The sequence below is a fragment of the Hemitrygon akajei genome, unplaced genomic scaffold (genome assembly GCF_048418815.1).
Source record: "Hemitrygon akajei unplaced genomic scaffold, sHemAka1.3 Scf000060, whole genome shotgun sequence".
Lineage (NCBI taxonomy): Eukaryota > Metazoa > Chordata > Chondrichthyes > Myliobatiformes > Dasyatidae > Hemitrygon > Hemitrygon akajei.
In genome coordinates, this window is record NW_027331946.1 from 1,243,931 (window position 1) to 1,374,108 (window position 130,178).

Sequence of the window (130,178 nt, forward strand, 5' to 3'; positions counted from 1 at the left end):
GCCACGAAGTTGTATTTTTTTCTCCTGATTTACTGTCAGGTACATTGCCTTGCGAGCGTCACTATGGGCATGTGCAGGACAGCGGATGTTTTCAAGCTCACCTGTCAATCACACTTCCTCCTGCTCCTGCAGAGTGGTTCTCGCACCGATGAGCGGCCCTCGGCTTATTGGAGAGAGTCTCATCACTCCGTTTCCATCGTGGAAATCATACTAATGTGTGGCTCTTCGTTCACTCGACAAAGTATCAACACTGTCTTCAAATTTACCCACCGGGAAGTGAATCATCTATAATATTACCGGTTGAACTCCATCTGCAACTGTTCAGCGCTGTTCTGCATCCTGTCACTGTTCTATTGTAATCTGTGACAACCTTCTATACTGTCCATAATTCCACCAACCTCTACATCATTGAAAATACAATAATCTCCCCTTCCACCTCCTCATCCAAATCATTCATAAAAACACAAATGCCGGGAATCTCAGAACAGTTCTCTGTAGGACACCTGTCAACAACTTCCAGCGAGAAAACGCTCCATCCACAACTATCCTCCTGTGGGCGTCAGTTCTGAATCCATCAGCTAACTTTCCCAGGATACCAAACCTTCTGACGTTAAGCATGGTCCTATCATGGATGACTTTAACGTCTTCTTAAAATCCATTCATATCAGATCAATTATCCCCCACTTTATTTGCAGAAGACCACGTAACAAACATGTTCTCCCATCTGTTTCTCTCTTCTGTTGTCTCCGCCTTGTCTTTAGGCAAGTGCAAAGATGTGAGCTATCCTCATCCTCCGTGTACAAAATGGAAGTAGTCGCCCAGCTCACTGAGGGAGCAACTGCTCCTTCATCCACATCACCGTCGATTGCCTGAAACATAACGCTAAGAGGATCATCTCATCTTGGTCCAGGGCATCCCATTGACAATATGTTTTCCGGAACTCAGCTACTAGAGGACTTTGACTATCTCCAAGGGGTTTGAGTTGGTTAATATGATACCAATCCAATGTATTTGGAGCAGTTTGAACTCGATATACTGGTGGACTGGCTCTGTCAGCGATGCCATATGTCCCGACAATTCGCGAAGCTGTAAAGGGACTCGGCTGATGTAGAGACATTATAACCTTCTGTCCTATTTCCTACTCTTGCAGTTTTGTTTGCACCTCGAAATTTGTTCTTGTTTGCCCTTGTTTGCTCTGCTGCTCCTTCCGTCTCCTATTATGTGCGGCAACATAATGGGCCTCATCAATAGAGTCAATTAATTGCTGTTTGCATTTGTCCTTTCCAGTGCCACCATAATCGGTTGATGATAAATCTTGCCCAAACAAGGATTCTAACCCTTTCATTTTAGCTAACTTTGTCATTAAAGTTATGTTCATCCATTCAACAATTGCACTGCATTGTGGTCGATGAGAGATACCAACTGTGTTTTACCCCAAACAGTTTCATTACATTTCGGATCACGTGTGCGGTGCCGCGGCGACCATGACTGATTCTAGAGTGCTGGTCAATCGCCAACGGGTTAAAAACTCTCTCCAAACAAAATCGTGGCTGTAACATCAGCGGTTTTCATTATCTATTTGGGTATAGATGAAGAAGCCTCTGCACACTTGGTGAAAGCATCCACTATTTCGAGGATATATTTTAGTCCACCAGGGGATAGAGATAAAAATCCAACAACATAATCCTGTAAGGTAACACATGCTCCTTCTACGGAGCATATCTTAAAATACTTCTATAGCCAATTCATCTGGTTTATTACTGGGCACAAAACAAGCAATTCTTACAATAATGGTGTACATCCCCTCGCAAATTCGGCTATCAACACAGATTCTTCAGCGTTTCCATAGTTCTATCTGCTCCTTGATACCCACAAATGTCATGGCAACAACACATCATCTGGTACCACAAATCTACCATTATTAAGCACAATCCCATTCTGTGCCTGTATCCCTCGATACTCCATATACTCTTCAGAATCCCCTCCCCTTTGTACATTTCCTAACTCCTGATCCTGTTGCTGTGTCATGACTAACTCTATATGTATACAGTTTGGTGGTTTCTCTGCCATCGCTATCTCTAGATGTGGATTTCATTTCATCACCCAACTTGATTCTAGTTTGGCGAACTCACCAGCCTTGCTGCTCCCTTCCGGGGATGTCTTTAACTGAGCCCTCAGCTTTTTTCATCCATCAGTGTTTCCTCTTGTCTTCTCAAATATTTACTTAATCAAGGGAGCTGATGGTAAAGGTTTACTGTCTATTGAGATATTACCTCCAGCTTCCCATTGACGGTAAATATTCTGTAAAGCACACGCGTATGCAGTGACCCCAATCTGGTTCGTAGCCCGCAGTAACTCATCCATCCATGTATTTATCTAAGCTTCTGATGGAGACATTATTGGGAAGAGCAGTAGAAACATCTCAGCGGAATTATTTCGTTTTGTTTTTCAAACTGCATCTGGAAATTGTGATAAATAGTGGCCCAAGTATAAGGAAAAAAATAGGATTCCAGGATTCCAGGAGCACAGGTAGCGACAGCTCCTAGGAGACCAACCATCGCAGAAGGATGGATGATCACAAGTCAGAAAATTGATTACATCAGGATTAAGAGAAACGCCGAGACAGAGCAGACTCATGGCCCCGGTGTTATCTTCCTGATTATTTCATGGCTTGTGGAAGATACGGGCAACCTATGGGTGCACACAGGTGTTTACTGTACATTTATAGCACGGCCGCTTTCGACCAACGGCGTTTACATTTCAAAGAACTCTCGCAATTTTTTATCTGTGACTCACCTGCCATTACACCACGTCACCTCATTCCTCCAGTTCATTCCCTTCCATCAATCGGCCTGTTCTGGCCAGAGACATTTGTCTTTCTATGAGTTCCATAACGGATGTTGTTTCAAGGTGTAATACAGAATCAAAGACCAGTAGAACTCGCCCAGTGAACAGAGTACGTTTCAAGAGAATCTCACTTACACACACCCTCGGGACTGGGTCAAGAGTGTCTATGTCTCAAATTCCAACGTAGAAGTGACGGGACGGTTAAAGGTAAATTAAACCATGGACCATGAAGCTTTATTCAGCCTCTGTAGAACGTGAAATATTAGCCATCTTTAGGACCATATGGTACCGGGGCGTGGAGGGGACATGGGCATCACCGCAGTTCAGCAGGTGTAATAAAAAAAAAATCAGCTCATTTCCGATCGTTGGAAGGTATCCAGTTGGTTGATGAAATGCCGTTCCTCTCATTTATGCTCTGCCTGACGAAGGCAGTGGAGAAGGGCACAGACAGAGAAAATATCAGTGGATCAATGGAATTGGAGTTAAAGTGCGTTTAACCAGGAAGCTCGGGATGAACCTCGTGACCATGCAAAAAAGTATTCCGGAGAACCAGTCGCTTATGTTTCTTTCTCTCTCTCTAACATCATGGAAACGTCATTGTGGACACTAAAAGTTCAGTAGCACAGTTCGGCAGATCTGTAAAGAAATAGCTGCGTCAGTTCTTTACATCAGAATGAAACGAGGAAAGTCAACAGCTTAGGCTAACTTACGCAAAGCTTACACTTCCACTTAACACATGCCCTCCTTATTAGATGCGCCTGACAAGGAGAAATTGTTTCATTGATGAACACAGCAAGCCGCTCAGAATTATTAAACTTCTGGGTGAAGCAACGATTCCCCCTCCACTTCATTTAAAAACTGGCGGGTTCTCATCCGATATCTGAAATGTTCTTGGAGAATCCTCTCTCCATCGACCCCACTGTAATCACATCCTTTACGTATGGGGAGCAGCAACTCGAATCTGACCAGTATTGTATATCATTGCATCAGGACCTTTCCCGTTAGTGAAGGCAGATATTTCCAATGTATTGAACCCATATTATCAATCCGCACACCTGCTTTCAGGGATGACTGAACTTCAATTGCCTTGCCCGGCTCTACATCAGTACTCTCGAGAACCCCGTCACTCTTTGCGAATATTCCAGTCCTACCCATCCGTGGAAGATAATCACCACTTACTTCAGTATTCACCCCTGTCTGCCCTTCGCAGACCATTTAACAGACTGATCAATGTCATTTCATAACTGACAACCCATTGGTATATCACTACGAGGAGTATCCAGACACAGTGAAAGGCTTCTCCGTGCGGCATTTGGTTCCGACCAATCAAAGACATCGAGGAAGCAAGTCAGGTAAAACAAAAACAAACAATATACAATGGTGTGTTATATATCCAGTGTACATGCAGTTCAGATTGTCAAACAAGTCAATACGACTGTCTATCTTGCTGTCAACAATGCTACCAATTCAGTGCATCTGCTAAACAATTGTCTTTGTTGGATCCAATGTAACGAACGCAGACGCTCGGTAAGTTTATTCATTTGCAACGATTGGAAGATCCCGTGCACGTTGATTGAATTACTTTGCTTCATACTGGCGTGAACTTCGATAGAAGCTGGTTTACCATGTGATGGACTGCATCAATTTGATGCACACACAAAATGCCGGAGAAACTCAGCAAGCCGGGCTGCATCTATTGAGATGGATAAACAGTTGCACTTTCAGGCCGCGACCATGTTTCAGGCTGCAAAACGAATGGGGGAAAATACCAAAACAAAATTTTGGGGGGAGGGGAAGAAGGCAACCCAGAAAGCTCGACGACTCAGTCTACAGGAGCCTCTATGGAAATGAATAAGCAGTTGACGTTTAGACCATAAGGACAGGATTAGGCCTTTCAGCCCATCGAGTCTGCTCCGTCATTGCATCAAGGGTGATCCCGGATCCCAATCAACCCCATACAGCTGCCTTCTCGCTTTGATGCGCTGACCGATCAAGAAACGATCATCTTCCACCTTAAATATACGCACAGGCGGCCTCCACCACAATCTGTGGCAGAGCATTCTACAGATTCACCACTCCTTGGCTGAAAACAAAGTCATCTTTACTTCCGTTCGGAAATGTCAACCCTCCATTTTGAAGCTGTGCCTTCTAGTTTTGGATACCCCCACCATAGGAGACATCCTCCCAATATCCAGCGTATCTAGTCATTTCAACAGTCGATACGCTTCAATGAGCTCGCCACGCATTCTTCCAACTACAAAGCTGCCAAACGCTCCTCATATGTTGACCCCCTTCATTCCCGAATCAACCTTGTGAACCGAGGCAGATCAGGAGAGGAGGTCGGAGAGGAGAAATAAAGGGGGCGGGCAAGTGGAAGGGGAAATAACGGAATTTAGAGATTTCTATGTTTATGCCTTATGATTGGAAGTTACTTAGACCGAATAAAAGGTGTTGGCCTTCCAACCTGAGAGTAGCCTTATCCTGGTAGAAGAGGAGTCTATGGAGCGATATGTCGGGCCAGGAATAGGGGTAGACATTGAAACCTTAAGCTACGAGTCTTTGAATATGTATAAACTGTGACTTTTCGGAATGCGAACCTTCAACAGGGCAGGAAAGGAAGTCGGGAGACATCACGGAAGAGAGAGGGGAAAACATATGGAAGTTGATAGGTGAAGTCAGGTGGTTGGGGGAAGATGGACGAAATAAGAACCTGGGAAGTAATGTGGGAAAGGCAAACAGCTCCGGAAGGATGAATCAGATATGAGAGGAGAGTGGATCATTGGAGAAGGGGAAGGAGGAGAGGTATCAGGGGGAACTGGTAGGAAAATGAGGAAAAGTGTAAAGGGAAGGGGAAAACACTGGAAAATAGAGATATCCATGTTCATGCCATACGATTTGAAGTTACCAAACCGGAGTGTAAGGGGTTATTCCCCCAGCCTGAGAGTGGCCTTATCGTGCACAAGAGGAGCCCAAGGACCGGCATTTCGCACCGGGAATGGAGACAGGAATTGAGATGATTTGACACTCGCGATTCCGCTTCTGTTGATGGAGCTCAGTTACTCGACGGAGCCTTCATTAACTTGAATAAGGGTCACGGCCGGAAACGTCGACTGTTTACCCATTTCAAAAGATGCTGCCTGACCTGTTGAGTTCCTCCAGCATTTTGTGTGTGTTGCAATTAATTTTATTAGTGATTTGCCTGCATTCATTTTCTTCGTAAGCCTTGACACTACCTTAATTTAATGCTCTTCACTGTATTACAGGATGATACAAGCAGCATATTATTTATATATATATTTTTATTGGTGTGATTTAAAACCGGGACAATTTCCAGAGTAAAACAGAGCATCCCAATGACAGTGCATCTTTGGTCTATGATGACAAAGTCTATGCAGCCTAGGAATGGACAAGATCAACATTAACAATCATGAAACGGATAGGTCAGCCTCAGAGAGTTTCACAACAACATTCACTGACTTCTCCAATTGTCATTTCTTCATCTGTGAGATTTTGCAACTTCATGTCAAGCGATCCATGCCTCATCACAATTGGGATTTTACTTGAATGACATCGTGTTTATTTTTACCCCAGCTGTTGGAAGACACGTCAGCCTTGTGCAGTATTGAATATTCAGTGTGCTGGAGCGAGTATAAATGAATGGCCGTGGAGATTCATCAGCTCAGAGTTTCTTCAGCGAGATCGCAGGCAGCTGGAAGACAGGCTGAATCTCACACAACATGCTTGAAATATTCTTCACTGTGAGGAAGATATGGTACATGATCATTGCCGTTATTGGTGCTCCCGGTAAGAACAGAGGCGAGCTAACATTTGCAGCTCTCTGTGCGCGGCTTTGGACTCGTTTAGTTACCGACAGCGTTGTGATGCCGGTGTATCAGTGAGTGCGGTGGAGTCATTGAGACAAAACTCTGTATTCGTTCAGAAGTTTTCATGCAGAATAATCAGTGGCCTTGGATGAAAATAAGCGGCCATTTGAACCAGATGTACACTGGGAGATCGGAGAGATGGATTCAGTTTGTCGATTCATTTCGGTAATTAATGTTTTAATTTATCAAAAGGAAAAACCATTGTCAAAGTAAAGGTCGATAATCCAGTCTTCTCGGTACCTTCACAGGAGACTTAGTGTTATTCTGTATCAATAACATATCGTGCTCTCAATTCAATTTTAATGATATTGCGCTATGTTTCAAGTAAGTGTTGCAAGTTTGAAGTGTCGCTGGAAGCGAAACCTCGGTGAGATTCAGGGGAGAGTTGTAAACATCACTCCGAGTTTCGCAATTTGAAATAAGGGGGTATGTGTGCTTTATAGTGTGCCAGGGTTTCTTTCCACGCCCGATTGTCCGTGAAGTGAGGAGGGAATTAAGAGCCAACCCAACGGTGTCCGACAGAGGTCACACGGGGTAAGATTTATGCGATATCCAACTCTAGAACAATAAGCATCGAAGCATTTAGAACAACGCTGCAGCAATTTGGAGAAATCCCAAAAGAGGTCGATGGTTGAGGTACCTATGTTGTCTTTCCTTTGGAAATTCGATGGTTTAAGCACCAAAGTACAAAATAGCAGTAATATTCACCGGGTCAGGCAAAGTCCTTAAAAGCAAAAATTGAAATTTTCTGATCGGATTCCTTGACATAGTATGAAGGACCCGCAGCCAAGCGGAGCTGCAGATTTTAAGAGAAGTGAGCCGAGTCGGGCCCCGACACGGAGACGGTAAACTGGAGCTGCGGAGGGGGCGAAGACACGTGAACGTGGGAAATAATTTCGCTCTAAACTTTGTAAAAGGACTGAAGCGGAGGGAGCGGGGTTTCTGTGCATGGGTAGGATTCAGAACAAAGCTGACAGGAATGCGGCAGTCACCATCGCCGAGAATGTTGCCGAGGTAGCCAGGCTTTACAAGCTAGTCGAAAACCTGATGTGGGAGATTTATAGCGATTTCTCCAAACCGTCCTCGGCGATCAGTTGACAATGCCTCCTTCCAAAAGACTGATTTCCTCCCGTACCGAGAACCCCACCCTTTCAGCCTGCTTGCAGACTGGTGAGATATTGATTTCTCCAAACAGCCCAAAGGACTGATTTCCTCCCGTACCGAGAACTCCACCCTTTCAGACAGCTTGCAGACTGGTCAGATATTGATTTCTCCAAACCGCCCAAAGGACTGATTTCCTCCCGTACCGAGAACCCCACCCTTTCAGACAGCTTGCAGGCTGGTGAGATATTGATTTCTCCAAACCGCCAAAGGGCTGATTTCCTCCCGTACCGAGAACCCCACCCTTTCAGACAGCTTGCAGGCTGGTGAGATATTGATTTCTCCAAACCGCCCAAAGGACTGATTTCCTCCCGTATCGAGAACTCCACCCTTTCAGACAGCTTGAAGACTGGTGAGATATTGATTTCTCCAAACCGCCCAAAAGGACTCATTTCCTCCCGTACCGAGAACCCCACCCTTTCAGACAGCTTGCAGGCTGGTGAGATATTGATTTCTCCAAACCGCCCAAAGGACTGATTTCCTCCCGTATCGAGAACTCCACCCTTTCAGACAGCTTGCAGACTGGTGAGATATTGATTTCTCCAAACCGCCCAAAAGGACTGATTTCCTCCCGTACCGAGAACCCCACCCTTTCAGACAGCTTGCAGGCTGGTGAGATATTGATTTCTCCAAACCGCCCAAAGGACTGATTTCCTCCCGTACCGAGAACCCCACCCTTTCAGACAGCTTGCAGGCTGGTCAGATATTGATTTCTCCAAACAGCCCAAAGGACTGATTTCCTCCCGTATCGAGAACTCCACCCTTTCAGACAGCTTGCAGACTGGTGAGATATTGATTTCTCCAAACCGCCCAAAGGACTGATTTCCTCCCGTACCGAGAACCCCACCCTTTCAGACAGCTTGCAGGCTGGTCAGATATTGATTTCTCCAAACAGCCCAAAGGACTGATTTCCTCCCGTATCGAGAACTCCACCCTTTCAGACAGCTTGCAGACTGGTGAGATATTGATTTCTCCAAACCGCCCAAAGGGCTGATTTCCTCCCGTACCGAGAACCCCACCCTTTCAGACAGCTTGCAGGCTGGTGAGATATTGATTTCTCCAAATCGCCCAAAGGACTGATTTCCTCCCGTACCGAGAACTCCACCCTTTCAGACAGCTTGCAGACTGGTGAGATATTGATTTCCCCAAACCGCCCAAAGGACTGATTTCCTCCCGTACCGAGAACCCCACCCTTTCAGCCAGCTTGCAGACTGGTGAGATATTGATTTCTCCAAACCGCCCAAAGGACTGATTTCCTCCCGTACCGAGAACCCCCCCCTTTCAGACAGCTTGCAGACTGGTGAGATATTGATTTCCCCAAACCGCCCAAAGGACTGATTTCCTCCCGTACCGAGAACCCCACCCTTTCAGACAGCTTGCAGGCTGGTGAGATATTGATTTCTCCAAACCGCCCAAAGGACTGATTTCCTCCCGAACCGAGAACCCCACCCTTTCAGCCAGCTTGCAGGCTGGTGAGATATTGATTTCTCCAAATCGCCCAAAGGACTGATTTCCTCCCATACCGAGAACCCTACCCTTTCAGACAGCTTGCAGGCTGGTGAGATATTTGAGACTCAAGCTTTAGACCTTTTAAACTTCCGGAAACGAGCTGTCTGCAAAGTGTGATTGTATCAATTTCCAGCTTATCTCTGCCCTGAGCCCCATGGAGCGGCGAGACAAACATTAACTCATTCTTTTTGTTGTTCCCCCCAGTGAATTTAGTGGCGATTGTGATCCTGTCCCGGGGAAAGTACGGCCTCTCCACCTGCACCACTCGCTACTTGGTGGCCATGGCAACGGCGGATCTACTGACCATCATCTTTGATGTGACACTGTGGCAGATCAGTTATTATTACTTCCCCGGGACTTTCCTGGACATCACCCCCGTGTGCAGTGTGATCTCTGTCCTGGCAGAGGCAGCCACTGACTGTTCTGTCTGGTTCACCGTCATGTTTACATTTGATCGGTTTGTCGCCATCTGTTGTCAGAAGCGGAAAGCGAAGTATTGCACCGGGAAAACTGCGGCTGTGGTTCTGACGGCAACTGGCACTCTGCTCTGTTTTATAAATGTGCCCTATTTCTTTATATATCATCCAGCGAAAGTGATTGACAATATACCCTGGGACTGTATTCCAAAGCCAGGATACTATCAACATCCCTGGTGGGTTGGATATAGGTGGTTAGCTACCGTTCTATCGCCATTACTCCTGTTCGTGTTCATACTACTGTTCAACTTTCTGACAGTCAGACACATTTTAGTGACTAGTCGCGTCCGTAAGGGGTTGAAGGGTCACAGCAAGGCGGAGAACTGCAGTGACCCGGAGATGGAGAGCAGGAGGAGGTCTGTGATCTTACTTCTCACCATCTCTGGGAGCTTCATCATCCTGTGGTCGGTATTCGTTGCCGAATTCCTTTATAACACCATCGCCGGATTGGATCCAAATAGTTACAACGATTCGGAACAAATACTTGATCAGTTCGGATACATGCTGTTGATACTAAGTTGCTGCCCAAACACGTTTATTTACGGGATAACTCAGTCCAAGTTCAGAGAGCAGTTCATCAGCGCAGCGAAATATCCGCTCACGTCAATTATTCAGCTAATTAATAAGCAAAATATCTAGGTTCTTCACAGCTCAGAGCCGGTCGTAGTGATTTCCATCTTGTTAGTACAGACTCTGCGGTCATCGGAGAATGTGGACGCGGGTAAAATAAAACTGGTTTAGCGCCCGAGAGAGAGGCACACAGCACAGGAACAGACCCTCGTCATTCACAGTCCCCGACCTGCATCTCCTACCAACCATTACGTTCACACTACCTCTTATTTTTATTTCACCATTTTCCTGTTCTTGTCCCCACCGCACCCCTTTTGACAACGAATACCGCACCCTAATTGCCCATTGGTCCGGTGACCTACAAAGCCGTTTCGTCTCGGTGACAGAAAGTTAACGGAACACCTAGCTAAATACTGCCTTCACGAGGGGATGGGTGGAATTCACACTGAGAGCCCCGGAGATCAGTTCGAGTCTGGCCCGTACTCAGAGTGAGTAGGCAGCGCCTCAGAAATTTAGCTGATTACACCGAACATCGGCACGTCCTTCTATATGCGATAAGCAGTCAGAATCCACGTAGACAGACATCGTAACTTCAACTCTGAGTGTACCTGTGTCCAATGAGTTGGTATCAAATTTGTGATGTGTTCACCAGCACAGAGAAAGTCTGAACAAGGTCTAATTATCATCTGCAGAAAGTTTTTTTTCTGAAGTGGTCATTCATGAAACTATAAGGGCGGCGCCCTTATTCCTCATTCCCCAAGGTAACAAAGAACTTCAATAAATTCAGCACCGTAGAATCGGCCAATAGGCACTTTAGGACGGCTTTGAGCAAAGGCCAGATGGTTAATTCAGGCGTTCAAACTACCTGTGATAAGAGCATTAACCACTGGGTATAGGAGCGGAATTTGTTCATTCGCTCCATCGAACTCTCCACCTTTCCTTCTCGGGTGATCTGTTCCACAACTCCAAACTCTTTCCTTCTCCCAGAAACCGTAAGGCCCCTCACCATTCGAGAAAATTTAAACCCTTTTCTTCGCTACATCCAATGTCTTTGTGTCCACACCTTCTGTGCCATCGAATTCGAGTCCCCTTGACATGAGTGCTGGCATTGCATTTGTCTTCGTTACCACCGATTTAACCTGCAAGGTAGCCATCAGGAAATCCAGAACACGGAGCCGTAACTCCATATGCATCTCTTATTTCTGACGTTTCCCCCATTTACAACCTTTCTACACATTAATCGTTCATTTCTAAGTGCATCCCCCACACCTCCATACCTGTCACTACTTTGCCCACTTTCTTAATCTGATCCGTGCCGGCAACACTCTCCGCCTCTGCAGGTAAATACTTTCCATCTGAATCTTACTCTTGAGCTCGCTCTCCCCCGTTGAAAGGTTTCTCTACCCTGGTGTAGAATGCATTTATTGATAGTTACAGGATGTCTCTCTGATGTTCCACGCTCCCTACCCCCTCCCTTATCCTGATCCCAGCCACGAAATCCCTCACCCTGTCCCGATTCCACTCTCATCCCGCATCGGAGTCCCACGTCAGAATCAGCGTCAGAATCACCTAACATACGTAAGTGCATACGTAAGAGTAAGAGCAATACTGTGCAAACGTCTTCTTCTTACTTAGGCAAGGTTTTTCCAGGGCGCAGGCCTGGGCAGGGTTGTATGGGAGACCAGCAGTTGCCCAAGCTGCAGGCCTTACCCTCTCCACGCCACCGATGCTGTCCAAGGGAAGGGCACTAGGACCCATGCAGCTTGGCACCGGTGTCGTCGCAGAGGAATGTGTTGTTAAGTGCCTTGCTCAAGGACACAAACAGGCTGCCTTCAGGTTACTAATCCGATGCCTTGTCCACTAGCCCACGCGTCAGCACGCAAACGTCTTAGGCACGCTAAATATATAGATATAATATTTTAGACCAGTACGTGAAAATCATCTTTTGCTATCCCCATTCATATTTTCTACACCGCCATACTTTACACTGTTAGTGAACTAACAAGTCGCTTAACAAAGACCGGGCTTTATCACACCTGCCAATGTATGACACAGATCTCCTTATGTTCCCTCTTCTGGCCATTAATGACCATATCCAAAATACCTGCTCCAATGTTGCCAGCACTGCCTTTTACTCTAACAAGGATATTCTGCCACCGATGGCTTCTTAAAAGCCTCACACTTGCCCAGCGTCCTTTGCTGTGGTAATATTTGCCAGTTCCTTATTTATACCACCGAAATTAGGGTTCGCACAATTTAGGATTTACTTGAACGTCTCTTCCATTTCCTTCCTACTTCACCAAGAATTCCTGGTATCACAGAATTCATTTGACCGGATCTAAATCGTTGTCATCCAGCCGTTTGCAGGTGTGACAGCAGCATACAGGGAATTCAAACGGCTGAAATAACAGGGTAGTAAATGCCTTCTATCCGCCAGATTACTGGATATCCCATTTGAGTGACGCAGTGAACGCGATTGCTCTGAATTCCACAGCTCGGCAAGACACTCTGGGCTGACGTACTGCAACAGGCTCTGATTTATACAGGGAATCGATCTCCAGTGACAAGGTCCCACCTCCCACCATTGTTATTGAACAAACAAATTACATCACCGGCCGTGTCTCAGGTGCAAATGCTGTGGGCATGTGCCAAATGAGCGGCTTAATTTACAACATTCCACAGTTGTATTGGCAGCGGTCACAACTGTTCCCATTTTCCAAACTGAAACTTTCACTGTGGTTCTCTTTCCACAAGCAATCCGGAATCGATGTTTCCAGCAGTGATCATTAATGGAGAATGTGTGGAGCAGGTTAAGACCTACAAGTATCTGGGAGTACAGTTAGACGAGAAGCTAGACTGGACTGCCAACACAGATGCCTTGTGCAGGAAGGCACAGAATCGACTGTACTTCCTAAGAAGGTTGGCGTCATTCAATGTCTGTAGTGAGATGCTGAAGATGTTCTATAGGTCAGTTGTGGAGAGCGCCCTCTTCTTTGTGGTGGCGTGTTGGGGAGGAAGCATTAAGAAGAGGGACGCCTCACGTCTTAATAAGCTGGTAAGGAAGGCGGGCTCTGTCGTGGGCAAAGTACTCGAGAGTTTAACATCGGTAGCTGAGCGAAGGGCGCTGAGTAGGCTACGGTCAATTATGGATAACTCTGAACATCCTCTACATAGCACCATCCAGAGACAGAGAAGCAGTTTCAGCGACAGGTTACTATCAATGCAATGCTCCTCAGACAGGATGAAGAGGTCAATACTCCCCAATGCCATTAGGCTTTACAATTCTACCGCCAGGACTTAAGAACTTTTTAAAAGCTATTATTAATGCTTTTTGAGATAGTGATTTAGATGCATATCATATTTTTTACTGAGTTAAGTATTGTATGTAATTAGTTTTGCTACAACAAGTGTATGGGACATTGGAAAAAAAGTTGAATTTCCCCATGGGGATGAATAAAGTATCTATCTATCTATCTATCTATTTTCGGCACTTTTTCACTGTCACGCCTGCTGTTTCGTTTACAGATAGATCCGGTTTCCCCTCAGTGTGCTCTGGATCCAGGGACACATGGAATCCCTCCCAGTCTCCTCCTGCAGACTCTCAGTTAATGTCATTCACTATTTTTGATTAAGTAACTCCACTTTGGCTGCTCAGACACCAAACCCACCCCACCCCGTCCACTATGTGCCGCCAGATATAAAACTTACCCGCTGTGTACAGAGACACCCTGTCCAGTTCCAGATCAGACACCAAACCCACCCCACCCCATCCCACTATGTGCCATCAGATATAAAACATACCCGCTGTGTACAGAGACACCCTGTCCAGTTCCCCATCAGACACCAAACCCACCCCACCCCGTCCCACTATGTGCCATCAGATATAAAACATACCCGCTGTGTACAGAGACACCCTGCCCGGATCCCCATCAGACACCAAGCCCACACCACCCCGTCCCGCTATGTGCCATCAGATATAAAACATACCCGCTGTGTGCAGAGACACCCTGTCCAGTTCCCCATCAGACACCAAACCCACCCCACCCCGTCCCACTATGTGCCATCAGATATAAAACATACCCGCTGTGTACAGAGACACTGTGTCCAGTTCCCCATCAGACACCAAACCCACCCCACCCCGTCCACTATGTGCCACCAGATACAAAACTTACCCGCTATGTACATAGGCACTCTGTCCAATTCTCCATCAGCCCTGGACGACATCGATTATTAAGTCACTGTGATCATCTTCCCTTTATAATGTTTATTTTCGACATCCTGAAGCCCAGAGCTGTCCACAGTTACCTCCATATATGCGTGCATATGCGTGCGTGCGCGTGCGTGTGTGTATATAATTGTGTGTGTGTGTGTGTGTGTGTATAATTGTGTACCTCTTTTATATCTTACAATTTCCGATTCGTGCTGTGGATGTTGAAACGGTAAGGTGACGGACAAAGCCGATGTAGAATCTACCTGATGAACAGTTAGATGCTGAAAAACTGTGGTGCTCAATTCGCTGTAGGAATATAATGGGATGATGATGGCACTACACATTCACTGTCTTATGGGTTACGATCACAACCATCTGCACAATTCTCCCTGGTATAAATACTTTCTGCCGTGTATAGATTACATTCCGATTCATCGCATGGTTGAACATGAAAATGCCCGTGTACCTTCGCAGTGCCCCGACAGAAATAAATGCAGGACCGGCAGATAAGGCCACACAATCAAATATTAGAAACCATTATTAGCAGATGCACACACACACACACACACACGCACACACACACACACACACACACACACACACACACATCAGTACATGTATTACAATCTTTGTCGATCTCCCAGTTCATGCCTTTCTTTACCCAGACGGTGACGTCAGCATATCGATTAAGGTATTAAAGAAACAAAAGCGAAATTGAAACTCCTGCAAGGTCATGTTTAGAAACAAGAATTATTAAGAGCAGAAGTAAAGACGAACAGTAAATTGGGAAAACAGAGTAATAGGCCAGTCTGACAGAGAGGGGAAAGGATTGAGCATTAATTCGATTTCAAACTGCAAATGAAGAGAGGGTTAATATGCAGTTCACATGAAATGCAGAATTAGTGAGAGAGAACGACAGCAGTGCAGAGACAATCGACAAATGAGAGACATTCAGTCGGATAATATGACAGTGTGTGTTTCATTCATCACAAGACTTTCGCCGGTATAGTGTGAAGAGGGGTGGTTAATTTTGCACCCATCTATTTCCTGTGCAATGAAAGACTGTGGGGGCCAATTTTGCAGATTTCAGTCCCTGGTACAGACTGAGAGTGTGGGGTTCGTTAGTTCTCAATCTCTGGTTTAGTGTGAGAGTGTGTAGTTCATATTGTGCAGATCTGCTGAAGTGTAAGGGAGTTGGTTTCATTCTGTATCTCTCAGTCTCTGCTACAGTGTGAGAGTGTGGGTTTCATTGTGTATCTGTCTCTGCTACACTGTGAGAGTGCTGGTTTGATTCTATATCTGTCAGTCTCTGTTACAGTGTGAGAGTGTGGGTTTCATTCTGTATCAGTCAGTCTCTGTTACAGTGTGAGAGTGTGGGTTTCATTCTGTATCTGTCAGTCTCTGCTACAGTGTGAGAGTGTGGGTTTCATTCTGTATCTGTCAGTCTCTGCTACAGTGTGAGAGTGTGGGTTTTGTTCTGTATCTGTCAGTCTCTGTTACAGTGTGAGAATGTGGGTTTCATTCTGTATCTGTCAGTCTCTGCTACAGTGTGAGAGTGTGCAATCTGCATTTATGTGCCTCGGTTCAAGCGTTAGGTGTTTCATTTCAGTTCTGCACTTCTGAGACCTGATTCAATGTGAGCGAGTGTATTTTTTCTCCTTCTTTGCCGCTGTTCCTCAAACCTATCAAATAATCTTAAATAGATTCTATATTTCCTGAGCTATTTTTAGAACAGGAGTCTCCTGCAGTCTGTATATGTTATAATTGTGAGATGGACAGTGCACTGACGAATGATGACGGTTGTATCGAGCAGGACATTTGACGTCGCAGAGTCATATAACAAATAGACCATTCAGCCCGGCATCAGTCTGCACGCGTTTCGTTACTCAGCTACATAGAGCTAATTGAGCAGCACGTGATATGTAACTTTCTGTGGTTTGGCAAAAGAACCTCCTAAATGTTGAATGAAAATAATCAAATAAAATAAATTCATTACTTTATATAGATAACTGATTAACTTACTTAATAATGTGATCGAAGTAAGTCCTACCGAGGCAGAGCGTTTCATGTTCTAGCATCATTTCCTCTCAGCATTTCTAAATTCCAAACTTCACCGTGTATCTCCAGCCGATTCTGTCTCATAGTTCTCAATGCGCACTAGTCCATGAATCTATTCGAGTTATATCCCACTCATACATAGTATAATATTCATTTCGAGTTTCTTACGACAACTTGAGACTTGCCTGCAGATGCCATGCATTTTCCATCGATAAAATTGTTTGGTTTGTGAACAATGATAACCCAGATAAACCGGCTCGAAAAGCACTTTCATATACCCCCCATAGAACGACCATGTATTAACTTGTAGGATTATTTTGTTGGATTTTCATTTCCATACCCTAGAGGACTGAACTATATCCTCGGGATAGTGGATGCGTTCACCCGTTGGATAGAGGCTTCCCCAACTAGATAATGAAAACCGCTGACGTTACAGCCAGGATTATGTTGGACGGAATTTCCACACTTTGGGGATTGCAGATCTCTCTAGAATCAGTCATGGTCCCCGCTACTCCGCACATGTGATACAAAATGTAATGAAACTGTCTGGGGTAAAACACAGGTTGGTATCCCTTATCGATCACAATAGAGTGCAATTGCTGAAAGGATGAAAAGATCTTTAAAGACAATCTAAACTGAAATGAAATGGTTAGCATCTCTGTTTGAGCTAGATTTATCACAGGCCGAATATGATGGCATTGGAAAGGACCAATGCCAGCAGCGATTAATTGACTCTATTAAGGAGCCCAATTATGTCGCCGCCAATAATATGTGACGGAGGAAACAGCACAGCAAAGCTTATTTCGAGGTGCGAACAAAACCGCAGAAGTTGGAAATCGGACAGAAGGTCATGATCTCACTGCATCAGCCGAGCCCCTTTACAACTTCGCGATTTGTAGGGACATATGATATCCCCGACAGATCCGGTCCATCAGTATATAGAATGCAGACCGCTCCAAACAAGTTGCGTTAGTATCATATTAACAAACTTCAACCCCTTGGTGATAGTCAATGTCCTCTAGTCGCTGAGTTCCAGAAAACACTGTCAATTAGATTCTCTGCACCGAGATGAGATGATCCTCTTAGATTTATTTTTCAGGCAATCGACGGTGACGTGGATGAAGGAGCAGTTGCTCCCTCTGTGAGTTGGGCGACCACTTCCGATTTGTACCCGGAAGTTGAGGATCGGTCACATCTTTACACTCGCCCAAGCTAAGGCGGAGACAATGGAAGAGAGAAACAGATGGGAGAGCGTGTTTGTTCCGTGGTCTTCTGGAAATGAAGTGGCGGATAATTCAGCTGATATGAATGGATTTTAACAAGGCGTTAAAGTTAGCCAAGGTAGGACCATTCATAACGTCAAAAGGTTTGGCATCCAGGGAAAGTTCGTTGGTGGATTCAGAAATGACGCCGACAGAAGACAGAGGATAGTTGTGGATGGAGCGTTTCTCCCTGGATGTTGGTGACAGTTGTTCTGCAGAGATTTTTTCTGAGACCCCAGGTTTTTGTGTTTTTATCAATTACTTGGATAAGGAGGTGGCAGGATGGTTTATTGTATTTTCAATGATGTGGAAGTTGCTGGAATTGGACAGTATATGGACAGTATAGTAGCTTGTCATAGATAACAACAAGATATAGACAGAACTCAGGGCAGCGGTGATAATTTGCAGATAGAGTTCAACCCGGAAAAGTGGGAAGTGATTCACTTTGGAAGGATGAATTTGAAGGCAAAGTTGGTACTTGCTGGAGTTAACTGAGGGCTTCACAATAGTACGAGTACTACAATGGAAACGGAGTGATGAGACTTTCTCCAATAAGCCGATGGCCGCTCATCAGTACGAGAACCACAATCGGCATGGAGCGGTGCACTGCAGGAGCAGAAGGAAGTGTGATTGACAGGTGAGCTTGAACACTTCCGCTGTTCTGCACATACTCATAGTGACGCTTGAAAGGCAATATACCAGACAGTAAATCAGGAGAAAAAAATACAACTTCGTGGCAAATAATAGAACAGCCTGGGAACTTGCTGCTTTTGTTCAGACAGAGAATGGATGGAGAAATAGTGGTAGAATTGTGGCAGGTTTGAGAACATATTCAAAGTCAAATAGACTGCGTTGCACGTCACGGGTGTGGGACGGCCCGGTCCTTCACTGGCAGGGGTCAGGTTCCTGCCAAACGCCCCATGTGTGCGCTGGAAAACATTGTTCTTCAAACTGTCCACAGCCCTCGCTAATCTCCCGAGGACTCGTTCCCTTTCTGACGACAGGTCTCTGGAATATCGCTGTGGATCTTCTACAGTGTTCGCAGGAATATTTGTAGTGTATTTTATTGTAATACATGTCAGCTGTCACTGTGATTTCCATCACTCAAACCGCCCGGAATGACTGGAACGAACCAAAGAAAATAATAAACGAATATTCCCCTTTAATAAAGAAGTGTTCTCCATTTCACCTGCCAAAACAAACTCCTTCCCTCAATTTCAGAAGCCAATGTGCTCCGTCAAATGTTACAAAATAAATCGACTTCAAGATGAATGCCTACTTTGAAACCTACATAGATATAAAACTGTCCTATTTAAATAGCTGAAGCCATGTATCATGAAAAATAACATGGAAAATTCACGTCATATTTTGTTTTAAAATAGTTAGATTGCAATATCCCTTGAGGAGTCAAATTAATGACACGGGAACGGTGATAAAAGTAGTTTAACGTAAGAGTTTGTGCAGTTGGTTGTCAGTAATGTCCCTGACGTGATAGCAGCTCTAATTGCCTCAGTGGAATTGCTCTCACCTCAATAAAAGTCTGCTAAACCGATCACCAGTCCATCTGAGCAGCTGAAACGCTCCGCACAACTGAACGCTGATTCTGACGGAATATGCGATATCCGACGATTTACTACATCGCGGCCATTTTCTATCCCACACTTGTAGTGGTTGGTGTCCCCGGTAAGATGCCGGAGCTGGTCAATTTATGTATGGTGCCGTCGTTACTCTGCTGCGGTATCCGCACTGTTACTAAGCACAGATGCTACCACTGGCTGAAACGATTCCAGAGTGGAGGGTTCAGGGTTCTGATTGTTTTATGTACATTTTCCATACTTCGATTGCAAATTTTTCTTTGTCAATTAAGTCGGTGCCAATATTGTCAATGTTTCATAATTTCACTTCGCTAGGCTTTATGAAGTGACGCAGGTGTCTGCTTTTCCAGGTCCGAGTTTCTATCAGTGCAGACAACTCGACATTATAACAACGTGGTAAGTTTATTCAAATGACAGTCCAGTCTATTTCCGACACGTAGATCTGTTCTGCAAATAAGGAAATGAAAACTCTTGCATTATCTCCTTCATTCCACCGTGTCATCGCTACAAACAAACCTATCAGCACTTTTACCTCTAATAATGGAAATGGTGTCGGTTACTGGGGAGATACCAGTAACTGGTGTCAGTACTTGAGTCGTGGAATTCATTTCCTCGCTGTCAACTGTCGGAGTTTCGCCAATCCACTACCATTACAATGCGTCATTGTCCTCCCGCCAAAGTGCAGCTACTGAAACCGTACACACTGGATTTCCGTTTTCCATTTCCAAACAAACCCTACTCTGCATAGCATTGGAAGAATGGGTGCATTCAGAAAGAGTTGTTGCTGACCAGATTTCTATTTCCTTTTCAAATTTTTTTTTTTGCAGTTTATTTATCGGCGATTGTGATCATCTCTCGGGGAAAATGCATCACCCGTTACTGGTTGGAATGGTAACTGCGGTTCTGATGGTGGTTTTCGTTGTTGCTTTAGTGGAACAGACCAAACAATATCTACATTTATTCTATTCATATTTCTAATGTCTTTTTTTTCAAATTCCTTGTAGTTAATTTAACGGCGATTGTGATCCTATCTCGGGGAAAATGCGGACTCTCCAAATGCATCACCCGTTACCTTGTTGGAATGGCAACAGCGGATCTGATGGTAGTTATCGTTTCTGCTTTAGTGGAACAGACCAACAATATCTACATTTATTCCAGATCCTTGCTCATCACTCCTGTGTGCGCTCTGACACTTGTATTCGGGATCGTAGCGACGGACTGTTCTGTTTGGTTCACGGTCAGTTTTACCTTCGATCGTTTCATCGCAATATGTTGCCGAAAGCTGCGGGAGCGATACTGCACCGAGAGAACAGCAACGGTGGTTATCGTGACCGTGGTTATAGTGAGCTGCGGGAGATGTGCCCCGGTTTATTTTGCCCTTGAACCTTACGTCATCATTGATAACACGCCCTGGCGGTGCACCGCCACATCTGAATACGCTACTTCACCCGTGTGGAGAGGATACCAATTACTGGACAGTATTTTAACACCATTGCTACCAATCGGCTTAATCCTGGTGTTTAATGGGTTAACTGTAAGACATATCGTTGTGGCAAATAGAGTCCGCAGAAAGCTTCGGCATAGCAGCGACAATCAGAAAGATGCCGAGGTGGAAAATCGCAGAAAATCGATGATTTTGCTGTTTTCGATATCAGCTAATTTCATATTATTTTGGATGCCCTCTGTCGCCTATACCCTGAAATGGCAGAAGCAAAACTATTTTTACGAGGACAGGTATTTGAGTTCCCCGGTATACATCCTACAGCAATTTGGGTTCATGCTGCAAATGCTCAGCATGTGTACCAATACTTGTATCTATACACTGACACAGAGGAACTTCAGAGAAGAGCTGAGGAATGGAATGAAATATGTGTTTACATTAAATGGCCATCTGTTTACATAATGCCCGCGTCTAATAGCGTTTCCACGGAGTTTTCAAATAAACCCGTTTTACAATGAACAGGTTTGGCAAACATGTCGTAAACTCAATCAATCATATGCCTGGTCATCCGGAAATTACAGAATTGGTGGAAGATTGCTGACTTCATACAGGTCAGGTCGATAGCAATACAAACGCGCAATGCTGCTGGCGTGGTTGTCACTTTGGTTGAAGTATGTTCCAAACTATCACAGACACTCGACTGTCACAAGGGCAGGGATGGCTGCAGGACTTTCCGGGGTTTAAATGTTTCAAAATGGACAGGGTCAGGTAACAGAGTGTAAAGGGAGTGCGATGGTATCAGGGTTAGTATCGCAGCTGCAGAAAAGAAGGACAACGTGGAGCATTTGCTTATTAATAGATGGCGAGTCTAACACAGAAACACGAAAAACGCGATCACCCGATTGGGAGTATTCTATGCAGATCAACCAAATAAATGCAACGGGAACGGTGAAGAACCGATTGGTAAGCGGATATTGGACATTGGCCATGTTATTGACACGGGTAACAGAAACGTCCACAATGTTCTCTGGTACCTCCCCAGAGTAAAAAGTCTAGAGATGACATTATTTCTCAGTTGTGTCCAGGAAGGATTCATGTCATTATATGTAGACAGGCGGACTAGCGAACAATCCATACCGGAACTAATATTAGAAAAGGAAACGTATCAGGTGACAGATCTCTCGGTGGGTCAGCATTTCAGAGCAATAGGGCAGATCTGCCCTCCATTTACCTTGCACAGAGATAGGACCAGGGAGCATTGAATGTGTTTAATTGAAAGTCGGCGATTTATGGTGCTTCCTGTCAAGAACTTGGGAAGGTACATTGGGAGATGATGCACTCAGGGAAATGCACGACAGATATGTAGAGATTGCTTAGGGAGTACTGACGTGGGGTTCAGTAAGGGCTTGTCTCATTGTCGCAGGGAAAGGATAATAGCATAATGTAACCCTGGGTGACAATAAAGTTGTAACAACTCGTCAAGAGGAAGAAAGAAAAGTACTTAAGGTTTAGGGAGAAAGGATTAGGTAGGGTTACGGAAGGTCACAATACACACAGGAGAGAATTTAATAATGGACTTAGAAAAATTAGACAGGGACTTGAGAAGTCCTTGGCGAGTTGCACTGTGAAGAACAGAAGGATGACTGGAGAGTGTGGGTAGATCGGAAGTAAAAGAGGAAAACGTATCTGGAGTCCAAGAAGGCAGTAAATCTTCTTACTGAAGAGACGGATGAAAGTGAACACAGCGCAAAAAGGTAGTTATGGTAAAACATGCCGAGGCTAAGAAAGAGGATGCGCTGAAAACTTTCAAGCTTTCAAGGAGAATATTATAATAGATGATTTCCCGGTGCTGGAAGGATTATTGTCCAGCTGATTTGGAAAGGGAAGCGAAGACATTGCTGAGCTTCTGGACAGGATATTTGTGTTTTCCGTGGCTACGCAAGTGGAACAAGAAGATTAGAAGGTGGCAAATGTTATTCATTTGTTGAAGCAAGATAATAGGATACTCATTGGAATGATAGACCAGTGAATCTTTCATCAGTATTGGGTAAACTATTATAGAGGATTATTAAAGATGGAATTTATGAGTATTTGGAGAAACGTAGTTTGGCTACGGAGAGATAACGTGGCTCTTTGAGAGGTGTGTTGTCCTATATGAGCCAGGTTGAGTTATCTGAATAGTCGATGTAGGTGTATTAATTCCGAGAGTCAGGGGGCATGGGATCTAGGTAATCCTTCGTTGAGTCAGAATTGACTTCCTAACAGAAGGCAGGTGATGTAGTAGATAGAGTGAATTCTGGCTGGAAGACAGCAGGCGGCCGCGTCCCGCTAAGAGGATGGACATTTTGGGACATTTACAACTTTTGGACTCAGCAGTTACAGTGTTCCGAGAAATAGGGCTCAGGGAAATAATCGATTTAATCTGATCACACAGCAGCAGCTGGATAGTTTATGGAGTTAGGGCTGATGACGTAAGAAAATCGCTGAGCTATTGATTACACTGCCACGTTATCTAAGCTGACCTGTCATTTACATGTTACGGGGCAGATGCTACAATGACCTCAAAACAATCTTTTCCAATGGAGACCTACAACTTAAAACCAGCATTTAATAGTGTTCAGAGCAGCTTCTGGTGCTTATTAAAATAACCATCCTTCCTGAATGACAATTCCAAATTCCCAATTCAATTCCCAATACTTCGAAATCGTGGTTTCATCGTATCGGGTGTAGATACGCTCAAGCTTCGATCCATTTAACCCTGAATCCACATGGCCAGTGTGAAATCCGAGTCTCACTCTGAATTAATAATAAATGAAACACACAAGACTACACAAACTAAAAATACAGCGAGGGCAAAGCAAACACCCGTGCACACACTTGTCTCCCTTCAAAACCATCGTAGGCAATTGGAGAATACAGAACAAACAACTTCCAAAGCAAAAGGCCTGAGCACGTATTCTGTAGAAGAGATGAGAGCGTGAGATGTGCAGAGCTGAGGCGAGCATTCATCAGCACTTCATAGAATTTCGGAAAGATATGCAGCCTTCGAATTTCGCATCAGTTCCTAGAAATCACTTCTCGCAAGGTGACACAATTGTTTTTGTCACGAGTATGGTGAAAAAGAAGATTAATTCAATCATCCCCCCAACACAAACTAAAGAAACACACAACTGACATAAAGCCATTCATGGCCATAATCTTTCTCTCTTTCTTTTAATTGACATCACTTATGTCCAAACCGCATGCTGTATTTTAAATCTGCAATGCATTCATATTTTCAAAATATCGCAGAAAATGGCATGGTCTTATTTGTTCAACAGTTAACAAACATCTGTAATGGCAATCATGCAACATTTAATAAAGCCTTTCGACTCCAGGACAAAGAGACGCCGAAAGTAATGTGTCCCCCGAGTTAATATTCAACACAATTAAAACATGACGTCTCCACAACTTCAAGCCTCCAAAGGCTGCCAAGGCTTCTGACCTTAAATTTCTGTCCAAGGATAGGATTCGGGCTAAATGAACCCTTTGTTGTATAGTATCGGGGCGAATGATTCCCATTACCACAGCCGAAGCAACAGATTTGTTCCCTGTACTGGGACCACTTTCACACCCACCTCCAGACCTGAACTATTGTCTCTACCGCGTTACTGAAGGTATATTCATGCAGTGTGATACTCCCTTTATCATCTCACATCTATCTCCTCATGCTGTAACCATCCATTTTACTCAGTCTCCATGCTTCAGTGTGTGCGAGGACAGAGGGATCGAACAGCATCAACGACTTTCTAGATTGGTCGGTGTTGCGAGACACTGACGTTGTAATCCAGACATATAGACAGACAGCCACAGGAAATCACTGCACAGAAACAGGGTCTTCAGTCCGTCAGGTCCGCAAGGTATTATGTAAACTGCCTAGTCCCATCGACCTCACCCGGACCGTGGCCATCCATATCCCTCTCATCCGTGTACTTCCCCAATCATCTCTTAAACGTTGAAAGTGAAATCTCAATTACCGTTTGCGTTGGTAGCACTGTCTACACTCCGACAACTCACTGGGTGAAGACGATTCTTCTCATGATTCCCTTAAACATTTCACATGTAACCCCCTGGCTTGCCTCAGGCTCGCTCAGCTCGCTTCCGTCTGGGGGAGCAGCCTTCGGCCCCACCAAACTGAATAATAAGCTTGTTTGAATGCTGTGTGATGTCCCCAAACCCGCCAATTAACAGATAGTACGCCATGTGCGATTAAATGATTACACTTCATAGAGATTACTAAAACTAAGTGATTAATAAAGATGCAGTATATAAGAAGGAAAAGAAAATAAAGAAAAGGCACCAATTTATCAAAGTCCAAACCACTTCGTGCACAACCTTTGGAGCTCAATGAGCGAAGTCTTCTGCCCACCATTCGATCCCCTCAGACCTCCTCGACTCGCAGCTCAGGACCACCCGCAGTGATCAACCAAATCCCCTCCCCCCGGCACGTCTGTCTTCTTCTCCTCCTCTCCTCGCCAAACCTCCTGGCCTGGGAAACCCGCTCGGGGTCCGTTCCGTCGCCCAGTTTACAGCATCGCGTCCTCTCTTTCTCATCCCTCGCGCCGACTCCCCAAAAGCCCGCCAACACTAGCTTACAGACCCAGAAGAAAGAACAATATTAATCCCAATTGGTTAACAAATGAATACAATTCTCGTTATCAGTAAATTTTAACCTAAACGAGCTTCCAGTACTCTCTCACAACAAAGAAGCATTCCTACTTTTAACAAAACTAAGAAGCTATTTTGATTAACATACGCTGTAACAAAGAAAAATAAAAAAAAGCCCTTTACACTCTTCCCGCACCAAATAAAATTCATGTCCTCAGGACTGTTAAATAACTCGACCACTCTTCCTGACAACACAATCTCTAACCCAAGCGCAAACAGTGACATTGCTCCCCAAACAGTAAACCTGACGCCCTGTCCCTCAGGCGCTACATAGGTCAATTTATCTGGGAGTTCCCTAACCCTCCGAGATCTCCGTACCCCCTCACCTAAATCCTCCAGGCTCAGACACAACTGGGAATACCTCGGGTCCGCTTGCCTACTCCTCTCTCAACCGGTGCACTTTACAACTATATTTGGACTCTGCAGTTACAGTGTTCCGAGAAACAGGCTGAGGGAAATAACCGATTTAATCTGACCACAGGGCAACAGCTGGAAAGTTAATGGAATTAGGGGTGACGACGTAAGCAAATCGCTGAACTATTGACTGCACCGCCAGAGGAAACCACTGCACAGAAACAGGGTCTACAGACCGTCAGGTCCGTCAGGAATTATTTAAACTGCCTACTCCCATCAACTGCACCCGGACCGCGGCCACCCAAACACCCAGTACTTATCCATTCATCTCTTAAACGTTGACATCGGAATCTCAATTACCTCTCTGCGATATGGAGACCCGCCGGTGCTCAGCCTCACTTCCCGGTCCAAAATACCCGAACCGAGTGTGTGACCCCTCGGAGATACCGCAGGCTTCTGTCTCAGGCGCTGAGGGAGCGGGAGGAGAGGGCACGTGTACAGAGAGGCTTCGAAACCCTTTCGGGCACATGAGGGGTAGAAGTCGAGTTTCGGATCTTCGTCTCGCATTCAGCTTCCCGGGAGATGGCAGGCTTTTACCGGAGGGTGTGCGACCATCCAGATTGCCAGAGGGGTAATGGCAGGCTCTTGTTTTCTCTGCTCCGGAGAGAGGAAGGAGAGGTAGCCCCTACAGAGACAATGCGAGTTGGTGAAGCCCTGAGGCCGGCCGTGTCGAACGAAGGGGATGGAAGGTTAGACATTTATCTGACATCCGATTGGCTGACGCATGGAGCCAGCGGCGGCCGGGAAATCGGGGGGGGGGGGGGGCGGGGGGGAGGTGGGGAATCCCAGTTTCTTTTTTTGGCGGGATTTAGAAGAATTAGAAGAAGCGTATCCTGATTAGGGAGTCAGCATGGCTTTGTGAGGAGCAGGTTATGCTTCCCGAGCCGGATTGAATTCTGTGATGTGACACAGATGGAGTTCAACCTGAAAAAGTGTGAAATGATTCACTTTAGAAGAACGAACGTGATGGCAGAATACAGGGTTAATAGCAACATTGTCAGCAGTGTAGCAGAAAAGAGGGATGATAAGGTCCACATCCAAAGATTCCTCAAAGCCTCTTTGCCCAGATAGGTTGGTTTCTTGATAAGTTTGTTAAGGAGGTGTATTGGGTTTTGCCTTCATTAGTCAGGGGCTTGAGTTAAAGCGCCGCGATGTATTGTAACTCTAAAAGACTTGTCCGATCACTTTTGGAATATTGTGCTCGGTTCTGAGCACCTCAGTATCGAAAGGATGTGAAAACTTTATAGAGGGTGCAAAGGATGTGTACCATGAGGCTGCCTGGATAAGACATTCCGGACATTCTCTTTGGAGATTAGCTGGTTGAGAGCTGACTTGATAGAGTTTAACAAAATACGACTCTACCGAAGGAAGTATAAGTTGCGTCTTCCCACCGCCAGCCGAGATGTAGCACTTCCAGAGCACCCTCCACAACTCAGGGTCACGTGGGGCCATGGGAGCAGGTGGTGGATGGTCGTATGAGCTGCCGATGCCCGTCACGTGTTCTGCTTATGTCATCACTGACACCAGATACAAAATCGCTGAAGAGTGTTGAAGATGGCTGGAGTCAGCTATCTTGTAAAGATACTTTCTCGCAGAAGGCAATCGTCAGCGCAAGTGGTTTAGATGGGGCATCCGGGCGTGTTTGTTAAATTAATATCTATATTGTCAAGTGAAGTCAAGTGACTTTTTATTGTTATTTCGACCATAACTGCTGTACAGTACACAATAAAAACAAGACAGCGTTTTCCAAGACCATGGTGTTACATGACACAGTACAAATCTAGACTGAACTACGTAAAAACAACACAAAAACTACAACTAAACTACAGTCCTACCCAGTACTGCAAAAAGTGCACAAAACAGTGCTGACATTACAATAAATAATAAACAAGAAAGTAGACACAGTAGAGGGCAGTATGTTGGTGTCAATCCAGGCTCCGGATATAGAGGAGTCTGATGGCTTGGGGGAAGAAACTGTTACACAGTCGGATCATGATAGACCGCATGCTTCGCTGCCTTTACCCAGATGGCAGGAGGGAGATGAGTTTGTATGAGGGGTGCGTGGGGTCCTTCATAATGTTGTTTGCTTTGCGGATGCAGCGTGTGGTGTAAGTGTCCGTAATGGCGGGAAGAGAGACCCCGATGATCTTCTCAGCTGATTCCACTATCCGCTGCAGGGTCTTGCGATCCGAGATGGTGCAATTTCCGAACCAGGCAGTGATTCAGATGCTCAGGATGCTCTCAATACAACCACTGTAGAATGTGGTGAGGATGGAGTGGGAGATGGACTTTCCTCAGCCTTCGCAGAAAGTAGAGACGCTGCTGGGCTTTCTTTACTATGGAGGTGGTGTTGAGGGACGAGGTAAGATTCTCCGCCAGATGAACACCAAGAAATTTAGTGCTGTTAACGATCTCTACCGAGGAGCCGTTGATGTTCAGCGGGGAGTGGTCGCTCCGTGCCCTCCTGAAGTCAACAACCATCTCTTTTGTTTTGTTCACACTCAGAGATAGGTTGTTGGCTCTGCACCAGTCCGTTAGCCGCTGCACTTCCTCTCTGTAGGCTGACTCATTCTTGCTGACGAGAACCACCACGGTCGTGTCATCGGCGAACTTGATTATGTGATTCGAGCTGTGTGTTGCAGCACAGTCGTGGGTCAGCAGAGTGATCAACAGTGGACTGAGCACACAGCCCTGGGTGTAAACTCACACTCTCCTGCTCAGATCAAAATCAAAGGTGCATCGATTAGAAGTTAATTACAATAATAAGCGGGGTGTCTCAGAGGCACAAAATCAAATGTAACATTCCAGTGGAATGCTCAGCTTGACAGACGCCTAGTCACCCGGACACTGCAAGCATTAAAAATCACGAGTGCTCTAGGTGAGGCTCGAACTCACAGCCTCGGCATTTCTCCGCCGTGTACTGCCATATAAGTACCGCGCGCTAACCGATTGCGCCACTAGAGCCCAGAGCTGCAAACGCGTGTTTTTTTTCCATATGGAAAGAAAATCTAGAAGAAAATTACAGATATCATTGTGCATAGAACCTAAAAATATACAGCCCGTGAAAAGGCCGTTCGGCCCACAATGTATTGTCATTCCAGCTAAAAAGCAAATCAAATGTACTCAAACTCTAATCCCTCCTTCCTACCCTGTCCATATCCCTCGATCTTCCTTACATCCGTGTGCATATCGAGTCAACAAATGTGCACATCAAATACCACCTATAAATTTACTGATAATGCAAACATTGTTGGTCGAATCTCAGATGAAGACGAGAGGGCGAACAGGGACGAGGTATGACAACTAGTTGAGTGGTGTCGCAGCAACAACCTTGCACTGAACGTCAGTAAGACGAAAGAGCTTATTGTGGACTTCAGGAAGGAGAGAGATACCAATCCTCATAGAGGGATCAGAAGTGGAGAGAGTGAGCCGTTTCAGGTTCCTGGGTGTTAAGATCTCTGAGGACTTAACCTTCTCCCGACATATCGATGCAGTTATAAAGAAGGCAAGACAGCGGCTATACAGCACTTCATTAGGAGATTAACGAATAGACTCAAACAACTTCTGGACAGCATTCTGACAGACTGCATCACGTCTGGTACGGTGCGGGAGGTGTTGCTACTCTACCGGATGGTGAGATGGGGAGATGGGGAGCCTTATGATCATGCGGATGAGAGCTATGGATGGTGGAGAACAAGTGAGCACTCAGAACTCAATAGGCGAACTTTAACTACAGACTTTCCATGAGCGAAGGTGACAGGGGCAATTGCAGTCTGATTCTTGAAGGAACCGCGGAATCTAACCATTCTCCGGTGGAATGTAGTGTCGAGACTTGGCTGGCAGTCTTTGTTATGTTGGAAAAATGACGCTGAAGCTCTGAAGGGTATTTGATGTTAATCTGCATCTTCTCTTGAATCTTTCTCTGTACGTTGTTTCTCTGTCTGTCCAGACACCAGATTACGGCTGAACATTTGAATTTTCATTATAGTTGTTTATCCGCTCGCAGTGCTTCATTTTCTCAGCCAGATCATGTGAACCTTCACATTCCTTTTGCACTCGAGGTCCCTCCAATAATATATCATCAATGTTGTTAAATCTGAGAGATTGTTAGTCACCGACCCGCTGGCTAATGGACCATGACAGTCAGTCTGCCTTGGTAGATCGGTTCAGTAAGACTGAGAAAAAAAATAGTTTCCCAAACGCCACACGTGCGTCTCATTGATAATCACCTTGTGAATTCCACTCGATCAAATTCGCAATATCTGACACAGCAGCATATAGTTAGAGGGACAAAAACAGACAGCAGATTACAGGCAGCCGGACAGACGGATAGATAGACAGACAGACAGAGTTATGCAGACCAGAAAGACCTGATCTACAAATTAGCAAAGAACGAGACACGAAGCAAGGAGTGGAAATATGTGTGTGTGTGTGTGTGTGTGTGTGTGTGTGTGTGTGTGTGTGTGTGTGTGTGTGTGTGTGTGTGTGTGTGTGTGTGTGTGCGCGCGTCTATGTGTATGTTATATGTATGTATGTGTGTGTGTGTAGATAGAGAGAGAGAGAGAGAGAGAGAGAGAGAGAGGAGAGAGGAGAGAGAGAGAGAGAGAGAGAGAGAGAGAGAGAGTTGATAATTACTCAGAGATGAATGTTCTTATTCAAGGATGAAGACTCTTACTCAGGAATGGAGATTCCTACTTAGGGATGGATATTCCTACTCAGCGTGGCTCAATCAGATGCGAGAAAGGGACACGGCATCGCCATGGAAGCAGCGAGAGGGCAGTTCGGCCGGTGTAAAAACAAAAGACGTCGCAGATCATTCCCGATACTTGCCAGCCGGTCAGGTGGATGATCAGGTGTCCTCTTCGCTCTGACTCGCGATGCCAGTGGAGAACGCCGCAGGCGGGGAACATGGATCGAAGGTCAGTGGAATGAGCTTTACCAGTAGCATGGGTCCCAGAGTGGTAACGAAATCTCTGCATCAAATGCCTACATCTGAAGACACTCAACACCTTCCGTTAACGAATGCCAAAACTTACAGATCCGATAAACCTATGCCTTCATAGTAGATGCAGCTGATATGGAGAAGTAGTTATCACTATTGAACACCAGCATTTCTCTAATATTTCTTAAACTTCCTTATGAAACACCGCTTCCTCCTCCGTTTCAAGAATTGAACGTTAGATTCTCCTCTGATATCTGAAACGTTTCATGTTTGGCAACATCCTGGTGAAACCCTTCTGCAGCGGTTTCACTGCAGTCAAATTCAAACTTTATGATACTCTAAAGAGACCATAATTATACGTCACTGCATCATGACCATTTCGGTTCGTGACGGCAGGTCATCGGAATGTGTTCAAATGCACATTACTGTACCCGTTCCCTACCCTCATTCATGTTTGAAATCCCATGTCCTTGCCTTTCTCTACATCAGCAAACAAGAACCCCGTCATCATTCTTTGTCAATGGAAGGTAATGACCTCAATGGTGACCCCTGTCTGTCCGTCGATGACCATTTGCCAGTATTTCATCTGCTTTTACAGCACGGCCTCGTTCGACAATTGCAGTTCAACTTCGAAGAGCACTCGCACATTTTCAGACGTGGTTCACCTGCCATTACAGCATGAATCTAATGTCTCCAGTTTATTCCATTCCCTGGATCGGCCATGGGCATTTGGTAATGTATAACCCGTTTTTGTCAGTGTACGTCACGTGACAGGTGTTGTTCCAAGGTCTGAAACATAAACATAGACTCGTCCAGTGAAACGGACTCTGTTGGAAGAGAAACGAGCTAACGATCACCCTCGGACTGAGGACAAGATTAAATGTGTCAATTTTCAACATGGAGGTTGTGGGGCTGTGAAAGATAAGTTCGACCATGGCGTGTGTAACACTGGCTGCTCTTTAGGGTTTTATCCTACTAGGAGGAGAAAGGGACATGGGTATCACCATGGTAAAACGGAGCGGGCAGTTCAGCCGGTGTAAGAGATTTGTGTTTCCGTAGCAGATCATGATGCAATCTGTCCGATATTCTCCAGTATACACCCGTAGATGTTAATCTGAGTTTTAGATGACATCATAAATCTGCACAAACTGAAATATGACGGGTTATAAGTGCTGGAAAACCTTTCCAGGACACTGCCAACAAATACTGCTCCCCGTAGCCTCTACACTAACAATTCCAGTCGATATTTCGGTAATTATAGCCGAACTGCAAACTACTCTGGTGTTCTTATAATTTCAAAACCTGGCTACATTTATTTATTTCTCTTCTGCTAGCATTTCAAAAACATTTGGAAATTGAAGCGCATAACATCTCAAGGTCCCCCCTTATCAACTCTCGAAAGCTGCCCAGAGGGAGGGAGGTGATTGATGCTGTCGGTGAATTCCAATGTCAGTGTTGCACAGGGTGGAACACAGTGCTGTGTGTGCAAAGTTCATCGTGGTCACTTCACAGTGTTCCGAGTTGTACTCGTCTGTGTCCTGCCTTTGAAAATCTGGATATTGTAAAGTACATTGTCCACGCAATCAGCTGCTGCATGTTCTTGTACAGGCACGTATGCTTATATGATGGTTACACCCTCCTCTTCCTCAACACGCTGAGCTGCAGCAGAGTTTGCTTTCTGATTATCCAACTCCTTGCTGTTCCGTGCTGGAACTACACTGGTCAGTGTCCACGCAGTCCAGAGCTGGTTGGCACAGGTCTGTGTTCTTGCAGTGTTGTAGTTCGTTTGTGTACTCAGCGGGCTGGGCATGGGCGGCAGTGAATTCACAGTGAAACGTGGGGCTCTTCACGTCTTTGTCGCTATAAAAAATGATTTGTGCTGGAAATATGAGTCTTCACAGAGCGGTGTTGCGTTCATTGGGGTCTGTGTTCCTCCATTTCGGTGCCCCAACAGTACAGAGCAGGTGAGGTTCATATATCAGAGGTACAGCACAAAACTGTGATTATCCAGCTCTGTGTCATTAGTGTTATATTCTGATCAATCTCTGTCGTTGTATTCTTGTCTTGCACTGGCCTGTACAAACACTGGGAGGAGCTGTGCTCTGCCAGCTCTGTGTGCTTGGAATGCAGTGCCATTGCTTTTAGAGAAGTATGTCCTTATTACACAAACTAATCTTGCACAACGTTCCCACTGTCCCGTTCCTACAGCTCGGCAGGTTAATTCTCCTGGAGGACCTGACCAATTTCGCGCTAACCACTCGAACTGGTTGTTCCCACCACCCATGCAGGAAGTGTCCCAGGTGAGAACGGCATTCAGGGTAGAAATAGCAATTGCCTCACATGCCCACTGGTCTTCAAATCATTGACCAATAAACATTAAACAATACAGTTCAGAAATAGTTCCCCACACCACCACCCCCCGCGTGTGTGCTGTCAATGAACAAAAGCATGAAGGAGGTGTGGGATGGGATGAAGATCATCACCGGATGCGGTGCAAAGCGGGGGGCAAACATAAGTGGAGATGTGGGGAAAGCGAACCAGCTGAACAACTTCTTCAATAGGTTCGACAGCACGATCTCATCCTCACCGCAGAACTCCACACCAGGCTTGTCTTTCTGCTCGTCCTCCCTCTTACTTCCCGCACTGGAAAATAGCCACTCACAGGAGACCTTGCCCACGCCCGGGATTACGGCTGCACAGGTGGAAGGTCAACCGAGGAAGATCTGTACCAGCAAGGCGGCTGGACCGGATGGAGTATCCCCACGATTACTGAGGGCCTGTGCGACTGAGCTGGGAGAACCCCTACAGCGCATCTTTAACATCAGCCTGGAGCAGAGAAGAGTACCTAGACAGTGGAAAACATCCTGTATTTTCCCGGTACCGAAGAAACCACAACCAAAGGAGTTGAATGACTTCAGACCTGTTGCCTTGACGTCGCACGTGATGAAGATCATGGAGCGGCTGATAATACAGAATCTGAGGCCACAAACCAGGCACGCCCGGGATCCTCTTCAGTTTGCGTATAAGGAGAAGGTGGGAGTGGAGGATGCTATCACGTATTTGCTGCACAAATCCCTCTCTCACCTGGATGGGGTCAGTGGTGCTGTGAGGATTACATTCCTGGACTTCTCTAGTGCCTTTAACACCATCCAGCCCAGGATCGTAAGGCACAAACTAACGGAGATGGGAGTAGACTCTCACATGGTGGATTGGATAGTGGACTACTTGACAGATAGACCTCAGTATGTGCGGTTGGGAGACTGTAGGTCCGACACGGTGGTCAGCAGCACTGGAGCGCCTCAGGGGACAGTGCTCTCTCCGGTCCTGTTCACCCTGTACACATCAGACTTCCAATATAACTCGGAGTCCTGCCATGTGCAGAAGTTCGCTGATGACACGGCCATAGTAGGGTGTGTCAGGAATGGACAGGAGGAAGAGTATAGGAAACTGATACAGGACTTTGTGATATGGTGCAACTCAAACTACCTGCGTCTCAATATCACCAAGACCAAGGAGATGGTGGTGGACTTTAGGAGATCTAGGCCTCATATGGAGCCAGTGATCATTAATGGAGAATGTGTGGAGCAGGTTAAGACCTACAAGTATCTGGGAGTGCAGTTAGACGAGAAGCTAGACTGGACTGCCAACACAGATGCCTTGTGCAGGAAGGCACAGAGTCGACTGTACTTCCTTAGAAGGTTGGCGTCATTCAATGCTTGTAGTGAGATGCTGAAGATGTTCTATAGGTCAGTTGTGGAGAGCGCCCTCTTCTTTGTGGTGGCTTGTTGGGGATGTAGCATTAAGAAGAGGGACGCCTCACGTCTTAATAAGCTGGTAAGGAAGGCGGGCTCTGTCGTGGGCAAAGAACTGGAGAGTATAACATCGGTAGCAGAGCGAAGGGCACTGAGTAGGCTACGGTCAATCATGAAAAACCCTGAACATCCTCTGCATAGCACCATCCAGAGACAGAGAAGCAGTTTCAGCGACAGGTTGCTATCGATGCAATGCTCCTCAGTCAGGATGAAGTGATCAATACTCCCCAATGCCATTCGGCTTTACAATTCAACCGCCAGGAGTAAGATAAAGTGCCGGGGTTAGGACTGAGCTTAAGTTACCATTCAATGTATTTAAGAACTTTTTAAAAGCTATTTATTAATGCTTTTTGAGAGGGTGACTTTAGATGCATATCATATTTTTACTGAGTTAAGTATTGTATGTAATTAGTTTTGCTACAATAAGTGTATGGGACATTGGAAAAAAAAATGTTGAATTTCCCCATGGGGATGAATAAAGTATCTATCTATCTATCTATCTATCTATCTATCTATCTATCTATCTATCTATCTATCTATCTATCTATCTATCTATCTATCTATCTATGATGACAATTTAAGCTGCATATGTGCCTGCGTGATCGAACACCACCTCCCCTTTAGTATCAACACGTCTGACAATATCACCATACGCGCTTTCTGGTCTCATTCTCCCTCTCTCTCTGCCTCTGCCGCTCTTCGTCGCACGCGCTCTCTCTCTCTCGTGCTCTCTCGCGATGCCTCTTTTTCTTTCCCCTCCCTCCGATATCTCATTTGCAATCTCTCTCTCTCTCTCTCTCTCTCTCTCTCTCTCTCTCTCTCTCTCTCTCTCTCTCTCTCTCTCTCTCTCTCTCTCTCTCTCTCTCTCCCCCCCCCCATCTCTCTCCTCTCCCATATTTATTTTTCTCTCTTACAGTTAAAAGTAAAGGCAATTTTCCTCTATCTTAATCTGTAAAACAGTAAATACCTCTTGCTGGAAGGTAGTTGAAGGACCTACAGGTAAAGAAAGAGGAGAAAACAAGAGTGCAAGAGTGAAGGAAAGCGCGAGTTATCACGGGAGCAGGAGTGGTTCATACTGACGAAAACTCCCTGTCCAGGATCAGGCAGTTTTGTCAGAACTGGAAGGCTGAGGGTGACAGATCCGCCTGAAAATTATAAAGGTGGGAGGTGAGGTGCAAAGGCGATTTCGGTGTAAATTTGTAAAGAGTCAACCTCTCGGGATGACACCATTCATCAAGACTCTGATTTTGTCTGCGCTGTTTGTTTTGTAACTCTGCTCATCACATTGTTTCAATTTATACACAAGGCGGGTTATAGAATAGGGAGCAGGAAGACCGCTGAATTGTAATACTGCACATCATTCATTTCTGACGATTCATGAGCTTGAACACAGGATTCCGTGGGTATTTCACCGGATTATTTAGTTGCTCCCGGAATTTGCTTTGGGTCAGGACGTAAATGCACGTATTAGAACAGGAACCGATAATCTGCAGCTCCGGATGTCTTTCCTGTGATGTAACAGGGATCAGTAACAGGATAAGCAAAACTCTTTGAAATCTCTCGATAGGTATAAAATACCACTTGTGTTACCCACAACAAAATGAAACTGACGGTTATGCTGAAGCGCAAAACGATGGATTTGTGTCGTTTCTCTATTTCCTGGTCCTTGTCATTCTCTCCACTCTTTTGTCCCCGGAGCACCCTGCGGGCTCGACTGGCCACTAGAATCCGCCTGACAGCCTGAATATTGAACAGCAACGTCAGAAAGAATGGGGCACAAGGTGTAAAAATGCGATGAAATATCGCAAATGTCGCCCATGAGCGAGAGTTTTTGCAGCTCGGTGTAAGAACACAATACCAGGGAACACCATTATTATTATTTTATGCCCCGATATAAAGTACCAGGGGGCACACTCCAAAAAGGTCAGCACACTTACTGTCCCGATAACCGCAGCTGCCATTCTCCCGGTGCGATATTTTGTTTTCAGATTCTCACAGCAAATAGCCACAAATCGATCGACGGTGAAAGCGACAGTCAGCCAGACTGAGATCGCAGTGCTCGCAAAAATCAACCAGAAACGGAGGTTACTCACAGGAATGATGTAGGAAAATATAACCAAGGAGTCCACGTCAGCAGTGGATCCGAGATAACTACCAGGAGATCGACCACTGCCATTCCCACCAGGTAGCGAGTGACACATTTGGAGAGGCCGTACTTTCCCCGGGACAGGATTAAGTTCCTGGTCATTCCCATCAAATTCGCTGGAAGAGAGACTGGGAAAAAGCACGTTGAGAAAATACATAGCAGAAACCAATTCAGCAGTTTGAGGGGATCCTGTAATATTCCCACTTTATTGTCGCAATTAGCAGTGAAAATGTCAGGAAAGAGCGCAGAGCTGCCAGAGACAGTAGAGGGTTTTACACCGTGAAATGGAGTCATAATGATGCGTATACCAATTCCGAAATCTGAACTGGCAGAGGAAAACTAAAACCCGGATAACTCCCTCCTCAGGGTCAATATTTTTTTTACCACCGCCTTCCGCATCACGTTGGATGAACTTAGTAAATCCAGACGCTGATGGCGGGATTCTTCCATTAGAATGGAATTAGCCTCTTCTAGGCTTTCAATACTAGTCCCAGTTTCAAATTCCAGGCTCCCCCGATCCTCCCATTTACTCTCTGGGAAACTCCCATCCAGAGTAAACTCAACCTTGCGGGTTAAAACAATCTCGTCTGCTAACCCAGCGGACTCCCTCAAGGTAGTGGCATACTTTTCATCTCGGTATGCCCTTACAGCATCGGGAAGCCCTTACACTTGAAAGAGCTGGTTGTGACTGAAGACTTTAGGAAGCCCTTACACTTCCTAAAGTCTTCAGTCACAACCAGCTCTTTCAAGCTGTCCAAACCCTCAGTTACCCCTTCCTAGGTACACCAGCGATTGAAGTACACCTGTTTTTCATGGGCAATCTCCACATAAATTTGCCTCACGGACTTCCTTAAATCTCTGAACTTTTGTCTATACGCCTCTGGAACCAACTCATGGACTTTAAGCACTACATCTTTCACTGTATCATAATTCTTTGACTGTTCAAGGTTCAGGGCAGAATACGCCTGCTGAGCCTTCCCCTTCAACACACTTTGTAACATGATAGTCCACTCATCCCTCGGCCATTTACGACTCTGGGCCACCTTTTCGAAGTGTAGGAAATACCGGTCGACCTCAGCTTCATCAAATGGTGGTACTAACTTAATTCCTTGGCTGATATTAAACGGTACCACCAGCTCCTTACCCCGACCTGACGCTTGATCCTGTCGATCCCACATCACCATCTCGAATTGTCTCTGTTTTTCTGCCTCTTCAGCCTGAAGCTGTTTTAATTTCAACTCAAACTTATACCTCAGTTTTGCTATCTGACGCAGAACCTCGGCCTCAGTAAGTAAGTTACCTTCAGCAAACATTTCCAACACCTCCTCTTCAAATTTCCCCTCAGCTACATAACGTTGTGCTATTAACAGCTGTATCTGAGCCTTCTTCATGGGAGTGGTCACCTTAACCTTTAACTTACGAGCAATTCCCGACAGTACATCCCTCTTAGCATCATCCAACCTCTCCGGGGTTGGTTCTGCCATAAACCTATTAACCTCAAATTCCATTTCTGCTGAAAATCCTCTCACACAAATGGAAAGGGTATTTCCCCAATCAAATCAACTAGTCTATCAAGCCCACAATAAATTTTAGAATGGCTTCCACCGATTTTTGTTCATCTCCGGGACGAGCGCCCGATTAGTTCATATCCTGCACAGAGGCCCCAATTTGTTACGTACCCTGTAACGGGTTAAAAAGAACCAGCAGAAATGGACACACCTGGTGTCTGAGTCTTCCGTTATAAACCCTATTTTATTAGTAACTACGTGAATAAAGTAAAATAAAAAAAAGATACAGTAAACAGGTTAGCAGAGTTTCTGCACATATATTCGTGAGTAAATAAATTTTCCCAATCTTCCCCAGCTCAGGTGATTGGGTGATACAGTCCTACAGTGGGATGGTAAGTAATCAGTTCAGTTCTGGAATTTGGTTTGAGTAGAGTTGGAGAGAGAGAGTTAGGGTGTTGGTTTGTCTTCCAGTGCCGATGCCGAACCTCCACATCGTCCTCCTTGCTTCCGAAACTTATTTAAAAGTCAGCAACTTGTGGCCACAGAAAAGGGGGATGCCGTCTTCTGTGGTAGAGTTATCAACCCCAGACCAGGGTTAAACACACCAATAGCTCCCCACCGGTCATCCCTTTGTCTACACTGTGAGCAAAAACCCCACCCTTGTCGTGGGCACACAAAGCTCATCAGTGTCCTCCTTGCCTCAGGGGTCGTGTGCCTCCTGTGGTGTGTCTTGTGTGTGTCTGGTGTGGGACTGAACAGGAGCTGTCCATCATATAGCTCCGCCATTCAGTTTCCAAGGCAACTCACAGATTTTCTGTCTCCCTGCTGCTGAATAAGCACACAAGCTGATCGCTCCCTCTCTCTCTCTCGTTTAACGGAACAGTCCACTTCAGAATAATCCTTCAGATCTCGACACAATCTAAACATAGCTACAATGTCGGTGAGATATTCTCATATTCTAAAGAAAGTTTTGTTTTTAGCATCTCAGCTAACGGCGAAAATTGCAAAATGTTGCAAAATTTCACGGACGTACATGTATGTGTAAGTCACGTGAGCCCCCTTCCCCGCTCCCATTTTACCGCAGATCTGCCTTGTTTCCGAGGCTCCGCCCCCAGCTCTGATGACATGAATTACAGTCCTGACTTTCCTTCAGTTCTGTGTTGAAGCGGGTCGGCGGCGGCGGCGGATCGTCTGTAGGATCCGGATTAGGAGACGGCCATCACCCCCAGAGTCGGGAATCCGGGCGAGGGTTCACTGTCCGGGCGTGAAAACAAGTTCTCATCGGTGAGTACTGAGGCCGGTCCCGAGTGTGGACGTCTGATGTAAGGTAATGTACCCAGTTAACTTCCCCGATCTGGCGGCCTCTCTGCGTTTGCTGGACAGAACCTGCCGGGGTCGGTCTGTGTTGTGGGACCTTCACAACATACCGACTGAGATGAGCCGCCGCTCAGCCCCTCTTGCCCTGGTCCTAGGAGCGCGATGGGGTGGTGATACAGAGACTGCACTCATCCATTAAGATTTATCCCGGGAACTTTACCTTCATCACCCGGCCCCGTATCGGGTCCAAACTTCACCTGGATCGATAGCCGGTGTCTACAATTGTTTTACATCATTCCAGGGCGCGGGAAGCGGCCCTTCCACCTGTTGTGTTCTTGCAGACAGAGAAGGTTAAACCGAGTAATCGCAGCTTCGGGACACTGCTCCATCTGCCTGATTAGATCCATCTTTCACCCGTTCAGACAAGGCTGTCAGATCCAGATCTCTCACGGCCTCGCGGTTTGAGTAGCCATCGTTGTGTTTTCCATTTTCTCTCCTTGAGCACTCTCTCTCTCTCTCTCTCTCTCTCTCTCTCTCTCTCTCTCTCTCTCTCTCTCTCTCTCTCTCTCTCTCTCTCTCTCTCTCTCTCTCTCTCTCTCTCTCTCCTCTCTCTCTCTCTCTCTCTCTCCTCTCTCTCTCTCTCTCTCTCTCTCTCTCTGTAATGATCAAGAAAGAGACGAGCAATGACATGGATAGGAAGGATAGGAAGACGGACGAGGCCCTGCAAGGAAAGTTTAGTGAGTTAGTTGCAAAGTTGAAGGACAGGACCTCCAGGTTTGTAATCTGAGGATTTCTACCAGTGCCGTGTGCTCGTGCCGCTAGAAATAGCGGGATAATACAGCTAAATAAGTGGCTAAGGAGTTGTGTGTTGGAGGGAGGGCTTCATGTTTCTGGACAATTGGGCCTTGTTCGAGGGAAGGTGTCACAGGATGTTGACAGGCCGACTAGGGGGAATGTCATACTGGATCTAGTATTAGGTAACAACCGGGTCAATCACAGATCTCTCAGTGGGTGAGCATCTGGCGGACAGTGACCATCGCTCCCTGGCTTTAACATTATCATGGAAAAGGATGGAATCAGAGAGGACAGGAACATTTTTAATTGGGGAAGAGCAAATTATGAGGCTATAAGGTTAGAACTTGCGGGTGTGAATTGGAATGATGCTTTTGCAGGGAAATGTACTATGGACATGTGGTCGATGTTTAGGGATCCCTTGTAGGATGTTAGGGATAAATTTGTCCCAGTGAGGAAGGTAAAGAATGATAGGGAGAAGGAACTATGGGTGACAAGTGAGGTGGAAAATCTAGTCAGATGGAAGAAGGCAGCATACATATGATTCAGGAAGCAAGGATCAGATGGGTCGATTGAATATAGGGTAGCAAGAAAGGAGCTGAAGAAGCCGCTGAGGGGAGCAAGAAGGGGGTATGAGAAGGCCTTGGCGAGTAGGGTAAAGGAAAACCTCAAGGCATTCTTCAATTATGTGAAGAACAAAAGGATGACAGGACGGAAGGTAGGACAGATTAGAGATAAAGATGGGAAGATGTGCCTGGAGGCTGTGGAAATGAGAGTACTCCTCAATGAATACTTCTCTTCAGTATTAATCAATGAGAGGGAACTTGAAGACGGTGAGGACAATATGAGTGAGGTTGAAGATCTGGAGCATGTTGATATTAAGAGAGAGGAAGTATTGCAGTTGTTAAAATACAGGATGGATAAGTCCCCGGGACCTGACGGAATATTCCCCAGGCTGCTCTCTGAGGCGAGGGAAGATATTACTGAGCCTCTGACTAGGATCTTTGTGTCCTCGTTGTCCACGAGAATGGTACCGGAGGATTGGAGGGAGTCGAATGTTGTCCCCTTGTTCAAAAAAGGTAGTACGGATAGTCCGGGTAATTATAGACCAGTGAGCCTTTCGTCTGTGGTGGGAAAACTGTTGGGAAAGATTCTTAGAGATAAAATCTATGGCCATTTAGAGAATCGTAATCTAATCAGGGACAGCCAGGGCTTTGTGAAGGGCAGATCGTGTCTAACAAGCCTGATAGAGTTTTCTTTCAGGATATGACCAGGGGAGGAGGGGAGTTCAGTGGATGCGATCCAGATGGATTTTAGTAAGGCATTTAACAAGGTACCACACGGTAGGCTTATTCAGAAAGTCAGAAGGCATGGGATCCAGGGAAGTTTGGCCAGGTGGATTCAGAATTGGCTTGCCTGCAGAAATTAGAGGGTCGGTGAAGGGAGTACATTCAGATTGGAGGGTTGTGACTTGTGGAGTCCCACAAGGATCTGTTCTGGGACCTCTACTTTTCGTTATTTTTATTAACGACCTAGATGTAGGGGTAGAAGGGTGAGTTGGCAAGTTTGCAGACGACACAAAAGTTGGTGGTGTTGTGGATAGTGTTGGGTATTGTCAAAGATTGCAGAGAGACATTGATTGGATGCAGAACTGGGCTGAGAAGAGGCAGATGGAGTTCAACCCTCAGAAGTGTGAGGTGGTACACTTTGGAAAGGACAAACTCCGAGGCAGAGTACAAAGTAAATGCAGGATACTTGGGAGTGTGGAGAAGCAGAGAGATCTGGGGGTACATGTCACAGATCCCTGACAGTTGCCTCACAGGTAGATAGGGTAGATAAGAAAGCTTATGGAGTGTGAGCTTTCATAAGTGGAGGGACAGAGTTTAAGAGTCGCGGGGGTAATGATGCAGCTCTATAAAACTCTGGTTAGGCCACACTTGGACTATTGTGTCCAGTTCAGGTCGCCTCACTATAGGAAGGATGTGGAAACGTTGGAAAGGTACAGAGGAGATTTGCCAGGATGCTGCCTGTTTTAGAGAGTATGGATTATGATCAGAGATTAAGGGAGCTAGGGCTTTACTCTCTGGAGAGAAGGAGGATGACAGGAGACATGGTAGAGTTATTCAAGATATTAAGAGGAATAGATAGAGTGGACAGCCAGCGTCTCTTCCCCAGGCTACCATTGCTCATACAAGAGGACATGGCTTTAAGGTAATGGGAGGAAAATTCAGGTGGTTATTAGAGGAAGGTTTTTTACTCGGAGAGTGGTTGGTGCGTGGAATGCACAGCCTGAGTCAGTGTTGGAGGCAGATACACTAGTGAAATTTACGAGTCGACTAGACAGGTACATGGAGGAATTTAGGGTGACGGGTTATATGGGAGGAAGGGCTTAAGGGTCGGCACAACATTGTGGCCGAATAGCCTGTACTGTGCTGTATTGTTCTATGTTCTATGTTCTATTGGCCTAATCTTTCCCACACAAATGAGAAAATTTAGCTCTCTTCTGGTCGGCTGGCACATCATCTGTTGCTATGACCATTTTATATGTCTCTGCCAGCATTCACGCAGTTTCAATACTAGCGTCCCAAATGCTTCCAGGGAATATGTTGTCAGGCCCTGGAGATTTATCCATCTATATTCACTTCAAGAGAGCAAGCACATGTTCCGTAAACTGGATACAATCCATGACCTGACGAACGTTTCTTCATTTCTATCGTCTCTATTTCTGTCTATCAAGTACATGCACACCCAGATAAATCATTGAAGATCTCCCCCATTTATTTTGGTTCCATGCATAACATAAGCACGCTGATCTTCAGAAAGTTCGTTTGTCCAGTTAATGTGGCAGTAAGGAAACAACAGGTTTCTCAAATAAATATACTGCCACCAAATAGTTTGTTACTCGTGGAAATGTGCTCATTACAGTAGTTGTTTATAATAATGATTTCTGGAATGAAAAGCTTAATGTATGTGAAGCATTTGCTGTCCCTAGGCCTGTTCTCAAAGGGATGATGGGGCACGCTATCAGGGGGGAAACTCATTGAACGTAGCAAATACTGATGATTCCATAGAGTGGACGGATAAAAATATGTTTTCATCAGGAGAGGTGTCTTGGAACAGAGAACAAGACCTCACAAACCACTGAGATGTATCTACAAACCTTCTTCTCCATCATTCTATGCAGCAGTAGGATCAGAAACTTGCCTGTACTGTCAACTGTGCTTTTACGTTATTCGAAGCTACAAAGATTTGTTAGAATTTTTAATCGCTTAACTAAGCAAAGAAGGAAACTTCATGAACATCACCACAATGTATTGTGTAACATATTTTGTAAATAACAGATAACCGACTTTTGAAGCAGACTGACCGTATTGAATGACCAGCTTCAGCGTTGCTGCAAGTGCTGTGGAGAAGGAGCTAACAGCAGATTTATTGGACACTGGTATTTTATTTTCGACATTACAACATTGCTGAGTGTTCAGTATTCATTGTGGTCATAAGGAAACTCAAAGCATGTGAGGTTCAGACTGTTACTTCCTTTTTCATTTACTTCTGGTGGGCCTCTTGCTCAGTTAGTAGGGTTCAAGGAGAACTTCAAGGAGGGTTGAGAGTTTTATCGCACTGTAATCACTGTGGAGACACAGTGGCCTCAGAAACAGGTGTGGATTCCAGGATGCTTTGAGCACTTACAATATGGAATATATGATGCCTGTGTTGGAATGAAGAGATGAGTAATGAATGTTGGGATTACATTTGTGGAAATCATTTTAGGCTGTCACAAACATCTTGCAATCAGTCAATATTTATGCATCGATAGAAAAGGCAAATATGCTCCCTCCGCTCAACAATAAAATAATCAACAAGTGTTTTCAGTTTACCTGCTGAAATGTATCCGCGTCCGCGCTGTGACCCAAGGCCCGGAATTCAACCCCGATCCCCGTCCAGACAAAGCTTCCACTGGTTACTATTCCGTCATGAGTTGGTTCAGGAGTTTTAGTTTGTGAACTGGGAATAGCTGAGCCACCAAATTACGTCAGTGGCAGCAAAGAGTCCTGGGCCAAGGTTATAATCCTGGGATGGGGAATCCAGGGATATAGTATTTGTAGTGTTTGGCGTTCGCCTGCGCTTATTGCTACTACAGATGGCACTGGACGTTCCTCCTTCCCAATAAAACAAACGTTTCGGACAGATGGGCATGGGTTGCGGGGAATTCTACGTGAGACGTGCGGCGATGTGTGAATCTCTTGGCATGGATTGGGACCCCGTCAGATCGGGTCCAGGTTTTGACCCATATAAAATGGACCTGTCGATCAAGCTGCCCGGGCGTATGAAGTGATGAGTTAGTATTAATGTTCTGTGCTCAGCTGTTTAGTTCTGGAGTTCCTTTGGAAGCAAAGAAGTGGACGAGTTACCTCTCCTTCCCTCACAGTGAGAGGCTGTGAGTTAATGGGCTGCTCCGTGTTTGCAGCAGTAAACATGGACCGGGGTTTAGTGTTCAATCCGTGTTTGGAAAGCCCCTCTCCTGTCTCTCAGCTAGTGGGAGTCAAACAGAAACTCCAGAAGGAGAAGCTAAAGACAGAGGAATCGATATTACGGAAGTAACAGCATTACAGTGGTGTACAGGGAATTACCGAGGCAGGAGAGGGAAATTGGCCAGAATTGATTGGAAACTATCACCCGCAGGGATGGTAACAGAGCAGCAATTTGTGGGATGCTGGAGGATTGGTAAGGTTGTAAAAACAAACAGAAGACAACAAAAAGTCATTAAGAAGGTGAAATACCAAAGAAAACGAACCTATAATAGTAAAGGTGTTACTACACGTTTCTTCAGATACATAAAGTGTAAAAGAGAAGCACGACTGGATATCGGAACGCTGGAAAACGACACTGGAGAGGTAGTAAATGGGGACAAGGATGGCGAACTGAATAAGTATTTTTCACCAGTCTTCATGGAGGAAGTATATTGGAAGTTCCAGGTGTCGGGGGCATTAAATGTGTGAAGTTAACATAACTAGAGAGAGGTTTCTTGTGAAACTCAAAGGTCTGAATTTAGATATGTCACCTGGACTAGGTGGCGTGTACCCCGGAATTTTAAAAGTGGTGGCTGAAGAGATCGTGAGACATTAATAAAGTTCTTTCAAGAATCACTAGCTTCTGTAATGGTTCTAGGAGACTGGAAAATTGCAAATGTTACTTCACTCTTCACAAAAGGAATGGGACCGAAGAGAACCCATATGTCCGTTTGTCTGATCTCAGTGTTTAGGAAGGTATAGGAGCCGATGATTAAGGATGTCGTCTCAGGGTAATTGGAGACCCGTCATAAAATAGGCGGTAGTGGCCATGATTCCTCAAGGGAAAATCATGCCTGACAAATCTGATTGAGTTCTTTGAAGAAATAACAAGCCTGATAGACAAAGAAGAATCGGTTGATGCTGTGTATTGGATTTTCAGAAAATCTTTGTTACGCTGCCACACATAAGGTTGACTAACAAGCTACGAGATCATAGTATTACAAGACAGATTCTGACATGGATCAAGCAGTGGTTGATTGGAAAGGGGCAAAGACTGGGAATAAAATAAACATTTCCTGGATTGCACCCAGTGACTGGTGATACTCCACAGGTGTCTGTTTTGGGACCGATTATTTTATGTCATATGTTAATGATTTGGACAATGGAGTTGATGGCTTTGTTGCAATGTTTGCAGATAGTATGAACATAGGCGAAGGGGCATGAGGTTTTGAGGAATTAGAAAGGCTACAGAAGGACATGGACAAATTAGGAAACTGGGCAAATAAATGGAATGCAGTTTGGAGAAGTGTATAGGCCTGCACTTCGGTAGACGAAATGAAAGTCTTAGTTATTTTCTAAATACTAAAGAAAACTGTGGTGCCAATGGACTTGGGAATCCTTATGCAGGATTCCCTGAAGGTTAATTTGCAGGTTGAGTCCGTGATGAGGAAGGCAAATGCGATGTCCGCATTCATCTCAAGAGGAATAGAATATAAAAGCAAGGATGTAATGTTGAAACCTTATAAAGCACTTGGAGTGTTCTGAGCAAGTTTAGGCCTCTTAACTTCGAAAGGAATGTGCTGAAACCGTAGAGGGTTCAAAGGTTGTTCACGGAAATGATTCGCCGATTGTATGGCTTGTCATATGAACAGAGCTTTAGGGCTCTGCGCCTGTATTCACTGCAATTCAGGAAAATGAGGAGTGACCTTACCAAAACCTATCGAATGGTGAAAAGACTTGACAGAGTGGATGTGGAGATAATGGTTCCTCCGGTGGGATCGTCTACAAGCAAATGATCCTACATCAGAATAGAGGGGTGCCCTATTAGAAAGTGGTGAGCAGGAATTTATTTTGCTAGGGAATATGGCCAAATCTTACAAAAACTTACAGAAGGTTCAGAGAGCTAGGTAATGTTAGTCATCTAGAAGATTAGAGGACTAACAGGAAGGAACTTAAGAAGGAAATTAGAAGAGCCAGGAGGGGCCATTAGAAGGCCTTGACGGGCAGGATTATGGAAAGACCCAGGGCATTCTACAAGCATGTGAAGAACAAGAGGATAACACTTGAGAGAATAGGACCAATCAAGTGTGATAGTGGAAGTGCGTGTATGGAACCGGAGGAGATAGCAGAGGTATTTAATGAATACTTTTCTTCAGTATTCACTGCGTAAAAGGATCTTGGCGATTGCAAGGATGATTGCACTGGTCTGAAAAGCTTGAGAATGTAAATATTAAGTAAGGGGATGTGCTGGAGCTTTTACAAAGTACCAAGATGGATAAGTCACCGGGACCCCTCTGGATGTAACCCAGGCTCCTGTGGGAAGCGGGGGAGGAGATTGCTGAGCCTCTGGCAATGATCTTTGTATCATCAATGAGGACGGGAGAGGTTTCGGAGGATTGTTGAGTTGCGGATGTTGTTCCATCTTTTGTGATAGCTCAGGAAATTATAAGCTAGTGAGTCTGACTTCAGTGGTTGGCATGTTGATGGAGAAGATCCTGAGAGGCAGTATTTATGAACATTTGGAGAGACAGGATATGATTAGGAATAGTCAGCATGGCTTTGTCAAAAGCAGGTTGTGCCTTACGCGCCTGATTGAATTTTTTTGAGAATGTGACAAAACATATTGACTAAAATAGAGCAGCAGATGTAGTATGTATGGATTTTAGCAAAGCATTTGCTAAGGTACCCATGCAAGGCGTAATGAGAAAGTAAGGAGGCATGGGATCCAAGGGGACATTGCTTTGTAGATCCAGAAGTGGCTTGCCCACAGGAGGCAAAAAATGGTTTTAGACGGGTCATAGATAGATAGATAGATAGATAGATAGATAGATACTTTATTCATCCCCATGGGGAAATTCAACCTTTTTTCCAATGTCCCATACACTTGTTGTAGCAAAACTAATTACATACAATACTTAACTCAGTAAAAATATGAAATGCATCTAAATCACTATCTCAAAAAGCATTAATAATAGCTTTAAAAAAAAGTTCTTAAGTCCTGGCGGTTGAATTGTAAAGCCTAATGGCATTGGGGAGTATTGACCTCTTCATCCTGTCTGAGTAGCATTGCATCGACAGTAACCTGTCACTGAAACTGCTTCTCTGTCTCTGGATGGTGCTATGTAGAGGATGTTCAGGGTTTTCCATAATTGACCGTAGCCTACTCAGCGCCCTTCTCTCAGCTACCGATGTTAAACTCTCCAGTACTTTGCCCACGACAGAGCCCGCCTTCCTTACCAGCTTATTAAGACGGGAGGCGTCCCTCTTCTTAATGCTTCCTCCCGAACACGCCACCACAAAGAAGAGGGCGCTCTCCACAACTGACCTATAGAACATCTTCAGCATCTCACTACAGACATTGAATGACGCCAACCTTCTAAGGAAGTACAGTCGACTCTGTGCTTTCCTGCACAAGGCATCTGTGTTGGCAGTCCAGTCTAGCTTCTCGTCTATCTGCCCTCCCAGATACTTGTAGGTCTTAACCTGCTCCACACATTCTCCATTAATGATCACTGGCTCCATATGAGGCCTAGATCTCCTAAAGTCCACCACCATCTCCTTGGTCTTGGTGATATTGAGACGCAGGTAGTTTGAGTTGCACCATATCACAAAGTCCTGTATCAGTTTCCTATACTCCTCCTCCTGTCATATTCTACATGGAGGCCCGTGACGAGAGGTGTGCCTCAGGGATCTGTTCTTGGACACCTACTCTTTGTGATTTTTATAAATGACCTTGGTGAGGAATTAGAGGGATGGGTTAGCAAATGTGCTGATAACACAAAGGGTGGGTGTGTTATGGATAGTGTGGAGGGCTGTCAGAGGTTACAACGGGATTTGGATAGGATGCAAAGCTGGGCTGAGAAGTGGAAGATGGAGCTCAACCCAGATAAGTGCGAGGTGTATCATTTAAGTAGGTCAAATATGATGGCAGAATTTAACATTAATAGTAAGACTCTTGGCAGTGTGGTAGATCAGAGGGATCTTTGTGGTTAAGAAGGCGTACGGTGTATTGGCCTTCATTAATCGTGGAATTGAATTTAGGAGCCGACAGCTAATGTTACAGCTATATAGGACCCTGGTCAGACACACTTGGGATACTCTCTATGTTAGGTTGATGAAATTTACTGAGGGATAGAGGTCACAATTCAAAGTTCCGGTTGTTTGTTCTATCTTTATCGTTCCATTCGATTTTAATTTAGTATCTGTGCATTCCTGGAGGACCATCTGTGATTGTCATTGATCCTTTCTCCCACATGGTTCCATCAGCTTACCCCATGCCGATTTTGTTCAAAATCTGTCCAGCTTGAATTTCTTCAAGTTAATGATACATATCAACCATCTTGTCCAACCTCTGTCCAATCTGTTTCCCTCCACATCAATGAAATATATCAACCAACTTGTCCAACCTCTGTCCAGTCTGTATCCCACCATAGTAGGGTGTGTCAGGAATGGACAGGAGGAAGAGTATAGGAAACTGATACAGGACTTTGTGATATGGTGCAACTCAAACTACCTGCGTCTCAATATCACCAAGACCAAGGAGATGGTGGTGGACTTTAGGAGATCTAGGCCTCATATGGAGCCAGTGATCATTAATGGAGAATGTGTGGAGCAGGTTAAGACCTACAAGTATCTGGGAGGGCAGATAGACGAGAAGCTAGACTGGACTGCCAACACAGATGCCTTGTGCAGGAAAGCACAGAGTCGACTGTACTTCCTTAGAAGGTTGGCGTCATTCAATGTTTGTAGTGAGATGCTGAAGATGTTCCATAGGTCAGTTGTGGAGAGCGCCCTCTTCTTTGTGGTGGCGTGTTGGGGAGGCAGCATTAAGAAGAGGAACGCCTCACGTCTTAATAAGCTGGTAAGGAAGGCGGGCTCTGTCGTGGGCAAAGAACTGGAGAGTATAACATCGGTAGCAGATCGAAGGACGCTGAGTAGACTACGGTCAATCATGAAAAACCCTGAACATCCTCTGCATAGCACCATCCAGAGACAGAGAAGCAGTTTCAGCGACAAGTTGCTATCGATGCAATGCTCCTCAGACAGGATGAAGAGATCAATACTCCCCAATGCCATTCGGCTTTACAATTCATCCGCCAGGAGTAAGATAAAGTGCCAGGGTTAGGACTGAGCTTACGTTACCATTCAATGTATTTAAGAACTTTTTAAAAGCTATTTATTAATGCTTTTTGAGAGGGTGACTTTAGATGCATATCATATTTTTACTGAGTTAAGTATTGTATGTAATTAGTTTTGCTACAATAAGTGTATGGGACATTGGGAAAAAAATGTTGAATTTCCCCATGGGGATGAATAAAGTATCTATCTATCTATCTATCTATCTATCTATCTATCTATCTATCTATCTATCTATCTATCTATCTATCTATCAGCTATAGCTCTGTGCATTTTATTTGTCTCTGACAGTGTTCGAGCAGTTTCTGCACTGGCCTCCCACAAGGTCCAAGGGAAAAATTTGTCAGGCTCCGGAAATTTGTCCATTCTAATTCAGCAAGCACCTGTTCTGTAATCCGCATCCAATCTATAACAAGACTAGCTTTTCCCGATTTCTATAGTCTCTGTATCTGTCTCCCAGGTAAATACAGGCAAATAAAAATCATTGAAGATCTACCCCATCCCTTTCGGTTCCTTGATTAGATAGCACAATGTTCTTTTTTGACAGTTAATTGGACACTACGAAACAGTACATGAGGCTCAATAAATTATTCCGCCATCAAACTGTCTGTATCCGAGGGAATGTGCTCATTACAGTTGTTGTTTACAAAGTTCACAAGAGTGATTCTAGATTGAAAAGTTTTATGTATGAGGAACATTTGGTGTTTCAGGGCCTGTTCTCAATGGAGGGGTGGTGACTCTCAGAACAGGAAGCTCAATGAAATCCTGAGGTCTGGATAGAGCGGATAGGGACAAGATGTATTCAACAGTAGGGGAGTCTTGTAACTGAGGTTACAATCTCAATATTTTCAGTTGTTTCTGCAGACCTTCCCTTCCATCATTCTGTCCAGTAACAGGGTCTGAACTGAACATGAATCAATGCCTGGAGTTGATCATATATATAAGCTATTGGCATCCATAAGAACATGATGGAATTTTAGCCACTTAATTGAACAAAGAAGTACACTTTATAGTTATCATCATGTGATATCTTTTGTAAATATCCCATAGTTGCTATTTGAAGCAGATAGGCCGCATCCAACAACGTGTTTTGATTTTGGAACAGCTTCTGCACTGCTGGAAGTTCTGTAGAGATGGAAATACCAACAGATTTAAAGGATACACATCGAAACAGGGTTAAAACAACCACCGGAATTTTAGCTTCCCCATTACAAAATGGCTGAGAGGCCAGTATTCATCTTTGTCATAATGAAACTCAGAACATGTGAGGTCGAGTTCCTTATTTCGTAGTTTCCCTTAGTTCTGCTCAGCCACTTCCTCCATCACCAGGGTAACTGCCCACCAGAGCTGCAAGGAGTATTGAACATTTTTATCGCTCTCTGGTCACTGCCCTTCAGCGGAGAGACAGTGACTTCAGGGGGCAGTGTGGATGCGAGGATGCCTTCAGCATTCACTGCATGGAAAATATGATGTTTATATTGGAATAAAGAGATAACGAATGAATGTAGGGATTGCATTTATGCAAATCTCTTCAGGATGCCACAAACATTTTGCAGTCAGCCAATATCTGTGCATCAAAAAGGCAAAATCCTGCACTGAGTTCCCAGTGATTTATTTTCAATTTTATATTAAAAGCATTTTCTTACTGTTTCACTACGGTATATCTTACTATCTTTCCTTTCAGTTAGTCCTGACGAAGGGTCTCGGCCCGAAACGTCGACAGCTCTTCTCCCTATAGATGCTGCCTGGTCTGCTGTGTTCCACCAGCATTTAGTGTGTGTTGTTTGAATTTCCAGCATCTGCAGATTTCCTTGTGTTTGCATTTTAATTCTGATTCCCATTCAGAGATCTCGTTCAATGGCATCCTCTTGTGCCAAGATGAGACCGTCCTCAGGGTGCAGGAGCAACACCTTATATTCCATCTGGGTACCCTCCAACCTGATTGTATGAATATTGAATTATCCTTGCAGTAAACAAATCCCCCCCCCACCAAAAAAACTTCTCTATTCCCTACGCTGAACTTTCATTTCTGCTCACCAGCCTGTTATTGCTCCCAGGTCCCCTCCTTCCCTTTCTCCTATTGACAACTTTCCGATTCTTTCATCTCCAGCCCTTGACCACCTATCACCTTCCAGCTCGCCTCTTTCCCCTCCCCTACTTTTTTATTCAGATATCTTCCCCCTCCCGCAGCAGTAATGAAGAAGGCTCTTTGCCCAAAATGTCGAACCCTCTACTCTTTTCCATAGATACTGCCTGTTGTGCTGAATTCCAACAGCATTTTGTGTGTGTTGCTTTGGATTTCCAGCGTTTGCAAGCTTTCTTGTGTTTAAGTGTGATAATTACCGTAACAATTATTTGGGCTTTGTTGAGATTGTACCTGGAATATGGTGTAAAATCTCGCTCCCCATACTGACACGGGTTATACAGACCAAAGAACAAACTGCCGGAGGAACCATGGACGTCAAGCGTAGTTTCTCCTTTGGCTCCTCCCACTTCAGCCAAACCAAGGGTGTAGCCATGGGCACCCGCATGGGTTCCAGTTATGCCTGCCTTTTTGTTGGCTTTGTGGAACAGTGCATGTTCCAAGCCTATACGGGTTTCCGGCCCCCTCTCTTCCTTCGCTAAATCGACGACTGCAATGGCGCTGCCTCCTGCATGCATGCTGAGCTCGTTGACTTCAGTAACTTTGCCCCCAACTTTCACCCTGCCCTTAAATTTACCTGGTCCATTTCCGATACCTCCCTCCCCTTTCTTGATCTTTCTGTCTCCATCTCTGGAGACGGCCTATCTACTGATATCTACTATAAGCCTACAGACTCTCACAACTACCTGGACTATTCCTCTTCCCGCCTTGTCTCTTGCAAAAATGCTATCTCCTTCTCACAATCCTCCATCTCCGCCGCATCTGGTCTCAGGATGAGGCTTTTCATTCCAGGACGAAGGAGATGTCTTCCTTTTTTAAACAAAGGGGCTTCCCTTCTTCCACCATCAACTCTGCTCTCAAACGCATCTCTCCCATTTCCCGCATATCAGCCCTCACCCCACTCGGGATAGGGTTCTCCTCGTCCTCACCTACAACCCCACCAGCCTCCAGGTCCAACGTATAATTCTCCGTAACTTCCGCCACCTCCAACGGGATCCCACTACCAAGCACATCTTTCCTTTCCCCCCCTTCTGTTTTTCGCAGGGATCTCTCCCTACGCGACGCCCTTGTCCACTCTTCACCCCATCCCTTCCCACTGATCTCCCTCCTGGCACTTATCTTTGTAAGCGGAACAAGTGCTACACCTGCCCTTACACTTCCTCCCTCACCACCATTCAGGGCCCCAGAAAGTCCTTCCAGGTGAGGCGACACTTCACCTGTGAGTCGGCTGGTGTGGTATATTGCGTCCGGTGCTCCAGGTGTGGCCTTTTATATATTGGTGAGACCCGACGCAGACTGGGAAACCATTTCGCTGAACACCTGCGCTCGGTCTGCCAGAGAAAGCAGGATCTCCCAGTGGCCACACATTTTAATTCCACGTCCCATTCCCATTCTGATATGTCTATCCATGGCCTCCTCTACTGTCAAAATGAATCCAAACTCAGGTTGGAGGAAGAACACTTTATATACCGGCTGGGTAGCCTCCAACTTGATGACATGAGCATTGACTTCTCTAACTTCCGTTAATGCCCCTCCTCCCCTTCTTACCCCATCCCTAACATATTTAGTTGTTTGCCTGTTCTCCATCTCCCTCTGGTGTTCCCCTTCCTCCTTTCATTCTCCCTAGGCCTCCCGAAACCATCTTCCTTTCCCTTCTCCAGCTCGGTATCACTTTCATCAATCACCTTTCCAGCTCTTAGCTTCATCCCACCCCCTCCGGTCTTCTCCTATCTTTTCGCAGTTCCCCCTCCCCTCACTAGTTTTAAATCTCTTAGTATCTTTCCTTTCAGTTAGTCCTGACGAAGGGTCTCAGCCTGAAATGTCGACAGTTCTTCTCCTTATAGATGCTGCCTGGACTGCTGTGTTCCACCAGCATTTTGTGTGTGCTGTTTGAATTTCCAGCATCTGCAGATTTCCTCGTGTTTCCGCAACATAAAAGACGGGACATCAACAGGATCCGGGACAGCTTCTTCCACCAGGCTATGTGAATGATTAATTCATGCTGACAAGATCGTATTTCTATGTTCTATTGTTGAACATACTATTTATTATAAATTACTATAAATTGCACATTGCATATTTAGACGGAAACGTAAAGATTTTTATTCATGCATATGAAGGATGTAAGTGTAACTATCTTGGTCAACCATTGTCCAGCCTGTATCACACCACCTCAAAGATATATATATATACACCATCTTGGTCAACATCTGTCCAGCCTGTATCCCATCAACGATTATATATCAACAATCTCTCTTCTACCGTTATCTTCATGATGACGTATTTTTGCCTCACTGAGTTGATACTGAAATCGGTGTTTGTTACCTGGAACTAACGGAGGGTTTATTGAATATAGCACGTAGTAAGTTAAAGACAGCCATTGCGATTTTAGCTTCAAAGTTAAAATGTCTGCTGTATTAATCTTTGTTCGAAGGAGGGTTGGAAGCAGAGAATACAGATTGATAGTTGGGTGGGATGGATGTTGTGAGCATTGACTGCATTATCCCTGTATTGGATTGAAGAGAAAACTAATGAATATTGGTATTACATTTGTGCTAATTTGTTCTGACCGTCACAAATATCGTGTAATCAGTTAATAGTTGTGCATCATTTAAAGTAAAAAGAGAAAATGGTGGAAACGTTCAGCAGATCGGGCAGCGTCTTGTACAGTCCCGGTTCTGATACTGGGTCTTCCACAGTTTTTCTTTCCACACATCCAATCTGATGTACCGAGTTTCCAGCACTTGACTTTCAATTTTACATTTAAAATGTTTTATTCCTATTAGCCTACAGGAAATGTGACGGGAAATTGTGCTGGGCAAGATCTCATTTAACAATAGCATAATAATAAAATGTGTTCAGTTTAGCTGGTGGAGACAATGTGAAACATTATACCGCCTGCTGTTACCCCGCGCCCAGGTTTTCCAGCCCGATCTCTGGCCCAGTCAGAGGTTCATCAGGTTCCCGTTCTGCCACAGGTTGATGTCGGAGTGTTGGTGTTTGAACTGTGAATGGCAGAGACACTGCAGCATATTACTGGCGACAAGGAGTCCTGGGCGAGTTGCTGATTGAGCTGTAACCCTGGGAAACACTGGGCCTATGTAGCTGTCAGTATCGAGGCTTTAATCCAGGTCAATACTTCCACAGATGGGGGCTGGATGTTCCTCCTTTCACAATGAATCAAAAGCTTTGGGGTGCTGGGCATTGGCGATGGGGAAATTTCTGATAAGACCACGCAGTGTGAGATGTGTGGACGATGTGTGAGGATTCGGGGGTCGGTGAGTGGCAGATTCAGCTGTGTGACCCTGTGAGGTTAGGTCCTGAGATATCACAGTTTTAGATCCAAGTACAATGGACCCGGGGTTCAAGCTGCCCAGGTTTATGAGGTGTTGAGCCAGTATTTCTGTTCTGGGCTCAGATGTTTGTTTCGGGAGTTACTTTGGAAGAAATGACTGCCATACCGAGTAGAGGATGAGTTACCATTCCATCCCTCACAGTGAGAGGCTGTGAGTAAACGGGCTGTACCGTGTTTGCAACAGTAGAAATAGACCCTGAGTTTGGTGTTCAAACTGTGTTTGGAAATCCACCCTCATTGTCTCCTGTCTGTCAATCGTTGGAAATGAAGCAGATGTGTTCAGTACAACTGTGGCTCACGTGGTTCACAAGAGTAATCTCAGGAACGAGAGGGTTTCTGCACGGGGGGGGGGGGGGTGATTGATAAGTCCGTGGCCGGCGGTGGAAGGAGATGTTATTAACTTCAAACTTTATGGATAATCACTCAAAGAGTTGATCTGAAGGTGCATGTAACGAGAGCTGTATAACTCGTCTCCTTCTGCCATAGGCCATGAACTTATCAATCACTCTTACTGTCGACCAACTCTGGAGGTCCAAGATGTCGAATTCTGCAAAGAAGTGATCCGTTTGCTCCACGACCGCTGGACTAAGCGTGTAAATGTAGGCGGGGACTATGTTGAAAAATAAATGTGCTGGGTTTTCTAAAATGGACTCCTTCTACCTTGGGTCACGAACGTATCAACAACCGCTCGTATGGCAAGCATTTGATGACTCTGGGCCTGTTCTCTATGGAGTTCAGAAGTATAGAGGTGGACGGGATCTTATTTAAACCCACAGAATGCTGAACAGCCTGGATACAGCAGACACGTGGAGGATGTTTCCATCAGACGGAAAGTCTGGGGTCTGACAGCACAGCCTCGGAATAATCAAGCTTCCCTTTAAAACTGAGAGAAACTTCTTCAGCCAAAGAGTGTTTGATCTGTGGAGTTTGTTGCAACAGATGGTGATTGGGGCTGTCATTGGGTATATTCACGGCAGAGGTTAATATATTATTGATCGTTAACTATTGTCATCTTTTGTTAGCCAGAACTATCAGAGGATTATTGAATACAGCATGTTAAAAGCAGACTTTACAATTTTAGATTCTTCATTTCAAAATGGCTGCAGTGTTAACCTTTTTCGAAATTATACTCACAGCATACGATGTTGAGTTTGTTATTTCCCTTTTCGGTTATTTTTGGTGAGCCACTTCCTCTGTTTCCAGGGTAACGGCCCACTATAGCTGCAAGAAGAGTTGCACATTTTTTTATCGCTCTGTGTTCACCGCCTCTCAGCGTAGAGACAGTGGCCTCAGGAGCAAATGCAACAGTATGATATTGGGAGGAAAGGATGCTGTGAGCATTGGCTGTATGGAATGAACTGAGAACATAGAACTAGAGAAACATAGAGAACCTACAGCATAATACACAGGCCCTTCGTCCAACAGTGCTCTCCCAAACATGAACATGCTTTAGAAATTTCCTAGGGTTACCCATCAGCCCTCTTCTTTTTATCTCCATGTACCTATCCAAAAGTCTCTTAAAAGGCCCTGTTGTATCCGCTTCCACCACTGTCGCCGGCAGCCCATTCCACGCACTCACCACTCTCTGCGTAAAAAAAACTTACCCCTGACATGGCCTCTGTACCTTCTCCCAAGCATCTTAAAACTGTGCCCTCTCGTGTTAGCCATTTCAGCCCTGAGAAAAAGCCTCTGACTATGCACACGATCTATGCCAGTCATCATCTTATGCACCTCTATTAGGTCACCTCTCATCCTCCGTCGCTCCAAGAAGAAAAGACCGAGTTCACTCACCCTATTCTCATAAGACATGCTCCACAATCCAGAGAAATCCTTGTAAATCTCCTCTGCACCCTTTCTATGGCTTCCACATCCTTCCTGTAATGAGGCGACCAGAACTGCACTCCAAGCACAGTACTCCAAATGGGGTCTGACCAGGGTCCTATATAACAGTAACATTACCTCTTGGCACTTGAACTCAATCACAAAGTTGATGAAGGCCAATACACCGTATGCCTTCTGAACCACACAGTCAGGCTGCGCAACATTTTTGAGTGTCCTATGGACTCAGACCCCAAGATCCCTCTGATCCTCCTCACTGCCAAGAGTCTTACCATTCATACTATATTCTGCCATCATATTTACCTTTTAAAGTGAACCACCTCACACTTATCTGGGTCGAACTCCATCATCCACTTCTCAGCCCAGTTTCGCTTCCAATCGGGGTCCCGCTATAACCTCGACAGCCCTCCAAACTATCCACAATGCCCCTAACCTTTGTGCCATCAGTAAATGTACTGACCTATCCCTCCACTTCCTCAGCCAGGTCCTTTATAAAACTTACGAAGAGAAGTGGTGCCAGAACAGATCCCTGAGGAACAGCACTAGTCAGCGACGTCCAGGCTGAATATGACCCATCAACAAACAATTTTGTGTTCTGTGAGCAAGACATTTCTGAATCCACAAAGCAATTTCCGCTTGGATCCCATGCCTCCTTACTTTCTCAATAAGCCTTGCATGGGTACCTCATCAAGTGCCTTGCTGAAATCCACCTCCATAAATGTGTTTAGTCACATCCTCAGAAAATTCAATCAGGCTGGTAAGGCATGAGCTGCCGTTGACAAAGCCAAGCTGACTATTCGTAACAATTTTATACCTCTCCAAATGTTCATAAATTCATGAAACAGAGCATGGGAAGTTGAATTCCTTATTTCCTATTTTCAGTTAGTTCTGCTAAGCCAGTTCCTCCATCACCAGGGTAACAGCCCAGCAGAGCTACAGAGTGTTGAACATATTTATCGCTCTCTGGTCAACGCCCCTCAGTGACCTCAGGAACCGGTGCGGAGGCCCGGATACCTTGAGCATTCATTGTATGGCATATATAACGTTTCAATTGCAGTAAATAGATAACTAATGAATGTAGGGATTGCATTGATGCAAATCTGTTTAGGATGTCACAAACAGGGTTCAACAGGGATCACTCCATCCACAATTCCCTTGTTCATTCATCAGTCCTCATTAATCTTCTTCCAGATACTTATCCCTGCATAAGCCTAAGTGCTACACCTGCCGTACCTCTCCTCCCTCACCTCCATTCAGAGACACAAAACATTCCTTCCTGGTGAGGCAACACTTCATTTGCGAATCTACTGTTGGGGTCGTCTATTGTGTCCCGTGCTCCCGATGCGGCCTGCTTTACATTGGTGCGACCCACCATCAATTGGGAGACCGTTTCGTCGACATCTCTGTATTATCTGCCAGAAGGGGGAATTTGCAGTGGCCAAACGTTTTAATTCTGTTTCCCATTCCGACGTTTCGATCAACGGCCTCCTCTTGTGCCAAGATGAGACCGCCCTCAGGGTGGCGGAACAACACCTTAGTGATCGTCTTCGCATAAAACAAACACAAAGGCCGGCAGATGTGTGGAGACAGAAGGGATCGAGGGAATGCGGATTGGACAGAAACATGTGGCTGAGATGGGAGAGCAGACGCCATCTTGTTGATGGTTAGAGGGGCTGAATGGCCTCCTCCTGCTGTTTTTTACTTAGTGTTTCAGTGTTCCTGTCCAGTGAGGCTCCGGAGGAATGTGAATAGAAAAAAAGTGTTTATAAACATAGAAGTGATTTCAATGAAGCCTGCACAATTCTTCTTCGGGTGGGAATTGTATGTCGGACCGGGATGGGAATCGAACCCTTAACTCTGAGAACCGGGAGATGGAGCCACGGGGACGGGGAAGATACAGAGGGAAACATTAAAAATTTAGCTGGTGTAAATATAGAATAATGTGGGGAATGCGGCAGGTAGGTCGGGGTGCGTGTGAGGGGCAAGGAGCAGAGTCACTGGTTTCTCGTTTCCATTTCAAACGCAGATCTGCAGCATCTCAGGATTTCGCTTCCGAGGCCCCGCCCCCGCTCTCACAGTCTCCGGATGGGCGGGGTTTTCTTTCCGTTCTCTGTTGAAGCTGTTCGTCTGTGGGGAGCCGGTGGACGGATCTCACTGCTCTCCGGACAAATTGATGAAGTTCTCATCAGTCAGTATTGAGGCCGGTCACTGGGGTTGAACGCAACCGACAATTTCCCATCGGTGAGTACTGAAGTCGATCCCGGGGGCGGGGAACTTCATGTTGGGCAGAGAGTCCCGTTAACTTCCTCGAACTGACGGCCTCGTCCCTCTTCCTGGACACAACCTGTCGTGGTCGGTCTGGGTTGTGGGACCTTCACACCGAACCGACTGAGATGAGCTGCCGCTCAGTGCCCGGTGTTCTGGTCCCAGGAGCGGGATGAGGTGGTGATGCCGAGACTGAACCCATCCATTAAGATGTACCTCGGGAACTTTACCTCCATCACCCGGCCCGGTATCGGATCCAAACTCCACCTGGATCGACGCCTGGGGTCGATAATTGTTTTGCATATTTCCAGCACACTGGAAGCGGCCGTTCGGCCTGTTGTGTTCTTGCAGACAGAGGGATAAATTAAGCAATCGCACCCTCGGGACACTGCTCCACGTGTATGAGAAGTTTCATCTTTCCCCTTTCAGACAGGACAGTGAGATCCAGATCTCTCACGTCCTCTCGGGGGATTGGGAAGTTTATTTACATCTTCTGTCCATTGCTTCGACTTGCCGAAATGCTGACAGTGTTTCCCGATATCTGGCCCCATTAACGCGAGAATTAAGTCTTGTTCATTTATCTGGGTTTCCCGGAAATGTGTACACTCCCCCCAGAATTTCCAAAGGAGCAACCCAGGTTGTCTAATATTCCCACACGATTGAAATGGAGAATCTTTATTTTGTACAGAGGTAAAGTGAAAATCGTGTCTCCGGTATTCTCCACACAGATCAATACATTGCAGCAGTACATTGAGGTAAAACAAATCATTCTGGTTACAGAGAAAGTGCAGTGCAGGTCGATATGTGGTGCAAGGTCACATCGATTTAGACTGTGAGATCAGGAGTCCACTCATCACGCTGTTCGCTTCTAACAGCAGAATGGACACCGTCCTTGAGCCCGCTGGCATGTTTCTGTTCTATTTTAACTTCGACCCGATGGGAGGGTGAGAAGTGGGAATGGGAATGGTCAGGGTTGTGGGGATCTTTCATTATGTAGGCTGCTTTACTGAGTCAGTGGGAAGTGCAGACAGAGTCCATGGAGGGGAGGTTGGTTTCTATGATGTACTCAGCTGTGTCCACGTTTCTCCGATATTACATTCAGTTACAGGAAGAGCAGTAGCCGTATGAAGATGTGAAGTATCGGGATAGGATACTTTCTGCGGTGCATTGATAAAGTGTGTAAAGCTGAAAAGGACAAAAATCAAAGCTCTTATTGTTTGTTCTGGCTTTGTTATATTGGAATTTGTTGTCTAGTAATGTGTATTACTATTTCAGTATCATTGTATTACCGGACTACTACCTGGTTCCATCATCTCATTCCTGCTCATCCTGTTCAACCTCTGCCCAGCCTGTATCCCACCACCTCAATGATATATATCAACCATCTTGTTCATCCTCTGTCCAGTCTGTATCCCACCACCTCAATGCTATATATCAACCATCTTGTTCAACCACTGTCCAGCCTGTATCCCACCACCTCAATTATATATATCAACCATCTTGTTCCACCTCTGTCCAGCCTGTATCCCACCACCTCAATGATATATATCAACCTTCTTCTTCAACCTCTGTCTATTCTGCATCCCATCAACTCTTTGATATATATCAACCATCTTGTTCAACCTCTGTCCAGCCTGTATCCCACCACCTCAATTATATATATCAACCATCTTGTTCCACCTCTGTCCAGCCTGTATCCCACCACCTCAATGATATATATCAACCTTCTTGTTCAATCTCTGTCCTGCCTGTATCCCACCACCTCAATGATATATATCAACCATCTTTTTCAATCTCTGTCCAGTCTGCATCCCATCAACTCAATGATATATATCAACCATCTTGTTCAACCTCTGTCCAGCCTGTATCCCACCACCTCAATTATATATATCAACCATCCTGTTCCACCTCTGTCCAATCTGTATCCCACCACCTCAATGATATATCACAACCATCTTGTTCAATCTCTGTCCTGCCTGTATGCCACCAGCTCAATTATATATATATAAAGCCTTCCTCAATGTTTGTCCAGCCTGTATCCCACCAGCTCAATGATATACATCAACCATCTTGTTCTACCTCTGCCTAGCCGGTATCCCACTATCTCAATGATATATATCAACCTGCTAGTTCCATCTCTGTCCTGCCTGTATGCCACCAGCTCAATAATATATATATCAACCTGCTTGCTCAATGTTTGTCCAGCCTGTATCCCAATCCCTCAGTGATATATTTCAGCAATCTCTCTTCTAAACTTTGTCTTCATTATGATTTTAGTATTGCACCTTTCTGTTTATTTATTTATTTATTTATTTGTGTGCCTGTCTGTTTGTTTGTTTAGTTATTTATTTATTTAGTTAGTTAGTTATTGTTCGCTAGGAATACCAGAGGTTTAGTTGGACACAACACGTGGCAGGGTAAAAGCAACCATTTCAATTTTAGCTTCACTGTTACAAAATGGCTGCAGTGTTAATCTTTGTCATGATGGAACTCATAGCATCTGATGTTGAGTTTGTTATTTCCCTTTTCGGTTATTTTCGGTGAGCCACTTCCTCTGTTTCCAGGGTAACGGCCCACCAGAGCTGCTAGAAGAGTTGCGCATTTTTTTATCGCTCTGTGGTCACCGCCTCTCAGGGTAGAGACAGTGGCCTCGGGAGCAAATGTAACAGAGTGATAGTGGGAGGAAAGGATGCTGTGAGCATTGACTGTGTGGGATGTGTTACACCAGGGTCAGAATAAACTCAGAACTAACAAATTGTTTGGGGTGGGGTGGCATTTACAGTTCAGGGTGGCAATCAGTTGCTATCTGTGCATTAAAATGAAGAGGGAGAAAATACTACAGTTGCAGGAAATTTAAAGTAAGGAAGGGAAAATACTGGAAACGCTCAGCAGATCGGCAGCATCTTGGACAGACTCAGTTCTGGAACTGGGTCTTCGACCATTTGTCCTTTCAGAGACGTAGTTGATGTACTGAGCTCCCAGCATTTTCTACTTTATAATTTTACATTTTGTTCCTGCTACACTGCAGGAAACATGGCAGCCCGCTCTGCTGTGCAAGATCCCACACAGCGATGACATAGAGATCAAATGTGCTCGGTTTAGCAGCTGGAGTCAGGCTGAAGTGTACCCGCGTTCTCTATACAGACCGGGGAACCAGCCTGACCATCGGCCCCGGCAGAGGGTCATTAGGTTCCAATTCCACCTTAGTTTGTGAATCGGAAATGGCAGGAACTTCACGGCAAATTGCCGGCACCAAGGCGTCTTTGTATTGGTGATAATTTTGGGCTGGTGACCCTGATGATATGGAATTGGCACTATACGGGCTACAGTCCAGGTTGGTAATTCTGCAGCTGGGATCGGAATTTTCTCAGTCTGCAGTGAAGATGAAATCCCGGGCGGTTGGGCATTGGTTATGGGGACATCACCGTCTACACTGTCCAATAGGATATCATATCTGTCAAGTATTTTGGAGATTATTTAAGAATGAACTAGGGCGTTAGGTGAAGTTGGGCAGTGATGTTGTTCATCTGAACTTTGGTAAAGTCTGTAATAAGATCCTGCATGGTAGCTGATCGGGAAGGTTCGGTCACGTGGGATTCACGGGGAGCTGGCGAGGTGGATTCAAACCGGGCTCGAGAACAAGAAGCAGAGGGAGATGATTGAAGATGGTTCTAACGAATGGAGGCCTGTGACGAGTGGGATGTGAGTGTCAGTGTTGAGATCTCTGTAATTTACTATTCATGCCATTGATTTGTATCTGAATGTACATGGCTACACAGAGTATTATGTCCCGTTGTGTTCACCCTACTGTAGTAAATATATTATCAAGCTGGAGAGGGTGCAGAAGAGATTGCTGAAGATGTTGCCTGGACTAGAGGGCCGAGTCATAGGAAGCATTTGGTTGAGCTGGATCTTTAGTCCAGATGAGAATGAGGGTGACATTGTAGGAGTTCATGAAATCAAGATGGAATATAAATAATGAGGTTGGTCGTGGCATTTCCCCCAGGATACAAGATTCAAAAATGTTTGATGTCATTCCAGTACACGTGTAAAAGAGAACAAAATAATTCATACTCTGGATCCAAAGCAAGACAGAAAAAAAAATAATGAACGAGACCACAATAATAAACAAAACACAATACATAAAGTATGATAGTTTAAAACGATTGATTGTCTGTCCATAAAGTGAGGTTAATCACAGGAGTGTCCGGACATATGAGACTGACATTGATACTTCTTCTGCATGTGCCTTGCGCGTTACACGCTTGGGCGATTATGGCTCTGCACATCCACCGATCCCTCACAGTGTCAATGACATCTCGCACACTTAGATCTGCTAGTTCTTTCGCAGTGTCCATATATTTTCTTCTTTGTCTTCCTCTTCCGCGTTTCCCAGGCATAGGGCCTTGCAATGTAAGGCATTCTATTTCTCCCTTTCTGATGACATGGTCCAGGAATTTAAGCTTCCTCTCATTTAATGTTCTCATTAAAGATCTTTTTGCATGTGCACGTTGGAGTACCGTATCATTAGTTAGCCTATCTCTGTATGATATTTTCAGCATTCTTCTAAAAAAAAACACATTTCTGTTGCTTCTAAGTTTTTTTGGAGTTCAGGTGTTACAGTCCATGTTTCGGAAGCACACAGCAAGATTGACCAGATGTAACATTTCAGTAGCCTAAGCCTTGTTGTCATAGAAATGTGTCTGTCGGTAAAAATGGGTTTCATTTTTTGGAAACACGAGTGAATCTGCAGATGCTGGAAATGATTAAAAACACAAAATGCTGGCAGAACTCAGCAGGCCAGACAGCATCTATGGGAGGAGGTAGAATGATGAAGGGTTTCGGCCCGAAACGTCGTCACTACCTCCTCCCGTAGATGCTGTCTGGCCTGCTGAGTTCTGCCAGCATTTTGTGATTTTATTCATTTTTTGGACGTTGGTTTTGGCAATGGCAATTCTTCTTTTTATTTCTACTTTACTTCTAGCATCTAGTGATATAAAGCTACCATGGTAATTAAAGCCGATCTTTTGTTCAATCTCTTGGTTACCGATGGACAATTGGCAGTTGGGAGTATCCTGCCCTTTTTATATTTCCATATATGTGTTTTTTTTACCGTTGATGGTTAGACCAAAGTCTGCACTTGTTTGTACACTTTGTCTAGGAGGATTTGTAAGCTTTCTGCAGCACTTGCTATTAGGGTGGTATCACTTACATATCTTATATTGTTGATGTAAATACCTCCAATTTTTATCCCATCTAGGTCTTCTATTTCTCTGAGAATCATGTCAGTATAGATATTAAATAATTCCGGTGAGGCAACGCATCTCTAACTCCCCTTTGAATTTTAGTCTAACTGCTTATATTATCATCAATTTTTACAGCCACTGTTTAATTCGAATATAAATTTTGAATAAGTTACTGGTCCCTTCCATCAATGTTTAGTTAAGTGAGAATTTGAAATAGTTTTTCACGTTACACTTTGTCGAATGCTTTAGTGAAATCAATAAAAAATAAAAAGACATCATTTTGACACTCAATTGCCCTTTCTGAAAGCATTCGTAGTATGACAATGGCGTTCCTTGTTCCTCTATCCTCCATAAGCCCATATTGCAGTTCAGAAGTTTCTGGCCTTAACTTGTTTTTAATTCGACTCAGAACAATTATCAACAAAATCTTTATTATGTGACTCATAAGACTGATTGTTCTATAATTTCCGCAGTCAATAGTTCTAGGAATTTTAGGCAGAATTATAAATACTGATTTCAAGAGACCGTCAGGCAATACACCAGACTCATATATGCCATTAAACTCTTCAAAATGAATATCCATGCCCAGATCTTCTGGGGCTTTTATCATTTCCACTGAAATTTCATCAGGTCCAGAGACATTACCTTGTTTCATGCTTTTCATTGCTTTAGTTCTTCTTTGGTAATAGGTGGGCCAGAATTTGGATGTTTATTTTATGGGGTTCCCCTCTATTAATCTTCAAAAAGCTGATCTATATACTGAATTCAACTCTCACATACTTTAGCTGGATCCGTCTGCTGATCCTATGCATCCTGTAGAAGAGGTTTTCTAAATTGCTGTAATTTCCTTAATTTTCCTGTGCATTTCTTTGCTGTTGTTAATATGACCTTCAACTTCATTGCATTTTTGATTCAGCCATTCTTCCTTTGCAATATTGCACAATTGTCTGTCCATAAAGTGACGTTAGGCACAGGATTGTCTAGAGCTGTCAGGGAATGTTAAACTAGTACTGGGTGGGGTGTGGAGGGTGTGGTTAGTGAGTAGAGGTGTTGATCAGGCTTACTGCTTGTGGAAAATAACCGTTTTGAGACTGCTTGTCCTGGCGTGGATGTAACAGATCCACAATTTCTTTGTCGTAAAGAGTCGTAAAGAGATTTTTGGGCATATTGTCCATTAGGAAGAAGGGTCGGGATATTAATACTAAAGGTGTAAAAGTCACAATGATTCCAAAATACGCAGAATTGTGTGCAGCTCTGGTCCGAACTGCGAGGAAAGATATCGATGAGTGAAAGTGTGCAGGGAAAATTCCGCGGACATTGCTGGTGTTTCAGGAAATAATTATAGTGATAGGTTGAACAGGTTAGGACTTGATTACCTGGAATACAGGGGAATGAGGGGGTATCCGAGCAGGTTTCCAACTTTTCTACGCCATTGCCCCTACAATTAAAGAAAGGGTCCATGGATCCTAGGTTCCAAGCCCCGCTAGAAACATAGAAATCTATGATGGTATTAAAAGGATGAATGCAGGTAGGCATTTTCCACTCAGGTTGGGTAAGATCGTGAATTTAATTGAGAATGTGACACATTTAAAGGGTTTCTGAGGTGGAAGTAAGAGATGAAGGTTCAATTGTAGTATTTGAGAGATGATTGGGTAGGTAAATGGATGAGGGAGGTATAGAGGGCTATGGTCTGCGTGCAGGGGGATGGGACCACACCGAACATGACACGGACTGGATGGGCTAATAGGCCTATGTCTGCGCTCTCAGGGCTCTGTGAATTTAATTTGATCGTTCGACACATTTTCGACATTTGTTGCCGACAGGTGTTATCCAACAATGTGTTTTTATTTTGGACCAGCGTCTGCAGTGCCGAGAGTTCTGTAGAGCTGGAACTACCATGAGATTTGCTGAATGCACTTCGACAGGGTAAATACAACCAGTGGAATTTTAGGATCACCATCACAAAATGGCTGAATGTTCATTTCATCTTTGCATTAATGAAATTCAGAAAATGTCACTTTGAGTGTGTTATTTGAGGTGAGGGGTGGGGATCGGGCAAGAGCTGGGGAGTGAGAGGTGGATCCAGGTGAGGGGGAGATGGGAAGGTGGAAAGAGTGACAGGGATGGGAGGTGAATGGTTGGGGCAACACGGGGCAGCAGAAATAGAATTTAATTCCATGGAGGATTATAAGAAGATAGAGAGTGTTTGTTTTAGAGATTCACCAGACTGATTCCTGCAGGACGATGAAGACTCATTGATCGTCTTCACGTAAAACAGAGGCCGGCAGTTGTGTGGAGACCGAAGGGATCGAGGAAATGAGGATCGGGCAGAAACATGGCTGAGATGGGAGAGCAGCCACCATCTTCTTGACGGCTAGAAAGGCTGAATGGCCACTTCCTGCTGCTTCTCACTTGATGTTTCAGAGTTCCTGTCCAGTGAGGCCGGAGGAATGTGAATATTATTAGTATTTATAAACACAGAAGAGATTTCAATGAAACCTGCACAAGTCGGGTAGGCATTGAGTATCGGACCGGGATGGGAATCGAACAAGTAACTCTGAGATCCGAGAGGTGGAGCGATGGGGACGCCAAAGGTATCGAGGGAAAAATAAAAAATGTAGCTGGTGTAAATATGAAATAATGTGTAAAATGCGGCAGGTGGATCGGGCAGTGTGTGTGGGGCGAGGAGCTGAATCACCGGTTCAGACGGCAGACCCTCCGCTCGACAAGTTTCTCGCTCTCATTCCAAACGCAGATCAGTAGCATCTGAGGTTTTCGCTTCCGAGGCCCCGCCCCCGCTCTCACAGTCTCCAGATGGGCGGGGGTTTTCTTTCCGTTCTCTGTTGAAGCGGATCATCGGTGGGGAGAGGGTGGACCGATAGTTGTCTGCGGGACAAATTGATCAAGTTCTCATCGGTCAGTATTGAGGCCGGACACTAGGGGTGAACGCGACCGACAATTTCCTATCGGTGAGTACTGAAGCCGATTCCGGGGCGGGGTTACCACATGTCGGGCAGAGAGTTCCGTCAACTTCCTCGAACTGTCGGCCTCGTAACACTTCCCCGATACAACCTGTTGTGGTCGGTCCGAGTTATGGGACCTTCACACCGAACCGCTTGAGATGAGCCGCCGCTCAGCCCCTGGTGTTCTGGTACGAGGAGCGGGATGAGGTGGTGATGCCGAGACTGAACCCATCCATTAAGATGTACCCGGTGAACTTTACCTCCATCACCCTGCCCGGTATCGGATCCAAACTTCACCTGGATCGACGCCTGGGGTCGATAATTGTTTTACATATTTCAAGCACACTGGAAGCGGCCTTTCGGCCTGTTGTGTTCTTGCAGACTCGAGGGTTAAACAGAGTAATCCCCCCCTCGGAACACTGCTCCACGTGTATGAGTAGTTTCATCTTTCCCCGTTCAGACAGGACAGTGAGATCCAGATCTCTCACGTCCTCTCGGGGGACTGGGAAGTTTATTTCCATCTTCTTTCCATTGCTACAACTTGCCGAAATGCTGACAGTGTTTCCCGGTATCTGGCCCTATTAATGCGAGAATTGAGTCTTGTTCATTTATCTGGGTTTCTCGGAAATGTGTACACTCCCTCCGGAATTTCCAAAGGAGCAACTCAGGCTGTCTAATATTTCCACACGATTGAAATCGGGAATCTTTATTTTGTACAGAGGTAAAGTGAAAATCGTGTCTCCGGTATTCTCCACACAGATCAATACATTGCAGCAGTACATTGAGGTAAAACAAATCATTCTGGTTACAGAGAAAGTGCAGTGCAGGTAGATATGTGGTGCAAGGTCACATCGATTTAGACTGTGAGGTCAGGAGTCCACTCATCACGCTGTTCGCTTCTAACCGCAGAATGGACACCGTCCTTGAGCCCGCAGGCATGTTTCTGTTTTATTTTATCTTCGCCCCGTTGGGAGGGTGAGAAGTGAGAATGTTCAGGGTCGTGGGTATCTTTCATTAAGTTGGCTGCTTTACTGAGGCAGTGGGAAGTATAGACAGAGTCCATGGAGGGGAGGTTAGTTTCTATGATGTACTCAGCTGTGTCCACAGTTCTCCGCTATTTCATGCAGTTAAAGGAAGAGCAGTAGCCGTACGAAGATGTGAAGTATCGGGATGGGATACTTTCTGCGGTGTATTGGTAAAGTGTGTAGAGTGGAAAAGGGCACATACCAAAGTTCTTATTGTTTGTTCTGGTTTTGTTATATTGGAATCCGTTATCTTCTAGTGTGTACTATTATTTCAGGAACTGTGTATTGCGGGAGGACCATCAGAGATCGCCCTTCATCCCATTCTCCCATCTGGCTCCATCTGCTCATCCCCTGCCCATCTTGTTCAAACTCTGTTCAGCCTCTGTCCCACCACCTCAATGATATATATCAACCATCTTGTTTAACCTCTGTCCAGTCCGTATGCCACTACCTCAGTGATATATATCAACCATCTTGTTCAACCTCTGTCCAGCCTGTATCCCACCACCTCAATGATATATATCAACCATCTTGTTTAACCTCTGTCCAGTCCGTATGCCACTACCTCAGTGATATATATCAACCATCTTGTTCAACCTCTGTCCAGCCTGTATCCCACCACCTCAATGATATATATCAACCATCTTGTTTAACCTCTGTCCAGTCCGTATGCCACTACCTCAGTGATATATATCAACCATCTTGTTCAACCTCTTTCCAGCCTGTATCCCACCACCTCAATGATATATATCAACCATCTTGTTTAACCTCTGTCCAGTCCGTATGCCACTACCTCAGTGATATATATCAACCATCTTGTTCAACCTCTGTCCAGCTTGTATCCCACCACCTCAATGATATATATCAACCATCTTGTTTAACCTCTGTCCAGTCCGTATGCCACTACCTCAGTGATATATATCAACCATCTTGTTCAACCTCTGTCCAGCCTGTATCCCACCACCTCAATGATATATATCTACCATCTTGTTCAACCTCTGTCCAGCCTGTATCCCACCTCCTCAATAATGTATATCAACCATCTTGTTCAACCTCTGTCCAGCCTGTATCCCATCACCTCAATGATATATATCAACCATATTGTTCAACCTCTGTCCAGCCTATATCCCACCACCTCAATGATATATATCAACCATCTTGTTCAACCTCTGTCCAGCCTGTATCCCACAACCTCAATGATATATATAAATCATCTTGTTCAACCTCTGTCCAGTCTGTATCCCACCACCTCAATGATATATATCAACCATCTTGTTCAACCTCTGTCCAGTCTGTATCCCACCAACTCAATAATGTATATCAAACATCTTGTTCAACCTCTGTCCAGCCTGTATCCCACCACCTCAATGATATATATCAACCATCTTGTTTAACCTCTGTCCAGTCCATATGCCTCTACCTCAGTGATATATATCAACCATCTTGTTCAACCTCTGTCCAGCCTGTATCCCACCACCTCAATGATATATATCTACCATCTTGTTCAACCTCTGTCCAGCCTGTATCCCACCTCCTCAATAATGTATATCAACCATCTTGTTCAACCTCTGTCCAGCCTGTATCCCATCACCTCAATGATATATATCAACCATATTGTTCAACCTCTGTCCAGCCTATATCCCACCACCTCAATGATATATATCAACCATCTTGTTCAACCTCTGTCCAGCCTGTATCCCACAACCTCAATGATATATATAAATCATCTTGTTCAACCTCTGTCCAGTCTGTATCCCACCACCTCAATGATATATATCAACCAGCTTGTTCAACCTCTGTCCAGCCTGTACCCCATTGCTACAATGATATATTTCAACAATCTCTCTTTCAAACTTTGCCTTCATTGTGAAGTTTTCTTTTGCATCTTTTCCAAAATTGGTTTGTCGCTAGCTAGAAATACCAGAGGTGTAATTGAACACAACACGTGGCCGGGTAAAAGCAGCTATTTCAAATTTAGTTTAACCGTTACGAAATGGCTGCAGTGTTAATCTTCATCAAAATGGAACTCATAGCATCTGATGTTGAGCTTGTTATTTCCTGTTTCGGTTATTTTCGGTGAGCCATTTCCTCTGTTTCCAGGGTAACAGCCCGTCAGAGCTGCAGCAAGTGTTGCAGGGTAGAGACAGTGGCCTCAGGGGCTAATGTAACAGAATGATAGTGGGAGGAAAGGATGCTGTGAGCATTGACTGTATGGTATGTATTAAACCAGGGTCAGAATGAACTGAGAACTAGCAAACTTGTTGGGGTGCGGTGGTATTTACAGTCTAGGGTAGCAATCAGTTACTATCTGTGCATTAAAATGAAGAGGCAGAAACACTACAGTTGCAGGAAATTTAAAGTGAAGAGCAGAAAATACTGGAAACGCTCAGCAGATGGGCAGCATCTTGGACAGTCTCAGTTCTGGAACTGGGTCTTCCACCATTTGTCCTTTCAGAGATGTAGTCTGATGTACTGAGTTCCCAGCATTTTCTACTTTATAATTTTACATTTTGTTCCTGCGACATAGCAAGAAACATGGCAGCCAGCTGTGCAGGGCAAGATCCCACACAGCAGGAAGATAGTGATCAAATGTGCTCGGTTTCGCTGCTGGGGTCAGGCTGAAGTGTATCCGCATCCTCTATACAGACTGGGGAACCGGCCTGAGCACCGGCCCCGGCAGAGGGTCATTAGGTTCCAATTCCATCTTAGTCTGCGAATCGGAAATGGCAGGAACACCACGGCAAATTGCCGGCACAAAGGCTTCTTTGTATGGGTGATGATATTGGGCCGGTGACTCTGAGGATATGGAACTGGCAGTATACGGGCTTCAGCCCAGGTTGGTAATTCGACAGCTGGGATCGGAATTTTCTCAGCCTGCAGTGAAGCTGAAATCCCAGGATGTTGGACATTGGTTATCGGAAGATCACCGTCTACACTGTCCAATAGGATATCATATCTGTCAAGTATTTTGGAGATTATTTAAGAATGAACTAGGGAGCTGGGTGAAGTTGGGCAGTGATGTTGTTCATCTGAACTTTGGTAAAGTCTGTAACAAGATCCCACATGTCAGCTGATCGGGAAGGTTCGGTCACGTGGGATTCACCGGGAGCTGGCGAGGTGGATTCACACCGGGCTCGAGAACAAGAAACAGGGAGATGATTAAAGATGGTTTTAGCGAATGGAGCCCTGTGACGAGTGGGATGTGTGTGTCAGTGTCGAGACCTCTGTAATTAATTCATGCCATTAATTTGTATATGAATGTACATGGCACGGTGAGCAAGTTTGAATTGAAATAAATTGAATTGATTTCTTAAATCCTTCACATACATGTGGAATAATTTTTTTTACGTTACGTCTCGGTCAAAATGTGCAATGTAAGTAATTTATAATAATTTATAATATATTGAACAGTCCATATAATATAGAGTACACGCAATTGAGCGTGAGTTAACTAGTCTGATGGCCTGGTGGAAGAAGCGGTTCCGGAGCCTGTTGGTCCTGGCTTTTATGCTGCGTACCGTTTCCCGGATGGTAACAGCTGGAATAGATTGTGGTTGAGGTTATTCTGGTCCCCAATGATCCTTCGGGCCCTTTTTACACACCTGTCCTTGTAAATGTCCTGAATCATGGGAGGTTCACAACTACAGATACGCCGGGCTGTCCGAACCACTCACTGCAGAGTCCTGCGATTGAGGGAAGTAAAGTTTCCATACCAGGTAGTGATGCAGCCAGTCAGGATGCTCTCAGTTATGCCCCTGTAGAAAGTTCTTAGGATTTGGGGGCCGATACCGAACGTCCTCAACCGTCTGAGGTGAAAGACGTGTTTTTGTGCCTTTTTCACCGCACAGCTGGTGTGAACAGACCACGTGAGATCCTCGGTGATGTGGATGCCGAGGAACGTAAAGCTGTTCACCCTCTCAACCCCAGATCCATTAATGTCAATAGGGGTTAGCCCGTCTCCATTCCTCCTGTAATCTACAACCAGCTCCTTCGTTTTTGCGACGTTGAGGGAAAGGTTGTTACTTTGCCACCACTGTGTCAGAGAGATGACCTCTTCCCTGTAGGCCACCTCGTCATTGCTTGAGAGGAGGCCAATCTATGTGGTGTCGTCGACAAACTTAATTAGCAGATTAGAGCTGTGGGTGGCGACACAGTCATGTGGATACAGGGAGGCTAAATTCGGGAGACTGGCTTATAAGGCAACAGGTGACAATGAATTTCAAAGACATCTTGGTCAGCTATGGAGATGGGCTGAGAAATGCCAAATGGTTTTCAACTTGGACAAGTGAGAGATGGTGCATTTTGGACAGTCAAACTGGGTGGAACTGGTATAGTGAATGGGAGAGCATCGGGTGTTGTGAAACAGAACGACCTGGGTGTACAACAGCACAGTTCACTGAAAGTGGACGGGCAAGTATAGAGGGTAAAAAAGAAGGCTTTAATCATGCTGACCTTCATCAGTTAGGGAATTGAGTTCTCGATTATGGGCATTATATTGTAGTCATATAATTTTTTTGGTGCGGATACACGAAGTGTTATGTACATTTGTGTTCTCCCTACTGTAGGAAAGATATTATCAGTCTGGAGAGTGTGCAGACGAGATTGCTGAAGATGCTGCCTGGACTATAGTGCCGGCTCATGGGAAGAGGTTGGCCAAGCTGGATCTTAATTCCAGAGGAGAATGGAGCTGACACTGTAGGAGTTTATAAAATCAAGAGGGAGTACAGATAATGTGGTTGGTCATTGTATTTTTCCCAGGGTTCAAGATTCAAGATTGTGTAATGTCATTCCAGTATAGGAGAACAAAATAATTGTTACTCTGTGTCCGAAGCAGGACAGAAAAAAAAAACAAAATGATAGGGACCACAATGATAAACAAAACACAATACATACAGGATGATAGCTCAAAAAACATTGATTATATGTCCATAAAGTGACGTTAGGCACAGGAGAGACTGGACATATGGAGACTGATATTGATTGTCTGTTCATTAAATTACTTTAGGCACAGGAGTGTCTAGAACTATCAGGAAATGTTAAACTAGTAGTGGGTGGGGTGTGGAGGGTGGGTTAGTGAGTAGAGCTGTTGATCAGGCTTATTGCTTAGGGAAAATAACTGTTTTCAGCCTGATTGTCCCGGCATGGATGTTACAGATACACAATTCCTTTAAAGTAGCACCAGAGTCGTAAAGAGAGTTTAGAGCATATTGACCTTTATAACGCAGGCTATTAAGAAGAGGGGCTGGGATATTAATGCTAAAGTTGTAATTCACCGTGATTCCAAGATATGTAGAATTGTGTGCAGTTCCTGTCAGGTACTTGGAGGACAGATATGGATAAGCGTGAAAGAGTGCACGGAAAATTACACGGACATTGCTGATATTTCAGGAAATAATTTCAGTGATAGGTTGAACAGGTTAAAATTTGATTACCTGAAATACAGGGGAATCATGGGGTATCCTAGCAGGGTCTCAGCTTCTCTATGCCATTTGCCCCTACAATTAAAGGAACAGTTCATGGACCCCAGGTTGGGAACCCCTGTTAGAGATATGGAAATCTATGATGGTATAAATAGGGTGAATGCAGGTAGGTATTTTCCCCTAAGGTTGGATAAGGTCATGGAATTAGGGCAAAAAGTGACACATTTAAGGGGAATGTGAGGGGGAACTACTTCACTCAGAGGGTGGTGGGAAGGCGGAACCAGCTCCCAACTGAAGTAAGAGATGCAGGTTCACTTGTAGTATTTGAGAGAAGTTTGGGTAGCTACATGGATGAGGGAGGTATAGAGGGCTGCGGTCTGAGTGCAGGGGGGATGGGACCACACCGAACATGGCACGGGGTGGATGGGCTAACAGTCCTGTGTTTGTGCTCCAAGGGCTCTGTGAATCTCAATTGAAACTTCTACACATAATCGACATTTGTTGCAGACGGGTCGTATCCAACAATGTGTTTTAATTCTGGACCAGCGTCTGCACTGCTGAGAGCTCTATAGAGCTGTAACTACCATGAGATTTACTGAATGCACCTCGAAAGGGTAAAAACAACCACTGGAATTTTAGTATCACCGTTACAAAATGGCTGAATGTTCAGTTCATCTTTGTCACAATGAAGCCGAGAACGTGTCACACTGAGTTTTTTATTTCACAGCTCGGTTATCTTTGCGAGCCACTTCCTCCGTCACCAGGGCAACAACTCACCAGAACTACAGAGAGTGTTGAACGTGTTTATCGCTCTCTGGTTGCTGACTCTCAGCGGGGAGAGAGTGGCCTCAGATACGAGGATGTTTTCAGTATTTACTGTCCGGGATGGAATGAAGAAGATTGTAGGGTTTGAATTTATGCAATTTTGTTCTGGGTGTCAAACATCTTGCAGTCAGTCAATCGTTTCTGCAGCGAAAGAAAAAAAAAATCTCCTGTACTGAGCTTCCAGTGGTATATTTTCAATTTTATATTGAAAACATTTTGTTCCATTTACACGACGGGTAATGTGGTTGCTAATTGACTGGGCTGCACCGCACTCAACAATAAAATAATGAACCACTGTGTTCAATGTAACTGTGGGGACGTTGAAATGTATTAGCACCCTCTTTGTGACCCATTGCCCATGTTTCCCGGCTAATCCCCGTCTAGACAAAAGATCATCAGGCTCCAGTTCTGTCACGGGTTGGTGTGGGAGTGTAAATTTTTGAACTGGGATTAGCTGAGACACTGCCGCATATTACCGGCAGCAAAGAGCCCTGGGAGAGTTGGTGCTTGAGATATAATCTTGGGATGCGGGCTCCAGGAATGTGGAACTGTCAGTGTCTGGGCTTCGGTCTGGGTTGGTGCTTTTACAGAAGCGGCTGGATGTTCCTCCTTCCGCAATGGAGCAGACGTCTCCGGGGGCTGGATATTTGTAGCGTGAATCTCTCAGTGTGAGATGTGGAAAAGATGTGCGAGGCTCTGGGTGTAGGCTGTGACCCTCTGAGGTTGGATCCTGGGATACCACACATGTTTTGATCCAAGATAAAATGAATCAGTGAATCAAGTTGTCCGGATTTATGAGATGTTGAGCGAGTATTTCTGTTTGGTTCTGAAGTTCCTTTGGAAGCTGTTTTGTGTTTGCACCAGTAGAAATAGACCGGGGTTTCAGAATTCAATTCACATTTGGATTTTCCCCCTCACTGTCACATGTCTATCTGCCAGTGGGAGTCAAACTGAAACTCAGGTTGCTGAAGATAGAACAGAACATGGCCACAATGGTGCGCCAGACCAGCTGAAAAGTAAATCAACACTCCTAAAAAAACTAATGATTCCTACCTACACAATGTCCATATTCTCTCAATCTTCCTCAGACCCATGTGCCTATCTAAACGTCTCTTAAAAGCCTCCGATGTATTTGCTTCCCCCACCATAACAGACAGCGCATTCCAGGCATCCACACCTCTCTGAGTAGAACAACTTACCCTCACATTTCTTTTGTAACTACTCCCTCACACTTTCATTGCATGTCCTCTGGTATTAGACATTTCAAAATAGCGAAACGATGCTCCATGTCTTTCATAATCTTATAAACCTCTATCAGATCTTCCCTCAGTCCACACCATTCCACGGAGAACAACCCGAGATTTTCTACTAAAACCTGGATGATTCCATTCTGACGAAAGATTAGGAAACCAAATCGTTAACTTTCTTCCTCTCCGCACAGCTGTTCCTTACCTGCTGAGCGTTTCTTGTGATTCCCGTTTCTCTTTATTACATTCACCTGGAACATTTTAAATCTCCTGCGAATGGATCAGCGCACCAGCGCTCGTTTTGTGTCAGTTGATAGAAGAGCGAAGAAACCACACAGCTTTTCCCAGAACATTATCCTGGTACCAATTGTCCTGTATTTTTAGCCTGGAAATGCATTCAGTACAGTTGTTGATAACAAGGTTCAAAGAATAATCCGAGGAATGATAAGCATTATGCATGCGGAGCATTTGATGGCCCTGGGCCTGTGTTCAGTGGAGTTCAGATGGTTGGCGGGTTAGGACAGGGGTGATTATTTACACCGACTGAATGACAGGAAGTTTGGTTGCAGTGAGAATGGAGAGGGTGTCTTGATTAGACGGAGAGTCTGGGATCTGAGAGTGCCGCCTCAGAATAAAGAAGCTTCACTTTAAAACTGAGATGAGAGCAATTACTTTAGCCAAATGTTGGTTGATCTGTGGAATTTGATGCCACAGAGGGTGGTGGAGGCTGTCGTTGGGTATATTCATGTTCTGGATTGCTAAATAGGTTGCGTGCTATAGCAGGGAAGCAAGAATACGGTGTTGGAAAAAAAAGAATCCTCCATGATTGATTTTGGAGCAGACTAGAATGACCGAATCACCTAATTCTACTCCTATGCATTATGATTTGTATCTTATACCATGACTGAGTAATGAGTTCTTTGTGTCCCATCACAAACAAGAGAAAATCTTCAGATGCTGCCAAGCAACACACACAAAATGCTGGAGGAAATCAGCAGGCCAGGCAGCATCTATGGAAGAGAGTAGAGTCGACATACAGATGCTGCCTGGTCTGACGACTTCCTGCAGCAATTTTGTGTGTGTTTCTTTGTAACCCATGTCAGGCTTTGGAAAGTGTGATGGTCAGTTAGTGATTTCTTCACTCACATCATTATTTATGAGTTCAAGTTCCAGTAAGTTTAATTCTTTGTTCTAATTTGTATGAGTAACATGCTTCATTATCTCTTTGGTTAAAGGTAGACCTGACCTGCGAGATTTATTGGAAGAAAAGCCCACGACAGGAAGAAAATCACAACTGAAGACGAGGGAACAGCAACAATGAACCAGCCCGAAGACGGAGAGCACCAAATGGAGAGGACCCATCTGACTTGGCGTCTCCATTGATTCAGTCAGGAGAGAGTTTGGTGACTCTTATTTACCCAAACACTGGTCCTTTTGGTATTACATTTCCATACCAGGGAAGGTAGGAAATAGCTGGAGTGGGACTGAATCAGCCTAGGAATACCAGTATGTGGCTGTCAGACCCAGTTGCACTCACTGCAGATTTGCTAATTACTCTGGGAAGCCACGCACATTCCCTCATATTGTTTGCTCATTTCAAACTCTTATCTGTTCTGCTGTTTCCTTGCTTGGCTGTGTTACGTCACAATATTCTCAAAATGCGTTGAGAATTTCCTCCCTTTATAAGAGGCCGCAGTTTTCTCCTGCTCTAGTGATTGCAGAAATGTGGAATTACAGTGAACTACAGCAACATGTCATTGACTCCTCTGTCTATTGCAAGCTGCAACGATATACTTGCCCTCGAGTATGTTGTCGCACAAGCCTCCGCAAACCCTCTTGAAGCCAAATGTCCCAGCACCACATTTCAGTCTTAACGAGCAAATGGTAACCTATAATTTACATTTGTATACCCTGTCGCCATCAAGTGCTTTTCTACTAATAAATTGTCAGAACCTACGAACCTGCGATTAAGCATATTTAGGTTTTATAATGAAGTTATGTTCCCATTTGGCTCTGTACCAAAGGCATGGGTTATATCTGTACTTGAGATGAATAAATGTCCCTGCTGCCAGGACTGCTGGAGCTGCCGGGGTTAGTTTAAACTCAGTCGTTGCGGGATGGGAACCAGAATGTTTGGTCAGATAATAGAAGAGTTGATATAAAGGTAGATGCGAAGTTCACAGAGACTGTGGAAGGATCGGTTGTGGACAGGGCATCATGTAGTCAGTTGGAAATGTCTTTAATTCAATAGGATATGTATTAAGAATACGAGTAACTTTGAACATGGATGGTAAATGTTATCACCATTACACAGACTGGACTGTTACAAGGGCAGGATTGGTGTTTGATGCTCCAGGTTTTCGTTGTTTCATAATACATATGGGGGGGAGGGGTGAAAGGCGGAGAATTGTCTTTACTAATTAGGAATCATATGACAGTTACATAAACAGAGGACATCAATGTAGGTGGAAATCAGAAAAGGGAAGGGGGCTATCATTCTGGAAGTATTCTATAGGCCTCCCCCAAAGTCACTAGGATAATGAGAGCAGATAACTTGGCAGTTTTGGGAAAGGTGCAAAAACAACAAGGTTATTATCATTATTGATCTCAACTTTCCTGATGTTGATCCCACCTCCTTGTTCCAAAATGTGTCAATGGGGCAGAATGCATTGTGCTTCCAGGAAGGATTCTGACGTAGTATGTGGATGGGCTAACTGGAGGAGTTGCCATACTGTATCTAGTTTGAGGCAATGAAGCTGGTCAGGTGACAGATATCGCGATGGGTGACCTTTTTGAGATAGAGACCACAACACCCCAACTTTTATCATGGTCATGGACAAGGACAGTAGCAAACGATATGAGGCAGAATTTAATCAGTGGATGGATAGTTACAATGGTATTCGAAGCATCTTGGGGGTGTAAATTGGAAAAACATTCCCAAAGGGAAATGCAAGATGGAGCTCTGAAGTTTGTTTCAGGAACACTTGAATGCGGTTCGGGGTAGATTTGTTCCACACACAGTGAAAGAATGTTTATATAAACGAACCGTGGTTCACAAGAGATGAGAACATTTAAGCAGGAGGGAAAAGGAAGCATTATTTAGGTAGAGTAAGCAACATTCAAGCGAGGTTCTAGAGAATTATATGGTACCCTGGAAAGAACTTAAGAAGCGACTTAGAAATCAAAAGGAACTTGAGAAGTTCTTGGGAAGTAGGATGAAGGAAAGCCCAAGGCGTTCTACATGTGGGTGAAGAAGTGGAGGAGGAATAACTTCAGGGTAGGATACTCAGGAGCAAAGGTGGAAACATGCCTGGACGATGCAGTGATAGGTGAGGTGCTTAATGAATGCTTTGTTTCAGAGTTACCAATGAGATGGACAGTGATTGTGATGATAGCATAATATTGCCATTCTGCTAAGAAAGTGATGTTGTTCAATCTACCAATAAACACCATGTTACTACAGAAAGTGAGTGGTGAATACGGGGCATTGACAATGAACATTGCATCCTCTCTGGCCACAGGGGTAGTAACACATGATTGGAGGCTGTCAAATGTTGTTATGTAATTCAATAAACCCAATGGGTTTAAATCCTGGGGATGATAGACCAGTGAGTGTTACATCGGGGGTGGGCAAACCCTTGGAGTGGATACATGGGGATAGGAATCTTGAGCAACTGGAGAAGCATAATCTTACTACGGGTTGCCATTTTGGCTTTTTGATGGTGAGTGGAGAAAACGGAAGGGCAGGTGCGGGAGATAATTTTCCACAGTATGGACCAGTCACACACAGAATATCTCCTAACATTTGTATCGACAGAGACTGATCAGGAATCACCATGGCATGGTGCATGGAAAGTTGTCTTCAACAATACTTTTTAAGGTTTTTCAAGATGATTATCAATGAGGGTGGGGAAGTGGATGTTGTACATTGAATTCTAGTAAAGCCTTTGGCAAGATGCCTCATGACAGCTTGGTCTGGAAGATAAGGTACCATGCGGTACAGAGAAAGAAAGTTAGATGGATTCAAAAATTGCCTTGAAGGTAGCAAGCAAAGAGTGATGGTTGAAGGTTTCTCATCAGAATGGAGGCGCGTAAGTAGTGTTGTACCGCAAAGCTACAAGTAACATTTGATATTTGTTAGTTGATAGCAATGAAGTGAATGCAGGTGCACAAGGCTTGACTGGTCAGTTCGTGGATGACGCAAAATGAATAGATGGTACTCACGGTGAAGACTGTCGTTGCTTATAGGGGATCTAAATGGGCAGAGGAGTGGTATATAGATTGCAAAACCAACACGAGCAGCAACGGTTTCATGCAGAGTTTGGTGATGATGTGGAGGGAGCAGCCAGAGGAAGTGGGTGAGGCAGGCACGATTGTATAATTCCAGAAGCAGTTGGGATGTGAATATGGAATGAAGAGGCCTGGAGGGAAATGGGTCCAACACAGGAAATTAGCACCATCTAAGTGTACACTGTGGTCAGCATTGTCTCGATGGGCTGAAGGGTCTGTATCTGCGCTCTGTTGCTCTGAGACACTATCAGTAGGATGCGCCAGGTATCACCGGACCGACATCCAGACATGGTGTGGGAGTTGATGTTTGGTCCCTAAGCACACTGCTGCTCTTATACAGAGGATGACAGTACTGTCACATTTGCAAAGTAATCCTGCTCTCTCCCACTGTATGCGTGTTATGTAATTCAGAGCAGCACCAGCAGGTGGGGCTGTCCTGCATCGCAACCAAAGTGTAAACAAGATGCCGACAATCAACAATCGTCAGTCAGAATCAGAATGGCTACAGGTATGTTCACTGGGATCTTTATAATTAAACTTCTGCCCTGTTGGTGCACAGTAGTTCAGATGAAGAAACTTACACAGGCGCTAACAGGGCAGAGAAAAGTTTCATCAAGCTGTGTCGTTGATCCCACTGGTAAAGCGGCTTTGTGTAATCGATCAATCCAACAGTTCCAGCTCAGGGACCTGACACCAGTAATGGTCGAATGACGCCGCTCACCATGCAAAGCTTCACCTGAGTGAAAGGAGCCGGAGACCCTGAATCAGCAGGTTGAGAGTGAATCACAAACAGGAATGAGACAGCGGTGTTGTTTGTTTCGTAAAAGTCCAGGTTCAGGGTTTGTTGCACATCAGGGCCTGTTTAGAGGTGAAAGACATCTCCAACTTTCATTTATAAAATTCAGACGCAGGTGATTGGAGCATTTCCGGGATTTCAGGAATTGTGTGATGATACAACATTTCACGTTTTGGCAGGGTAGCTATCAACTCCCCCCTCGATGCGCAAAGTAGATGAAGGGAATTTACCGAACTCTGTTTTCTGTAGCCGAGCCGACAACATTGTCAGCCTTGGAAATGGCTGAGGATCAGGAGATACTTCATTTTGGATTATCTTGTGGTCTGCTACGGTGCATCACTGTCTGTTATAGAGGGGCAACTGCACAGGACCGAGAGAAGCCTACAAAGTGCCCAGGACATCTTCAGGGAGCGGTGTCTCAAAAAGTTAGCGTCCATTATTAAGGACCTCCAGCGCCCAGGGCATGCCTTTTTCTCACTGTTACCATCAGAAATCAGGTACAGAAGCCTGAAAGTACAAACTCAGCAATTCAGGAACAGATTCGTCCCCTCTGTCATCTGATCCCTAAATGGACATCCAATCTTTGGACACTAACTCACATTTTTAATATACAGTCTTTCTATTTTTGCACGCTTTTAAAAATATATTCAATATACGTAATTGGTTTACTTGTTTGTTTTCTATTATTATTATTTATTATTTTTCTCTGCTAGATTATGTGTTGCATTGAACAGCTGCTAAGTTAACAAATTTCATGTCACATGCCGGTGATAATAAACCTGTTTCTGTTTTTCATCCACCAATCCATGTCCGGTCTGTGGCCAAAAGGTGAACATGATTTCTCTCTATTTCCCTCTTGACATGATGTGCTACCTGAATTTAAATACCCAGTATCTCTGATGGGAGACCCGGTATAACCAGTGACCAACTGTCTCTGTCTCCTGCAGGCACTGTGATTGTGCTCAACTCTGTGATTCCAGGTGGAATGAAAGAGAGATTACAGCCTGGAAACGGGTCCTTCGGCCCAGCTAATTCATGCTGTTCTGATTGTCTCTGAGCTTGCCCGATTTCCCAGCAGCTTTTCCCAAATTTCCCTTGCAGACTTCTTCTATTCTTTTTCCTGCCCACATCTTCTCAACTTTGTAATTTTATTTGTGTTACAGTCTCCTCTGGTTGCACGTAATTTATACTCATCACCCGCTCCGAGGAAAAAAAATGCTTCTTCAGTCCCTTTTGTACGAATGAACGCATGAAAGAATGAATGAAATTGTATTTCGGTCAGTAACAACATAACAGAAAACATCATTTTCAACGATGATTTGATAAGACAAAATTAAATAATAATAAAAAAACAAGAACATGTAGATATTCTTTAAAACTGACCGAAAGGGTGTCAGCTGAAGCTACAGCTTATTATGCCTACCCCTCTTACTTATACAAAAACATATTTGGCGTCAATCATCACATCAAAAATGTCATAATCTTTTAACAGAAATCCAATTCCGAGTATCATTTATTTACATCACTGCCATTCATTTTAAATCATGCATTTTTATATTTGTTCATTAAATGTGTAAGGTTACCATTCAAGCTCCCATGATCCAGGGCAAACTGTCCCAGCCAAACCATTTAACACAAAAACCAAACAGCCCCATCCAGAAACGTACTTGTCAATCTCCCCGACACTTTTTCCGTCTGAATCACATCCATCCTATAGATTAGCGACTGCAAAAGCGAGACTTTAAGTTTAGCTGCTAAAAATGCACGCAAGACTCTCCCTTTGCCAATGACTTATACAGTTGTTACCTGACAATCATCATCCAAGAGATGGGATGGGACTCGGGGACCAGGCATCATGGGATTTATGGTTATGGTCAGTCTGTAACCCAGGGACTGGACGTTGTTCGTATCAAGGCAATGGACAGTCTGTAACCCAGGGGACAAGACAGTGTGTGACAAAGCAAAAGGAGAACATGTGATCTAGAGGATCGGTCCATCAGTAATCCAGTGGCTTGTCTGTGAGTGACACAGGTGACTGGACAGTTTGTGATCCAGGGAGATTTATGTCTGTGGGAGATAACCCCATTGATAATTCCCGCTCTCACCTGATGCCGTTCCATTAATAACCGCTGGTTATCAGTGTGTTCAACTAATGCGTAGTCGGTTATCAGTATTACTGTGTCTATCCAGTTCTTTTCTGAGAGTGGATGTGTCCAGACACCGGCTTTTTGGGATGATCTCCTAGCAGGAAGTGTGGTTCACATTCAGCAGCACAGTCCCACTCCAAATCTGGTCAGCCGGAGTCTCAGCTCCATTGCAGACACCCATTGTGAATCTTTGTTCGAGCATAAGTCACTCTAAACCTGTTATTCATCATTTACTTCAGGTGGGAAATTAAATCAGGCACGGAAAGTACTCAAGCGGTTTTTACCAGGCAAATCACTAAGGGAAGATGATCGGGCCACGGGGAGCAACGTGCCAAAGCAGGGTCAGATTGAGAGCAATGTCCCAATGGAATGTAGTCCGGCCACAGCGGAAGTGAAGCAAATTTTGCCCAGAGACAGTGACGTCAGAGACACTGAGCAGGACCCTGGAACCGGCACAAGTGAGGCGACTGCCTGTCAGCTCGGAAGCTCATTGAACATGGAATTATCAACTCCCCCACAAGGAGCGGGTGAGTGAAATATGAGGGCGATTTATTCACAGAATGAGGTAGGAAGGCGGGTAAATGTGTTTCTTTGTTGGAGGGTTGGTCAGAGAGCGGAAATGTGTGGGTGTGGTGCATGAGGTGTAGTGGGCACCCGTTACCCCACTACAGGAAATGTATTCCCTGCTCTGATGATTCCCAGGATGTGTATCGGAGGAAATGCAGCTATCCGGATAAGAGAGTATTTCCAGAATATGAGTTATGGGAAATGTATTCGCCAGGATGGAGAGAGTATCTCTGGGAAATGACTATCATTGACAGTCCCAACATTTATTGCTCCTCTTACACTGAAATTGGTGAGTGGGTGGGACGGTGGGAGAGAAAGGTTTCTAGTGAATGTGGTCCTTCTGGTAACGACTGGCCCAGCGCATTGATGGGTCTGTTTTAAGGCCAATGTTGGAGATTAGGGCAAAATATGTGTTTCCAGCTGAAAGCAGGTGAAAACTGAGGTTCAAGACATGACTGGTTTGTTGAGTTGTGTGAGAGCGGTGGAGACAAGCGACATTTGAGTCTGTGACTACATTCTCTTTTTATATTCGCAGAGCCAGAGTTTACAATCTCTGACCTCCTGGCAGAGGGGGGCGAGTATCAACTGTACCAACTGACAAAGTTCTACAGGGACAGACTCAAACAAGCGATTGAAGAAAAGGTTGAAAGACTCGGTTGGATGTTGACAAAGGAGGGACATTTCAGTAGAGAAGAAAATGAGGTGAGTGTCATAAGGGGGAGCATTGAGACGGGACCCAAATGTTGACACTGAAGTACGAGGAACAGGGTGGGACAAAGCTAAGGGACGGGACAGGCCGCAGTTCATGGCGTTCGTGAAGCTCGTGGGGTTCCTTGCTTTCGTGGAGATCCTGGAGTTCGTGGAGATCCTGGAGGCTTGGGGTTCTTGGAGGCTTGAGTAGAACGAGGCTACAGTCCTGGGTTCTTGGGAATCTTGGATACGTGTGTTCCTGATGTCCATGGAGACTTGGAGACCTTGGTTACTTGGGTTTCCGGAGTTCTTGGAGACCTTGGGTACTTGGGTTTCCGGAGTTCTTGGAGACCTTGGGTACTTGGGTTCCCGAAGTTCTTGGAGACAGACATACTTTATTGATTCCGACGGAAATTGGGTTCCTGGAGGACTTGGAGTGCTTGGAGGCTTGGGTAGCTCCAGGCTAGAGCCTTGTGTTCTCTGGAGACCTGGAGTGCTTGGAGGCTTGCGTACGTGGGTTCCTGGAGTTCTTGGAGACTTGGGTTTCCTGGAGGACTTGGAGTGCTTGGCGGCTTGGGTAGCTCGAGGCTAAAGTCTTGGGTTCTTGGAGCTAGCCTCCTGGGCCGGCCGCGGGACAACCCGACGGAGACAAGGAACAGGAAGGCACAGAACCAACCGCAGGGCAACGGCAAACTGCCTGACTTACCCGACAGATGTAAAGGAAAGGAAGGAAACTTGGTCTGAGGTGGCTTCAAGACTCGAGGTGGCCGGTAAACTCAGCGGGCTACAGAACAGTCAAATCCATAACTCACTGAAAGAACTCGCCTTCCACCAGTGGGTTACACCAAGCAGAGACTGACAGGAAAACCCCCCAACTACCCTCAATCCCAGAGCCAGCTTTTATTCCCAGCCAACAAGATGAGCATCAGGTGCAAATGCTTGAGTCCAATCCGAAACGAGGGACAGTCGGAGGACCCGGCGTCCGGAGTCCGTGGACCGGACCGTGAACCAGAATGTAGATTTAGGACTGGACCATCACAGTGCGTGTATCTAGTGTACTGTCAATGAACTGCTGGTATCAGAGGGAATAGTGATCGATATTAATCTCCAGCGCGTTCCAGGAGTTCCACATGGCAATGGAGACTTTGATCTCTGACTTGTCTCCAGCAGATCTGGTTTCAGCTGTTAAGATGGGGAGCACTGGGACCTATAGGTTCAGCGTTACCTTTTCCTCTCACACCTGCTGTATTTATCAATGCGATATAAGAGCAGATGCTGCATATCTGGACTGTTGAACAGGCGTTCAGTCCAAAACTAATTTTTTCATCTTATCAGGGCCGTCAGTCAAAATCCTCACAAGTCGTTAATTCAGGATGAATATGAAACTGTGAGATTGTAAATTGGGCCATCTGGGTTCACTGCCGGACTTGAGTGAGGGAAACCTGCTAACCACAGCTGGTCTGATCTCCACCTGAGCTCCCAAACAATAAGTGGCTGACTTGTCATAGTCATAGCAAAGTACAGCACAGAAACAGGCCCTTTGGTCCATCTATTCCATGCTGGGCTACTGAAACTGCCTATTCCCATTGACCTGCACTGGGCCATGGCGCTCTATACCCTTATCATTCATGTACCTATCCAGACTTCTCTTAACCGCTTGTACCACTTGCGCTGCTAGCTCGTTCCACACTCTCACCACCTTCTGAGTGAAGGTGTTTCGTTAGGAAACGAAATAGGTCAAGTGATGGAGGTATGTGTTGGGGAGCACTTCGGGCCCAGTGATCAAAATGCCATTAGCTTCAATACAATTTGGAGAAGGATAGGACTGGATCCAGGGTAGAGATTTTTGATTGGAGAAAGGCTAATTTGATTAGATGCAAAAGGATTTAGAAGGAGTGGATTTGGGACAATTTGTTTCATGGGAAGGATATCATAGAGAAATGGAAGTTATTTAAAGGTAAAATTCTGAGGGTACAGAATCTTTATGTTCCTGTTAGGTTGAAAGGAAAGGTTAAAACTTTGAGTGAGCCATGGTTTTTAAGGGATATTGGAAACTTGGTTAGAAAAAAGAGAGATATCTACTATAAATATAGGGAGCATGGAGTAAATGAGGTGCTCGAGGAATATAAAGAATGTAAGAAGATTCTTAAAAAAGAAATTAGATAAGCTAAAAGAAGATACAAGGTTGCCTTGGCAAGTAAGGTGAAAATAAATCCGAAGAGTTTCTACAGTTATATTAATAGCAAAAGGATAGTGAGGGATAAAATTGGTCCCTTAGAGAATCAGAGTGGACAGCTATGTGTGGAGCCGAAAGAGTTGGGGGAGATTTTGAACAGCTTCTTTTCTTCGGTATTCACTAAGGAGAAGGATATTGAATTGTGTAAGTAAGGGAATCAAGAAGGGAGGTTATGGAAACTATGACGATTAAAAAGGAGGAAGTACTGGATCTTTTAAAGAATATAAAAGTGGATAAATCTCCGGGTCCAGACAGGATATTCCCTAGGACCTTGAGAGAAGTTAGTGTAGAAATAGCAGGGGCTCTGAGAGAAATATTTCAAATGTCATTAGAAACGGGGATGGTGCTGGAGGATTGGCGTATTGCTCATGTGGTAACATTATTTAAAAAGGGTTTTAAGAATAAACCTAGCAATTATTGGCCTGCCAATGTGACCTCAAAGATGGGTAAATTAATGGAAAGTATTCTTAGAGATGGTATATATAATTACCTGGATAGACAGGGTCTGATTAGGAACAGTCAGCATGGATTTGTGCGTCGAAAATCATGTTTGACAAATCTTATTGCATTTCTTGAAGAGGTTATGAGTAAAGTTGACAAGGGTAAAGCAGTGGATGTTGTCTATATGGACTTCAGTCAGGCCTTTTACAAGGTTCCGCATGGAAGGTTAGTTAGGAAGGTTCAATCGTTAGGTATTAATATTGAAGTAGTAAAATGGATTCAACAGTGGCTGGATGGGAGATGCCAGAGAGTAGTGGTGGATAACTAAACACAAAGTATGCTGCAGATGCTGTGGTCAAATCAACACTTATCAACAGTTTCGGTCCGGAACGTTGACTGTTCATTGCAACGGCTGCTGCCCGACCTGCTGAGTTCATCCAGCTTGTTTGTATGTGGTGGATAACTGTTTGTCAGGTTGGAGGCCGGTGACTAGTGGTGTGCCTCAGGGGTCTGTACGGGGTTCAGTGTTGTTTGTCATATACATTAATGATCTGGATGATGGGTTGGTAAGTTGGATTAATAGGCATGCAAATGATACTAAGGTAGGTGGCGTTGTGGATAATGAAGTAGGTTTTCAAAGCTTGCAGAGAGATTTAGGCCAGTTAGAACAGTGGGCTGAACGATGGCAGATGGAGTTTAATGCTGATAAGTGTGAGGTGCAACATTTTGGTAGGAATAATCCAAATAGGACATACATGGTAAATAGTAGGGCATTAGAATGCAGTATAAGAGAGTGATCTAGGAATAGTGGTGCATAGTTCCCTGAAGGTGGAATCTCATGTGGATAGGGTGGTAAAGAAAGCTTTTGGTATACTGGCCTTTCTATATCAGAGCATTGAGTATAGGTGTTGGGATGTAATGTTAAAATTATACAAGGCATTGGTAAGGCCGAATTTGGAGTATTGTGTGCAGTTCTGGTCAACAAATTATAGAAAAGACGTCAACAAAATAGAGAGAGTACCGAGAAGATTTACTAGAATGTTACCTGGGTTTCAGCACCTAAGTTACAGGGAAAGGTTGAACAAGTTAAGTCTTTATTCTTTGGAGCATAGAAGGTTGAGGGGGGACTTGATAGAGGTATTTAAAATTATGAGGGGGATAGATAGAGTTGACGTGGATAGGCTTTTTCCATTGAGAGTAGGGGAGATTCAAACACGAGGACACGAGTTGAGAGTTAGGGAGCAACAGTTTAAGGGTAACACGAGGGGGGATTTCTTTACTCAGAGAGTGGTAGATGTGTGGAATGAGCTTCCAGTTGAAGTGGTAGAGTCAGGTTCGGTATTGTCATTTAAAGTAAACTTGGATCGGTTTATGGACAGGAAAGGAATGGAGGGTTACGGACTGAGTGCGGGCCAGTGGGACTAGGTAAGAGCAAGCGTTCGGCATGGACTAGAAGGGGCGAAATGGCCCTGTTTCCGTGCTGTAATTGTTATAATGTTATATGTTATATGGACATATCAGAATGGGAATGGGACGTGCAATTGAAATGTGTGGACACTGACAGGGTGTAGGTTTTTACAACGGGGGCGGGAAAGTAACTTCCGCCACCTCCAACGGGTACAACATATAATTCTCCGTAACCTCCGCCACCTCCAATGGGATCCCACTACCAAGCACATCCTTCCCTCCCACCCCCTTCCGCTTTTCGCAGAAATCGCTCCCTACGCGACTCCCTTGTCCACTCGTCCCCCCCATCCTTTCCCACCGATCTCCCTCCTGGCACTTATCCTTGTAAACAGAACAAGTGCTACGCCTACCCTTACACTTCCTCCCTCACCACCATTCAGGGCCCCAGACAGTCCTTCCAGGTGAGGCGACACTTCACCTGTGAGTCAGCTGGTGTGGTAAACTGCGTCCGGTGCTCCCGGTGTGGCCTTTTATATATTGGTGAGACCCAACGCAGACTGGGAGACTGTCCGCCAGAGAAAGCAGGATATCCCAGTGGCCACACATTTCAATTCCACGTCCCATTAACATTCTGATATGTCTATCCATGTCCTCTTCTACTGTGAAGATGAAGCCATACTCAGGTAAGCCTCCAAACTGATGGCGTGAACATTGACTTCTGTAACTTCCGTTAATACCCCTCCTCCCCTTCTTACCCCATCTCTGACATATTTAGTCTTCTCCCCCTTCTTTTTTTTATCTCTTTCTGCCCATCACTCTGCCTGTTCTCCATCTTCATCTGGTGCTCCCCTCCCCTTTCTTTCTCCCTAGGCCTCCCATCCCATGATCCTTTCCCTTCTCCAGCTCTGTATTCCTTTTGCCTATCACCTTTCTGGCTCTCAGCTTCACCCCACCCCCTCCGGTCTTCTCCTATCATTTTGCATTTTCACTCCCCCTCCTACTTTCAAATCTCTTAATATAAGAACATAAGAGATAGGAGCAGGAGTAGGCCAATCGGCCCCTCAAGCCTGCTCCGCCATTCAACAAGATCATGGCTGATCCAATCTTAACTCTAGTTTTCTCCGAATCCCACAAGGCAACAGTGCCCACCAACAGGGCACTATGCCGCCCATTTTATTTTATTATTCATCCCGCCCAAACCCATGTGATCACCCGGGGGAAAAAAAAAAACGAGCTGCCAAATGAGGAGAAAAAATCTGGAAAATTCCTCTCCGACCCATCCAGGCTATCGAAAACTGGTCCAGGAGATCACATGGCTGATCTAAACCTAGCCTCATGTCCACTTACCTGCTCGCTCACCGTATCCCCTAATGCCATTTTTATCCAGGAAAATGTCTATCTCCGTTTTGAATTTATTGAGTGTAGTAGCTTCCACAGCTCTCTGGGGCAGTACATTCCACAGCCCCACTACCCTCTGAGTGAAGACATTTCTCCGCATCTCAGTCCTGGAACGGCATCCCCTTATTTTAAGATTATGCCCTCTAGTCCTAGTTTCACCCATTATTGGGAACATTCTCCCCGCATCCACCCGATCAAGCCCCTTCACAATCTTATATGTTTCAATAAGATCGCCTCTCATTCTTCCTTTCAGTTAGTCCTGACGAAGGGTCTCGGCCCAAAACGTCGACAGCGCTTCTCCTTATAGATGCTGCCTGGCCTGCTGCGTTCCACCAGCATTTTGTGTGTGTATCTACCTTTGTTGCCACCTTTAATGAATTATGGACCTGTATTCCAAGTTCACTTTGTTCTACCACAATCCTCAGTGCCCTACCGGTCACTGTCTAAGATTGACCCTGCTTAGTCCTTCCAAAGTGCAACACGTCGCACTTGTCTGCATTAAATTGCATCGGTCATTTTTCAGCCCATTTCTCAGCTGGTTTAGACACCACTGCAAGCTTTGGTAGCCTTCCTCTCTCTCCACTACACGTCCCCACTCTTGTTGTCATCTGCAAATTTGCTGATACAATTGACCACATTTTCATCCAGGTCGTTGATAAAGATGACAAACAACAACAGACCCAGCACCGATCCCTGTGGCACAGCACGAGTTACAAACTCCCAGTCAGAGATTCAACAGTCTATAACCTCTCTGTCTTCTTCCAAAAATCCAATTTCAAATCCAATTTACAACTTTAACTTGTGTGCTGAGCAACTGAACTTTCTTGCCCACTCTCCTGTGTTGTACCTTGTCAAATGCCGTGCATTCCATCGACAACACCCATTTCCTTCGATTCATCAACTTTCCTGTAACTCCCTGGAAAAACTTTAAAATTTGTTAGACATGAACTACCACTGATGTCTTGTGACCCCAAAAATCAATGGTTTGTCCGAAAAGAGCATATATATCAGACAAACCTTTTGTGGAGCTATTTTACATTAGTAGCTAACCTACTTCATATTTCATATTTTCTCTACTTTCGGCTTTTTAGTTGCTTTCGGCTGTTTAGTAAAAGCTTTCCTCTATATCTTTTTCTATATTCTGTGTCCTCTCCTTTGCTTTTGTGCTGGCATTGACTTCCTCGTCAGCCACGGTTGATCATCCTCCCTCTTGTATAATTTTTCATCTTTGGGATTATCTACCTCTATCTGCGCCTTCCGAATTGCTCCCAGAATCCTCATCTATTCCTGCTTTGCTGTTGCCTCTGGTAGTGTCCTCTTCAAATTTATTTTTCCAGCTCCTTTCTCGTGAAATTCCTTTATTCCACTGTAATACGGATACATCTAACTTAAACCTTCTCCCTCTCAAACTGCAGTGTGGGTTCTGCTATTTTATGATCATTGCCTCTTACGGGTTTATCTAGCTGAAGCTCCCCAAATAAAATCTGGTGCAATACACAACATCGAATCCAGATCCGCCTTTCCTAGAGTGGGCTCAACCATAGGCTTCTCTCAAAAGCCATCTCATAGGCATTCTATAAATTCCCTCACTTGGGATTCAGCACGGACCTGATTTTCCAAAGCTACCTGCGTATTGAAATTCCCCATTGACTATTTTAACACTGAGCTCTTTACATGCCTCTTCTCTCTCCCACTGGAATTTGTAGCCCACATCCTGGTTACTGTTCCATCAGGATCATTTTTTCTACGCAGTTTCTTAACATCTACATCGTCCATTCCGCTACCACCTCTTTATAAGGACATTTATCTTTCTATGAGAACGGAGTCAACCCAACCCTTTCACCTACCCGCCTATTGTTTCGATTAACTATTTTATCCTTGGTTATAAGTACTCAAATCTGATCTTCTTTCAACGATGTTTCAGTGATGCCTGCCATCCATTTTTGCTCACTCACTCTCCCCTCTCTTCCGTTCTTGTTGTCACATCTTTTTGACGTAATGTTGCACATTGATGAACAAATAAGTTAATTACGTTGAATATACTCTAGGGTATCTGTAAATCCTTATTCTTTCACACTATTGATTTAGAATTTCCTTCAGTTACTGTTTCTCTGTTAATGACTGAACCCAGGGAGGATGAGGCGGCAGCCCAGTGACTGCATCTGTTCTGAAGCTACCGGTACCATGAACAGATATTTTCCTCCGCATTCTCTATGTCTGTCTGTCTGCTCCACAATAAATTCATTGTTTTCTTTTTCTAGAAAGTCAATGAACTGACAGAGAAGGGAAACCGGACAGAGAGTTCCAGACTCTTCCTCAGTTTGGTGATGGGCAAAGGCTCCCGGGCCCGGAGGGCGATGTGGGAATCCTTTCTGATGTGGAGGACTGAGTTACCGAAGTTGGACAGAATACTGAGGGAAATACAGGAACTCGGTATGTTAAAACACGCACTGAACACAAAGGAACATTGAAATAAACATTTAAGTTATTTTAATTATTTTAGCTCTATTTCCATGGATTTTGTTTTATGTTTAAACAGGTCCTGATCCACAGGAATACATGAACATCGGCCAAGGGTTATCTGAGTTACCCACTCAACTGATAGGTGAGTGATGAAATGTACAGTTCAAATCACATCTCAAATGTTAGTCTGTGACTTGGCAAAACCTCAGAATCAAAATTCACCATTAATCATTCGCCGATCTCTGGATTCAGGTTACAATTCAGAGAATCTCTCTTTGTAGCCTGAATATTCTACATTGTATTTTTGTCTTAATCCAGCTGTTGGTACTGCTGAAGTCTTCACTCCAGGTCCTCACGCTCTGTGAATTCCCACACACCCCAGTCAGGCTCCTGATACACTGTATGACCCGGTCCAGGTGACTTTTCTATCTTCAGACGTTTCATATTCCAAGCCCCTTTTCCTTTGTAATAGCACTACACACACTTCTGTTTGCTGATATTACCTTTAGTAAATCCGCTAGTGACTTCCACAGAGTTTGTCTGGCATTTCCTTTTCGCCCGTTACTGCAACTACAACATTATTTTCCAGCGGTCATCTGGGAAAGAAAAAAAAAAGCTTTGGATACTTTGGAATCCTTTCTTATATTATTGACCATATTCTTGCACTTACTGCACATTCATGTATATCTAGCAGCACCTATAACATATTTGCCACCGACATGACCCGGACAGTAACTTCCATGCACCCACAACTCTGTGAAAAAACTGACCACAATTGCTGGAAATTTACGCCATCTCAGCTTAACCAAATGCCCTCTGGTATTAGACATCAGTCTTATGTAAAAAAAAAAAAGCAATAGACAGTAGACGATAGGTGCAGAAGTAGACCATTCGGCCCTTAGAGCCTGCACCGCCATTCTGAGATCATGGCTGATCATCTACTATCAATACCCGGTTCCTGCCTTGTCCCCATATCCCTTGATTCCCGTATCCATAAGATACCTATCTCGCTCCTTCTTGAAAGCATCCAGAGAATTGGCCTCCACTGCCGTCCGAGGCAGTGCATTCCAGACTCCCACAACTCTCTGGGAGAAGAAGTTTTTCCTTAACTCTGTCCTAAATAACCTACCTCTTATTCTCAAACCATGCCCTCTGGTACTGGGCTCTCCCAGCATCTGGAACATATTTCCTGCCTCTATCTTGTCCAATCCCTTAATAATCTTACATGATGCAATCAGATCCCCTCTCAATCTCCTTAATTCCAGCGTGTACAAGCCCAGTCTCTCTAACCTCTCTGCATAAGACTGTCCGGACATCCCAGGAATTAACCTGGTGAATCTACGCTGCACTTCCTCTATAGCCAGGATGTCCTTCCTTAACCCTGGAGACCAAAACTGTACACAATACTCCAGGTGTGGTCTCACCAGGGCCCTGTACAAATGCAAAAGGATTTCCTTGCTCTTGTATTCAATTCCCTTTGTAATAAAGACCAACATTCTATTAGTCTTCTTCACTGCCTGCTGCACTTGCTCATTCACCTTCAGAAACTGATAAACAAGTACTCCTAGATCTCTTTGTATTTCTCCCTTACCTAACTTTACACCATTCAGATAATAATCTGCCTTCCTGTTCTTACTCCCAAAGTGGATAACCTCACACTTATTCACATTAAACCTCATCTGCCAAGTATCTGCCCACTCACTCAGCCTATCCAAGTCACCCTGAATTCTCCTAACATCCTCATCACATGTCACACTGCCACCCAACTTAGTATCATCAGCAAACTTGCTGATGTTATTCTGAATGCCTTCATCTAAATCTTTGATATAAATCGTAAACAGCTGTGGTCCCAATACCGAGCCCTGTGGCACCCCACTAGTCACCACCTGCAAACAAACAAAATGCAGGCTGTCGATCCAAACTCTTATCTATCAAAATTGTACACCTCAGTCAGATCTCTATTCTAACTGCAGAGTAAACAAACCAAGTTTATCAAACCCCTCCTTGTAGTACATGTCACCGAATCCAGGCAACACCCTGATGAACCTGTTCTGCACCCTCTCCAATCCTTCCAAAAGCTGGAAATCAGAAGTGAGCACAATACTCCAGATGCACCCTAAAACCATATGATCCAGGAGTAAAATTAAGCCAATCGGCGCAGTGAATTTGCTCTGCAAATCTTCTCAACTCCATTATTCTGCCTTCTCCCAGTAAAAGCTGATGCTTTTCAAAATCAAGAACCTATCGACCTGCATTTTAAATATACCCAATGACTTGTCGTCTTCAGCTGTCTAAGACCATAATTTCACGGATTCAACACCCACCAGTGAAAGAAATTTCTCCCAGTGTGGGTCACCTCCAGCCAGGACAATTCACACAGTACTCAAGCATGTTAATTTTCTGTATAAGGATTCCATGTGGGACCTTGTCAAACACCCGACTAATATCCAAGTAAAAGATCTCCATGTGTAATTTCATCCATCACCTTTGTCACCTCCTGGTAGAACTCCATCAAGTTGGCAAGACGCTAACCCCGTCCAAAGCCTTGCTGCTGAACACGAAACCACCTCAAACATTCTCTCTTTCATATTCCCATGGGACAGAAGATAGAAAAGGCTGAAGGTATGTACCACCAGCCTCAAGGACAGCTTTAATTCTGCATTTATAAGACTACTGAATGATTACCTTCTATGTTATTATTGGCTCTCAATAACAAGAAGACAATTTTATATATAAAATTGTAACATCATGCAGCTTGTAACTAATAACCACTCACTTAGATAACCACAATATACTTACTGAAGAGCAGAAAGAATACACTCACTGTATGAACAGATTTAAGGAGCAACTGATATTAGATTATGTATCTATCGAGCACTGGGGAGTGTAGAAATCTCTCAGTGTTATATTGTCTATCAAAAACGATTTAATTCTGTCTCTCACATGGTTAAGAGGTTTCAATATTATATAAGATGCATCCAATACTTGTGAAATTTCTACAACATCTAATGAAGTACAATAAACGCCCTATTACCAAGAACAACGGAACAACCACTGTTACCAAAATAAATGGAGACATTTTCCAGAGTGACACACTAAGCCCACTATGGTTTTGTCTGGCGTTAAACCCACTCTTGAATTTCCTGAAACTGACAAAAATCAGGTATCAAATCAGAAAAAAATCAAACGAATTATACCTTGACACAACTATACAGGAATGATTGGAAATTATTTGCTCTTGCATCAGTGGAGCTAAAACAATTAATTCAAATAATGGAACTAATTTCCAAAGAAAGCATATACAGTATAGCTATGGATGTTTGTGTGATTCCGTAAATAAGTGTGCAGAAATAGAAATAAAAAAGAGATTAGTGAGTCACTATCGATGAGTTGTTTGTCCATTCAGAAACTAAATGGCAGAGGAGAAGTTTCTGAACCGTTGAGTATGCGCTTTACTCCGATCCTGTACAGTAGTCCCCATGAACCAGACGGTGATGCAGCCAGTTACAATGCTCTCCAAGTTACACCTGTAGAAATATTCGAGTGATGTTGGAAACTCCTGATGAAATATAGCCACTGTTGTAGTTTTTTTGTTGCTGCATCCATATATTGGGTCCAGGTCAGATACTCGGAGATATTGACAGCCAAGAATTTGAAATTGCCCACACTCTCCACTTCAGATCCCTCTGTGAGGATTGGTGTGTTGTGTTCCCTCATCTTACCCTTTCTGAAATCCACAATTCTCTCTAACGATATATTTTTATCAACGCAAGCATGATTCCGCACTCCATCCAAGCATATGCAATTCTGATAAGGGGTACACATCACTGAGCGTAAATGAAAGCATAACCCATAAAAATGAAGAAACTATCATAATAGGAGAAGGTTAACCTTGGAAGAGTGGAAGAGTCTGACTCCCTCCGGAAGACATCCCTACAATCTGAGCGCACTAGGTATCGACAAGGAAGCGTTGACTGCCTGGTTCAGAGTTGAAGACCTCTTCCCAGAAACAGAAGGGAGCATACAGGACCAGGTGGTTAACACATCTAGTTATCAATAATAAGGAATAAAGGCCAACAGGTTCAAGATGATAAATGCTGAAAATTACAAGAGAAGCCAGAAACAATTGAACACATTACAGGATCCTGCAGTAGTTTTACTCAATCTGAGCACTGACAATCAAGTGGTAGACAACTTTCACCAACATCTTGCTTAAACTACAACTGACAAGAAACACCATCCCTCACTATAAATACAAGTCTGTTCCACATTTAGAGTTAGAGTCCGACAAATCCACCGTGACCGATTCATTATTACAGATAGGAAAATTCATAATAACTGTCCGGCTAGAATTGTACCGGACAATAGCAAAAACAACTTTTTTAAATAGATATAGCCATTCCAAACACACATAACTTACAGAAATCAATTAATAAAAAAACTTTAGAAATATGCTGAATTAAAAGAGGAAATTGAAAGACTGTGGAACATGAACACGATACACATTATCCCGATAATAATATCGACAACTGGTATCATCCAAAAAGCACTACACGATAGTAATAAAGAATTAGCTCTACACAGCAATGCTTATGTGAATCTTCCGAAAGCCACAATAGTATACGCCACGAGAGTAATCTGAAATTCGCTATCAATTTAAATTGAGTGTGCTTGAATTTGCCCGTACCTCAGGATTTGCCAGTTTGAGTTAGAAAAAATAAAAAAATAAGTTATTTATAAAGCACTTTTCATCGGGACGATGTCGTTCAAAGTGCAGTACAATGGGATAAAGTTCTAACTATAAAATAAAAGACAAAATAATTTCAATTACAAGCAAGGTTCAAATTCTTAAAAAAAAAGTTTTACGCTGGTGCTTAAAAGTGACTAATGGAGTCTACATCCCTTGCACAGTACTTGCAGAAGTCTTGGTCTCCCTAGTTATATATATCTGCCTCAGAATTTTGTGCAGTACTGTACTATTTTTTTAAGTGTTGAATTCTACAGTTGAGGAGAATAGTTCAAAAACAAAACAAAAAAAAAAAATCTGACCTGCCAATGATCCTTTGGCCTTGTACCTTATAGTCTGCCTGCACTGCATTTTCTCAGCAACTGAAACACTGTTTCCCTGCACTATTCTGTTCTATTTTTCCTTGTAGGACCGTATTGCACCGATGTGATGATATTATTTATTTGGATCGCATGCATAAAAGTTTTCATTCTACCTTGGTACATGTGACTATAATAACCCAATTTGCCAAGTTATTGTTGTCAATAACACAGAGCTGCTTGGTTGCTTAAGACTGTTATACCCAGGGGTGGTAGTGGGGATACACTCCCATGACCTATTAAATGCTCCCAGTGGCGTGCGACTCAAACAGCCTCTGACAATCAGGTCCAGCTCCTGGCTTTCACGTGTGAATTAGCTACTAAGCTTGGAAGAGGCATTTTTTCCGATAGGAGAAAGGGCAAATGCGGGTTACTGCCACCTTACAACCAGTCGCTTCGGGCAGTTGGGGCTCATCAGCCATGATAGGCAGCTCATCCAGAAGAAGGAAAACAGTGATCTCACGCTGTTACTTTGGGAGTAAACCCAGTGGGAAAAAATATAACCATATAACAATTACAGCACGGAAACAGGCCATCTCAGCCCTTCTAGTCCATGCCGAACGCTTACTCTCACCTAGTCCCACTGACCCACACTCAGCCCATAACCCTCCATTCCTTTCCTGTCCATATACCTATCCAATTTTACTTTAAATGACAATACCGAACCTGCCTCGACCACTTCTACTGCAGCTGGAGCCCCTAAGGCAGTCTTAGGTTGCATTCAACGCGGTCTGGCAACTCCTGTGACACTTCTGGTGCCAAGCTGTATCGGTCTCTGGAGTTCCTTTGTGTTCATCGTCTGCTAATTCAACCGCAAGGACTTAAAAACTTTTAAAAGCTATTATTAATGCTTTTTGAGATAGTGATTTAGATGCATATCATATTTTTACTGAGTTAAGTACTGTATGTAATTAGTTTTGCTACAACAAGTGTATGGGACATTGGAAAAAATGTTGAATTTCCCCATGGGGATGAATAAAGTATCTATCTATCTATCTATCTAATGATGGAAACAATGCTTCAAATATAGTCAAATGTTGTCCTAACGCAAGTGCAGTCAGGATTGTAATTGGATATCGGGAAAATTCTCTTCAAAATTAATTAATAACAGGATATGAGTATTGGACATTTTCTGGGACATCTATCGCTGTCAATTCTAGTGTCTACGAACACAATTTTACTTTCTGTCTTAGTATCCATGGAAGCATTGAATTAATTCATGTAATCTCAAACACTGAATGTTGAAATGCAGTTATAAAGTTCTTTGTCAGATGAGCCATTTAACATTTTGAATATGTTCTCTGTTCCCATGGAAGATGTTCAACAGAAACACAAGGAGACTCTGCGGGCACAAACTGAAAAACTGAGAGTGAACACGATCCTGATGAGGGAGAAGGTGAAGGTTTTCCAGCTGCTTGATCGATACGCTGAGCTCACGGTCATTTCTACTGTTCGAGATCGGAGACTGGTGGAACATGAGCTGCTGGCAAGAGGCAGAGACCACGAAGAACTGAGAGAGAAACATCTCTACAGAGAGCTGGAAAAAATCAGGACTGATCAGTTGTTCCAGAGCAGCTTTTCCCGGAGTAAATCCAAATCTGGGAGTTCGGCAGCAGTGGCCGGAGTCCCGGGGATCGGGAAAACAACAATAGTACAAAAGATTGTTTATGACTGGGCCACGGGAAAAATATACCAACAGTTCCAGTTTGTCTTCAGTTTCAAATTCCGAGATTTAAACAGTATTAACTGTCGAATAAACCTGAAGGAACTGATTCTGGATCAGTATCCTTACTTTGGGAATATCCTGAGAGAGGTCTGGAAGAACCCAAAAGGATTGCTGCTTATATTCGATGGTTTGGATGAATTCAAACACAAAATCGATTTTGCTGACAGTCGGAGAGATACAGAACCCAAGCACCAGTGCCCAGATCCCGAGTGGTGGTGTGAAGTGTCTGACATTGTGTACAGTTTAATCCAGGGCAAGCTGCTCCCAGGGTGTTCAGTGCTGGTGACCACCCGCCCCACTGTGTTACATTTATTGGAAAAGGCAGAGATCAGCGTCCGGGCTGAAATCCTGGGATTTGGTGGACAGGAACGGAAGGAATATTTCATCAGACATTTTGAAGATCAGACAGTAGCAGCAGCTGTTTTCAAACACGTGAAGGAGAACGAGATCCTGTACACCATGAGCTACAACCCCTCCTACTGCTGGATCCTCGCTCTGGCACTAGGCCCCTTCTTCACACAAGGAGTCAGGGACCCACTGCGAGTTCCCAAGACCATCACCCAACTATATTCCTACTATATTTATAACATCCTGAAAAACCACGGCCGTGAGATTGAGAACCCCCGTGATGTGTTACTCAGGGTTGGTCAGATGGCCTTCAGAGGAGTGTCCGAGAAGAAGATTGTGTTTACAGATGGAGATTTGATCAACTACAATCTGCAGCCTTCCCAGTTCCTGTCCGGGTTCCTGATGGAGCTTTTGGAGAGAGAGGATTCTGCCCGGAGCGTGGTGTACACATTCCCACACCTCACCATCCAAGAGTTTGTAGCTGCAGTCGCACAATTCCTGAATCCACATCCCGGGGATATCTTGAAATTCCTCACTAAAGCCCACAGCACGACAGATGGGCGATTCGAGGTATTTCTCCGTTTTGTTGCCGGTCTCTCCTCCCCAATGACAGCTCGGGGCCTGGAGGAATTTCTGGGTCCATTTCCACATCAAACAACCTGCCGGGTGATTGACTGGGTGAAGGAGGAGGTTAAACGCCAGAGTGGAAACACAGAGAGTGAAGATGGTAAAAGGAGCCTCCTGAACACATTGCACTACCTGTTTGAATCTCAGAATCGTGGACTGGCTCAGGACGCACTGGGATCTGTGGAAAAACTCTCATTCAGTAGAATGACACTGACCCCGATTGACTGCGCGGTCCTGTCTCATGTCATCGGACTCTGTGATACAATAAAACACCTCAACCTGCAGGACTGCCACATTCAGTGTGAAGGAATCCAGCGGCTGGGACCCAGGCTGCACAAATGCCAGGTGTTGAGGTAACGATTTATATCTCACTCTGAACTGTAAAGCTATTCCATTGTGTTGTTTCAATGTAAAGGTATTTGGGTAAAACTGTAGTAAATCAGATTGTGAAGAATTGTGACAAATGCCCAGGGGATCGGTCAGTAATTCCCCAAGGACGGGAGGGTTCTGTGGTTCCTTGTGAAGGGATGTTGGAGACTCAATCAGATCAGTGAACAACGGCGATTGGTATAATGGTAGTAAATCACAGGAATGGCCGTGTTTCTCACTGCCTGTGACACGTCCATTGTCAATGTTCCTTCTCACTGTTACTGACACCCAGACCGACACTGACTGCAGCAGGTGGGTCAGAACTTCACACCCCCTTCCCGGTGAGGGACAAGAGACCGTCAGCAGACTGCCCAGTGAAAAGGAAAGAAATAGCATTGTCAGATTGTCTTAAGCTGCCCTTCTCCGTGTGTGATTTTACTCACTACCAGATATGTAGAGAGAGAGGGCACATCTCCACTGGGGCTCTATTCAGACCCAACACACACTTACAAAAATTTATGTATCCTCTTGTCTTGTAGGATTATTGTTTACCCTCTTCCATTCTTTGGAATCTCGTCCCCATCCCAATTCCTCCTGTGGGCTCTTTATTACTCTTTCCTCATTCTCCTGTGGGATGTCTTTTCCCATCCCCCTTCTTCCTGTGGGATCTCTCTTCCCCATCCTCCTTCCTCCTGTGGGACCTCTCTTCCCAATCCCCCTTCCTCCTGTCGGACCTCTCTTCCCCATCCTCCTCCCTCCTGTGGGATCCCTCTTCCCCATCCCCCTTCCTACTGTGGGATCTCTCTTCGCCATCCCACTTCCTCCTGTGTTATCTCTCTTCCCCATCCCCCTTCCTCCTGTGGGATCTCTCTTCCCCATCCGTCTTCCTCCTGTGGGATCTCTTTCCCATCCCCTTCCTCCTATGGGATCTCTCCTCCCCATCCCGCTTCCTCCTGTCGGATCTCTCTTCCCCATCCCCCTTCTTCCAGTGAGATCTCTCTGCCGCATCGCCCTTCCTCCTGTGGGATCGCTCTTCCCTGTGCCCCATTCTCCTGTGGAATTTCTCTTCCCCATTCCTGTTCCTCCTGTGAGATCTCTCTTCCGAATCCCACATCCTCCTGTGGGATCTCTCTTCCCCATCCCTCTTCCTCTTGGCCAATCTCTCAACCCCTTCCCACTTCATCCTGTTTAATCTCTCTCTTTCCTTCCCCCTTCCTCCCATGGGATCTCTCTTCCCCATTCCTCATCCTGCTGTGGGATCCCTCTTCCACATCCCCATTCCTCCTGTGTGATCTCCCTTCCCCATCCCCTTCTTCCTGTGGGATCACCTCCCCATCCCCTTTCCTCCATTGGTACTCCTTCCTATCCCCCTTCCTCCTGTGAGTTTTCTCTTCCCCATCCCACTTTCTCGTTGGAATCACTCTTCACCATCCCCCTTCCACCTGTGTGAACTGTCCTCCCCATCCCCCTTCATAGAATCATAACATCATAGAACACTACAGCACAGAAAACAAGCCATTCGGCCCTTCTGCTCTGTGCCGAAACCTTATTCCGCTAGTCCCATTGACCTGCACCCAGTCCATAACCCTCCAGTCCTCTCCCATCCATGCATCTATCCAATTTGTTCTTAAAGCTTAAGAGTGAGTCCGCATTTTCCACATCAGATGGCAGCTCGTTCCACACTCTCATCACTCTCTCAGTGAAGAATTTCCCCCTAAACCTTCCCCCTTTCTCCCTGATGCCAAGTCCTCTTGCAATTTATCTCTCCTAATCTATGTGGAAAGAGCCCATTCGCACCTACCCCTCAGAGATTTGTAAACTTCTATCAAATCTCCCCGCATTCTTCTGCGCTCCAAGGAATAACGTGGTAACCTGTTCAATCTTTCCTTGTAGCTCAACTCCTGAAGACCCGACAACATCCTAATAAATCTTCTCTGCACTCTTTTAATCTTACTGATATCCTTCCCATAGTTAGGTGACCAGAACTGCACAAAGTATTCAAAACCTGGCCTCACCAATGTCCTATTCAACATCATCATAACATTCCAACTCTTATACTCAATACTTTGATTTATGAGTGCCAGGATGCCAAAAGCCTTCTTTACAACCCTGTCTACCTGTGACGCCACTTTCAGGGAATTATGTATCTGAACTCCCAGATCCCTTTGTTCCTCCGCACTCCTCTGTGTCCTACCATTTACTGTGTATGTCCTACCTTGATTTGTCCATCCAAATCAACACCTCACACGTGTCTGCATTAAAGTGGTGACTGGTGGTGTGCCTGAGGGATCTGTACCGAGTCCAATGTTGTTTGTCATATACATTAATGATCTGGATGATGGAATGGTAAATTGGATTAGTAAGTATGCAGGTGATACTAAGATAGGTGACGTTGTGGATAATGAAGGTTTTCAAAGCTTGTTGTTCAAAGATTTAGGCCAGTTAGAAGAGTGGGCTGAAAGATGGCAGATGGTGTTTAATGTTGATATGTGTGAGGTGATACATTTTGGTAGGAATAATCCAAAAAGGACATACATGGTAAATGGTAGGGCATTGAGGAATGCAGCAGAACAGAGTGATCTAAGAATAATGGTGCATAGTTCCCTGAAGGTGGAATCTCATGTGGATAGGGTGGTGAAGAAAGCTTTTGGTATGCTGGCCTTTATAAATCAGAGTATTGAGTATAGGAGTTGGGATGTAATGTTAAAATTGTACAAGGCTTTGGTAAGGCCGAATTTGAAGTATTGTGTACAGTTCTGGTCACCAAATTATAGGAAAGATGTCAACAAAATAGAGAGAGTACAGAGGAGATTTACTAGAATGTTACCTGGGTTTCAGCACCTAAGTTACAGGGAAAGGTTGAACAAGTAAGGACTTTATTCTTTGGAGGGCAGAACGTTGAGGAAAGACTTGATAGAGGTTTTTAAAATTATGATAGGGTTAGATAAAGTTGACGTGAATAGTCTATTTCAATTGAGAGTAAGGGAGGTGAGAAAAAGAGGGAATGAGTTGAGAGTGAAGGGGCAAAAGTTTAGGGGTAACACGAGGGGGAAATTCTTTACTCAGAGAGTGTTTGCTGTGTGGAATGAGCTTCCAGTAGAAGTGGTAGAGGTAGATTCGATTTTGTCATTTTAAAAAAATTGGATAGGTATATAGACAGGAAAGGAATGGAGTGTTATGGGCTGAGTGCGGGTCAGTGAGAGTAAGCATTCGGCAAGGACTAGAAAGGCTGAGATGGCCTATTTCCGTGCTGTAATTGTTAGATGGTTTTATGTCATCTGATATAAATTTCATCTGCCATTTTCTGACCCATTTTTCCAAATGGACCAGATCCTTCTGCAAGGTTTGAAAGCCTTCCTCGCTGTCTACAACACCTCCATCTTAGAGTCATCAGCAAACTTGCTGATCCAATTTATCACATTATGATCTAGATCATCGATATAGACGACAAACAACAATGGTCCCAGCACAGATCCCTAAGGCCCACCACTAGTCACAGGCCTCCAGTCTGAGAAGCAATCATCCACTACCACTCTCTGTCTTCTCCCACACAGCCAATTTCGAATCCAGTTTACAACCTCTCCATGGATACCTAGTGTCTGAACCTTTTGAACTAACTTATTACGTGGGACCTTGTCAACGCCCTTACAAAAGTCCATGTAGACAGCATCCACAGCCTTTCCTTCATATGCATTCTTGGTAACCTCCTCGAAAAACACTACAGGATTCATTAAATATGATCTACCACGCACAAAGCCATGCTGACTATATATATCAGCCCTTGGCTGTCCAAATCCTTGTATATCCGATCTCTCAGAACACCTTCCAATAATTTGCCTACTACTGATGTCAGGCTTACTGGCCTGTAATTACCTGGTGTACTTTTGGAGTCGTTTTCAGACAATCGAACAACATAAGCTACCCTCCAATCCTCCGGCACTGCACCCGTGGCTGAGGACATTTTAAATATTCCTGCCAGGGCCCCTGCAATTTCTACACTAGTCTCTCTCAAGGTCAGAGGAAATATCATGTCAGTCCCGGGGGATTTATCTACCTTTATTCTGTAAGGCAGCAAGCACCTCTTTCTCTTTAATCTCTATATGTTCCATGACACTACTCTTTGTTTGCCTTAATTCCATATCCGCCATGCCAGTTTCCTGAGTAAACACTGACACAAAAAAAACTGTTTAAGATCTTCTCCATCTCGTGAGGCTCCACACATAGACGACCACTCTGATCTTCTAGGGGACCAATTTTGTCCTTCACTATCCTTTTACTCTCAATATACTTGTAGAAACCCTTAGGGTTTCCCTTCACATGATCTGCCAACACAACCTCATGTCTTCTTTTTGCCTTCCTGATTTCCTTCTTTAGTACTCCCTTACATTTTCTATACTCTTCAAGTACCTCATTTGTTCCTTGTTGCCTATACCTGCTAAACACCTACTTAACCAGATCGCCAATATCCCTTGAAAACCAAGGTTCCCTATCCCTGTTTACTTTGCCTTTAATCCTGGCAGGAACATTCAAACTCTGTACTCTCAAAATTTCACCCTTGAAGGCGTTCCACTTACTGAACACATCCTTGCCAGAAAACAACTTATCCAATCCACTTTTCCTATATCCTTTTTCATTTCCTCAAAATTGACCCTTCTCCAATTTAGAAACTTAACTGGTGGACCAGTCCTATCCTTATCCATAATTATCCTGAAACTAATGACATTATGGTCACTGGACCCAAAATGTTTGCTTACACATACTTCTGTCACCTGACCTGTCTGGTTCGCTAATAGGAGATCAGGTACTGCACCCTCTCTCGTTGGTACCTCAATATATTGATTTAGAAAACTTTCCTGAACACATTTGACAAACTCCGCACAATCTAACCCTTTCTCAGAGTGGGAGACCCCGTCAATATGTGGAAATTTAAAATCCCCTACGATTACACTTTCTGTTCCTTACATTGGTCTGCTACCTCTCTACAGATTTTCTCCTCCAATTCTCTCTGCCTATTGGGCGGTCTATAATACAACCCTATTAGTGTGGTCACACCTTTCCCATTCCTCAGCTCCACCCATATGGCCTCTGTAGGCGAGCCTTCTGGGCTGTCCCGTCTACGCACAGCTGTGATATTCTCGCTGACTAGTAATACCACTCCTTCCCCTTTCATCCTTCATCCCTATCACGTCTGAAACAACGGAACCCCGGAGCATGAAGCTGGCGCTTTTAAGGAATATAAAATTGGATAAATCTCCAGATTCTGACAGGATATTCCCTAGGACCATGCGGGAGGTTAGAATAGAAATAGCAGGGGCTCTGACAGAAATATTTCAAATGTCATTAGAAACGGGGATGGTGCCGGAGGATTGGCGTATTGTTTATGTGGTTCCATTGTATAAAAAAGGTTCTAAGAGTAAACCTAACAATTATAGGCCTGTCAGTTTGACGTCAGTGGTGGGTAAATTAATGGAAAATATTCTTAAAGATGGTATATATAATATCTGGATAGGCAGGGTCTGATTAGGAACAGTCAACATGGATTTGTGCGTGGAAGGTCATGTTTGACAAATCTTATTGAATTTTTTGAAGAGGGTACAAGGAAAGTTGACGAGGGTAAAGCAGTGAATGTTGTCTATATGGACTTCAGTAAGGCCTTTGACAAGGTTCCGCACGGAAGGTTAGTTAGGAAGGTTCAATCGTTAGGTATTAATACTGAAGTAGTAAAATGGATTCAACAGTGGCTAAGTGGGAGATATCAGAGAGTAGTGGTGGATAACTGTTTGTCAGGTTGGAGGCCGGTGTCTAGTGGTGTGCCTCAGGGAACTGTACTGGGTCCAGTGTTGCTTGTCATCTACTTTAATGATCTGGATGATGGGGTGGTAAATTGGATTAGTAAGTATGCAAATGATACTAAGGTAGGTGGCATTGTGGATAATGAAGTAGGTTTACAAAGTTTGCAGAGATATTTAGACCAGTTAGAGGAGTGGGCTGAACGGTGGCAGATGGAGTTTAATGCTGATAAGTGTGAAGTGCTACATTTTAGTAGGAATAATCCAGATAGGACATACATGGTAAATTGTAGGACATTGAAGTATGCAGTAGAACAGAGTTATCTAGGAATAATGGTGCATAGTTCCCTGAAGATGGAATCTCATGTGGATAGGGTGGTGAAGAAAGCTTTTGGTATGCTGGCATTTATAAATCAGAGCAATGAGTATAGGAGTTGGGATGTAATGTTAAAATTGTACAAGGCATTAGTAAGGCCGAATTTGGAGTTTTGTGTACAGTTCTGGTCACCGAATTATAGGAAAGATGTCAACAAAATAGAGAGAGTACAGAGAAGATTTACTAGAATGTTACCTGGGTTTCAGCACCTAAGTTACAGAGAAAGATTGAACAAGTTAGGTCTTTATTCTTTGGAGCGAATTAGGTTGAGGGGGACGATAGAGGTTTTTAAACTTTTAAGGAGGATAGATAGAGTTGACGTGGATAGGCTTTTTCCATTGAGAATAGGGGAGATTCAAACAAGAGGACATGAGTTAAGAGTTAGGGGGCAAAATTCTGAGGGATTGCTCTACCACATCGCACTTTCTGCTTTTGGGGCTCTATTCCAACTGCCCTCTTCCTTTGGCATCTCCCTTTCTCATCCCCTTCCTCCTGTGGGATCTCTCTTCCCTATCCCCCTTTGGGATCTCTCTTCCCTATCCCTCTTTCTCCTCTGGGATCGCACATCCCATTCCCCCTTCATCTGAAGGATTTCTCTTCCACATCCCACTTCCTGCTTTTGGCCCTCTGTTCACATTCCACTCTTCCTGTGGCATCTGTCTTTCTCTTCTCCCTTCCTCCAGTCGGTTCTCGTTTCCCCATCCCATCCTCCTGGGGGATCACTCTGCCTCATCTCCCTTCCTACTGTGGGACCTCGCTTCCCCATTCCCCTTCCTCCTCTGAAATCTCTCTTACCCATCCCCTTTCCTCCTGTGCGGCCTCTGTTTCCATACACCCACTTCCTGTGGGGTCTCACTTCCCCTTCCCCCTTGCTGCTGTGAATCAGAACAGACCCAACAGCAGGAAGAGAGATCCAGTAGGAGGAAGGGAGATGAGAAAGACATATGCCACAGGAAGAGGGGTATGGATACAGAGGCCAAACAGCAGGAAGGGGTACGGTGAAGAAAGAGCTGGGCTCTCTTCGCTATGCCCCTTCCTGCCGTTAGGCCTCTGCTCCCATTCCCCTCTTCCTAAGGCATCTGTCTTTCTCATCTTCCTTCCTCCTATGTGATCTCTCTTCCCCATCCCCCTTCCTCCTGTGGGATATCTCATCCCCATCGCCCTTCCTCCTATGGGATCTCTCTTCCCCATCCCCCTTCCTCCTGTGAGATTTCTCTTCCCCATTCTCCTTCTTCCAACTGGACCTCTGATCCCCAGCCCGCTTCTTCCAACTGGACCTCTCATCCCCATCCCCCTTACTCCTGTGGGATAACTTCCCCCATCTCCTTTCCTCCTTTAAGATCGCTCGTCTATCCGACATCCTCCTTTGGGACCTCTCATTCCCATTCTCCTTCCTCTGATGGGATTTATCTGCCACACCCCCTTTCTTCCTGTGGGATATCTCCTCCCCAACCCTGCTGTTGGTCTCCAATCCCCTTCCCCCTTCATGCTGTAGGCTCTCTCTTTCCCAACCCCCTTCCTCCCTTGGGATCTCTCTTCCCCATCCTACTTCCTCCTGTGGGATATCCCTTCACCACCACCCTTTCTCCTTTTGGATCACTCGTCCATCTGACTCCTGTGGGCTCTCTCTTCCACATCCCACTTTCTGCTTTTGGGCCTCTGTTCCAATTCCCCTCTTCCTGTGGCATCTGTCTTTCTCATCTTCCTTCCTCCTGTGGGATCTCTCTTCCCCATCCCCCTTCCTCCTGTGGGATCTCTCTTCCCCCCCTTCCTCCTGTGAGATCTCTCTTCCCCATCCCCCTTCCAACTGGACCTCTCATCCCCATCCCCCTTTCTCCTGTGGGATCTCTGTTCCCCATTCCCCTTCCTGCTGTGGGATTTCCATTCCCCATCCACCTTCCTTCTGTGGGGCTTCTGTTCCGATCCCCCACTCTTCTTGTGGGATCTCCCTTTAACGTCTTCCTTCCTCTCCAGGGATCTATCTCTTCCCCACCCCCTTCCTCCAATGCGATATCTTCCGCATCCCCCTTTCTCCTGTGGGATCTCTCTTCTCCATTCCCCTTCCTCCTGTGGGATTTGTATTCCCCATCCACCTTCCTTCTGTGGGGCTTCTGTTCCGATCCACTACTCTTCTTGTGGGATCTCTCTTCCCCATCCCTTTAGCTCGGGTGGGTCTATTTCACTGTGTCCCATTGACATTTCTGCATTTCTGTCAGGAACATTTTGTTTAGCCATCGGGGAATGGGACAGAATATGTGGAGTTTACAAGGTCACACCGACAGACTAAATTACCGACATTTGGTGAATACCCTGGAGCTGGTCAGTGAGGGACATTGACAGTGATGGGAACTGCGATCAGTGATTTACTGAAGGGTTTAATGTTTCCTGAACTATCCGAGTGAGAGAAATTCCCTCAGACCCACGGTTTGAATCACTTCGTTCATCAATCTGTCTGTTTGTGTTTAGACTTGGGCGGAATGAACTGGGAGATTCAGGAGTGAAACTGGTGTCTGCGGCTCTGAGGAACCCGGAGTGTAAAATACAGACACTGTGGTAAGTACCAGACTGTGGGAGATTGTGTTTACAGTCACTGGGTTTCTGACACTGAACATTAACGGGAACAGTAGAAACTAAGAAACATAAACATAAGTCGACTGTACTTCCTTAGAAGGTTGGCGTCATTCAATGTTTGTAGTGAGATGCTGAAGATGTTCTATAGGTCAGTTGTGGAGAGCGCCCTCTTCTTTGTGGTGGCGTGTTGGGGAGGCAGCATTAAGAAGAGGGACGCCTCACGTCTTAATAAGCTGGTAAGGAAGGCGGGCTCTGTCTTGGGCAAAGAACTGGAGAGTATAACATCGGTAGCAGAGCGAAGGGCGCTGAGTAGGCTACGGTCAATCATGGAAAACCCTGAACATCCTCTACATAGCACCATCCAGAGACAGAGAAGCAGTTTCAGCGGCATGTTGCTATCGATGCAATGCTCCTCAGGCAGGATGAAGAGGTCATTACTCCCCAATGCCATTCGGCTTTACAATTCAACCGCCAGGATTAAGATATGTTAAAGTGCCGGGGTTAGGACTGAACTTAAGTTACCATTCAATGTATTTAAGAACTTTTTAAAAGCTATTTATTAATGCTTTTTGAGAGGGTGACTTTAGATGCATATCATATTTTTACTGAGTTAAGTATTGTATGTAATTAGTTTTCCTACAATAAGTGTATGGGACATTGGAAAAAATGTTGAATTTCTCCTTGGGGATGAATAAAGTATCTATCTATCTATCTATCTATCTATCTAAATAACATGCAGCACAATACAGGCCCTTCGGCCCACAATGCTGTGCCGAACATGTCACTACCTTAGAACTACCTCGGTTTTACCCATAGCCCTCCATATTTCTAAGCTCCATGTAGCCATCCTGGAGTTAAAAGATCCTATCGTTTCCGCCTCCACCACCGCCGCCAGCAGCCCATTCCACGCACTCACCACTCTCTATGTAAAAATACTTATCCCTGACATTTCCTCTGTACCTACTTCCAAGCGCCTTAAAAGTATGCCCTCTCGTGCTAACCATTTCAGCCCTGGGGAAAAGCCTCGACTGTCTACATGATCAATGCCTCTCATTATCTTGTACACCTCTATCAAATCACCTCTCATCCTTCGTCACTCCAAGGAGAAAAGGCCGAGTTCACTCAACCTATTATCATAACGCATGCTCCCCAATCCAGGCAACATCCCTGTAAATCTCCTCTGCACACTTTCTATGGTTTCCATGTCCTTCCTATAGTGAGGTGACCAGAATTGAGCACAGTACTCCAAGTAGGGTCTGACCAGGATCCTATATAGCTGCAACATATAACCATATAACAATTACAGCACGGAAACACACCATCTCGGCCCTTCTAGGCCGTGCCGAACGCTTACTCTCACCTAGTCCCACCGACCCACATGAAGCCCATAACCCTCCATTCCTTTCCTGTCCATATACCTATCCAATTTTACTTTAAATGACAATACCGAACCTGCCTCTACCACTTCTACTGGAAGCTCATTACACACAGCCTCCACTCTCTGAGTAAAGAAATTCCCCCTCGTGTTACCCTTAAACTTTTGCCCCCAAACTCTCAAATCATGTCCTCTTGTTTGAATCTCCCCTACTCTCAATGGAAAAAGCCTATCCACGTTAACTCGATCTATCCCCCTCATAACCTCTCAACTCTTAAACATTACCTCTCGACTCTTAAACTCAATCCCACGACTGATGAAGGCCAATACACCGTACGCCTTTTTAACTACAGAGTCAACCTGCATAGCAGCTTTGAGTGTCCTATGTACTCGGACCCCAAGATCCCTCTGATCCTCCACACAGCCAAGTCTTACCATTAATATTGTATTCTGCCATCATATTTGACCTACCAAAGTGAATCACTTTACACTTATTTGGGTGGAAATCCATCTGGCGCTTCTCAGCCCAGTTTTACACATCCCACTTTCTGCTTTTGGGCCCCTGTTCCAATTCCCCTCTTCCTGTTGCATCTGTCTTTCTAATCTCCCTTCCTCCTGTGGGATCTCTCTTCCACATCCCCCTTCCTCACGTTGGATCTCTCTTCCCCATCCCCCTTCCTCCTTCGGGATCTCTCTTCCCCATCCCACTTCCAATTGTGTGCTCTCTCTTCACCATCCTCCTTCCTACTGTTGTGCCTCTGTTCCCATTTCCCTCTTCTTGTGGCATCTGTCTTTCTAGTGTCCCTTCCTCCTGTGAGATCTCTCTTCCCCTTCCTCCTGAGGGATCACTCTTCCCCATCCCACTTCCTCCATTGAGATCACTCTTCCCCATCCGCCTTCCACCTCTGGGATCTATTTTCCCCTTCCACCTTCCGACTATGGGGTCTTTGCTCCCATCCCCCCCACTTCCTGTGGGATCCTTCCACATTCCCCTTCCTGCTTTTAGATCGCTCGTCCACCTGACCTCCTCCTGTGGGCTCTCTTTGCAACCCCCCTTCCTGCTGTTAGGCCTCTGCTCCCATTCCCCTCTTTCTGTGGCATCTGTCTTTCTCATCTTCCTCCCTCCTGTGGGATCTCTCTTCCCCATCACCCTTAGTCCTGTGGGATCTCTCTTCCCCCCCCCCTTCCTCCTGCTGGATCTTTCTTCCCCATCCCCCTTCCTCCTCTGGGATCTCTTCCCCATCACCCTTCCTCCTCTGGTTTATCTCTTCCCCATCCTCGTTCCTCCTTTGGGATCGCACGTCCATCTGACATCCTCCTTTGGGAACTCTCATCCCCACCCCCCTTCCTCCGATGGGATTTATCTACCCCACCCCCTTTCTTCCTATGAGATCTCTCCTCCCTAACCCTGCTGTTGGTCTCCCTTCCCCTTCCCCCTTCATGCTGTGGGTTCTCTCTTTCCCAACCCTCTTCCTCCCGTGGGATCTCTCCTCCCCATCCCCCTTCCTCCTGTGGGATCTCTCTTCCCCATCACCCTTCCTCCTTTGGGATCATTCGTCGATCTGACTTCCTTCTGTGGGATCTCACTTCCCCATCCCCTTCCTCCTGTGGGATCTCTCATCCCCATTCCCCTTCCTCCTGTGGGCTCTCTCTTCCCTATCCCCCTTTGTGATCTCTCTTCCCCATTACCTTCCTTCTGAGGGATCTCTTTTCCACATCCGACTTCCCGTTTTTCGGCCTCTGTTCCCATTCCCCTCTTCCTGTGGCATCTGTCTTTCTCATCTCCCTTCCTCCTGTGGGATCTCTCTTCACCATCCCCCTTCCTCAAGTGGGATCTCTCTTCCCCATTCCCTTCCTCCTGTGGGATCTCTTTTCCACATCCGACTTCCCGTTTTTCGGCCTCTGTTCCCATTCCCCTCTTCCTGTGGCATCTGTCTTTCTCATCTCCCTTCCTCCTGTGGGATCTCTCTTCACCATCCCCCTTCCTCAAGTGGGATCTCTCTTCCCCATTCCCTTCCTCCTGTGGGATCTCTTTTCCACATCCGACTTCCCGTTTTTCGGCCTCTGTTCCCATTCCCCTCTTCCTGTGGCATCTGTCTTTCTCATCTCCCTTCCTCAAGTGGGATCTCTCTTCACCATCCCCCTTCCTGCTGTGCGGTCTCTCCAAGATGCTCTCCCACTAAGAGACCTGACACCTGGCCAGGTTCATTTCCCAAAACCAGATCAAGTACAGCCTCTCCTCTAGTAGGCTTATCTACATATTGTGTCAATAAACCTGCTTGAACAGACCTAACAAACTACACCCCATCTGAACCCCTCACTCTAGGGCAGGGGTGTCAAACTCATTTTAGGTCACGGGCCGGATTGAGCAAAATGCAGCTTCATGCGGGCCGGATCAGTCGGACGCGTGCGAACGCTGCTTTCGTTGCCTCCGTTTTTTCAGCCTGCTCTCATGTGTCTCAGTCTCTGCTATAACTACAAAGTGTTTCACTTTACAAATTCCGTTTCTTATGAAGAAGACTGCCGAGCAAGACTGCCGAATAAACACTAAAAACCCTGAAAACCTGGTACCTGAATAAATCAGCATTAGCCATATCATACGCCATAGGCGCTTCGATTACTGGGGCCAGCTTTAATAGTAATTAGATATTATCTCGCGGGCCAAAGATAATTCCACCGCGGGCCGGAGAATTATGATCATGGTCTCCAAAATGCTCTCCCACTGAGAGACCTGACACCTGATTAAGTTCATTTCCCAATAGCAGATCAAGTACAGCCTCTCCTCTTGTAGGGTTATCTACATATTTTGTCAAGAAACCTTCCAGAACACACGTAACAAACTCCACCCCATCTAAACCCCTCACTCTAGGCAGATGCCAATCAATAGTTGGGAAATTAAAATCTCACACCTGAACAACCATGTTATTAAAACTCCTTTCCAGAATCTGTCTCCCATCTGCTCCTCGATGTCCCTGTTACTGTTGGGTACCTTATACAAACCACCCAGTAGAGTTATTGACCCCTTCCTGTTCCTAACTTCCACCCAAAGAGACGTCGTAGACAACCTCTCCATGACGTCCTTCTTTTCTGTAGCCTCTTTTGCCTCCCTCCCTGTCCTTTCTGAAACAATTAAATCCTGACACTTGAAGTAGCCATTCTTGCCCCTGCACCATCCTAGTCTCTGTAATGGCCACCACATCATATCTCCGAGAGCTGATCCACGCTCTAAGCTCATCCGTTTTATTCATCATACTCCTTGCATTAAAATAGACACATCTCAAACCATCGGACTGAGTGCCTCCCTTCTCTATCACCTGCGTATCCTCCCTTTCACACTGTCTCCAAATTCTCTCTATTTGTGAGCCAACCTTCCTCTCCTCCATCACATCAATTTGGTTCCCTCCCCCCAGCAATTCTAGTTTAAACTCTCCCCAGTAGCCTTAGCAAACCTTGCTGCCAGGATATTGTTCCCCCTGGGATTCAAGTGCAAACCGTCATTTTTGTACAAGTCACAGCTGCTCCAAAGACGTCCCAATGATCCAGAAATCTGAATCCCTGCCTCCTGCTCCAATTCCTCAGCTACGCATTTATCCTCCACCTCATCCTAATCTTATTCTCACTGTCACGTGGCACAGGCAGTAATTCCAAGATTACTACCTTTGCGGTACTGCTTCTCAACTTCCTTCCTAACTCCCTGTAGTCTGTTTTCAGGACCTCTTCCCTTTTCCTACCGATGTCATTTGTACCAATATGTACCATGACCTCTGGCTGTTCTCCCTCCCACTGAGGATATCTTGGACGCGATCTGAAAATCCCGGACCCTGGCACCAGGGAGGCAAACTACCATCTGAGTTTCTTTCCTGAGTCCACAGAATCGCCTGTCTGAACCCCTGACTATACAGTCCCCTATCACTACTGCTTTCCTCTACCTTTCCCTGCCCTTCTGAGCCACAGGGCCAGACTCTGTGCCAGAGGTGGTAGCTGTTGTTGCTCCCCCTATAGCAGTACTCGAACAGGAGTACTTATTGTCAAGGGGTACAGCCACTGGGGTACTCTCTAGTATCTGCTTCTTGCCCTTCGCTCTCCTGACAGTGACCCACTTCCTCGGTCTTCCGTGGCCCCGGTGTGATCACCTGCCTATAACTCCTTTCTATCACCTCCTCGCTCTCCCTGTCCAGACGAAGATCATCGAGCTGCATCTCCAGTTCCCTAACTCGGTCCCTAAGGAGCTGCAGCTCGACACACCGGGTGCAGATGTTGCCGTCCAGGAGGCTGGGAGTCTCCAGGATCTCCCACATCTGACACCGAGCACAGAAAACCAGCCACACACACATACTCTCTGTCTGTATTGTAAACAGATAACCTACTTCGCCTCGACCCTTTATCGCCGAAGCCCCGTTGAGCCAAAGCCTTCCTACTCTGTCTCCCGCTCCTCTGATGCTCGCTCTGTAAATCTGTCTTCCTTTTAAACTCTTTTCGCTGTTCTCACTGGCCGACTTGCGCAGTCGTGCTGAAGGAAAAAAATCAGTAATTGTATTACTGATAAACACTGGGGATTTGTACCGTCTCCTGTCTCTCTGTGTCCTTCACCCTCACTCTCTCTCATCTCCAGGCTGATAGAGGTCGGTATCACAGATTCTGTTGCCGAGGATCTCGCCTCCGCTCTCAGTACAAACCCATCACTGACGGAGCTGTACCTGAGTGGCAATAAACTGGGAGATCCAGGAGTGAAACTGGTATCTGAGGCTCTGAGAAACCCGGAGTGTAAAATACAGAGACTGTGGTAAGTACCAGACTGTGGGAGATTGTGTTTACAGTCACTGGGTGTCTGGCACTGAACATTAATGTGATCAGTAATTGTGTTACTGATAAACGCTGGGGATTTGTACCGTCTCCCGTCTCTCTGTGTCCTTTACCCTCACCCTCTCTCATCTCCAGGCTGTACGATGTCGGTCTCACAGATTCTGGTGCCGAGGATCTCGTCTCCGCTCTCAGTACAAACCCATCACTGACGCTGCTGGACCTGGGATCAAACTCGCTGACAGACCGATCTGTCCCCGCTCTCCGCCGCCTCATACTGACCCTCCCGAGTCTGGAGTGGATCTGGTGAGTGTTTGTGTTAATGTTCAACGTGATAAAATATCAGCGGATCCGCGGGTTTTCTGGTGATATTTGTCTGTGAGTGTTGTTGAAACATTAACCCCGGTCCCCTGTTACTGACACTGTTGTGTAATCTGGTAATTTCATCTTTATTCTCCCATCTGTTTCAGGCTGGCGAGGAATCGGTTCAGTGAGACCGGGGAGAAGGAACTGAGATCTCTGCAGGAACCCAGACCCGGACTGACAGTGGATCTGAACATCTGAATGTGTGAACGTCCACTGCCCGCGGGATCGGGACATCTTGGCCGATTCACCGCCCTCCCCTTTAACTCCTGCCCTTACCTTTAACTGCCAGGGGTGATTCGCAACGGTTTTAACGGAACCGTCTCCAGTCTCGGAAGCGGTCCCGCAGTGACGTGTACGAGACCCTGCCCACGTGAGACCCCGGGGAATTACACAGTCAGGAAGAGCCCGGGGGGTCGGGGCTCAGTCTGGGACACCGGTGTCCCGGGGTGGGGGGGATGATCCCGGGAGAGAATCCTTTTGCTCCCTTTGCTGAGGACGGTGCATTCGGCAGCCTGGCCGATATAATGATATTAAATTGACAAATCCCTCGGCAGTGACCCTGGATCTGCAGCGATCCCGGACACGGCCCTGAAGTGTGATTTTATAATCATCGGTTCCCCGATGCAGAATTTCGGTGAGAAACGGGACTGATTATTCAACCGGTCACTCGTTGTCGCCGGTCAGTTAATTGTGTGTGACTGTGAGTGAGTTGGAAGCAGCTTACTTATTCCCGCACGTCAGCAGCTCACACATTGTTTGATTTACATTTGTCATGATGGAATCAATAAACCGCTGTAACTTCCTGTCCTGGTGTCGGACTCGAGTTTTATTTGAGGTTTCTGCTGACCCCCCGCACCCTGTGCACGACAACAGTGGGTCGGAGCTCCTCACACTGACACAGTAGCGTCTCAGCTCCAGGCTGAGGGAGGTCGGATGCCCAGGATCTCATCTCCACCAAAGCCCCTTCCTGGCTAACTGATCCCCGCAGACAGATAAAATTGACGATAATATCACACGTGAGACCACTGAGGTCCCGAGTACGAGACGGATGGGGGATGGAGCACCGACGTTACACACGGAGTGAAGCTCCTTCCACACCATCCCAGCACACACACCCGGGGTCAGACACAGAGTGAATCTCCCTCCACACCGTCCCATCACACACTCCCGGGGTCAGACACAGAGTGAATTTCCCTCCACCCGGTCCCATCACACACTCCCGGGGTCAGACACAGAGTGAATCTCCCTCCACACTGTCCAATCACACACTCCCGGGGTCAGACACAGAGTGAACCTCCCTCCACACCGTCCCCATCAGACACTCCCGGACCAGACACAGAGTGAATTTCCCTCCACACGGTCCCATCACACACTTGCAATGCCAAACACACAGTGAATCTCCGTCTGCACCATTCCATCACTCAATTAATTCCACCCTGCAAAATCTCATTTCAGGGAAGTTGGCACAATCAATTTGTGGACGACTCCCCGAAACTCCCCGGAGAGGTGGGATGTCTTAATAGAGTAGCTCCTTAGCGGCTAGCCAGCTCGTTTAAATAGCGTTAGCTATGCTAATGAACGGAATGACACCCCGTTAAACTCAACTCAACAGTGATTTAACCCCCCATGGGCAATAGAAAAGTCACTGTTGCAAACAGTGCAGCGAGCAAACACTGTCATTATTAGGCAGGGGTAGAATTCAGTGTAGTCTAGGATGAAGTATGTTTTATATTTTCCTTTTTTGGAATCTTCTGCCATGGCGCTCTCTCTCTCTCTCTCTCTCTCTCTCTCTCTCTCTCTCTCTCTCTCTCTCTCACTCTCTCTCTCTCTCTCTCTCTCTCTCTCTCTCTCTCTCTCTCTCTCTCTCTCGCTCTCTCTCACGCGCTCTCTCTCTCTTTCTCTCTCGTTCTCAAAAATTCGATTTCCGGGATATTGTATATAATTGTGCGAGCGTCAGGGAGCCGCTATCAATATGCGGGAGACTCCCGGAACTTCCGGGAGAGGTGGGATGTCCGACGCTTCACTTGAAATGCCACTGGGGAGGGAGTGACGGCTTTGGTAGAAGTGAGCACAAGAGAGGGGGGGGACGCGCTGATTTAAAATGGGCGAATCCTTGGTTAATGTGGCCGCCAAGGGATGGAGTGAGACACTGACTTACAATGGCCCACTGTCACACACAGAATCTATGGCGAAGGAACATGCGGTGCCCATGGATACAATCCCGGGATCGAGTGTGTTATTGATTGTAATAACAGTATTTTTGTGTTTTATATAGTGCTGGGCATTGTATATATGTTTTAATTCTAATGATGTTGTCATTGAATAAACTAATGTATATATTTCAAATATTCACACATACACACATGCATGTGCGTTTTGGGGAGGAGTGTTGATGTGTTTGGGAGAAGATGAGTGACGGGACGAGGAGTGGACTGATGAGACAGTGATCGTAGCGAAGTCACTGACTCAATTTGGGACGGAAAGGGGAGGGGCGAAAGTTCCTGTCACAAACTGGTGGCCGACATGGAGAAGACAAAGACGGGATGAAGCGACCGGAAAGGGGGGGGGGGGGGTGGTGGTGGCAGGACGGGGGGGCAGGGGAAGTGATGGGACATGGAGGGACAGGATGTTAATGTGACGGGAGGGAGTGGTCTGATTGGACAGGAGAGGGGAGGAACAGGATGGGAAGGGTGGGTGAGTGACTTTTTCAATAGTGGAGGAAGAATGGGTGGTGATATTTCCTTCGCAAATAAGACAAGCTGCAAGAAAGGGGGGCCGTGGACGGTGGAAAGGGGGAGCAAGTGGTAGGGATGAGGTCAGGGCTGATGGGACGGACAATTGAGTGTCGCAACGGAGGGAGAGGGGAGAGACTCATTGAACGGACGGAGGGAAGGGAAGGGATTGGGTGGGGGGTGCGAAATTTCCCATCAGAAAATGTTTACCACCCAGGATGTGGTGGATGGCGGGAGAACGGCCAAGGGAACAGATAAATGTGTCAGGACTGACGGGGTGAGTAGGGGAGTGACTCACTGGGTAACAGAGGGAGGGAAGGCGATGAGGAAAGGCGAAAAATTGGCATCGCAAAATGGCAGCCAACCAGCATACGATGCAGAGCATCGAAGTGGTGAGGAGAGGAAGAGCAAGGGGAGGGAAGGAAGGGTTTGCGAGTGATGGCATGGGAAAGGAGGCGACAAGATGGTGTGTGTGAGGGAGTGACACACTTAGTGGCGGAGGAAGTGCAAGAGAGGGCCACACAATGTCCACAAAATGGCTGCTGGCGGAAGGGTTAAATGGAGAGTCTGGAGAGCGGGCACCAAGGGGGATGAGCGGAAAGATGAGGAGCTGATATTGAATAAACAGGGAGAAAAGTCAGTGGAAGGTGAGGAAAAGGGTGAGCCCCATTCTATGTTGCTGGGAGAGCGGTTGTCATTGGTAAATATCACAAAATGGCCGCCAGCCAGGGGTGAGATGGGCAGTGATAGAGGGGAGAGGCGAGGGAACAGAGAGCGGAGTGTTTCAGGAGTGACAGGATGCCGAGGATGGACAGGGAGACTCGTAACAAGGGAGCTGGAACACTAAGGGGACCCATGGGGAGGAATGTAGCTACGGGAAGAGCTTGGCGTCGTTACCACACCCCTCCCATCTCCAAAATACCGCCATGATTTTTTTCCATCCCCTCTTCAGGTCGCTCGGCCCGAATCCTTCAGGCTGTCCCGGGGAGTGGGGAACGTGTTGTCGCTGAGGCCCGCCAAAGGCAGGAGTGGGCGCGGGCTGTCTGGAGAAGATGGAGGCGAAGTCTATCGGTGCGGGCTGGTTAGCTGGGAACGGGGGTGAGAGTGAGAGATCAGACGAAGGAGTGGAGGGGTGAAAGAAAAGATGAAGAGAGGAGACGTGATGAGTAAGACCATCATCGCCTCTGCTTCGTTTATTACCAACTCCCTCAGCTTCTCTCTCCCTCACTCCCCTCCCATCCCTCTCTGTCCCCTTTTCACTGTCCATCTCTTCCCCCCACCTCTTCATCCCCCACCCTATCCTACAGCCCCCTCCTAAACCACCCTTTTATTTCGTTTCTCCTGCTGTCCCCATCTTTCTCTCTACCCATCCCGCGCTCTTGTTCCTACACTTCTCTTCCTACCCTCTTTTACTCTCCAGGCCCCCCAGTCTACCCTCATCAACGCCTCCTCGCCCTCGTCTCTATATCCCTGGTCACATCCCAAATTTCTCCCTCACCCCGGTTGCTCTCTCATCTACGATTTATCTCCCTCTCCTCCTGGTCTATCTCCCGTCTTGGTCTCTCACTCTCCCTCATTGGCCTTTCTTCCCGTCTCACTCTCCTCCCTTCCCAGTCGTTCCCTCTCCGCCCTCCCAGTTTCTCACTCTCTCCGACCAGTCCTCTATCAAATTTAAAGCAAATTTATTATGTAAGTATATCAATGTCACCATATACAGCTCTGAAATTCAGTTTAGAAGCATAGAACATAGAAACATAGAAAACCTGCAGCACGATACAGGCCATTCGGCCCACAACGCTGTGCTGAACATGTCATTTTCTTGCAGGCATACAAAAAAACAACATAAAATAATAATCATCATAGAATCAATGAAATATATCTGCTGATGGCAATTAGACCAGGGTTTTCTTCCTCCAGGTCCAACTCCACTCTCTCCTCACCCCCGTCTGTCTGTCTCAGACTCTCAGTCCCTCTCCAGACTCTCTACCCCAGCCCAGAGCTCTTTCTCTCCCTATCTCTCTCTCTCTCTCTCTCTCTCTCTCTCTCTCTCTCTCTCTCTCTCTCTCTCTCTCTCCTTCTCTCTCCTCTCTCTCTCTCTCATCTCTCTCTCTCTCTCCATCTCTCTCTCTCTCTCTCTCTCTCTCCCATCTTCTGTTTCCCCCAGCACCTCAACGGAGACGTTGAGTGTGAGAAGTGCGGTGTGGTAAATTTCACTCTCTCTCTCCCCTCTCACACTCCCTCGCGCCGCCCCCCTTTCTCCCCGATGCCGCATTCCTTTTCTCTCAATCCTAAACCCCAGACTCTCCTACGGGAGAAACTGCGAGGAGATAAAGAAGGATTGTTATAGAGAGAGATTTACAGGCAGTGAGAAAAAAAAGAGACGGACAGATAGACAGGCAGTCAAATACGGGAGAGACAGACAGAAGGAAACAGAAAGCAAACCCGAGGGAGAGAGTGAGAGAGAAGTCCGAGAGAGCAAAGAGTAAAACCGAGAGAGGGAGAGACAGAGAGAGACACACAGAGAAATCAAGTGAATGAGAGAGAGAAAGAGTGAGACAGAGAGACCGAAGCGGAGAGTAAGAGTAAAAGAAGAGACTGATAGTTAAAGAGAGAGAGAGAGAGATAGAGGGAGAGATACTCACACAGCAGCATGTCAGTAAATCTCCAGAAAAGTTCAATGCTAACCACCCATTAGAATAGTCGGAGAAGTTCTGAGCAATTGAGAAATGAGTGTGCCCGGACCTCTGGTTTTATCAGCTTGGGCCGAGAAAAAACAAAATAACACATATTGACGTGTATAACACACAATATCGCATAATATCCCGGTCTGAAATCGATCTGGAAACTTACAAAGGAAAAATAAGGACTGAAATGAGGAATTTAGGAAACACCATGTACACTCGAACCCATTTACATTAACCTCCACCTGGGAAAGAAGGGTGAAAAGAATAAGACATAAATACTTTACACAACAGTCAGATAAAACTTCTAAGGGTGTATTTTCATCAACAGAAACATGACTAACCACTGCAACGAACATATACTATTCTGATAAGAAGTACACGAAACTGAAATTAAATGAAAGCACAAGGATGAAACATGAAGGAAGTAGGAACTGTCAACCAATGGAAGAGCATGAACTCCAGACCCGGCCACGTCCTTGTACATTTCCTCAAAAATGTATCACACTACTTCAGCGTGACATCCCATCCCCTGTACTTAACTCTTTGATACATGAAGGCCAATGTGCCCAAGCTTTCTTACGACCAATCTACCTGTGACGCCACTTTCAACAAGTTATGGACCTGTATTCCCAGCTCCCTTTGTTCTACCGCACTCCTCAGTGCCCGACCGTTCAACCTTCCCTGGTTAGTTCTACCGAAGAGCAAAACCTCGCATTTGTCTGCGTTAAATTCCTTCAGCCATTTTCAGCTCATTTTCCCAGCTGGTGCGGATCCCACTGTAAGTCATTACAGCCTTCCTCGCTGTCCACTACACCTCCAATCAGGTTGTCATCCGCAGATTTCCAGCAAAAAAGTGCCATGAATTACAATAAATACAATTCGCGTCCTGTTTTAGAGCCAGAGGCCTACAATAACATGACGAGCGATCCATTATCGCGGGTAGGGCAATCCATAATACCTGGGATAGCACACCAGACACCCAGTCGTCAGCAGGAAGTAGAGGTGAGAATATATGTGGAATTCGGAGAAAGGTATACGAATAATAATCGCTATAATAGCAATAATAATAGAAGTCGTAGTAATACTTGAAGAATTCCTCCCAAATATTTCCCAAGCCTGCCGAAGTGCGACCAATGTAGATTGGGTCAACGTGTTATGTGATCCGGGACCGCTTTGAGAAGTGAAATGAAGATGATACTGAAACTCAGACCGTTACACTCGATCACTTGTGAGTGGACGAGACGTTTCACATCGCTCCTGTGTCAGTGGGGAATTCGTTCGTGACCAATGACCGTCATTCCACTAGTTTCCAGGTTGTTAGAGAGAAGAGAGAGAACAGACATTTCAGTCAAAAACTTAATAGGTGTGAACCCGACTTTCGGTGGCATAAGGAAGGCGCAATGGGATCAACATGCACGAAACAGATGCCCCTAACGCCTTCACCGGCGATCTGGGGGATGGTAACCAGGCCAGTCTGAAAAAATCACCAAGCAATTACCAACAACAAATCGCTTGCAGTACCAGAGGAAACCACTTTTACACCACCAGCTGCCGTGCGGTCCCACTCCCTCACTTCGGGAAGTCTGATCACATGGCTGTACTTCTGCTCCCTGAGTATAGGCCGAGACTGAAGACCGCAGCACCAGTAGTGAGGACCAAGAAACGTTTGGACCAGGGAAGCGCAGGAGCGCCCTAAAGGACTGCTTTGAATCGGCGGGCTGGACTGTATCCAGCGATTCATCTTTCTAACTGGATGAGTATGGTGCATTTGTTACCGACTTCATTAAAACCTGTGTGGATGAGTGGTGTGCCTACAAAGATTACTGTACAATCCCAAACCGAAGGCAGTGTATAAACCAGAGGGTACGTCGTCTGCTGAAGTCTAGATCTGTGGCATTTAATTTGGCGACCTGGTCTGTACCAGAAAACCAGGTATGATTTGTGGAGGGCGAATCGACAATTTCAAAGGAGGTTGGAGGCGACATCGGATGTACGACAACTCTGGCAGGGTCTGCAAGACATGACTTCCTACGAAGCGAAACCCGGAAGTATGATGGCAGCGACATTTCACTGCCAAACATACCCAACGCCTTCTCTGCGCGCTTTGAAAGGGAGAATATAACTACAGCTGTGAAGATCCCTGCTGGATGCGGTGACGCTGTGATCTTCGTCTCAGAGGCCGATGTTAGGCTGTCTTTAAAGCGAGTGAACCCTCACAAGGTGAAAGGTTCGATGGAATTCCTGGTAAGGGTTGTGAAAATCTGTGTCAACCAACTGTGGGAGTAGTCAAGGACATTTCAATCTCTCACTGCTACGGGCGGAATTTCCCACTGCTTCAAAAAAAAAAACAACAAATATACCAGTGCCTAAGAAGAATAATTTGAGCTGCCTTAATGACAATCCGCCCGGTAGCACTCACATCGAGAGTGATGAAAAGCTTTGACAGGTTGGTCATGACCAGGGTTATCTCTACCTCAGCAAGTATCTGGACCCACTGCAATTTGCCTATCGCCACAACAGGTCAACGGCAGATGCAATCTTAATGGCTCTTCATGCGGCTTTAGACCACCTGGACAATACAAACACCTATGCAGGATGCTGTTCGGGTGACAATAGCTCACATTCCGCAATCCTGATTAAGAAGTTACAGAACCCGGGCATCTGTGCCTCGGTCTGCAATTGGATCCTCGACTTCCTAAACTGGAACCACGGAAATCTGCGCGGAATGGTGAAAGTATCTCCTCCACGCTGAAGATCAACTTTGGTGCACCTCAGGGCTGTGTGCTTAGCCCACTGCTCTACTCTCTGTACACACCATGACTGTGTGGTTAGACATGGCTCATATACCATCTATAAATTTACTGATGATACAACCATTGTTGGTCGGATATGAGATGGAGGACGAGAGGGCGCACAGGAACGAGATACACCAACTAGTGGAGTGGTGTCTCAGCAACAACCTGGCACTCAACGTCAGTGAGACGAAAGAGCTGATTGTGGACTTCAGGAACGGCAAGACAAAGGATCAGATACCGATCCTCACAGAGGGATCAGAAGTGGAGAGAGGAGCAGTTTCAAGTTCCTGGGTGTCTGTTTATCTGAGGACCTAACCTGGTCCCAACACATCGATGCAGCTATAAAGACGGCCAGTCAGCGACTACACTTCATTTTGTAGTTGAAGAGATTTGGTATGTGAACAAAATAAACTCAAACACTTCTATAGACGGGAGAGCGTTCTGACAGGCTGGTCACTGTCTGGTATGGAGGGTTGTTTGGGGGGGGGGGGGGTAGGTGCGGTGCTACTGCACAGGACCGAAAAGAAGCTGCAGAGGGTCGTAAATTTAGGCAGCTCCATCTTGGATACTAGCCTGTAAAGTTCCCAGGACGTCATCTTGGAGCGGTGTCAGCGTCCGTTATTCAGGACCCCGATCACCCAGGGCATACCCCTTTCTCATTGCTACCATCAGCGGGAGGTACAGGAGCTGACGGCACACACTCAGCGATTCAGGAACAGGTCTCCCCTCTGCCATCCGATTCCTAAATGGACATTGAACCCGCGCTTACTATCTCACATTTCTATCATATATTATTTCTGCTTTGCACGATTTTTAAAATTCACTATACACCCAAAGTATTTAGTTTACTTATTTATCTACTTTTGCTCTGTTATTTATTGCATTGACCTGCTGCTGCTCAGTTAACAAATATCACGGCACATGCCGGTGATAATAAACGTGATTTTGATCTTGAGAATATCTGTTTGCATTCGGTACTGCAACGCTCCGGAGAGAGCGAAGGGCCTGTCAAGACAACAGATGAACTCACGGTTCTTCAATGGAACCAAGGAAGAGGTCAGTTTATGCCACTGGACACGGACTACTGAGGTCAAAAGAGTGGAACTGTCCCAAAGCAAAAGGTTTTGTAATTCAGAAACTCTCCCCCACATGTTTCATGGAGAGTTCTACTGTATTATGATGATGTGAAAATTGTCCATGAAACACTTGAAAAGGAACAGAAAGACCGAGGGCAAAGAATAAAAGTGCTCTTCTCTCTCTCCTCTCTCTCTGTCTGTCTCTCTCTCTGACTGTATTTCAGTCTCTCCCTCTCCTCTCCATCTCTCTGTCAGTCTCTCTCTCTCTCTCTCTCTCTCTCTGACTCTCTCTCTGACTCTCCCCTCTCCTCTCCCTCCCTCTGTCAGTCTCTCTGTCTCTCTCTCTGACTCTCTCTCAGTCTCTCTTCTCTCTGTCCTCTCCCTCTCTCTGTCAGTCTCTCTCTCCCCTCCCACCTTCTCCCTTGCTTCTCTCCCTCTCTCGCTCTCACTCTCCTCCCTTTAAGCTAAATACTCATACCACCCTGCTTTACAATCGCAATATTCAAAGTAAGCTTTTGAAACATATACCGCTTTTCGTTTAATGTGCTTAATGAAAGAATCTGCACGTTTTATTCTAACCTTATCTTCGAATTTTACTCTCAGTTTTTATTGCGAAATCTACTGAATATTTTATAAATAAATTATGAACATATAAAACTTCATACATCGATATTATTTGACAACATCTCCCCACACCTGCTACTCAGCTACCATGCCAAAAAGTGTTAACCTGCATCCGTCATTTCATTAAATGCCAATGTCTTCATTTTCCCGGAGGATTTACTGTCACAAGGGAGTTTCCCTCTCCTATTAATAAGCATTTGAATCACTGAGCTCTCACTGAACAGCCGCTCCGGCACTCACAGTGATTCGCCGATCCACACAGCGGGACAGAGAGAGCATGCTGCAGAAAGACGGTTTGCTGGTTCCGTAATGGATCAGAGTCCGGGAACAGCAGCGTGAGTGGTGGCAGAAATTCCGAAGAATGCCTTCTGGGCTGCTCAGTTTGTCTTTGCGAAGTATGAATGGATGACCTTAGATCTTCGAATTGCGTATGCATTAAAAATCATTCAAATGATTTACTTCCCCGTCCTCGCTATCATTGCTCTTCCCGGTAAGTCCTCTCTGCAAAGCTCAACTATGCAACAATATTTAACTATTTTCTAATGTTTATCGCCCATTTGAATCATTGCTGCTGTCGCACACTCCGTATAAGACATTCTGATAGCTTCAAATTCTGCAGCGATGCTGTTCCCTGTGACTCCTGGCACTGCGCAGGTCAGTGATGTAACCGGTAAACTCTGTCCAGCCGTTGCACACATCATGACATGACCGGGGCTTTGATATTTTGCCTCTGGAACGTTGCTTCTTTTCTGTCGCTTCATCTCCCCTCGAGAACATCAGCTGCCGAATCAAGTTGCTTCCAAACCATGTGTTACAATGCAAAATTAATTTTCCAATCCAATTGTTTGGAAATATAATCCAAATCCGCAATATTCTCGCAGCCAACTGCCCTGTCGACTAAGCGGCAAGCCACAAATCTACACACTAACCACAAGCCGGACAAATCGTAACAGAAAATGTTTCCTGATGTGTATCACTTGAATATTTTTTTTTCTCCTCCTCGCAGTGAACCTGGTGACGATTTTAATCCTGTCCAGAGGAAAGTGCGGTCTCTCCAGAGTTGTCACTCGCTACCTGGTTGCCATGGCAGCGCGGATCTTATGGTCGTTGTCCTGGACCTGATTTTGAGCAAGATCCCGTACACTTACGTGCCAATGAAACTTTTCCTCTGGGCCAGGGATACACCAGTGTGTAATATCCACGCCGTCCTGCTTTACGCCGCCACCGATTGTTCGGTCTGGTTCACCGTCACTTTCACCTTTGACCGGTTTGTGGCCATTTGTTTGCCAGAAGCTGAAAACAAAATATTGCACCGGGAAAACTGCGTCTGTGATTCTGGGAACAGTGACAGTGATCAGCTGCTTAAGGAACATTTACTGGTATTTTCGGCTCGTAGGGCATTATTCATGGATAATTGCTCCATTTATTTGTATGCAAAACCACGTATTATTTGTCTTTTTCTGTCACAATGCCAATAGACTATTTCATTACCTTCTCACCCCTGTAATCCCATTCCTGCTGGTTCTGCTGACGAATGCATTGACCGTCCGGCATGTTTTAGGTCACCAGCAGAGGGCGCAGGAGACTCCGGTGTGCTGACAAGGGACAGCGTGCCGGGGACCCGGAGATGGAAAGCCGCAGGAAATCCCTCGTTTTACTGCTGATCATCTCTGGCAATTTCGTCCTGCTGTGGGGACCGTTCACTGTTTATTCTTTGTGGATCGTATTGTTTCGTATCTCCTGCGGTGAGCTTCCTCCTGATTTCTCTGCGAGAACTGGGCTCGATGCTGCAGCTTCTGAGCTGCTGCACAAACACGGCTCTTTACGCCGTCACCCAGACCAAGTTCAGGGAGCAACTGAAGGACGCGATAAAACATCCCCTGGCTCTCATTGCTGGAAGGATGTCATGAAGTAATGATGTTTCCCTGCCTGGCTCAACTAATTCACCACTCATTGCAGGCAAACTCTGCACCAAAGGGGGACCCGTGTAAATACGAGTTCGTCTCATTCCGCACTCGCTTTACTATCGCGCATGATTCCTCACTCCAGCTCAACTGACGACCCTTTGAATCGTGTTTTTTTCTGCATTCACCAGTGTATATTCCCCTCTCTCTCCCGAGTGGGACGACCTACGTTTGTCAGTGTAGATCAGCGCCGCCCTGGTGACCCACAGTTCTGTCCTGCAAGTCCCACCGTCCACCTGGTGCGGATGCACTGCCCCGCTCCAGCGTGAGATTCTGTGTTCCCGAAACCTCTCCTGTTCAGCGGTCCAGTTCCCCCAGTTCGCAGTTCGAGACTGGAGATCGTGTCCCGGGTATCGCTGACCGAGACCAAGGATTCCGGAAACATCTTGCAATCTCAGTGTTAACGGAAGCTTGAAAAGTCGATGCTAGTTTGTGGAAATGCGAATGTCAGTCCGCAATGTGGGGTGCAATTGCTGTAGTTTTTTATAAAGCCTCAGTCTGGTCGAGGGGGGAAGGCGAGGACAGACACGTCGCCGATTCCAATGTGAAAGAAACGCGGGGGAAATACAGCGCACATACTTTGGTGTTTTACCTATAGGGATCGAGAGACTGAAAACTCTGGAACTGCGCGTTCCTTCAGACTTTGCACCGACCTAATGCCATTGGCGTGTGTTCCAAACTTACCTGAATTCCCCAAATCCATCAAAGTCATTCTGAGTCAGTGGAGCAGCCGGTAAAACGGGCTGAGAAGTGGTCGATGTAATTTCATTCTGGGAACTGCGAGCTGTTGCGTTAGGAGGATTCACACGTTGAATGTTGGGGCAGCGATGAGTGCAGTGGAACAGGGGGATCTGGGAATGGAGATCCATAATCTCTCGAAAGCGGCATCAAAGTTCGACAGGGCTGTAAAGAGGGTATTTGGTACATTGACCTTCATAAGTTTTGGTATTGGGTATCGGTGATGAGATGTTATGTTGAAGTTTTATGACGTCGGTGAGGCCGAATTAGGAGTATTGTATGCAGATCTGTCACCTTTCTGAAGGAGCGATATCAATAAGATTGAATGAGTTCAGAGAGATTTAGGAGACTGTTGCGGGGGGTGTTGAGGACAGAGCTATAAGGATAGCTTGAACAGGTTATCGCTTTATTCACTGAATCAGAGGTGAAAAGCGAGTGATCTGACCTGTCACTTCAACGTGGAGTAAACAGAGCGATCACGACTGCTGGTGGCGCATCACTGACGCTCTGGTATTGTCACTGTGTATTCAGACCGGTCAATGACCACAGGGACAAGGCTTCTCCCTCAATATCGGCAATCGTGTTAGAATGTTTTTATCAGGTCCATGAATATCCGCGCAGATCATCCCATTGCTCGTTCAGAACTTCCCTCACTAAACTAACACTGCCGTTACATTTCCTGTCCCAACTCGGGCACAGCAGTGACGTTCATATTTAAACTCGTCAATAATAATACCCCATAATCATCGACCACGGACTGTGGACTGAATATCCGAGCACAATATTACATTTAATTCTAAATACCCAACCCTTATTCTGCATATTAAATTGTGAATTTTCCATCAAGAGCCGAAGTGTACAATCACGGGATGAATCAATCACAGTTGTGCATTTGCGAAAAATCAAATATAGACAAGTTATTAAACGATCTCCAATTAAAACACGAATCCCTATGTTATTCCAATCTGAGGATACGTTAGAAATCACCGGTTCAAAGTGAGTCTATCATCAAAATCCGTATATGTTACCATATCCTATCTCAAGATCTTTT

The 130,178-nt window shown here is 45.4% G+C and overlaps 1 protein-coding gene and 1 non-coding gene across 8 annotated transcripts; one reads left to right on the forward strand and one right to left on the reverse strand.

Moving 5' to 3' along the window:
- Window positions 1-29,004: 29,004 nt before the first annotated feature.
- On the reverse strand, window positions 29,005-29,098 carry trnai-uau (transfer RNA isoleucine (anticodon UAU)). The gene is made up of 2 exons: window positions 29,061-29,098; window positions 29,005-29,040 (listed from the first exon to the last, which is right to left on the reverse strand). It is a non-coding gene; the product is annotated as a tRNA-Ile (tRNA).
- Window positions 29,099-39,709: 10,611 nt separating this feature from the next.
- On the forward strand, window positions 39,710-117,319 carry LOC140721725 (NACHT, LRR and PYD domains-containing protein 3-like). 7 transcript variants are annotated; one of them, XM_073036515.1, is made up of 11 exons: window positions 39,710-39,826; window positions 77,862-78,088; window positions 84,099-84,386; window positions 84,962-85,128; window positions 92,860-93,031; window positions 93,138-93,203; window positions 99,484-101,221; window positions 109,869-109,955; window positions 115,961-116,131; window positions 116,287-116,454; window positions 116,619-117,319. In XM_073036515.1, the coding sequence occupies exons 3-11, from the start codon at window positions 84,224-84,226 to the stop codon at window positions 116,710-116,712; spliced, it is 2,826 nt and encodes a 941-aa protein (XP_072892616.1). In that variant the 5' UTR covers window positions 39,710-39,826; window positions 77,862-78,088; window positions 84,099-84,223; the 3' UTR covers window positions 116,713-117,319. The 7 variants fall into 7 exon arrangements, with proteins under 7 accessions (XP_072892616.1, XP_072892615.1, XP_072892617.1 ...); XM_073036514.1 differs by lacking the exon at window positions 39,710-39,826 and adding an exon at window positions 59,736-59,876; XM_073036516.1 differs by lacking the exon at window positions 39,710-39,826 and adding an exon at window positions 59,736-59,876 and having other exon boundaries at window positions 77,862-78,029.
- Window positions 117,320-130,178: the final 12,859 nt, after the last annotated feature.

Coding starts and splice junctions, on each gene's coding strand:
- LOC140721725 (XM_073036513.1), top strand. Junction 84,387..84,961: donor AACTCCCCCACAAGGAGCGG/GTGAGTGAAATA, acceptor TTATATTCGCAG/AGCCAGAGTTTACAATCTCT. Junction 93,032..93,137: donor GAGGGAAATACAGGAACTCG/GTATGTTAAAAC, acceptor ATGTTTAAACAG/GTCCTGATCCACAGGAATAC.